The 144,179-nt window shown below is 31.2% G+C and overlaps 3 protein-coding genes across 4 annotated transcripts; 1 reads left to right on the forward strand and 2 right to left on the reverse strand.

The window, feature by feature from the left end:
- Window positions 1-8,690: 8,690 nt before the first annotated feature.
- Window positions 8,691-88,218, forward strand: LOC145332476 (protein turtle-like). 2 transcript variants are annotated; one of them, XM_080177477.1, is made up of 30 exons: window positions 8,691-8,777; window positions 11,256-11,388; window positions 12,653-12,744; window positions 13,446-13,489; window positions 13,935-14,019; window positions 21,651-21,755; window positions 22,370-22,488; window positions 26,306-26,390; window positions 31,696-31,774; window positions 32,205-32,277; window positions 32,610-32,643; window positions 33,743-33,862; window positions 34,398-34,528; window positions 36,704-36,761; window positions 39,885-39,986; window positions 40,314-40,391; window positions 56,694-56,767; window positions 62,248-62,292; window positions 64,245-64,344; window positions 67,564-67,635; window positions 68,929-68,967; window positions 69,409-69,480; window positions 74,981-75,032; window positions 78,355-78,460; window positions 79,044-79,180; window positions 79,467-79,537; window positions 80,163-80,253; window positions 83,082-83,181; window positions 84,539-84,666; window positions 86,679-88,218. In XM_080177477.1, the coding sequence occupies exons 1-30, from the start codon at window positions 8,702-8,704 to the stop codon at window positions 86,767-86,769; spliced, it is 2,592 nt and encodes an 863-aa protein (XP_080033603.1). In that variant the 5' UTR covers window positions 8,691-8,701; the 3' UTR covers window positions 86,770-88,218. The 2 variants fall into 2 exon arrangements, with proteins under 2 accessions (XP_080033603.1, XP_080033604.1); XM_080177478.1 differs by having other exon boundaries at window positions 80,166-80,253.
- A 22,708-nt stretch (window positions 88,219-110,926) lies between these two features.
- LOC145331136 (uncharacterized) lies at window positions 110,927-112,321 on the reverse strand. Its single transcript, XM_080175763.1, has 4 exons — window positions 112,181-112,321; window positions 111,740-111,838; window positions 111,319-111,424; window positions 110,927-110,997 (listed from the first exon to the last, which is right to left on the reverse strand). Exons 1-4 carry the CDS (start codon window positions 112,274-112,276, stop codon window positions 110,927-110,929), a joined length of 372 nt encoding a protein of 123 aa, XP_080031889.1. The 5' UTR covers window positions 112,277-112,321.
- A 912-nt stretch (window positions 112,322-113,233) lies between these two features.
- Window positions 113,234-114,031, reverse strand: LOC145331137 (uncharacterized). Its single transcript, XM_080175765.1, has 2 exons — window positions 113,726-114,031; window positions 113,234-113,359 (listed from the first exon to the last, which is right to left on the reverse strand). Exons 1-2 carry the CDS (start codon window positions 113,921-113,923, stop codon window positions 113,234-113,236), a joined length of 324 nt encoding a protein of 107 aa, XP_080031891.1. The 5' UTR covers window positions 113,924-114,031.
- Between the last annotated feature and the right edge of the window lie 30,148 nt (window positions 114,032-144,179).

Consider the following 144,179-nt stretch of genomic DNA (forward strand, 5'->3'; position numbering starts at 1 on the left):
TCTCCGTCAAGTTTCGCTGCTCTCCGCAGTCTCTCGTCCGATTTCGCTACTCTCCGCAGCTCGGGTTCCGCCACACTTGGTCTTTCGCTAGGTTTCGCTTCCACAACTGCCGGATACAGAGTTAGACCTTGCTATCCAGGGTGGGTAATTCAGGTTGCTTGTGTCAGTTTTGCCAGTTTCACTGCTGGGAGTACCTTAGCCTCAGCTGCGCGTCTGCTCTACACTTGTGGTTTGCCGTAATCTCACACAGCTGCCACCAAAAGTTGTGGTATCCGCTTAGGTTAAATGGCAGACACCAGAGTTCAAATGACTAGTGCAAACAGACGTGGACACATATATTATAGAGAAGCTACGCTTCTCTAGCAATCACTAAATAATAAACAGAGTCTATTCAGTTGTTCCTTTATTCAGGGTCTAAGGTTTACTACAGTTATATACAACAAACAATAAATACACAGATAGGAATAAGTAATCATAAACAGAATCAATATAATACATATACAATAGTCAGTTTGGGCAATAATGATCCCCCATCCCTGGAAAGGGTGGGGGGAATTAACAATACAGCTTAACCATAATAAGGCTGTCAGAATCTATCATTAATTTTAGGTATAGGGAGGGGGTCGGCAGACCCCTTCCCCAGGACTCGGGGGAGGGCCCTCGGCCCTTCCCCGAACCCAGGTCAGGGTTGCCATAGGCATGGCTCACGGTTGCCGAATACCACAAAACAACCCCATTCTTTTCTTTTCTCTTATAGATTCTATACCTAGTTTATCTCCTTCTTTTTCTCCTTCTCTCTCTATCTATTTACAATTCTCTCTTGCTTTCTTTCTCCCTCTGTTAGTTATTTTTCTTCCCATATCTCTCTTGTTCTCTCTATATTTCAAAACAATAGGTAACATCCTACAGTTTATGTTTAAAACAATAAAATATATTAGATATTCTTTTTTATAGTCATATATGTGAGTAGCGAATGATTTCACTTACCACTGAATCGATTAAATTCTCTTTTACAGAAAGCTTCTCAGATGGTAAAGTTAATAACTATTTTAGGGTAGGGTACCTCCTAACTTTCGAGACAGTATACAGAAGGATATGGGAAAGAATGGTTTAAAGCTATCCCAGGACCTAAGTGAAGCTTACCTGATAATACTTGAGACTATGCCCTTAGCATCTAGGCGCTATGTCTTTGAATGTGGCAGAAAATAGCCTAAAACCATTCTAAGACTTAAATATAAAAATATAATAGCCAAAAACCATCATGGGACCTTCATGATAAATAAAAGTCATCATAACCAGTCAACAATAACCTTTATACTTTTTTTGACAAATTAGGAAATGAAGTGTTGTTGACTTTTGGTCAATTGAAGTTTTTGGGATATTGAACTGCAAAATCTATTAGCTCTCTCTATGTGTATAGTTTGAACAGAAATTAAAGTAATATTGAATCTATAAAGAAAATTAAAAAGAATATTTTGGAGAAGAAAAGTGAAAAAAAATCCTGATTTTTAAATAAGAATTATGGCATTGAAAACCCAAAACCTTGGCTCAACAGCAGCGCATCCACTCGTCATCGAGGAGGTGATAGGTGCGACACCGTGTCATATTTAGAGACGTTTAAAATGATTCCTTTTAATGCTATGTCAGTTATAATGGCTTGGCCAACAAACATGCGCAACTCTTTTTCATGCACAAATAAAACTTCTCAAATAAAGGTAGGGCAATTAGAGGGTTGGTTGTCTGTTGGATTTTACTTACCCTAATATCCAGGGTGTTAGAGTATCACATCTCATTACAAGCGGATGTTGCTCTGGATTCTCTAGATGATCACTAAAAATCAAAGGAAAATCCCGCCCTTTTGAGCTAGCGTAAGGTTAGGTAACATAAGTTAAGGGCACTGAACCCCCCCCCCCCATATAATGGATCCTGATCAATTATCCCTTTACTTGTTGAAATTGTAAACCTGCAACCACAAATTTATCCTCTTCAAAATCAACAAAGCAGAAATTTTATAAAATTTGTTATAAAAATGTTTACTTTTCTCTCGATCATGGTTGAGAATCATAATTTTATTATTCTTTGCAATTTCTGATCGCCTCAATTTTTATTCTAAGTAAATAATTTTTTTTAAATATTAAGGATTTTTAAAAATTTTAACTGTTTTCTTAGCTCTAAGATTTTAAATGTACACTTTTTGTTTAAAAAAAAAACAAATAGCGAATAAAATAATACTAATGATGAAATAAAGTTAAAACGTTGTGTTCAATGCCAGATTAGTTGGTCCAAATTAATCTTACAATTTTAAATTTTTTACTATCCGCGGAAACCTGTATATAATACAAAAAAAATAAATATAATTTTTATTGAAGTTTTTGAAATATCCACTGCGAATGATATAAATTGAATCGTTCATGTTTTATAAAGTGTATAGACATAAATTGAAAATATATTCTATTGAATCTACAAAAATTCCTAGTTTACATATATTCAATATTTTTTTACAGCACAAATTATATAAGCATCTGTAGGTTTAACAGGGTTGATATTATACATGGAGCGAAGCTCAGAGTTAAACACAAAGTTTATTAACTGTATTTACTAATTCCTATATAAAAGTAAAAGGATATCTGTCTGTCTCTCTGTGAGTACCGATATCAGTAAACGCTGAGTTGATTTGTTTCTTCTTTATAATGTAACTTCTCATGTAACTGAAAACGTACAAAAGACATTTTAAGCTTTGCTGCTTTGGTTGTTACCAATTATCTTATCTTATCTTGTCTTAAGTATTTCTGACGTAGAGACGTACTAAAGTTCAATCCCAACCTGTAGAAATGTTTCTATTTTGGAAGCTTCAAGTGGGATGAAAGAAACCTACCAAAATGTGATGCATATATTATTTTTATTTCGCTTTGTGCACTTATAAAACAGAAGTATGTCAACTAAGTTTACTTCTTTTCTTTAAACAATATGGAATTGTAGTATAGATAACTTATTGAACAAATCGAATTTTATTCCCGTCGGAAGAGTGTCAACCCTCAATAAAATAACTCTTGTTCATTAAATATATGCTTTTTCTAAGTCTTATAATGATAATGCCCCTTCCTTTTACGTACATAAGCACCACTACACAGAATTAATCAGACAGACAAACAAACACCCTGTTACTTTAATTTAAGATTAACAACCCCATCTATGTTAGTACTATAGATCTTTTATGTTTGAGAGCTGATTGGAGGATAATCAAATCTTTGTATTAGCAAATGTAATTAATGTAGGTTTGACTTTAGCGTAGCATTTGATAAAACTCTCATATGTATATATTTTTTTTCTAAAAGCAGAAAACTAATTGTTAGCTTAGGCTTAAATAAATGATAGTGTTATTAATTTAAAAACCTTTCTCCATGATTCCTGTAATGATTAGGTATAATGTTGAAAGTTTTTCGCAATAACGTTTTAACTTTAAATCTTTCCCCTTATTTTGAAAGAAAATTTTGATATGACAAAATTGTCCTTTTGACTTGAATTTTGAACTGTTGAATTCTCAAATTTTAAGACAAGATTTTATGAGCAGCATTTCGGTGATTATAAATTCATCAGATTTGCGTTTTAAGCAATTTTTTTAAAGATTCTTACTGAATATGTATTTGAAATATTAAATTCACTGTTACTGTTTAGTTTGGGGAATGTTTTTACGGCTATTTGATTATTTATTCAAAGAAATAAACAGAAGTCAAATTTGAAATAGTAGAAAAAAGAAAAGATATGTTTTATATGCATTCTCCAGTGTATCTCACTTCTTAAGATCCATTTGTATGAGGTATTTATCCTTATTTCCATAAAAAGGCCACTAAATGTAAACGTGAATATGTATATCTAACCAGGGAGGGAGTGGCCATTGGGCTATTTATTACACTAGTCCCCAATTTTTTTTAATAACGTTTTATTATTCGTTGCCTTAACAACTTTAATCCTATTTTGATTAATTGGCATATTATGATGAGTTTACAAACGTTTTAACTAATATTATAATCTACAGAAGAAGTTATTTAAGTGCCATCATTGGGGATGAACATCAATTTATTAGCTATTGTCTTATCCTTTAAGATCCCTGATTTGAATAGCTATGTGTATAGCTATATAAAGCCGGGTGTATATATGTAAAGTGTCTGACTTGTAATATATTGCCTTGATTATACATTGTCAAACTTATACGAGGCAAAAGTAATAGAAATAAATATAGATTACTTGTCTCAAAAAGCAAGCTTTAAACATGAGAGTAAAACACTAACGAGGAAAGGGGTTAAATAACTGTATATCTACATCCCAAGAACCTTCTGACGACTCTTTGACAATCAATCAATAGTGTTGGCCAAAAACAGCCAAGTAGCAGAAAACAATTTGCTAGCTAACGAAAAAGGTCCTTGGAAACGTGAGTTATCTGCAGCTATACTATAGATCTGTTCTTTAAAACTATATGACAGTTTAATGCTGGTCCAAAGTCGGCTGATTACATTACTTGGCAGCTGAATATTTAGTTGTCTGTCACATACAAAAAAAAGATAAAATGGCAAAGCACCCGTACGCTTTTAGATTTATATCTATCTTTTAAATTCATAAAAGTATTATTTTTTTCAAAATAGGGACATTAATATGTTTTAGTCTTTAATTCTGAAAGTCTATTGTTTAAACTTATTTCAACCTTATGTCTATGTATATTGTATACAATACATATGTGGTAAAATGGAAAGAAGGTAAATCCTATTTTCAAAGTACAATGGGGAGGAAAGTTATTTTAAAGAAAAACTGCAACTTTGACGTCAAAACAAGCCAAAACGTAAAGGAAAGAAAATATATATGGCTGATTTTTTAAGCAAATGATTTGGTCCTTTACTTTATAAAAAGTAGAAGTTTTACTTTGACTGCTATTCTAAATTGAATTTATTTTTTTTTAAATATTCCCTATACCAATAAGCACAAATATCATAATTTACTGGTATGTCTATTTGTCTGCCATGCTAAAAATATAAATTATAGAACCTAAAAAGATGCATTTGAAAGAATTCACAATTTAAATTTATTCTTGATATGTGAATGCTGAACATTTGCTTCATCTTCATGCAAGATTTTCGTGTTCTTCACTTTTTATTAATTTTGTCATCCCTATTATATTCAGTTTCAGAAATAAAAATTGACCTAAAAATATCAATATTTTGACCTTGTCAAAAAGACATATTTTTATGTATTCCAGACCTGTGAGTTAACTCAAAGTAAATTGCAGGAGTGTAGTTCTATATTTGGTCAGTCCTAAATTATAGTATATTTCTTAATAAACACAATGCTTTAAGAACTCATAATTTTTTTCCACTGATTATAGCTCTTTTTAAATATCTATTTAAAAATTAGATTTCTTTTTTATTCAAAAGTCAAATTCATGTAAATATTGGCATCGTTTTCTTAGTTCCTACTTGATTTGAAATCGTTGAGGATCCGCAACCCTGTATTTTGATGATTGATTTCTATATGGAGAATCTGAGTTGTGACAGGAACAGCTTACGTGACAGCTTCCAAAAGATTATTTATACACATGCATAAGCCTGTTTTAAACTGTTTTAATTTTACTTAATTTCTTAAACAAAGCCTTTTTAGGTGATTATACACATAAACCTCTTTAGTGTCAATTATTACTTTTCATCAGTTTGATTTGATTTTGTTTGGATCCAAATACCTAGAATTTTAAATAATTAATTTTTGTTTATTTATCTTCTTCAAAAGCTGCCTGTGGCATTTTGAGGCATAAATGCGAATAAAATTTTTGTCGCATATATTTTATTCGGATCCACAAACCTGTATTTTGATGATTGATTTCCATATGGAGAATCCTAGTTGTGACAGGGACAGGGTTACCTGTCAACACACATTCAAACAGACAAATCTAATTTACCATGTACTCAGGCTGGGGTTTAATCAAAACAACACAATTTTTACTGTTTTTACATTGCTTTATAGACAGGGTTATTCTATACTTATTGTGCATTTTTGTCCTACTGCTAGTTTCAATCTTTGAAAAATTAATTCAATATAATTAATCAGCATAGATTTATGGTTTTATGCTTGAATAATTCTAATATACAATTTACAACTAAAGCTTTCTATATGTAATGTAGAAATACTGAAATACTGTCCATTACGACCTAATTAAAATAATACTGTTTTTAAAAAACCTTTATTGCATCTTATTATGAACAACTTTGTGGTATTGTCAAAATACCACAAATAAAACATTTTTCCTTTTTATCTAAACATCTTCATACATAGAATTTTCTTTTTACATATGTAGCTGCTATATTATTTTTTCTTCAATAATTTACAAATATATATCAGTTTTATATTATATTTTCCAAATATTTTTTTTTATAACTTACAGAAAAAATATATAAATTTATCAAAATATGTATTGACAATATTTATTTAATCTTGATTAAAAATAAATATTACAAAATTAGATTGTTAGTTTCTGGTATTTAGATTGTAGAGCTACTTTGTATTCTCATCATCATTACCGTTTATTTATTGTTAGAACATAGTCCTTGCACAAAGGTTCTCCAATCTTCTTAGAATTGGGCAAGATTTGAGGCAACACTGAGAGATTTTCTTATCTTCCAGTTCATGTAAGAGTTTCCTCCTTCAGGTTGTTTTTGGTCTACCTGGTTTTCTCTTTCCTTTGGGATTCCATTTTAAGGCTTGATTGTTTATTAGAATAAAACACTAGAGGGAGAAAGGGTTAAATAAGTGTATCTCCCAATCGCAACAACCTTGTGCAACCTTTCTATTGGGTCATTGAAAATCAACCATTGGTGTCGCTAATATCAATACAGCCAAGTAGCAGAAAATAATTTAGAAGCAGACGAAAGAGGTCTTTGAAAAAGGATTGGAGGTAGTTGTCAGTATATATATCTATACTATAGATTTGTTGATTATTTAGATGTGTATTCTAACAATGCTTCACTTTCTATTTAATAGATTTTTTTCTATAAAGATCATGAAAAATACTATAACCTTATAAACATGTTAAAAGTGATTTCTTATTCCCAAATCTGTTGTATACATTTCCATATGAATACAAGTACAAACCATTTGAATAATAGATGTTTTTATACAAAGATTCAGTTATCAATATAAAAGTATTTACTACAAAGTTTTCTGTAAATAAATAAGTAGACAATTTTGGGAAATGACACAAATATAAAATTTTGACAGATTTATTTAAGGGCAAAAAAGTTGTTGTTGCAGGTTGCTATTGATTTCTTCAAAAACTTCTTTTAAAATTAGAAGTAAAAGAACAATTTCCTAAAATTTATGAATATAATTAATAGTATTCCATTTTTAATTGTATATAAATGGTCATTATAACATTATAATTATATATATGTTACATGTCTTATATGCTTTTGAATCTTGAGACAACAAAAGCATAATAATAAATGTTAACTCATAAAACATATAAAACCTAACATGTAAAAATTGGCAATATAAAAAGCTTGTTGTAATAATTGTATATTCTGTATGCAACTTCCCTCAGACATATGTTAGAGTATACATGCATTACTGTAAATAATATTGACAAAATAAGTTTGTATATTAGATGCCAAATTCAATGAAATCCGAGCAGCAAAAACTAAACATTTTTCTTAAATAACTGTAGAAAAATCATATTTTCTCAAAATATTTTACAAACTTATAATAATAAAATTTATCACAAACAAAAAACCAAACATTAATAAAGAGGCTTTTTCTGCAAAAAAATAAATGTAGGTTTGTTGTAAACCCTATTGATATAAGAAGTTGTATAAAAAGAAGACAGCTTACTTGGTAAACTATATCATATCAAAGCTAGGAACAAACTTTTTATCAGGTACTCGCAGCTGACTAATTTCATAAATGCAAGGCTGAAAATTTATGGATGTTAAAAGGAATAAAAAATTGACAGCTGCAGTTTAATTTGTCTTTTAGCTGCGACAAGCCAAAATTTTTGCTGCTACACTGTAAATATTATAAAAATATCACAGCTCAGCTTTTGCTGATGATTGTTTGATTATTAGTGACTTTCAATTTAAGAATAGCAGACTGCGATGGCGTCCCTTTTAAACTGAAGATTATTCCGCCTGCGGTTGACAAGCCTTAATTTTTCTTACTATACATAATAACAACAATACACACACAACCACCCTTTTTGTGCATCAATATAATATAACACTCATGCTAGGCTTTCCAAATATTTATTCATTTTAAGTTTTCTTAAAAAATATTTATTATTATGAAAATACTTAATCTAAACTACTTGTATATAAATGAACATATTCTTATATAAAAACAACAGGATGTCTTTGAATCTATCTGTGTGTTCAAAAACTTGCTAACCGCTATACCGACATGGTTCTCCTTTATAGTTTAGCTTCTCTTATGAGTCCTGATGAGGTTTATAACTATTATGAGGGAAGGTGCAACCAGGAGAAATCGCCCTTAAAAGAAAACTAAAAACTACCTACCATTTTTTTCCTTTTCCTTTTAATTTGTAAATTAAAGAGTCCCTAGAGGCCTCTAGGTGCATAGCCGACAGTCATCTCTTAAATTTATTTATATATGCTTCTGTTGAATTTTAATACTGTATTAATAAAACTTATCATCATTTCAGAAATAAATAATGTACATAAGAACGCAGCTTTGGAAAGCTGGTATCCTTGTTATTTTCTATGCAACCATTTCTGCTAGTGAGAAAGGTAAACAATACATTTTTTAACAAATTGATATAAATATAAGCAAAGCTACTCTATAATTCACTTCTTTGTCCATCTGTCAAACCGTTAGTCAGTCCGTAACGCTATGGGGGATAATGTGATTTTCTCGGCAGCTATTAAACATGGATAGCTGAAATTTTTATTAAATTTACTAGGCGCATCTAGTATATGTATTTTCTTATTCGTCGGCGATACTTCAAAAGTCATAAAAAAAATTTTACGGCTTCAGGATTTTAATAATTTTTTTTGTATATTCTCTTTCTTTTTTAATTTGTTATGACAACTGAATATCTGGCATATAATTCACTTTGTCCATTTGTCCAGTTCATGACCATTTTGTACTTCACATACCTGTAAAGAAAAGTCCTTCTTGTTTAAACAAGTAAAAGAATTTTATAAAAAATATTTAGTTGATACAATTGACAAGTCTGTTTATTTTCAACCTATAAACAGGAAATTCTTGAGAACAATTTGTAAATACAATAGATTTAGGTCAAAAACGCAACAATTGAATTTCAAAGTTCTATTGTTTTATTATCTTAATAATATTCCAAAACTTAAAAAAAGAACATTTTTTAAATTTGTTTACAAATAGAAAAATATTTCCAGCATGTCTATGAAACTGATTAATATCCACTGGATTAAAACCGGTTCTAAGCAAGACTAAAAAAATATGTTCTATATCGTATTATAGACAGTTTTACGCGGATAGTACAATTGAAAGTCGTAATGTTAATACAGGTTGTGTTAGCCCGGTCCTTGGTAATGAATAACTATTCTAACATTTAGTTTCTTTTCTTTATTTAAATAGATTCTATTTTTATAAACTCCTTTTTCTAAAGTTTAATTTTACAAAAAATGTGTAAGTCTATATTATAATAATTCATAAAAATAGCATAAAACCTGTCCCTAATCCTAACATTGTTTATCACAATAATTACTCCCAAATTTGGACTAGAAATGTTGGAAACAACAAAAGGCTTATTTCTCTCATTCATTCACTATTCATTTAATTTGTATTTTGACCCAATTTCAATTTATAAGCTTTACTTTAGATAGGTAGATATTATCAAATAATCTATATACATACTCTAATAAATGTATGAGTATAGGTGCATATCCCAGACGAATACCTGGCCCATGTGGTTGGGACCTTTTCCGTCTGCTAACAAATTGTTCTCTGCTCTGTTGTAGCGACTTTACTGTGTTATTAGCTCGTATTATTAGAATGAATCATATATAAATAATGACTATAAATAAACAAAAAGACATAAAGGTTGTGTGCTTTATATTCATTTTAAATTTTGTTGTTATTTGGCCAGTGCAACTGACTGCAATGTCAATTCTTTGGATAGTTAAATTGGTAGATAAAAGTAGGACTCAATTTTTAGTTCAATAATAATTTAATTAAGGATAACAACATATATAATTAGTTTAGCATATTAACATGTATAGACAAAAGGACAAAGTACATTAATGATAACAAACAAAAATTATAATGGACGTAGGGACAGAAAATATTTCATAAAAAACAGTCAATTAACTCATTTTCCCAAAGAGTTTAGGATAAACAGCCCTTAATTGTGAGTTATTTAGTTGCTTTGCTTATTACAAAAACAAGGTTGACAACATCCATAAAAGCGAAAGTCTGAAAGGGTAGGACAAACAGACATTAACACTTGTATAATGTCAGAACTGAATAATCAGAATGCGAATGTATAAGAGTCAAAGCAAAATTGTAAGTAAATTTGTTGAAAAACTGCTTGATACAGGATAATGATTATGGACATACTTACATTTTTAGGACTTGATTATAGAGTTGCTTCGCTTATAATATTGTACTTTGTTGTCCCAGGAATCAGTATACCAAAAATCAGACCAATCGGATAATTAGGTCACATACAAATTTGTTGTTAAAAATGTAAAAAAAATCAACATGTTTAAAATGGACGTACGGACATTCTGGTAATGAATATAGAGTTGCTACGCTTTCTAACTCGGACCTAACTATTACAGGAATCACTATGCAAAATTTAAAATTGATAGGATAATTCTAACATGCCTAAATTAATGAAAAAAGCTATTTAAAAAAGTAAAAAAATCAACATGTTTAAAATGGACGTATGGACATTTTGGTAATGATTATAGAGTTGCTACGCTTTCTAAATTGTACCTAACTACTAAAGGAATCACCATGCAAAATTTGACATTGATAGGACAATTCTAACATGTCTAAATTAACGAAAAAAGCTATCCCTGATGGACGGACGGACGGATTGACTGACGGACGGACTGACGGATGGACGGACGGACGGATGGACGGACGTACAGACAGACGGACCGACCCTAATTATAGAAAAGCTTCGCTTTTAAAAAAGAGACTAAAAATAAAATTAATAAATAATCATATTTGAACTTAGAATATTACTTCATATATAATTCAACTATATTTTGTTTTAGATGACGTAATACATGTCCGTGGACTGTTAGAATCTGTAGCGCAGTTGCCGTGTGACACTCGGCCACCCAGTCCAGAGAACCCAACCATACTCGTCGTGTGGACTAAGGAACCGTCAGCTAATCCAATTTACACGTAAGTTTGTCCAAACTTCTCTATAAATTATTACTTCCTTAAAGGAATTTCATTTTCTAGGATTTATCCGCGCAGAGGAGAAAAGTTTGTTACTTCAAGTACTTTAGGCATTATATATTTTTTTCACTTTTTATTTTTTTGGCTGATTTATTGGTTTTTGAAGTAACGCTACTCTACAAGTGTTTTGTGTTCGTCCGTTGATTGGATGGTAAAACTATACAAACTCATGTTGTGTATAAGTATGAGATACAACCATCCAATTTGATGAATGTATCCTAACAGAAATACAGGAGGGGGACACATATATTTGTGATTTGTTCAGGGATTTAAAGATTAAGGTATTGGATGATAAATTAATGTACTTTCACAATTTTTAGGAACAAAATTACCCCTTCTGTAAATAAATAAAAAAATAGTTGGAGAAATTTGAACACTATTAGTTTTGCACCATCTAATCGAAATTCAAATAAGAAAACGTCGTTAAATAACTTAGGGTACTAGTGTTATTTATAGTCAAACTTCTACTTATATTTCGGAATAATATACTTTACTTGATAACCTGCCTTAACAAATTCCAGATTAATTGAACAGTTCTTCTACTATTTCCTTCATGGTTCTATCTTTCTGTTTGTCAGGGAAAGAGGGGACATTGGGCTAATAATTACACTGGTACCCAAAGTTTTATAACCTTGTTATCTTATTGGTTAGCATACAATATTTGTGTACTTTAGTTGAATCTTGATTTATTGGTTCAAACTAGAATTGTCTAAACATCTCCTCCAATAATCTTAATCTATAAAAGGGCCAATTATTTATTATCATTGGGGATGTATATCAATTTATTGTCCCTTGTCTTATCCCTTAAGATCCCTGTTGTTTGTTGACTCATGATGTAACTTAGCAAGATAATGAGAAATCTTTATTGCTTCCAGAGTTAGAAGGATGACATTTTTGTACTTTGTTAATAATATATCCTTATATTTATATTTGTAAAATATTGTATGTGTCTAATCGATTCTGCTACTATTTGTAATCTACATAGGGGGTAATTTTGTGTATCATCATTAGGAATGTACCTCAAGTTATCAGCCATTATCTTATCCCTAGGGTAATTCAACAATTAGGGGGTTTGAGGATCTAATATATTTTTTTAAAAATGTTTGTGAGGGTAATCCCCTCTTTACCCCCATGCCCCACCCTTGGACGCCCCTTGTAATGGGCCATCTCAAAGAACGCCTAAATGAAACTGTTTTTGTGTGTTCAGGTATGACCTTAGAACTAAGAATGGTCGACAGGAGGGGCGTGGTGACCATTGGTATGATAGCTTCAACCTCGGTGGGCGGGGCTTCTTCAAAAGTAAGTATTTTAGAATAGCTACGTTAATATTTTATTTTAGAGTGTGAAATTGTAAATTCAAAAATAATCGGTGAGGGTAAATTTTTAAAATTCCCACCGTTTTTCGGGTGTGGCCGGACTGTGCAGGACTACTTATTACTAAAAAGTAGGGATGTGTAAATGCCAGTGTCAGATGTATTTTTGACATATGTATAAAAATATTGGGTGTATTTTTGACATATGTATAAAAATATTGGGTGTATTTTTGCCAGTGTTGGATGTATTTATGGCATGAGAATAGATTTTACTGTCCCCCCTAATTACCCAATAAACCTAACCTATTTAAACCTAAAGTAATAAACAAACAAATGAAAAACTACCTCTCTTATTTTCTATTTAATTTAAAACGAAAGGGAGGTGGGTTTCTTTGGTCAATAAGGCACTTGGACACTTAGAGAAATTGGAGAAATTGGAAATTTCCAGTAACGGAATGTTTTTTTATTGTATTATTAACAATGGAAATAAGTGATTTTTTTACTTTTTTTTTATTTAATCATAAATATACTTACATAAATAGTCTTTCTTAAAGACGCACTATGTAAATTAATAACAAAATATATTAAACTATTTATATAACGAGAAAAAAAAACGAATGAATACATGTTCGTAGAGTTTTGCCGTTCAACTATCAGACATATACCTAATGTATTTTTTTATTTTAGGATATTCCAACGGGTCATCTTACCTTTCAATAGAAAGCTTACAGGTTTGATAATATTTCTAAAAATCAATTCATCTATCCATAAATCCCAAAAAGGATGTCCGTCTGTAGCTTAAGGTCTCGCTAACCGCAGTACCGATATGGTTCTTCTTCGCAGTGTAGCTTATTATAGGTCTAAGGGAGGTGTATAACCTAAAATAAAGGTCTCTAGAGTTAGATACATGGTTTGTTAAAACCTTTTTCTATCTATCTATCTATCTATCTATCTATCTATCTATCTATCTATCTATCTATCTATCTATCTATCTATCTATCTATCTATCTATCTATCTATCTATCTATCTATCTATCTATCTATCTATCTATCTATCTATCTATCTATCTATCTATCTATCTATCTATCTATCTATCTATCTATCTATCTATCTATCTATCTATCTATCTATCTATCTATCTATCTATCTATCTATCTATCTATCTATCTATCTAGGATAGAGACGGAGGGAAGTATAGATGTAGAGTGGATTTTGACAAGGCTCCGGCAAAGATTACCAAGATTTTTCTTCATACTATAGGTAATGATTATTTGTAACATGGCTTCTATAAAAATGTGTGGTTTCTGTACGTACGTCTGTTCGTTTAAATGGTTGTTAGAGAAAATGAACTCCTTATAAGTTACTCCTAAGTTACTAATACACAAAGAGAAAAATATTGGCCTTACACACGCTTAGACAGGAACAAACTCACACACACACACTCAGATATGTAACTTTTGTGAATTTCCTTTTTATTTTATTAATAGCTATTTTTAGGGCATTTTTCCCCTCCCCCAAAAAGTTATATATATTCCCTGGACATATTAAAAGCTTTACTTGAAAGTAGAACCATATCGGTTCAGTGGTTATGGTTAATGATATCATTCTCTATACGCAAAGAGACATACAAAGAAAGATATCTTATTACTTTTATAAAGGATTATTTTCTTATATTAGTTATTTTTCTTGAATTAAAGATTAAATATTAAAGATAATCTAAAATACCTAGATCTGTCAAAATTATTTTACACTCACACACACACATACACACACACTCACACAAATTCTGAATTAGGTTAAGAATAAATATAAACAAGAATAATTTTGCCAATGACAAGTAAAGCCACATTAATCTCATATAAAAGTAAGAGGATGTCTGTCTGTCTATAAGTACCTCGCTAATCATTGAACCGATAAGTTTTTTCTTAAATTAAAGCTTTGCATAGTTCGTACGACGGTTCAAAACTATTAAATTGATATTCAGATAGACGTACGGACACAATGTAAATGTAGAACAGCCTCGCTGTAAACTATATATGTGTAAATAATAGAATAGATATGTACAACCATCCAAAATCTGAAATATTATTTTGGCCATAACAAATACTTTGTTATTAAATATTGATAGGGATGGGAGGGTGGAAAACTTCTGGGATAAAAAGAAAAGTATATTGTATGAGAGTATCTATATATTTTCTCAAGGTATGATTAGGTTAGGTTATGTTGGGCCTGTAGAGTTAGGGCATCGTAGGGTTAAGGACTTCTGCATTGGTTTAACAGTAAGAATAAATATACATTACCCAACTTTTATTTAAAAAGAAACGGATGATTTTGTGTTCGCTTGTTTTTTAAAGGGAAGCACCTAAAAAATAATCCAAATTTGTACTAAGACATTTCCTTTATATCGCGCATCTGACATATCAGCAAAATAATATTTTATTAGAGCATATTCTTTCTTATAACCAATATGATAATAAATAAAGTGAAAACTTTTAAGCACTTGAAAGATATCGAAAACTATAATTATTGAACGACTAAATACTGCCAAAATAACAAAAACAAAATAAGTATGGAAAGTTTTTAAGCTGGTCTTTGGATAATTGAAACTTAAACATTTTAGATGATAATTCAGTTATCTATCCGTATCGCTACCCTGTAAAGGAGAACCATATCAGTTCATGCACTGTCTAGCGATATCCTTCAGTACACACTGACAGACAGCGATTCTTTTACTTTATTTAAGGATTATTTTACCTCTCCGTTTACCTCTGAGAAGGTAGAAATGGAATGTTGATATTGAAATATGATTGAATCCATAAATATTGGTTTCCTTCAATAAGACCTCACACAAACACCAGGGATGCAGGGATATGTATAAAATGGGGGTGTAAAAACTCCCTAAACCCCTGTTATAGATACCTCTCCTTATAACTTTTTTATCCATACATTAGAGTAAGACACTAGAGGGGGAACTGGTTAAATAACTGTATCTCCCCATCGCACTGTCCTTGTGCTTACTCTCAATTGGGACATTGAAAACCAACCAATGGTATGGTGTGTTTTAAAACAGCCAAGTAGCAGAAAACAATTAGGTAGCAGACGAATAAGATAAATGAAAAAAGGAAGGGAGGTAGTTATCTGTATATAGATCTGTTATCCAAACATAAATTGTATAGCAAAATTTCAAATATTTTTGTTCCCTTTCCCCCACACCTAAACACACTTACTCTCTCTCTCTCTCTCTCTCTCTCTCTCTCTCTCTCTCTCTCTCTCTCTCTCTCTCTCTCTCTCTCTCTCTCTCTCTCTCTCTCTCTCTCTCTCTCTCTCTCTCTCTCTCTCTCTCTCTCTCTCTCTCTCTCTCTCTCTCTCTCTCTATATTTTTTTCCAATCTTTTTTTTTTCTTTTTCTCTATTTCCCCAGAGTTTTGACGCATGCATTTTTGGACAGATTAATAAAATTATGATTCCATGATTTATGAGAAACCTAAAAACCAAGATTTATCTAACGGGTTTATATATGCATTTAAAAATTGTTTTATGGTTCATAAAAAAATTTAAACCTGAATAGCATTTCTTAATATCTAATTATCGCAAAAATTTAGTACGATAATTTGACTATGTTGATAATTTTTTTTTAATAACATAATTGACTTGAAAATAAATCGTTTTGGTGAAAAAAAATCTACAGCTAAAATGTGTTTTAATGGCAGTTGCCGAGCCCTGCAAGTTTTGTGTAAAATATGAAGTCTGAAAATATATTTGGATTGGGAATAAGATGCCTGTAATAATATTCTTTTCATGATAGGAATATATGTGAAGGTTTGTACCGTCTTTGGGTCTGTGCAATAATCTTAGCCTTCGAAAAATTTTTCGTAAATTAGAAAAAGTCAAAAATAAAATGACTGTTTTTGAAAAGAAACTTTTCTCACTTGAAAAAAAATAGGAGACTAGGTTCCTTATCAAATGACTAAAATACTCAAAAATGCACCGCTAAAATCTTTACTTCGTATTTCATGGGAAGATGGCGTAACGAAAGTGGGCTAATTAAATGGAAAAAGTTTAGAGATGTATTGTGAGGATTTTAGTTGTGTAATAATCCTAGTTCGAATTCCATATGTTTCATGAAGAACGGTTAGCAATACGCCTATTCATAAGCCATAATATTTTGAAATAAGTGGCCTATTACTTCTAAAATATAATTGAACTAATGTGCATTGCAATTTTGAAAATAATGATCACTTTAGAGAGATTTCGTGAAGCTCTTTATAGTGCCTATAAAAAAGAGGATAAATGAAAAGCTTTTGGCCAAAATACCTCAAATGATGTTATATTACAATTGTCCATTATTCTAATATGAAGTCATTTGGGATTTTTCGGCAAAACGTTAATGAATTTATCCCTTTTTTATAGGCCCAAAAAGAGCTTCATATTTCATACGCATCATATCTTGGGGGGTTTTATTTGATAATTGAAACATCGTGTTTCTTTGTTGAATAAAATAATTGAGGTAGTAAAGAAGTTTTCCAATTTTTTTCGCATACAATTTTGTTATTGCAAAATTTTAAGATATTTTCCTAAAAGCGGGACGTTCTAATTTGGTTTAGTATAGACGGGCATGGGAAAACAAAATAATCTCAAATTTCATTTTCATACTTTCCATTTCATAAGATTTTATCATAAAAAATATAATTGTTATATTTCTCTCATATTTTAAGTAAGAAAAGCTAATTATGATTTTAAATAAAAAAGAAATATGAGATATAATTATTGCATGTGTTGTGTAGTATAAGACTAGTGTAAGAACTAGAACTGTATCTTTAAGCGTCTTTGTGTGCCACTGTACTGGTCTATACAGGTGTGTGTGTGTACGAGAAAAAGCTGAACTTGTAAAGAACGATTCACTATTTTAACATATAAAGTAATAAGAATTTTTGTCTGCAGCTTAAGATTTCGATAACTACTTGATCTATTGAGTTCTCCATTTTAGGTCAGCTTCACATTGGACCTACTATTTTACTTTTTAACTTAAGTCTTGGAATTGTTTTATGCTATTTGTCTGGTATTATGCTTTTCCCCTTCAAATACTGAGGTCCTTGATAATAGGGACGTAGTCATTCAAGTGCTCTACAAAGTAGATGAAATAATTGATACATTTTTCAATTTTTTTTTGTGACGCAATGTTAAGACAGAATAAATTATTGATAGAATAGCTGCGCTCAGGAATTAGGTATAGCCAACAAGCGAAATAAATCTAAAACCATAATTGGGGATCAGATAAAAAGGTCGTCAATTATACTATGTGTTGACCCCAAACGACCAGCTGAAAATCACGTATAGGTTTCGTGATTTTTTCCCGATTTAATTTCGTTTTTTGGCATAAGCTTAGCTGCGCTACACATAATTACTTGTCTTGGTCGTCCTTGCCATGCACTACGTCAATGTTGTTTGAAGAAAACCGGGTCAAAATATTTATTTTTTCAATTTGCATTACAAATGATTGCATCAACAAAACAGGAACAAGAACGATTGGGTCCAAAGTAGCGATGTTTATTTATTATCCTTATATAAAAGTAACCGGATGTCAATATGTGTTTGATGTTTAAGATCTCGCTAAAAGCTGAATTAACATGGTTTTCCTTTACACAAAGACTTCTCATAAGTATGGGAAAGGGTTTTCTCGTATTCATTCGAATCCGGCGGATAGGAACCGGTTCTCGGGGCTAAAAAAACCGGTTTTAATCTTATAATTGTACGTTCTATATCCGCGGAAAGCCGTTTATGATACGATGCGAGAAATAACTATTAATTATTTTGGGGGAGGGTACAACCACACTCTCAGAAGAATATTCTACGTAAAAATATCCCTCCTCTCTACAAAAAAAAAATATGTTACTTTTTCTTTTTACTAGCGGTTTCGCCCCTAGACTCTAGGGGCTTTGCCCCAAGAGGTTTGATCAAACTAATTTTTCGTGTTTTAGTTTTTAAAGAAAATTAAAAAAGATTTTTTTGGGGGGAGGGGGGTTTGTCGACCCCACTATTTTAATTTTGGTTTTAAAAAAATTGGGAGGGGGAGGTAATTTCATTTTTTTTGGGAGGGGGTGTCCCACCCCCCAAGAAAATAGTTATAAACCTTCCCGTGACCTATGAGAAGCTATCCTGTAAAGGAGAACTAGATCGGTTTAGCAGTTGGGCGAGATCCTTCCCTACAAACAAACAGACAGACAGACATCGTTCTACTTTGTATTATAGATAACTAAATAGAAAGGTGGAATGTCGACATACCCCCACCCACTCCCCTTTCACTCAAGTGCCTCAAAATACAAGGTTTTGACTGTGGCTGATTTTCACAACATGACCGTTAAAGACAAACATACACAGAATACTTGTATAGAAGCTTTGCTATTAAAAAAATAAAAAGAAACAAATTCTCGTAGATTTTCTGCGTTTTCTGCAAAATTCTCAAGAAAATCTTAACAAATAATTCGTCAAACTTTTTGTTATTATGAAATATTTTTTGTTAATCATTTATAGTTATAAAATAAAGCAGAATTTAAATTTACACTATTTAGTAATTTATCATTTTGATTTTGAAAAATATTTTCACTTTGTTGCTGGTTTATTTTCTATGTATTATTGAATGGTGGCTTCACGGCCAGCCGTTGGAACCTCAACACTTATAAGGTTATTTTTAAGATATCATGCGAATTATTACTGCATCTTTTAGACTTGATCTTTATTCTATTACCAAAAACTTTGTGTATTTGTGTTTCGTTTCTTTTCCTTCCTTGCAAGAAAAACAAGAAAATGCAAAAAGAAATTATCATTCTCAGAAATAAGTTACAGGCAAAAAGAGATACCTATACTAAATAATAAAGATACTTTTAATTCGGATATAAACATACTTGGTAAGGGGCGGGTTAAGTGGGGTTGAAATAACCACCCCACCCATTCACAAATAAAGATTCCTAAACTGATTTTAAGTCTTTGTATTGAATTAAGTTAATATCACTGTATATAATATTTTCATTAGATAAATTATATTTAAGAAATCTTTTAATTGAATTTTTGACATATTCTAATAAACAAGGCATATATTCCTAAAATACCGACACTCCCTTTTCTACTACACCAGTAACTTTTCCTTTACCCTATGAAATTAGGCTTCTAATTTAATTTTCTTAAAAATCTAAATGGATTGATTTCAAGTGCACTTATCCTATTATAAAGTGCAAAACAATCTACAGTATGACCCACGAAAAAGTATTTTTTAGCATCTGCAGCCCATATTTATCAACGAATTATTAAAAAATGTATATTTTCTTGTTCTCTATAGATTTTCACATAAGTAGATATAAAAATATTTTTTTTACCTCCAATAACAACGGAGATTTTTAGAGCTAAAGTTTTGAAAAAGTGTTTTTTTTTGTTTCTCATAGTTTTTGGATGGTTATATTATGTTTTTCTGGTAACTGAATAATTATTATTTCTTTTTTATTTCATCAAAAAATATTAATTTTTAGTGGCAAAAAGTACTACTAAATAAATTGATTAATTGCAAATTTCAGGTTATTTATTTACCCTTATTTATGAAAAGGATTAATTATGACAGTTGCTCCGCCCCCTTTTCTGACATCTCAATCATTTAATAGAGGGTTAATTAAGCTTTTTAGACTAAAAAATCATTTTGTTGTAATTTTATTTTCTTTATAACTTTTTTGTTATTAAAGTTAGGATTATGAAACAAAAACAATTTTCCTGCTATATTCATAAAGACTTATTTGGTTTTTAAATCTAAAACAATTTTGCCTAATAAGTAAGTTTTTTAAAATATCATTAAATTAAAAAGACTCAAAAAATATGTGTAAAAAAATACTTTTAACTTATAACCTAAATTTTTTATTTCATTTTTGTATAAAGTTTCTGCTAGTAACAAAAATAAAAGGATTTTTACCTTAATTTTGCTAAAAAAGTCGTTTCATGTTAAAAGTTACTTTTTGCTCAGTTACTTTTTCAAAACTTTAGCTCTAAAAATCTCCGGTGTTATTGGAGGTAAAAAAATATTTTTATATCTACTTATGTGGAAATCTATAGAGAACAAGAACTATACATTTTTTAATAATTCGTTGATAAATATGGGCTGCAGATGCTAAAAAATACTTTTTCGAGGGTCATACTGTATACTTTTTAAAATTTGGTAAAAATGTTTTTGGTTTTCTTTATTACTATTCATTTAAATAGAAAGTTTACTTAATTAATGTAAAAGTACAGAAATCTAGAATTTTTTTTATATTTAATCACCTTCCTGGTTTACTTCAAAAAGACATTAATCAACCAAATTATAATATCTAATTATTGGATCGTTTTATAGACAGCTTTCCACGGATAATAAAATGAAGGGAAAAAAAGAATAATGGGCAGGGCCTTCTGCTCCTCAGGGCAAACAAAACTCCTATTAATCATTTTTGAAGCCATATTACAAAAATCATTCTTTACATATAACCATACTATTGTATTGGTTATATATGACATTGTTATTAAAATTGTATCAAATGCTTTGTTAAGTTCAAAGATACACTAATTAAACACATTGCAAGAGAAAATTTGAATTAGGGAAAAAAACGAAGTAGCGGTTTTTTCGAAGTAGCTTTTCTTCTATTTGCAGCACCTGCGGGGGGCACTAATTCTGCGAGTCAAATTTCTTAACCATGCAGGGCAATCATTAACATTTATCTAACCTAATCTAAAATAAGCTAGCAAAAGCTACTGTGAAAATACGTCTAAACCTACTTTATCGTTTTCTTTCCATGATCCGAAAATTTTTTAACCCACCGCCTTTAAATCAGATTTCTGGCATCGGTTAAATATATTTCTTAACATGTATTTTTTCTTCAGCTCTACCTGACCCGCCACGCATTCTGACGCCAGATGGCAGGAAAATGGAGGTGGTCAACTTCTACGAGGGATCTCATCTCAGCCTTGTCTGTAAGGTTTTTGGAGGTAAGATTACTTTTTATTTCATGGCCAAAATAACTACAATTGGGGGAGAATTGACATAATACTGTAGTTTATACTGACCTCGTATATTCCATTTTAGTTTTCTAAAAAGCTCAACTGAAATTTCATTTTTCTCTCCTTCACATTTTAAAAAAATTTCTCGGTTGTTATTCAAGATATCGAGCTGACTATTATGAGCAACTTTTTACGATCGTTGTTTATTATATCTAAGGTTAATGTGATTTTTTCGGCTATTTTTTTCATGTGGAGATTCACATAGCCATTAAGCATCTACTTTATCCGTCTAACTGTCCGCCCCATGAGCCTAAAATAAGGAAGGGTGATAGTTTTTTCCCCTTGTCTAATCTCTACGGTGCCGTAACCCTGCATTGCTACCAAACACCCAATTTAACCTTACCTAACCAGAAACAAAGTAATAAACAACAAAAGAAAAACTTCCCATCCTAGTTTTGAAAAAAAAATAAGGAAGGGGGTATCAGGGCTTAACAAGGTTAATTCTGTCAAAGGGCCTGTATTTCTATGCCAATTATAGATAGTTTAGGTTAAATAATGTTTTAAAAAGGCCCGGCAGGGATAGTATAAAGATATTAATTTAGGTCGGCCACAGCCAGAAATCCAATGGTTTGTAAACAACCGGCAGGTGGAGGGTGGACCTACAGAACTCAAAGAACTGGATGTCATATCCACATTTGATTTCGGTACACTCTCCAGACAGGTAAAGGCTGTAGTTGAACAGGTGACTTTTAATTAGGGTATGTCAATACGTCCGTTAAACTGTTTTTGTGTCTAAGTATGTTCTATATGGAAAAGGTAGTCGATTTTAACTCGTTGGTGCTGGATTCTCCTTCAATTTCAAGTGATTATCTAGAGAACCCAGAACATCTGCATGAAATAGTTCATAATAGAATATTAGGTAAAGTAACAGACAGTAAACCTTTTGATAGCACCACCTTTGTTTGGAAGTCTTACCTGTGCATGGTAATGAAATGCGCCTGTTTATGACCAATGCATTCTCACCCTTAGTTTTACGTGCCAGACATAGAAGCAGTATATATTATTTTTAACGTCTCTAGTATGACGCGGTATGGTCAAGACCAAACCATTGCATTGCATTGCATAAATTTTTGAATGAGCATATTTTTAGAGTAGCTACACTCTTAATGAGTTATGGGAGGATGGGAGGAGTTAATGGGAGTAACAATTACTCAGATATACAAAATTATATCCAGTAATTAATTGTTGGTGTTGTCTCATGCAAACCAACAAACGTTTATAAACAGCAAACTACATGAAATGATATCTTCAAATATTATATACAAGCAATTGATTACGCCTAAAAACCTTTAGGGGCACTTGAGGTAAGGGGGGAGTCATCCCCTTTCTCAATTTAGGTTTTAAAAAGAAAAGTAAACATTTTTGTTGGGTCATTTTTTCTAGATGCATATTATATCATTTACCTTACATGGGCGAGGCTTCTGTCCATGACACTTTCATAATCATAATCATAATCATTATCATAATCATAATCATTGATGATTATTCTATCAATTTAAAACTCGAGAATACGATTCCCGTGTCAGTTAGGTACAAATTAGTAAGCGTAGTAATTTTATAACCAATACCAGAATGTCCATAGGTCATTTAAAATTTTTTTTACTAAACATTTTTTTGGCTTTCATACCGATTAATATCTGCAGGATTAAAACTTGTTCTCTGCCATACTGAAAAATCATATATAACATCATATTACAGACGAATTATTATCCACGAATACTAAAATAAAAAGCGATAAATAACTATTTTGAAATTCTGTGCGAACACTACTTTAGTTAGAACAAAGGCATCGGTTAGGCTGATTTCCATATCAATGGTAATACATTCAGAATATATGTTTTATGTAATATCATGAGTAATGGATTTCTTAGTAGCGAAGCTTTATTTTTAAAAGCAAAGCTTCTCTATAATTAGGGTCGGTCCGTACAACAAGGTACAATGTTATAAGCGAAGCATCCCTATAACTAAGTCCTAAAAATGTAAGTATGTCCTTAAATAGTATTATGTATTTATGCAGTTTTGCAACAAATTAACTTACAATTTTGTTTATACTTGCAATAATAATCTGCTTATTCAGTTCTGACACTCTACAAGTGTTAATGTTCGTTTGTCCTTCAATTCCAAAGCCTCGCTTTTATGGATGTTATCATTATTATTTTATTGTGTCTGAACTTCTGTATTTATGTTGGTAATTCTACTTTCTTTTCTCATATACAAAGTTTTTTATTGAGTCTTTTTTGCCCTGTTACCCTTTTTCTTTCTTACTCTGTTAAAATCACTATCTTTCTCTCTCGGTTAAATAATGCTCTTGTGCTAGGCTTCGCTACTTTTAAATGAAATCATTCTAGATATATTTTAATATTATACTATACATACATACATTTAAAGAAAATGTATTACTAAACTATTCTTTACAATTCTTACCATGCACAGTTAGGATCTCCAGACAAAGATCGTGCAATCAAAGGGTTGGTTGTCTGTAATGTACTGTACCATGGGTATGAGGTGAAGGACCAAGAGTCTGGCCTTGAGTTGACAAGTTGACTGTTCAGTCCAGGTGCAACTCACCCACACGACATTAACATTATTCTTTACAATAATAAAAACCTAAAATTAATATAAAGTAAAAAGGTATTTTTGTCTGAAGCTAAAGATTTCGACAAATGCAGGTCCTAATTAGTTGTTCTTTTTAGAGAAGCTTTATAAATGTCTTGGGTGGTTTACGCCTTCTCCCCTAGATGCTAGAGGCGAATGATTCACTAGTATGATATAAAATATTAAGACTTATGCATATATAATCCAACTATAAGAAATGTACAATATCCTAAATAATCCATATTTCTTTATATTTATTTTTGTCTTCTTTACTAAGATTATTATTGTAATAAATGCAGGGAGGGAGGGAGAGAACATTGGACCTTAAATTACACTCGTACCCAAACTTTTATAACCCCAAAATCCTATTCTTTGGATACTTTCATTGAATTTTGATTGTTTATTTCCAAACTATATATGTCCAGACTTTTCAACCAACTATTTAACTCTACAAACGGAGTAATTTTGGGTATTAATTAAGGCTTGCATATCAGTTTATCATACACTATCTTATCCCTAAGGATCCCTGAATAAATGTAATTTATTATATTACATATTTACAATTGGAGATCAATAATATTTTTACTTGTACTTGAAATGTCAAAAAGGCTACGCCATCAGAGGCCTGAAGTGGCACTGACGTAGGGGGGGGGGGGAGGAAGGTAGAACTCCAGCTTCCCTTATCAATTTTAGTTTTTAAAAAGAAAAAGTAAAAGAATTTTTTTTTCAGAATTTTTATTATTTTATGGGCGATGTCTCTTGAAGGGTGAGGGTACCCTCCCCAAAAATAGTTATAAACCTTCCTAAGACCTATGAGAAGCTACGCTGTAAAGGTGGACCATATTATTCAATTGAACGGACAAATAGGTGGTGCCGGACGGAAATTCTAGAGAAAATTTTTGAAAACTAAATGGAAATATATGATTTAGTATTTATTTATAGATTAATATTTTACTTATAATAAATGAAAACAATTAAATATTTGGTACAAAATAATATTCTGAACATTTCTAAGGGTGAAAAATAACAATTGGACTAATATTTGTTTTCCCCTTATAATTATAAGCTAGAAAAATCATAATGTATCATATGAATTTTGTCATCCTTGGTAATACCTTTTGTAAATTGTTATTGATTTGTACAAATATGTAAGTAAGAATAATATTATATTTTATCAAACATAACATATGTTATATTTATACAGTCTGAACTCAAGGTTGTTCCAAGAAAAAGAAATTATGTTTTTTTTTCTGTCATTTTTATTGTTTTTTCCTTAGACTAAACCTACATATTTAAAGAAAGTCAAATTATTTGTGAAATACCATTTTATATGCATTTGTCCTTCTTGTTTTATAAAGATGATTTTACTATTTTGAAATAATCAAACAAAAACGTTAAATTTAATGCTCTATCTATATTTATAACTATTTCTATGAGCAATAACTTTGTTTTTAAAGCTAATAATTGGTGTTTACATTAATGTTTGACCTGCTAAAAAACCTATTAAGCAAGAACACAGTAATAGTGTCTGACTGATTATGACGTAACAAAAAAAAATTAGCCAATGAGAGGCCACTATAAATTTTACCATTGGTCAATTGGCTAATTTTTTTTTGTTACGTCATAATCAGTCAGACACTATTACTGTGTTCATTAAGCAAGCATATTATCTTGACGGTGATTTCCCTCAAATTGCGTAGCGTCACAGACCCTCCCTCCTTGATTTCTTTTTAATTGAAAAAAAATTACATGCGATTATTGATGACTATTCCCTGTGGAGGTACTCTGTACCCAATATAATTATACCTAACCTGACCAAACGTAAAATATGTGTGTGCGGGGATTTGTAGTTGACCACCGCCAAATAAACTTATTTTTGTTAGGATGTTGACACGAATGTAACCTGTTCTGCGAGTAATAACAACCTAACAAATCCGGTTCAAACCACTCTACCTATAAATCTACTATGTAAGTATATTTTTTTTCGTCAGTCTGTCCGTAACGCGATGGGGGAAATGTGATTTTCTCGGCTTCTATATAATATAGACAGCTGATTATTTTTGTGAAAATTCCTTATACGTATGAGCATCCAGTATATTATTTATTTCATGCACAAAAAACTCTTCCTATTATATAAAGTAGTAAGCTTTTTTTTGTCTGTAGTGAAGGATCTTGCTAACCGCTGAGCCGATATGGTTCTCCTTTACAGTGAAGCTTCTTATAGATCCAGGGAAGGTTTTTAACTATTTGGGGGAAGTGTATCTTCACCCTACCAATAAAAGATTATCTCCCCCCTCCCAAAAAAAAACAATAATTGAAGACATGGAAAAAACACTGTTAGCTTGTACCAACCAACAAGATTTAATAAAAATGTCCAAAGTTCTTATTCCTACGAATGTGAGAAATTTTCTATATATGAAACTATTGTTTTTAAACTTGCGGAAATCGTATGTCTGCTAAGTTTCGAAAATCTTACAGGTCCGTCAAAATACGCAGTTTTTACAAATAAAATAAATTGCTAATTATTTATGGCTTTGATTGTTATAATTGTGCGGCTGCCGACCCTACATCCTATATTGTTCGGACAAGGATAAAAGGCCCAAAATTGTTTGAATTTAAGCTGTATATTGAAACCAATAAGTACATTATCATTGAAATATCTAAGGTACAATATCCATATAGTGTACCTTACCAACAAGGCCTTTGATGTCAATATTAGTTATGGAAAAATTTCAATTTCAAAATGACTAGTTTCAATATGGATTTTTGACAGCGTCCATGTCATTTCTATTGGACCGTTTAATGTTACTCTATTGGGCATACGTGATGGTTTTGATGCTTATGACTTTTTGATAAAAAACAAATAATTTTATCATTTATGTTTATATAAAGTTTATGGTATTTTCTTCCACTTTAAAACGCAGCTCCTAGGTAAAATTATTTTTACCCCCCCCCCCCGCAAATGAAAAAGCTTGGACGCCCTTGCGGCTAGAAGCTAGGGGTGCAGGCACTAGTATTGTATAAAGAAGTATAAATATTCCAAAATAAACAGAGTTATTTATTTAAGCAAAGGAAGACGTTACATAGACTACATATTGAAATTTTATTATTTATTATTATTTTAAATGTAATACATTTTTATAATTGAGAAATATATGTCATGGAACTGAAAAGAAAGGAAATTTATAAATAAAAGTTCTGCATTTTCTAGTTGCAATAATTAATCAGTTACTTATACCAATGGATATTGTGAGAGGATATCGCATACCCTGATTATGATACAATATTTCTTCCCACTAAATAGCGATATCACTCATGCCCCTCCTGACTTTATTACCTGTCTCTTTCCTAACCAAGGGGAATGTATTGAGCAACAACAGAGAACTATATGAGCAACCTAAATGGTTGACAACATTTCACTGTCACAATATCCACCTATATCAATGATTGGCAGCTGCAAAATTAGTTATTTACTAGCATGTGATTACAGGAGAGTAAGTTACCAAACGTAGTTTTATATACGCGCGTAGTGATATTTCCTGTTATATTGATCCTACAATATAATAGCTTTTGATCTTTATCAAGTAAAGTATTCCCAAAAAAAGTTGTATTTTTCACATAATTTATGGGTGGAATTTAGTTGTTTAACATTTGATTCTGTAAGCTATACTAACAGCATTTTTAGTGCTACTTAGTTTATTAACTAAAAGATGTAAGGTAGCTATCTTCTTTTTATGTAAGAAGGAAAAAACAATCACTATAATACAGCAACTTAATAATCATATATTTTGACATTGGCTGTGAGGTTATTTTTCACCTTGATAATGAAAGGAATGGTCCATTTATTATAATAAGTAAATAAATCCTTCTGTAGAAAAACTCATAATTAATCTTCTGGATATTAGTGTGTATACTTACAACAGCACAGGAATACATGTACAATAAAATAATTTAAAAATCATGATGAGAATTTAAAGAGGTATAAAACAAGGAATAATTAAAATATACAGCTTTTTACACAGAGCACTATAGAATATAGATGTTATTTAATAAAACAAAATGTTGACTAATAAATAATTTGACAACATAATGTTAATGGAAAGTGCAAAACTTCCTAGTGTGTGTTACCATTGAAAATTTAAAATCTCAAATTGAAAACCTAATCTTCTTGGTAATAAATAAATCTTTCTTGTGATTATAAAAATGATAATGCTGTAAAATTTAACAGCTGAGTCTAAGCAATTCTAGATGTTAAGATGTTACTTCAACATACTCAAACATGATATTTTGTAATGCAAAATTTAAATATTTTTTTAGATACAACAATGTGAATAAGAAAAACCGTCATTAAAATGACTTTTTGTATAAATTTAGTAAAAAAAAATATTTATAAACGATTTTGTACTGAATTTATTTATTTAGGTTATAGAATTTCAAGAATTAAGAACTGCATGAAATAAATTGTTCATTTTAAATTTAGCAGTTTATACTTTATACTATAAATATTGACATCAATGATTTGATTACAGCATGTTTTTGGCTCATATTATAATTTATTTGTCTCTGGCTACACAGACACACAATAAATAAAGGGTATTAATCAGATTAACTTTTTATTTAATAAAGAATGATGAAAGGACAAAATCTTGTGTGAAAAATCCCAAATAATAACTTCAGTTAAATGTATTATTTTTACTTGGAGCTTTCCTTTTCTCAATAAAAATACAATTTTCATAATTTTCATAAGAATATCTTACAAATAAAAACTCTGAACCAAGAGATATAAAAAACTTGGTAATTCTATCTTTTTACCCAATTACACATATCAACCTTGTTTTATTTACAAAAGAAAGGATAATGGTTCATTGACACTTATCCTATGTCCCAATGCACCTTAATACCTTTAACTGCATTATGCTTTTGAATTGTGTACAATAACAAGGGCAACTAGGCTCATAAAAAAATGTAATTGTTTGTGCATATGTAAATTTCACTCATAATATTTGGATTAAAAATAGTCAATGTTCTTGATTAGAGATAGAAATATAATTTATGAGTTGATCTAAAATGATTTATCATTTTATCATAATTTTGATTGGTAAAATTCACTTTTCTCCATTGCTAAAAATCATCTAATGTTTCTTTTAGATTCTCTTTACAATATTTACATAAAACATAAAGTGAAAATAAAAGCATCAAGTAAGGTCCTAAAGGAAGAAGAGAAATAGTGAGAGTACAATAAATCAAATTAGTCGGAGCATAATATGTAAATGTAGCAGAATATTACCATAATAATGTTTTATCATTAGGGTTATTGTAAGTTTATTTTTGAGTTGAGTAATATTTTGTTAAGTATTGATTAGTTTTATATTAAATTTTCAAAATGCTAAGTCATTTTCATTATTTTTTATGAATTTCATTTTTAAAAAGTTTGCATTGTCAAAGTTTGTGTACAGTTATGTCAGAAGTTTCTTTTCAAATAAATGAATAAATATTGATTTGATTGAAATGCACATATTCCAATTATTTGTACAATTCCTATCCTGATTCTCTAGCTCCTATGTATATCCAATACATTACTTTCCAGAGTGTCAAACAAAAACAGTTATTATAAGATCTTTTTCTTTCTTTTCAATAATAATTTTTTTTCATTTCAATCATTTTTTTTGTTATAATTTCCTTTGTCCATTTTGTTATAATTTCTTTTGTCCATAAATCTACTTAATAGTCATTAATCAATTTTTCCTTACAATTGTAACCTTTAGCAGTCATGAAATCAATTTAAATTAGGCTATAATTCTCCTACAAGATCTAGCTTTAAAAAATCAAAATTTACCTTACAATCTTTAATCTTTTATAACTTTTATTTGTGTACACCTGTGGGTATTTTAAATTTGTTTAAATAAAATGTGCTTTTCCCATGAAGGAAGGAAGGGCTTCACACATATATTTACCATTTCTATTAAATGTCAAAGCCATGTGTAGTGTGTACTGTTCAGGACTTTCATAGAATAACCAATATAGAAATAGCAATAGATAAAAAAAACCTGCCAAATTTTTATTAAAATCGAGTTACCTAACATATTGATACAATTTGGTGCTGCATATAAGTTTACAAACTACAGATGCCATATTTTATAGTTGATTTGCATTCAAAGCTTCCACATGTGATATTTAGCAATAAGGCTAAAAATAATTCCAGGAAAATTTTATTATTGTTCAACTGCAGCTAAAGCGGCTGCAAGTATTACCATTACCTCATAAGGGCAGGATGCTCTTTAGATTTAAGTAATCTTCTAGAGAATCCAGAGCATCACCTACGTGTAATGGGATGTGATACTCTTACACCCGAGGATCTTAAGTTAAGTAACATCCATCAGACAACCAACCCTTTGATTGCATGAACTTTGTCTGAGAAGTCCTAACTGTGCATGCTAGTGAGTTGCGCCTGTTTATGGGCCAAGGCATTCCCCCTACTCTTCCTATTTATGTCACCCACCTGACATAGCAGCAGTAGGAACCATTTCTAACGTCCTTAGTTATGACACAGCGTGGGCATGAGATTAGAAATTATCACCTCCCTGGCAATGAGCGAATGGGCTATGTGTTAAAGCCATGGTCGCGGTTAAACGGCTGCAATTAGTTAACAATCAATCTGCAGTTCACTTGATGAGTCCTTTCTCAATATTTGATGACAGATTCACAGCTAAGACTCAGCAAGCTTTAAAATAAGGTGGTACTTTTATTCAAAATCATAAGTAAAAATATATTAATAGTTCAAAAATGTTTTTAAAGTCCTGGAAGAGTTCATTTTATAATCTATGTCAACATAGTAAATGTGAGGGGCTTGGCCGAGTGGGTTTTTGTCCCATTCAATTCTCCTCGAAATTGTTGCAGCAGTTATTTATAATATTTTCATTTCAACACATGTTACACATTTTGATATGCATTATTGTGAATGTGCACAAATTTCAAATAATATTATTTTCAATTTACCAAAATAGACTTGTTTGTCTTTTTTTATCATATTTTCAAAAAATAAATACTATTTTTCAAGTGAATTATTAAGTATATTTTCTGATGTCTATAATGATATTGGATTTGAGTTTATGGCTTTTCAATTCAGCTTTGCATTTTTTTCATCACTATAAATAATTAATGATTTAAGAAAATATTTCTGTCCAATAATGTGATCAGATTCTTCCTACTCTGTGTTCCTATTGGTCGAATTAAGAGATTTATCATCTAGATGTTTTATTTTTCTTAATTTCAGTATTGCCTCAACAAGTACAGATACAATCCACACGAGAAAGCTTATCAGCTGGGGTCAGAACGCCTATCCGATGCATAAGGTAACAAGGACAATATGAATATGTATGCGCGTAGCTACAGTTTATAGAAATATAATTATACCATTGAATTTATTTCAAATGAAAAGAAAAGTAAAAAAAATCAGGAAAATGATAAAAAAAATATTCTGGAGTTTCAAACATGAAAAAGACAAAATGAATACTGAATTGATAATCTATATTAGAGCTTCAATCCAATAATGATTGCTTGATAGAAACCGGTTCTGTAACAGTAACGTAGACCCAAATACATTTATGGTTTTCGGTTTTTAGGAATTGTCAACGAAAAAAAATAAAAGCCATTTAAATCATCTGTACTTTGAAGGTTTCCAGGGGAAATTTAAAATTTTATATTTCTCTATTCTCCGATAGCTGAGGGAAAAACTTTCGGTAAATAATTCCATGTTGTGCGTGTAAGAACAAATAATTTTAGTTGGGGTTCAAGACCATTGGCAAGAATATCCTGGTGGCTTGGCGGTCATCCTCTACCTGTCAATTTTACTGAGGTAAGCATTAATAGATAGATTGCTACACATGTCATTTTGTTACTTATTGGGATTTAACAGCCATTTTTTTTAGATAGAAGATTTTTGCTCACTGCCACATCTAAAAAAATACCTTTAGTTAGAGAATAACATCAGAACACCAATAGTCGGGGGGTATTCCTCCACCTATATATTTTTAAAAAAAGATAAACCTTCGAAACCCAATTCACAACCCTCAAAGTTGTTTATACCTTTTGAGATTCCCTCCCCTCCCTCAAATTATATTGTTGTGACATTCTAATGATTAATTTCAAAATCTTAAAAACTTATTAAGTGAACAATATATTTCTTAGGTTACAAGAACTGACGATAGGGATAATTTAACAGGTAATATTTAAATTTTAAAGAAGCAAGCTACTCTACAACTACAACTAGGGTAATTAATTAATCATTAAGATAAAACAAATTGCTCACATTTTTCTTATTATTTGTGTATTAACGGTGAATTAAATATTTTGATAATCCTGTGTGTGTGTCCGTTTGTACCGAAAAATCTCGCAACAGAAGAACACCTTATGAAGATTAAGCTTATTGGTTGAAAAGTTAGAACACTGTTAATACAAAAATAACCAATGAAAATCAATAAATATAATAAAAGTTATTATAACAAAAAAATAATATAACTTATTAAACTTTAGGTACAAGTCTAATCTACAGTCCAATGTCCCCTCCCTCCCTAACTAACTACAACGTACTACGTTGTTTTTTTTTCTGTTGATTGTTGATGATGATTTGAGTAATAAAAAGTTGTTATCCCAATTTATAATCAAGAAAACAAACTTTTTCCTTCCTGTATATTTTAACATACATATTTAGATGCGAAGCATCTTCATAAATTTGCATACTTCCTGGTTGGCTTGCTTTAAACTTTAAAAAGGACATTCTGGTCAGGAATAAGGTATAACCAAAAAGCGAAATAAATAAATCTAAAATAATATTTGGGGGCCAAATGGAGAGGTCGTCAATTTTACGATGTGTTGCCCCCCAACGACAGCTGAAAAGGCCGTATAGGTTTCGTGATTTTTGAAAATTAATTTCATTGTTGGTACAAGCTGCATTTTGGTCACGATAGTATAATTGTGATGTTTTCAAGACCGTATCTAATTGTTACAGGAATCATCATACAAAGTTTGAAATCGATAGGGAAATTTTAATATGAAAGATTATGTGAACTAAATATTAATATTAAATAATACTAAATCATCTTGTTCTGTTACAATGGATTTAATATAATTTGGATCTTACACCAGATTATCATGCACTCTAATAAAGTAAAACTTGCAGTTGGCTAAAAAAACACCCCTTTATCCATTTCCATCCCTCATAATGGCTGAACGAACTGACCAATAGCAAACCAAATTTACAACATTTTTTCCACTGCACTGTCATAATATCCACGTATATTCTACATCAATTTATGTTTCAGAGAGTACCCTGTACTTCACGCCTAGTAGGAACGACACGGGCCAACTATTAAAGTGCAGATCTGAAAATCCAAGCATAGCAGCTAGTGAAATAGAAGATACTTGGAGTTTAGATATCAACTGTAAGTATCTATACATTTGCATTTTTGCATATTTGATTATTTATCTATCCATCTCTGTATCAGTATCAATATTCTATCTATTTTTCTTTTGGTTGTATCTATCATACTATCTATCAATCTATCTCTCTTTCTCTTTATATGTGTTAATCATTATATCAATCTATAAATTGACCAAAGACTGTGGCGTAAAATGTAGCGCCGCCGACCCTTGCCGAGAAGGTGATAGGTTTGATTTTCGGCCCAAAACTGGGTCATAACTAAAGATCTTAAAAATATTTCATACTGCTCCTATGGCAGGTGTGCGACATAAACAATTAGAGTAGGGCCTTGGCCCAAAACAGGCGCAACTCAATACCATGCGACAAAGATTGTTCAATCAAATGGTTGGTTGACTGAAGGGTGTTTTATCATCCAGGCGTGAACAATATTAAGCAAGATTTGGTTCAGAGATACACCAAATAGAGATCTCGAGGTGCACCCAGTCCTCTATAACCTATCTAAAATATAAAAGTATCCACCTATCTATTTTTTCTAGACAAACCGCTGGTATCCATAACCCTTGGCTCAACACTAAATTCTGAACGAATCAAAGAGGGGGATGACGTTTATTTCGAGTGCCTTGTAGTTTCTAAACCTCCTGTTTTCAAAGTGTCATGGAAATTTAATGTAAGTTTTCTGTTCAAAGTTTATTTACTCCATAATTTACTTTGTCACTATGTTCGTATGTATGTTTATTTTTGCTCATTTTCGTCTTTCGTCTAAAAGTTCCTATTTATGGGGTAAGAATTTTAATTATCTGTGTTTATTAGGGATCTTACTGGATAAGACAATTGACAATGATTTTCTGAACGTCTACAATCATTAGAAAACAAGGATGACAACATCCATAAAAGCGAAGCACTGAAACGGTAGGACAAATGGACATTAACACCTATATAGTGTCAGAACTGAACAATCAGAATATAAATGTATAAGAGTCGAAGCAAAATTGTAAGTAAATTTGTTGAAAAACTGCTTTATACAGAATAATGTTTATGGACATACATACATTTTTAGGACTTGATTATAGAGTTGCTTCGTTTAAAACATTATACTTTGTTGTCCCAGGAATCACTATACCAAAAATCAGATCAATCGGATGATTAGATCACATAAAAATTTGTTGTTAAAAAAGTTTTAAAAAATCAACATGTTTAAAATGGACGTACGGACATTTTGGTAATGATTATAGAGTTGCTACGCTTTCTACATCGTACCTAACTACTAAAGGAATCACCATGCAACATTTGAAATCGATAGGACAATTATAACATGCCTAAATTAACGAAAAAAGCTATCCGTGACGGACGAACGGACGTACGGACGGACCGACCCTAATTATAGAAAAGCTTAGCTATTAAAAATAATCCATCTGTAAATCAAAATTATTGGTTAAAAATGGAACCAAAAGTAACCAAAGTTTTTCCCTGATAATCAGAAAAGTTGTATTATTGTTTTTGTTAAAACTTAAGTTGTAAGGGTTACTTAAAATCTCAAAATCTACTGTTCCGATTGGGTTCTCTATTTTCGGTAAGCTTTACGGGTACTGTGATTCTTTTAGGCTATTTTATTTTCAGATTTAAGTCTTGGGATGGTTTTTAAGATATTTTTATTTCTTCTCTGTCCCTTTGAATACAGAGCCCTTAGACGTTAGGGGCGTAGCCCCCAGTTAAATAATAAAGTATTAACTTATTATTGATAAACCCGTATATTTACCACTAATAACCTTGAAAGCCCAGTCCCAAGGTTAATGTAAGGTCATTCTGCATTCTAAAACTAATTTCAACTTTTTCTTACAAAATCAGGGTTGTCAACAAAATACATTACATTTCAATATTTCTTCCATGGTTTTATAGGTTTTTTGCGTACCCGAAAGTTTTGACATCCCCTTACACCAAAATAAAGGGTTGTGAGCCTTAGGAGAAAATATACATTTATTGTGTAAAATAGAATAATCAATGTACTAAAGTAATAAATCTTTTTTCAGGATTCTTTGTATTTATATATTAAAAGCTGTTTTTTTTCACACATGCATAAAGATATAAGATAATTAGAATTAAAGTCAAAGCTTTTTTGACGGACAATTGGAACTCGGATCGTGCACATATTTTCCATGTGCACCTTGGCTGTTTTAGGGAGATACAGGGGATGTAGACCCATGTCAAGAGGGTTGTAGTGTATAAGAATGTAGGGAGGTACACAGAGAGAGGCATGTCCAACCTCTTAATTTTGCTATGATGCTGGACTCACATGGACTCCCCCCCCCCCCCCCCTATAAATAATTTTTTAAAATATCATTAGAGATGTATTTCAATTTATCGTTCATTTTCTTATCCCAAAAGATTCCGGTTGTTGTAAGTTTAAAATTCATACTTTTCCAAACTCCTTATATTTAAACTTTTGGCTGCGCCCCTTTGGAGTTCTGAATTCGAAGGGTAGGGAAAGCAGAAACATAGCCAAGAACCATCTCAGAATTAAGATTGGACCATTAAATAGCCTAAAACCAACCCGGGACATATGTGAAGCTTTACCAAAATAAAAAAACTCAATTGAATCAGTAGTTATTCAAATCTTAAGCTACTGTCGACAAGTTTCAGACAAAGAAAACCTTCGGCTTACTACTTTATATAATAGGATTTAAATGGGTTGGTAAGAAAAATATATATGATATTTATACCACAAAACAAATCCCATTATATACTCGTATGGCTGTTTCCTTTATAGCTTAATCTGCCTAGCTATGCCAGCAACTATGAATCTATGTAACTATGAAACTTTATAACTATTTAATGTTTTTTTTAGGGAGAGGAGTTGAGACAGAATGTACGCGAAGGAACTATTATGGGTAATCAAAGTTTAGGTAAGTTCATATAAGCTTTATCTGAAAGGTAGTAGGTTCGAATTGTACCAAAAACTGGTCAATATAAATTTTAAAAATAATGTCTAAAAATTGAAGATATGATAGTTGAGTAGATAGAAAGTGGATTAAACCTATACATAGTATATTTTCTTTGTTACTTACATTGTTAACCATGGCAGCCTAACTATTTATTTTATATCATTTTTAAAAGCGAAGCTTTTCTATAATTAGGGTCGGTCCGTCCGTCCGTCCGTACGTCCGTACGTCCGTAACGGATAGCTTTTTCCGTTAATTTAGGTATGTTAGAATTGTCCTATCGATATCAAATTTTGCATGGTGATTCCTTTAGTAGTTAGGTACGATTTAGAAAGCGTAGCAACTCTATAATCATTACCAAAATGTCCGTACGTCCATTTTAAACATGTTGATTTTTTTACTTTTTTAACAACAAATTTTTATGTGATCAAATCATCGGATTGATCTGATTTTTAGTATATTGATTCCTGGGACAACAAAGTATAATGTAATAAGCGAAGCAACTCTATAATCAAGTCCTAAAAATGTAAGTATGTCCATAAAAATTATCCTGTATCAAGCAGTTTTACAACAAATTTACTTACAATTTTGCTTTGACTCTTATAAATTTATATTATGATAATTAAGTTCTAACACTATACAAGTGTTAATGTCCGTTTGTCCTACCGTTTCAGTGCTTCGCTTTTATGGATGTTGTCATCCTTGTTTAAAATCTCTTTTTGTAATTTTTTTGAGAAAAATTTCATGAGTTATTTAAATCACATATCGCTTAAATTCCTAAAATCTAGAGGAAGGGTGTGGGAATTCCAGGTCTATTTTTTATCTTAGTTATCATTTTTTTTGGTTAGTAAATTTACTAAAATATAGATAAAAGAAATAATTTTTTAAGCAAAACTCAATTGAACTTTTAAAGCAGAATTTTAGTGTTTATTTATAGGGTTCGGCAGCCGTTTGGATGCTTTAAAAAAGTTTTAATATTGGGATTGCCACATTTTAGTCAGATTTAGACTTCCAGCTGATTTTTAAAATTGTAAATGTTAACTTTCTGGAGATTTACAGGCGGCTGACGCGCCCATGTAATACTATAAACTTATGTACATTCCCGGTACACTAGGTAACTATAGCCTAAAACCTATGTCTTGGTTTTGTAAAATAGTTTGTTACCAATAATAAAGTGAAATTTAAAATAAAGATCTCTCTCCTTTACCCCTCCCCTCCTTTTGGATAAACGGCCTGACCAATAAATGCGAGGGGATGTTGCAACCTAAATTGACGACAATTTGTCTCCTGTCATAATATCCACGTAAATTCTATATCCACTGCTACCAAAGAAAAGATGAATGTAATATGTAGCCAGAAAAGAAATAAAATATTACATTATTACAAGCTCTTATTATCATTATTATCTTGTTATTTTCTTTTATTGGATTCTATGCTAAGAGTTTATATGAAACTGCACATTTTTTTATAGTACAACACTTTGCAAGTAATCCTGTTTTAGTTTAATAAATGTATAAGTATAGATGTTTAAACAAGACAAACACCTGGTTCCAGTAGTGGGGACCTTTTCGTCTGCTAGCAAATTACTTTCTGCTTTTTTGTAACGACTTGGCTGTGTTAATATTTCCGACGCTATTGGCTGATATTCAAAGTTCCAATTGAAAGTAGGCAAAGAGTCCACACCCCGTGAATATTCAGTTAATATTTAACTCCTGTCCCCTCTATTAATTTACTTTAATTAGAACATTATAAATTAAGAGTAAAGAAAAATATATATCTATAATACAAAGTAGAATGATGTCTGTCTGTCTGTCCGTCCGTCTGTCCCTTAAGATCTCGGTAACCACTGAACCGATCGGATTCTACTCTTCAGGGAATATACCTACTGGTCCTGTGGTGGTTTTAGGCTATTTTCTTGGGGGGTGGGACACCCCTAACCCCCTCCAAAAACAAAACAAAAACACCCCCCTATTTTTTTTTGTAGGGGATATCCTTGGTCCTTTTTTATCACCTCTTGGGGCAAAGCCCCTATAGGCTAGGGGCGAAGCCGCTAGTGATATATAATAGTTTTAAATATTGATATAGTCCAATATTGATATTTTAACACTCCTGCGTTTGTCCTGGAACCGTTCAATGCTTAATAAGTATCTACATATAATACAAAGTAGAACGATGTCTGTATGTCTGTCTGTTTGTACCAAAGGATCTCGCTAACCGCTGAACCGATCGGGTTCTCCTTAACAGGGTAGCTTCTCATAGGTCCCGGGAAGTTTTATAACTATTTTGGGTGAGGGTACCACCACCCTCCCAAGAGAAATAAAAAAAAACAAATTTTAAAAATATTGTTGAAGACTTCAACGCAACATAGATATAATCTGACAAAATCTGTTACATGTATAATATCGTTTGAAATAAAGAAAAAACATTTAAATTGTCACTAGAGGCCTCTAGGGGCGTAGCTGCTAGTTGTATATAAATTTAAGTATGATTGAAAACAAGAAAGAACTTAGTTGTGAACTATAATAAAGTCTATATAACAAAGAATAACTTTTATTTCATTGAAAAAACACTTCCACTTACACATCCCAAAAACTATTATTGATAGGATTTATTTTTTGTATTCCTAGGGTAAATAATTTTATATAACCTCTTTTTTATTTTGTACAGTTTTTCTTTCAAAATCAAAGCTTTTCTATAAATAGGGTCAGTCCGTTTGCACCGGAACGTTCCAATTGTCCTATTGATTTGAAACTTAAACATGTCATTTTTATAATCATATTCATATAATTTTTAGAAAAATGATTCAAAATACAACAACGTACAACAGTATTCGTTGCTTAATAGATATAGAATAAGTGAAGGTTATTACATAGCCTGCTAATGTTACTTCCAGCTGTTTAATATACTTTCCTTTTTGACTTAACTCCATCTCCTCCCTTGACTATGGAGAAATTTATAGACCAATATCTGAGGACTATTTTAGCAACCTAAATTGGGACAAAATTCCACTGTTACAATATCCATGTATTCTATATCTGTTTTGAAAATCCAAGATGGCGGCGTTTTTATCTATCTATTCTGTTTCAGTGCTGCAAGAACTGGGTAAGGGAAGCTCAGGTGCGTACACGTGTACTGCAACAAACACGGAGGGTACTGGAGAGTCTATTCCTCAAAAACTAGATGTCAAATGTGAGTAATTTTTAAAAATCTTATAATAAGTAGCAATAACAAAAATAATACAAGATTGCAATTTTGAATGGATGTAAACTTCACTTATTTTGAGTATTGTTTAATAATTATCCTAATTGATTGAAGGGAGGGTACATAGAAATAAAAATTAGAGCAGAATCCAAAGTTTTACAAAAGCTATAACACGTTGGCGGAAAAACTTTTGATTGATTGATTGTTACCAAACTAGCAGTGACCATTAATATTAATCTGCAGTTTACAATCATTAGGGAAGTATATAAATTTATTATCCATTGTCTTATCCCTTAATACCCCTGCTATATTTAGACAAGCCCGTATGTGAGGGAGAGAGAAGTAAAGTATTTGGTGTGGCCAGGGGAGAAGTTTTATCCATCAATTGTACAGGTAGGCTTCTATTCATTTGGACATACTTACATTGTAAGACTTAATCATATGGATGATTCGCTTTAACATTGTGCCTAATTGTTCTAAGAATCAATATTTCGCAAATAAGATGATGTTATATAATGTAAAAAGCTGAAAATGAGCATGTTTAATGTAAACAAACAGACTTTCTGGTAAAAATTAAAGAGTTGTTTTGCTTTCTAACTGTTGCAGGAATCATCATATCAAGTTTAAAATTTGATAGGACAATTATAACATGGAGTGCCTAAATTAACGATTATAGGTATCCGTTGCAGATGTTACTTTTCTTTATTTCTACAGAAAATGGTATATATTTTGTAGCAATTTATATGGTAGAAAAAAAGTAAATGGTTTTTAGAATTGGTTGTAAATATCTAATGTTGTTACATAAAAAAAAAATGCACACTACTCACCCTAACATCAATGTAGAAAACTTCTTTTTTTGGATTATGGTATTGGATATTAAAAGGGAATGTGACCGTATTATGAGATATTTTTCCTTTCATTTTAGTAAAGTCAAAATCACCAGTAACTAAAATATTTTTTTTTTATGAAAATACTCAGTAGGGTAGATTTTTTTTCTAGGAGTGATTTCTCTTTAAAGGGTTGTTGTAACCTCTCTCAAAATAGTTATAAAATTTACCTAGATTTATGAAAAGGTTCACTGTAAAGGAGTGAGGGAACATAGTTAGAGAGTGAGGGAACATAGTTACAGTTGAGGGAACATAGTGACAGAGTGAGGGAACATAGTTACAGTTGAGGGAACAAAGTTACAGAGTGAGAGATTATATTTACTGAGTAAGGGTACATAGTTACTGAGTGAGGGAACATAGTTACAGAGTAAGGGAACATAGTTACAGAGTGAGGGAACATAGTTACAGATTGAGGGAACATAGTTACAGTTGAAGGAACATAGTTACTGAGTGAGGGAACATAGTTACAGAGTGAGGGAACATAGTTACAGAGTGAGGGAACATAGTTACAGAGTGAGGGAACATAGTTACAGAGTGAGGGAACATAATTACAGAGTGAGGGAATATAGTTACAGAATAAGGGAACATAGTTACAGAGTGAGGGAACAAAGTTACAGAGTGAGGGAACATAGTTACAAATTGAGGGAACATAGTTACAGAGTAAGGGAACATAGTTACAGAGTGAGGAAACATAGTTACAGAGTGAGTGAACAAAGTTACAGAGTGAGGGAACATAGTTACAGAGTGAGGGAACATAGTTACAAATTGAGGGAACATAGTTACAGAGTAAGGGAACATAGCTACAGAGTGAGGGAACATAGTTACAGATTGAGGGAACATAGTTACAGAGTAAGGGAACATAGTTACAGAGTGAGGGAACATAGTTACAGAGTGAGAAAACATAGTTACAGAGTGAGGGAACATAGTTACAGAGTGAGGGAACATAGTTACAGAGTGAGGGAAACTGAGAAATTTCTATTGTATGAAACCTTTATACACTTTCTTTTATAACTCATATATCACACTCTCAATATCAGGGTAACTGCATTTTATGAGTGTTCCCACGTAAATGTTTTTTTTCTAAGGTGATGTATTTCTATAATTTGGGTCTGTACGTCCATACGTACGTTAAGGCAATTTATAATTATTCTATCGATTTTAAACTTTGGATAATTAATTTACTTTTCGGCATTTTTATTTCTTAAGCATTAACACTAAAGTTGAAAATTTTAGATAATTACTAAACCAAAATTGTTAAAAGCTTTACTAAAGTCTAAAGTACATAAATTGAAACAGTAACTATGTCTTCAACACAAGAAAACATTCGGATCATGTAAAGAAAACAAAGTAGTGGGTTTCGTCGTACTTTCACAGTAGCTTTACTCCTATTCCTAGCCCCTGCGGGGGGCTTCAACCCTGCGGGTCAATCATTAACATTTACCTAACCTAATTAACCTAATCTAAAATTAAGTGATTAGCTCATTTGTTTGATTTGTTGCCTTATAATAAACTAAGGAAGTAACTAGAAAAAAATACTAAAACCTTTCTAAGACTTAGATTTAAAAATAGGATAGACCAAAAACATACTGGGACATATGTTAAGTCGTTTTAGTGGATAGCGATATTTTAAGACAAACCTTAAAACTTACTACTAAAAGTTTTGGCCAGCATAGAGAAACACTGATTTTATGAGCACTTCTGTTCTCTCGACAAATACATCAAATAAATATTTTCAAGGTATAAAAAGTGCACCTTATGCATGGGAGGGAGGGGAGAGGGGACTGAAAATTTCAATGGTAACCAAAGTTCTATAACAGCAGTATCTTATTGAACTTAAGATATTTTTTTTTGCATTTTGACTGTTGGGTGACGAACTAGTAGTGTTAAAACTTTATAATTTGAAATCATAATTTGTGATGCATATTTGTCTACCATTGTCTTATCCCTTTAGATCCCTAATTAGGTAATAGGTAAGCATATCAGGGTTGTCCAATAATGTTGTAAATTGTTTTCCAGTATGGCTTCGAAACCGATTGATATTCGCTGATTTTGAACCGGGTGTTTAGCTATACTACAAAAATCATGTAAAGCATCATCTTAAAGACAATTTTCCATGAATGTTTAAAAAATCATAAAATTCCTACCGGTTTTGTTTCGCCTGGCATTCGGCCAAAACTGGTTTTAGTTTTTATTTTAATATCCGCGGAAAGCTGTCTATAATATGATAGATAAGTATACCTACACTTAGCCAGGTTAAAATAAGATATCCAATTCATCTCCGGCATCAAATCGAACTAAAAAAACTATTGGATGGCTCCGGTTCAAAATCAATAGCAGCCTATTCCTATCTATAATACGTTTTTAAAGTCTTCATCGTAAAGGCTTCTAAAGAATGTTAATTTTTATAGATATATTTGAGTTTTTATTGAGATTGTTATTTAATTTTGTTGCTTAATGTTTATCTTATTTTCCCAAATTAACAATGGTTAAATACTAAAGCTGCTCTAACTAAAATTCATCCTAATTTTAAAGTGCAAATAACAATAACAGTACGGTAATCCTACCCATACCATACAATGCAGGCATGATTAAACCATATAAAATGCATAATTGTATGGCTTAATATACCAAATATACCTTCAACCTATATTCCTTAACTGAATGGCTAAATGTCTAGCATTAACCTTACTTTTATTGATTCACATAGCATAGACATACTAGTGCAAAAAAGAACCATTTTAGCCCATTAAGGTAGCGAATCTTCTCTTCTGTTTTGTTTGTTGTACAGAATGACGTAAGAAATTTTCTTAAAGTTGTTCGATTAATTAAAAACAAAAACTTTTTAAAGCTCTCCTAATGTTTAATTCGCCTCATGGGATGGCTGGATGGTTAGTGCACATTTTAATTCATTGTGAAAATTGTTCCGCGAAAATATTTCAACTGTCTTCTATATTTGGTTTAAACCTTTATTTTTTGCCTCCTTTAAGTTATAGTAACAAAACCACGTTATGATTTATGCTTAGTAATTACTATACTCTAAAGTATTTAAAAAGTCTGGAAATAATATTTTACACCTAACCATACATTAAAATTGAATCACCTCTGACAACCACAAAAAAAACTTGGACGTCCTTGATTCATCGCCTATTTTGATTTTATCTTACTCAATCCACTAAATAAGTAGCTTGTTTTAATAGAAGCTTTTTTTAGTTCCATATAAAAAAAATTACCAATGATAGGTCAAACACAGACTAAATTTCCAACAGTAGACCAGTATACATTTTAATTGACCAATGCTAGGTCAGTATGACATAATTTTTTTATAGGCTCTATAAATAGCTTCGTTGTAATACCCTCAGGGAAAATCTGGGACCTACACCTTGGTCTAGGAGAGTATCTTTGCTACCTAAATAAAAATAAAAATATACATGGTAAGAGTAAACTTTCCATTAGATCTTACAGGATTCTGATAAAAACTTTTAAATTATGCTAAAATAAAAAGGAAAAGACAGAGAGAGAAAACACTGAATAATAGATGAAAAACAAGAAAAGAAAATGTTAATGCTATGTATGTTTTCTTTACAAGATTTTAATCTTTTATGTTAAAAAAATGTAAGAAAAATAGTAAAATCTAAAGAAGAAAAAACTAGATTTTGTTTATGTTTTGTTTCTATGGATGGAGATTGGGTAGATCCATTAATCAAAATAAAAATTAATTTCTTTGTTGCCCAAGTAACCCACTAGTTGTTTGGATAGGTTATTAGTTTAAATCTTAACCCAACAGTGCATAATTACTAAAGACCCTAAAAATATGAGCATAAATTAAAGTTTTTATTTACCTTGGAACCTCTTCACTTAGAAATTTACTTTTAAGTTAAAAAGGAACAATAATGCATACTTCTTCTTTGCATAACAAATATTTAGGTAGCAGGGCTTCTCTGTAATCATCCTCCAAAACAAAACCAGAAAGATATGTAGTTTTGTGTAACTTTTTGATTTTTTTAAAAATTATCTACAGTTTATTTAAAAGTATTAAATGTAGTTATTTAAATTTTGAATTATTAAGTAATGTCATCTAAATACAAGCCATTAAGAATTAACAAAAAAATATTTTAAAAATATTGTAAAACTTTTTGTTTTATTGGAATTAAAATTCTAATAAATTAAGGTATAAAGCTTTATTTTGTGTTATAATCAAAGGGAAGTAGCTCAACTATATTAATTAGATAAAGGGATTTACATTTTCATTTCAATTTTAAAAACCCTAAATCCATCCAGGTGTAAGGATTTCTGTCAATTGATCTAAGATTAAATTAATTCTCTTCACTTAACCCTCAAGGACATTCAAATAATCAAATAATTTTACCTATTCTACATAATAGTTTCTATTGCTAAGTTTCATGTAATCTGTAAAAATATCTTCAGAATGTAGTCATCCTTGTTTTGGTGACAACTCAAGAAAGTATTTTCAATTAGTGTCCAGTTAACTTGAAGAAAAAGTGTAAATATATAAATTAGAAAGATGATTTTTGCATTTGTTGACAATGCAAGTACAGGCAGGGCTCGGCATCTACTCTACTCCATGATAACAGTTGTTGCTGAACAAAATTTGCAAGCTCCAATTTTTCTAGCTACAACTGCACATTAAACATTTCAATCGACATTGGCTTTCTTAAGGCTAAGTGTCGTGGCTGCTGTTCAAAAAAAGCTGACTTTTTATCTAGGACGTACACGGCAGCCTAGATCATAGAGAAGCTTGGCCAGGAAAGGGATGAATATCTCATTCAGCAGTTAATTGTTTTATTGAAAACTTATAGAAACAGTTTAACACCTGTTCTGAGAATTCATACAGCCCCCTTTCACACTACCAAGCACTCTCTCTTAGCTCAAAACAATACATTTTTCTCAAAAATGAATCTTCCTATCCATTCAATCAAAGGAATACAAGCACACTGAAAACCTCTTGGCAGAGTAAATGCGCAAAAACATAAAATGCCACGTAATTCTCAAATTCAAAGGACAAATATTGTCCTTGCAAAACACAATTTTTCTCCACGCAAAAACTCCTTTGTTCAAATTTCAGTTTTCTGATAACACTCACACAATGACCAAGACACTGAGGTTTCAACAGCAGCTTTTTGGGGTAAAATAAGATTCTAGCTGCCAAGCCTCTAGTACAGTTCTGCTCAAATAAATAATCTTTATTAGCTTGTAATGACCCTTGGAATGCAAAATTTCACAATTTTGGGAATAAGGAATTTTTAAAATGTTTTTATTATAAAAACAATAACAAATTGTTTTAGGGTTTTTTTTATCAAAAAATAAAGAACATTATACCTAGGTATATTTAATATTTTTTTACCTGGTTTTTGATGTTCTGTTTTTTTCTGGAATGAGTGCTATCACAATACCCAAATAGTAAAATATGGATGAAAAATTTACATTTTACCCTTGAAATTGAAAAAAAAATTCCTCTGAAATTTCATCTAAAGTTAATAGTTCAATAAAAATATAATTGTTAAATTAGAGTTGATGCTATATCTCTTTCTTTCTGTGTGGAAATCCCTTGGGTAAATTATTTCATTTTCTTCCAAGTATTATTTTTTTAACAAAAATTAAAACTGTTTATTTTTCACTTTATGTTTTATTCAAAATTACTTTTGTTAGACTGTTGCATTTTAATAAGGATTTTTGCATGATATGATGATAAGTTGGTGCTCTTATTCCCATTTTTAAATGGACCACTGAAAACTCCTTAATTCTCATTCTTTGAAAAATAACATCTTTCTAGCCCCTAACAGAGAATGTGCCAAAAACCTGCAGGGACTTAAATGTATGGGGCTCATCTAACCTTTACTTTACCTAACCAGACCTTTTGTATGTAGTCCATATGGGATAGAAAAGATCTGTGGTCGTTTGTCCTTTTTAAAATTTTGAAAACATTCTATAAACCTTTTTCTAAATTCATATTTTATTAGTGAGTTTATATATGGTACATATATAGAAAAATAGCAAGAGAAAATGTTTTATTGCAAATATACAGGTGGAAATGTAAGCTTACAAAGTAGCTTCTATACAGAAAAAAATTAAATAAGCAATAAAACCATGTAGTACACTATTACTTTGCAAAAATACGCATTATTTTCCTTGTACCTAATGAAAGATGAAAGACTAAAAGTAAGTATATGATGCAAGAACCTCACAAACATAAGTGCAGTAGATCAATGCAGTTTGGTTTCTTTACCAGGAGTATAGAGATATATAAACTGAATTTTTTTTTATTTTTTTCTTTGACTTCTAATGGTTTCCAAAATGGAAACAGTGTTTTGTTATATATATAAAAATAAATGAAAATTATGATTCTGCTCAAAAATAGAAAGGACTTACTCAGAGAAATTCCAAAATTTTGGTTCCTTGTCCAATATTCCTGATTCAATTGAATCTTTACATAACCAGAAATATTTACCTAGTAATCAGTAGGTACCCTATTTGTAATAAATAATCTTTACAGGGGAGGGAAAAAGCCTAATTATCATTTTTTAAAAAACTTAAATCATTAATGATCTGGTTTTAATAAAAATGATTTTAGAACCTTGACTTACAATTTGAAGAAATTTGTAATTGTCAACCTTGGTTGTTGTTTATATAACAGAATGCAAGCATAACTTGTATTTTCTTGAGAATTTAAAAGTTTCCTGTATATGCAATATCAAATCAAATGTCCAAAACCTTTCAACTGAAGGAGGACAGTGCTAAGAATCAATAATTTGGTCACTACCAACAAATCAGGAATGATGCAAATTTCAATGAAAATCTATTTGCCAGATTTGCATCTGAAAGCAAACTTAGCTACACTGCTCTTCAATAAAATTAAGGACATTAAAAGTAAACTTTATCACTGATTCATGATTTAGAATTATGTAATAAACAGTAGGTGAGATACTCAAAAACTATGGTAGGTCTTTAATATTAATACATATCAACAAAACATATTTTACTTTCTGTAAAAAAAACAGAAAGATTAAACTTTATATTTATGGGTAATTACATATTCGTACTCAAAATTTTTAAATTTGATATAATTCTTTTGTAAACTAAATAAGAATATCCAAATATGTACTGTTATTTATTTAAATTAGTTTTCATTTTTTCATTCCTTTCTAATTTCAATCTTAAGACATGTGTGAAAGGACTGAAATGATGTACTGTGGAAGCTAATCCTTAATTCATGTTTGTATTCAAATTTACATGTCTTATGCAAAGAAAAGAACATCTAGGAACATAGAGTTATTCTGAATTTTGTACTGTATAAATATGATTCGTTTTAACTTCTACACACATTGTTGTTCAGTGATTAGAATTTATGATTTTTAGTTTGCTAACCTTTCAGTTTCTTTTTTAGAAGCTAATGACAAGACTGCAGTCTCCTGCTAGACCAAAAGTCAAGCCACTGTGAAAAAAAAAAATTCTTCACTTAAACACTTAATTGAAGATCTAAAACAGAAAAAAAGCGTAGTTCAAGAAAATTTAAGAAAGGTTTAAGATTTAGTACCATACTTCAATTAATAAGTTATATTTTTGTCTGAAATTTGCACATTTATTTCTAGGTATAGTACTGAAATATCTCATATGAGTTCTTTTGACATTTTTTTCTCATAAATTCGCACCAATTGATAGGAACAGCAAATATTTACATTCAATATTTTTCTTTCAGTCCAACACACAGAAATATGGAAATAAAATATTTATATGTACGCAAAAAAAAAAATAAAATAAAATAATTTTTATTTGTTTTACAAATATATGTTCTAGTATTTTATTTATGTACTTTTTTATTTTACTCTTTGTAACCTAACATTAAAGAGCTTTTTAAAATAAAAATTAGTTTTAAGCTCAGTTCACAAAAGACAAAGGTCAAAATCTGGAAATTTTAGGTCGACCTACAGAAGCTTTAGGTTGACTTATTTTATAAAGGTATTTGTGGTTTGTACTTGTTTAGGTTAACCTACAGAAAAAATCGGTAGACCTTTAAAAGTTATTTGTGAAACGGGCATTTTTTAAAAGCATAAAATATCTCCTTATTTGGGTCGATTTATCCTTTTTCTATAAATTCATTTCTTCCAAAAAATTTAGAATTAAGTGTATAATATATTTCCTTATTTCTTTTTCAACAACTACTTTCAAACTGTTGGGCCCCTTTTGGCCTGAAACTGTTTTCAAGAAGGCTGTTTGGAACAAGAATAACATCATCCATGTTAAATATAAAATGATTTACATGGAAAACAATAAAAAAGTTTTAGGATAGGTGACTAGTGGTCTTTGGAATAAAAAAAGAAACATAAGACATCTTAGTGTTTGCAGACAAGAAACTACTGACTTTTAAAAAGTATAGAGTAGCTTTGCTACTGAAAAAAAGAAAGATATGCATCTGAGAAAATTGTATTTTATACCTTTTCCAATACGCAAAACAGATGAATGTGGGAGGGGGGTAAGGGTTGTACAGAAATGGGTAGGATGAATGAATTGAAAGGGATGTTACAAGGTGAGGAGGAGTAAGTTAAGCATAAATGCAAAATAGGGTGAACCAAAAAGTTTTTAAACCGCAATTATAATTATTCTCATAAAATAATTTAGATTCACTAAAAAATCCCTTTCCATTTGTAGCTATTTATGTATATCCAGTAAGATCTTACAAACAGCCCAATTTTTAGTTATTTAATAGCTTAAGAAACTTTGTAAGCAAAATCAAAGAATGACTGTGGCTGAATTAATTAGTTTAGATGCCTAACCACTATTTATATAATAGTACTAGCTTATTATATAGGTTTTAAAGTTGACATAACAGTGGCAGCCTATTGCATGCACTACCAATACCATATACCTCTTCAATATACCAGTAACCATATAATATTAACAATTTCAACATTAGCAAAAGCTAAAAAAAGAGGGTAGTTTAATTGTGTTAGTAAGTGTGTTAAAATTTATGCCCTTGTGAAAATATAGTATAACTTAGAAATCATAGAAATTTTATAATTAATCAATTATATGCAATTTTAACTATTTTGACATAATATTGTATAACTGTCTTATCAATTTAATTTATGATTAGACAAAAAGTTTAAGATTTAGTGTATTTTAAGAATATTTTATGTGCAATAACATAAATACTCCACTATATAATGGTTGATGTTGGGTTGCCTTATTTCTCCAGAGCTGGATCTTTGAATGTGTAGCCGTTGACGTAGCCGCTGCCAGAGGTACAGCCACTAACCTAATAGCGATTTTTAAAACAAATTGGCTACGCGTGGCCACGGCTTTAAATCTTTAAATCACAACCACTTTTTCAGTAAAAATATGTAGAAAAAAATAATAATAATAAAAACTTTAAACATTTAAAAATCCATGTTTTATTGGCAGCACTGTCAGTGGCGACGGCTACGGCTACGAATTTGGCCACAACTACGGCCACGACTACGGTCACGGCTACGCCAACGGCTACACATTTAAAGATCCAGCCAGATTTGCTTCATAATATCCTTATTTCTGTGAATAATTCTTAGGTCTGGAAAATTATAGATAAATTCAGTAAATTTGCTGCTTTGAACAAACTTTTTTGAATATATCCTGGGACCAATTGAAAGGCTCTAGATCTTCATATTGCTACATAACACATGTACATACGTACATAAACATGCAAATCAAACAGGGTCTTCAAAATATATAGAACATTTCTAAAATCTAAATATATTGAAGCTGCCATTTAATAATTAAGTATGAAAATTTTAGATACATAAGTAGCATAAAAATTTTGACAATAAGAAATAACTTGAAAGGTTTGATAACCACCTAAAGGGATCTAAAGGGATAAAACAATAACCGATAAATTTATGTACATCCCCAATGATGATACACAAAATTACTTTCCTGTAGATTACAATTATTGATTGAAACTTTTGGACCTAATGAATTTTGATTGGTTGATTCATTAAATCAAAAGTATCTAGAGTTGTTAATCATTTCCAGGGGTATTATTCTAATAGGCTTAATGTCACAAGTTACAAGTATATTAAACTAATAAGTATAGAAAAGTAATGTTATTTTATATACCTACAGTCATTAGTTTTAGGACCCTGTACATAAATAAATAAAATAATCTGAAAACTTATGATATTGCACCCTCAAGAACAAAGTTATTTAAGAAAATCTCTTGCATGATAAGTTTATTAGTAGCGAAACAACTCACTTTGTCTGTCAGTCAATTACGCCTTGAGAGAAGTACGATTTTCTCAGATGCTATTGAAGATAGACACATAGAATTCTAAGGTAAAATTTCTATGATATATTGTTTTGTTCATCTGTCTGTCGGTCATGCTTCAAAACACGTAATTCGTATTTTTAGAGGTTTCGTGATTTTTAACTTATTCTCTCAATTTCTCTTCTTTATGTCATTCATATCAATTCAATTTACCATATTTATTTTGTACACGATTATATTTAGCTAATTTGACACAATAGTTTTTACATGATGTAATATCGAAGAATTTCTACATATAATCAAGTCCTCAAAACTATGGATTTAATTTGTAATCGTCCTGATACTAAATAATTTTGCGATATATTTATATGATTTTATATTTCTTGCAGAATTTTCAAAGTATTTGTACATGTTCGTTTGACCGACTGTTACGTTTAGCTCTGGTAAAAATTGACATCCTTGTTTGAAAATTAAATTAATGCGACATTTTAGTGTAGTTAGTTAGGACTGACAATTTTAACAATTACTTTATTCTACTTTTACCGGGGATATGGGGCTGGGACAATGTATCTAAAATTCATTTTGTGTTTGTCTTTGACTTTTGGCACTAGAACTGTAATTTTCTTATTTTGGCTTATCAAAGATTTTGGATACTAGCGCATAGAATGCCGCTAAAAGTTTTCTCAAGGCAGAACATAGTAGCAGACAATAGAAACATATTTGAAAACAAGTTGTTGGTTGGGTCTTAAAACGTGTCTTTTAATCTAAGGACAATCTAGCTAAACTATACTTGGGATACTTATAAAATATCTTCTATAGAAACCCATATTACCTGAGCTGGATCTTTAAATCATTTCAATGGTGATCTAAACCACCCCGCGCGAAATTTCAGCCAATCACAGCGGCGCATTTTTAAAATTCACCGCTGTGATTGGCTGAAATTTCGCGCGGGGTGGTTTAGATCACCATTGAAATGATTTAAAGATCCAGCTCTGGAGAAATCTTGGCGTCTTTTAATGATTTGGAATTTAATTAAGTTTTTAGATAAACATCAACGATTCGAGAGACCAACCAACCTCCATAAGATTATAAATAAAAGTGATGACAACAGCAATTTATTTTCGCTACTTTTTCCTTTCTCCCCAAAACAGACAAGAAAATTCATTAACTTAGTTTTCTCGAAAACAAGCACATCAAAGTATAACAAAAAATTTGTTTACTTCATTTCTCCTATTTTAAAATGTATTTTTTTCTTGTTAATTTATTATCGTTAATTAAGCATGTTAAAGTTGTTTTACTGATTTTAAACTTTATGATAATTCAGTATTGAAAAGTGTAGCAACTATATAATGAATGCCAGAAATACAGTATGTTACATTCATACATTTTTTTTAGATTTTAACAAACAGACATACTTACATACACAATTTTTTTATCCTAGTATTATAAGTAGTAGGTTTTTGTCTGTAGCTTAAGATTTCGATAACTACTGTACCGATTGAGTTCTCCATTGTATTGGAGCATTTAATAGGTCCCTGGATGGTTTTAGGCTATTTCATTCTTTAATATAAGTTTGGTTTTTGGCTTCGAATACATATCTCCTAGATGCTAGAAGCGCATCCGCTGGTATAAGGATAAAGAGTTGTTTATATATCATTTAGAATATACTTTGTTTCCTTTACAATAGAGCAGCTACTCTGTAAGTAAGGTCTGTCCGTACTACACTAATATCTTTTACTCAACCCCCCCCCCCCATATTTTTTTTATGAAAATTGAAAACAAGAAGGGGGGGTTGGGGCTATTTAAGGAATGTTTGAAAAATAAGAGCTAAACTTTGCTGTTCTTTTTACTTAACTTGTTGTTTTGCTAATATATGAATAATTATTTATATTTATAACTCAGAATGGTTCCAGTGTTAATGGGGACCTTTTTAGGCTGCTAGTAAAATGCTTTCGGATCTTTTAGCGTCTTGGGTATGTTAAATTATTCGATGCTATTGGCTGATATTCAAAGACCCAATTGAAAGTTGGCTCAGGGTCCCCACCTACAGTTATATAACCTATAACCCCTCTATTATTTTACTTTATTTTCTCCGCTAAATAGGAAAATGTATGTTTTTGTTGCAAAAATAAACATAGATCTCACACTGTCTTCTTTATATTTATAACCTTGCCAAATTTTTTCCCCATTTTTTGCCAACCTTTCTCTCTCTCTCTGTTATGTTTTTATTCCAATAAAGAAAACAATTTGACTTGTTCAGGTTTTAATAAAATATATTTTATTTAAATGAGAAAAAAATAGCACAAAAAGAAAAAGTGTAACAAAATTGTTAATTTTGCATCGTATTACAGATAGCTTTCCGCGGATGTATTTTAATGAAACATTAAAACCAGATTTGCTACCCCCGAGCAATTTAACAAAACTAGTATAAATTTTATGATTATAGTTTTAATATTCTTGGAAAATTGTCTGTAATACGATGCTATACATGATTTTTCAATATGGCTAAGAACCAGTTCTAATAAAACGCATACTGGAAAGGGCATTATTGTTTACAATTTTCTGCTTTTACCTTTTGTTCATCTGTAAGTTTTTATCTTTTATTATTGGCTGAAAATTTTAAGAGCAGCTATTATCAGCTAGAATTGCCAAACATTAGTCAAACATCCTGTTACTTTAGGTTTGACTATAATCAACTTAAAATACAATTATAACAAAAATTTTATGTTAAACTATAATTTGAAAACCGTCCTGCTATTTTGTTATAATGTATTCTTAGAAAAACTATCGTATTGAATTGTTTTTATTGACAAATACGGATCCATCAACAAATATTGAAAATTCACCACTCCTACCTTCTTTTAAAGCGAAGCTTTTCTATAATTAGGGTCGGTCCTTCTGTATGTACGTCCGTACGTCCGAGATAGATAGCTTTTATTCGTTAATTTAGGCATGTTAGAATTGTCCTATCGATTTCAAACTTTGCATGATGATTCCTGTAGTAGTAAGGTACGATTTAGAAAGCGTAGCAACTCTATAATCATTACCAGAATGTCCGTACGTCCATTTTAAACGAACACAGTAATAGTGTCTGACTGATTATGACGTAACAAAAAAAATTAGCCAATGAGAGGCCACTATAAATTTTACCATTGGTCAATAACGGCCTCTCATTGGCTATTTTTTTTTGTTACGTCATAATCAGTCAGACGCTATTACTGTGTTCATTTTAAACATGTTGATTTTTCTACTTTTTTCACAACAATTTTTTATGTGATCTAATTATCCGTTTGATCTGATTTTTGGTATATTGATTCCTGGGACAACAAAGAACAATATTATAAGCGAAGCAACTCTATAATCAAGTCCTAAAAATGTAAGTATGTCCATAATCATTATTCTGTATCAAGCAGTTTTTCAACAAATTTACTTACAATTTTGCTTCGACTCTTAAGTTCAAATGTTTGTCGGTCCAATTATCGGTGGAAAAGTTCTACAGAAGTACCCAAAGTTTTTATGCTAAAAATAAGATTTACAGTCAAATGTCTCCTCCCTCGCTGCTGATCATAAAGAATTGTATATAACTAAATTTTATTATTCTGAAAGGGATGCATGATTTACTCGGGTGATAAATATAATACTAGCGTCTTTAGGTGTACTTGAGGTGAGAGGGAAGTAGCAACCCTCCCCCATTTTCTATTTTTGTTTTTTTAAAGTAAACTAAATTTTTGGTGGAGTCATTTTTTTCTAAGGGGAATTTCTCCAAGGAGAAATAAGAATCATATGTTATAATCTTTTAATATTACTGCTATTAGCTCCATCTATGTCTTGGGTTCGCTTTAACAAATATTGCCATCCTTGTTATCTGTTACAGATAGGTGCAGAAAAAGTGAAGAAAAAACAATAAATTTTAGGTGTAATTAACTACTGGGTGTGCGTTGAATTCAACATATCCGCATAGTGTTTTATATTGGCAATAAGACATAATAGTAATTTTACAATACAAAATTTAATTATTACAGAGTGGCGCAAAGGGTAGGTGGTCAGGGAGGGAGGGGACATTGAACTGTTTATTACTCTAGTCCCCAAAGTTTTATAATAACGTTTTTTATTCGTTGATTAAAAAACTTTGGGGACTTTTATACAACATTTATTGTTTGGTTCATTAAGTTTAGTGTCCAAACGTTTCAACAACTAATTGTTACCTACAGAAGGGATACTTTTGTGTATAATCATTGAGATATACATCAATTAATCGGCCATTCTCTTTTCCCTTTAGATGGCTGAGAGTTGGTGTTTTTTGTCTATGCGAAACATAAGCAGACGTAAATTTTTTTTCTGTGTAAAAATATTCAGTGATGTAAGGACATCAACAGCAATACTTTTCCAGAAAAATTATGACTGAGATTAATTTGACGTCAATTGTTCTATACCTGTATAAGAAAAGGTAAACTTTGCAACCAAATATTTTGGTAATTGCAGAGCAATTACTTTTTCTCACACAAAATTGAACCTCTATCTTAATGTGAAAGTAACAGAATGTTTAACTGTCTGTGTGTATGTATGTATGTCTGTCTGTCTGTCTGTCTGTCTGTCTGTGACAAAGGATATAGCTAACTGCTGAAGATATATGGTTCAGTTTTACAATTTTAGCTTCTTATGGTTCCTGGGAAGGTTTATAACAATTTTGGAGAGTGTACCCCCACATTCATGCAGGATGTTAAAAAAATCAAAAGTTTTAAAGTTAGGTCTTTTAGATAAAGGTCTTCAATCAAATGGTTTGTAATCTGCAATTTATATAATGAATATTCACATTCCTCATAAAAAAAATATTTTTATCATTACGTAAGTTAGGAAAATTTTATGAAAAAAAATCAACAATTCATAAAAAAGCATATTTCTTTCTTTAATATTAAATTCCATTTCTTGTTATTTCAATATATATATTTTTATTTAAATATTTTTCTTACAAATATTTTATTGGCATTCCATTTGATGACTAACTAAAAAGTATAATTAATTCTTTCCAAAAGAACAGTAAACTGTAATATTGTTTAAATAAAAATCTTTTAAAGAAATAAAAATCAACTATTGTTAGTGGTATTGTAAGGGACAAAAATATGTATTTTAAAAATGTAAAAAGTTATGAAGCAACAATTTTTGAAGTTAAGTTGGTATGTAATATACTTTATATGTTTGTTTTTTGATGAAAAGCTCTTCTTAAAGCCATAAAAACAATAATTAGAATATTAAGTTAGTTTTTTTTCTTCCCCCCTCCCATGAAAATTTGACAACAAATTTAGGGGTTCTTTAGACACCACTTAAAGTTTTGGTTAATGTCTTCCCCTCTTGAACCTTCTGAACCTCTGCGAAAAAAATTTACCCGCTTTGCACAATAATTTGATGCCCTTGTTTTAAAACTATCAATCAGGTTAAAAATAGCTCAGATCGCAATTATTTTTTTTTCTAAAATGATGCGATGCAAATATAAACTTATAATATTAAAAACCTCGGCCTGTTGGAAATAGCTCATTCTTGTTTTTGTTTTTTCAGTTGATGGAAACCCAACCTCTGGTTTAAAGTTTCACTGGAGTTTCAACAACACCTCAGAATCTGCAGATATACAGGTAATTGATCAGAGGCGTGCGATACCGGGGTATCAAAAAATGATGTCCAAGTTTTTATTTTCTTGGGGGTTTAGGTAAAAACTCTGGATAGGGTAGAGTAATGGTTAGTGCCAGGTGCTTGCGGCTAGGGGGTGTCAACACCCACTTTTAACAGAGGCGTACGGTAGGGGGTGTAAACACCCGACTTTAACACCTACCTTAATCAGTGTCAGTCCGTCCGTAAGACAATTGTAAAACTTTTCTAGGCTGCTAGTTAAGATAGTCTGAGACTGTTGATTTTTTACCATTTTACACTATTAAAAGTAATTTAGAATGTTGCCTTTGGATAATAGAAATATTTTGTGATATTACGTAGGAATAGACATTTACGTAATTTTACATTGAATTTGAGGGGAAAAAAACTCAAAATAAACTCACAATATATTTGAAATTGAAAATAATCCGATTCCAAGAATTTGTTCTGGAACTAGATATAGATTGTATAAACAGTAGCATGCTTTGTTAAAATTTAAATTAGAAAGGCCTGCCATCCTCTTTTTTCACCCCCTAATTGTTTTACTCTTCCCTGTACACGCCACTGGCTATAAGTAAATTGACTAATAAACAACTCTATAACTTATCTGCCCCTCCGCCTTCAGTCAATTTTATAGGTAGTTGTTAATTACTCGGTTTCGAATATTCTTGAAAAATATCTTCTTACTACTTTAATTGTCCGTACATCCGTCTATAATTATTCTTATTACAAAAAATAGTAAACTAAACTGTTTACATGAAACTAGCGACTAGGCCACTGAATCTAGGGGCTATTCACAAGAGTAAAAAAGGGAACACAGTAATAGTGTCTGACTGATTATGACGTAACAAAAAAATTAGCCAATGAGAGGCCACTATAAATTTTACCATTGGTCAATAACGGACTCTCATTGGCTAATTTTTTTTGTTACGTCATAATCAGTCAGACACTATTACTGTGTTCAAAAAAAGGATAACTCAATCAGTTTAAGAGTTATTGAGATCTTAAGCTCATAAAAAAATCATACTCCTTTATATAATAGGTTAGGTGTAAAAATAAATTTCTATGTAATATTTCTCTACTTTTTATTTTTTATTCTTTGATCTTTATATTTATGCTTCTTACATAAGTGTTTTTTTATATAGGTTGAAAATTAATAAACATGAAAAGAAAAAAAATAAAGATAAAATTAGATTAATCATTAAACACTCTACTAAAGTCAAGGTGTCGTTAATTGAACAATGCTAAAAACACCACGGAGGGAGAGGATATTAGAGTAGAATTAAACATCTCCCCAAGTTTTTATAAAAACGATTTTGATAAAATTTATTAAAACTTTATTGGGTCGTTCAAACAATCAGTGTCCAAAGTTTTCCACCAATGATATGCAAAATATAGGGATCTTAATATCTTAAGTTTAACTTGTTGAATAAATCTCTAAAAAAACGATACATTATCTTTAAATTCAACCAAATCTTAGATTGAAAAAATCAAATATGAATAAAAACAAATTAATTACAAAAAAATGTGACGGAAATTGATTTTGCATTGGTTAGGAGGATGCATTTTAAATGTGGGACACATTTTAGATGAATGTACAATCAATTCCGCATAGTAACATATTTCCATACAATTTTATAAATAAAAAAATCTACTAAATACGAAGGGGTAGTTAATAATTTAAAGATAAAAATGATAATTTTTGTAATTATTTGAGTTTTACTTTTTAAAAATTATTTAATGCATTAATTTACCATCCAATTATGATACAATTATCCTATCTGCTAAATTATTGGTGGAAAAGTTTTTACACTGCAAGTTTGTAAAACGAAAGAAAAAAAATAAATATATTTTATAAGATTTATTTAGAGAACGTGGGGATCAGTTTAATCAATGTCCTGTGTATTACAGGTAGCAAGATGATTGTCTGTCTTTACCTAAGGAACTTGATAGCCTCGAAACTGTTATGGTTCTCCTTTACTATGTAACTTCTTATAGGTCCAAGGAAGGTTTATAACTATTTTTCCAAGAGGCATAGCTGCTGGTTATTCGATAAAGTGACACATCTACGGCTGAGATTGCATGCCCGTTTGAGGTTTCAAAAGAAAGGAGGAAGAAATGTTTAAGATGTAGAATTATATGTAGTTAGGGAAACAAAAATAATTTCAATAGATATGATGCTACCTTATACCTAAAACTAGCGTCTACGCCCCAAACATTTAGGGGCACTGTATTAGAAAAGAGAGAGAGGGAATAGAAAAATAAGCATCCCAAAACTTAAATATAAAAATAAAAATATTCTAAATCAGCAAAGGGCCTATACGAAGCTTACAAAAAAAAACACAATTTGTTCTTGAGATCTTAAGCTTCAGACAAAAAAACTTATTACTTTGAACAATATGATTATAGAATAATGAATTAAATAGTTGGAAACAGTATAGTGAAAAGGTTTTTTTCAACCCCTTTAAAATTAAAATTTAGATGGTCTACCTTCCCCTTTTTTCCATCCCATAATGGTTTTATACACCCCTGGTGATTTGCTGTGTACGCCACTGGTTTGAAACATATTACCTATACTTTTTTTAACTTGTGAATTTTAAATTAAATTAAATTGTTTTTGTTTTTTTTAAATAAGTGTTCCATTAATCTCTTATTACCTTTATTGTTCTAAAAGCTATAGAATGTATCAAAATTAGCTTGTACTGTCAAAATGGTAACAGATTTTAAAAGTTTACTGCTGTTTGCTTAATTTTAGGGCTCGGCAGCCGTGCTGCTTTTTTTAAGCTTCATTTTTAAACTCATTTGGATGCTTTGACAATTTTTTTGAAAAGAGGGTTGCCATGTTTGGGTGATGTTTAGACTTCAAGATGATGTTTAAAATTGTATAAGGTTGATTTCCTTACAGGCATACAGGCGGCTGACAAGCAGCTGCCAAGCCCTGCTTAGTTTATATATGAAAAAGATAAAAGTTAACTCTGAAAGTTTTATGATTTTTGTTATGAAATAATGCATAGTTGGTGCACTATTAAGTTATATCTAGAACTAGGGGCAGATTTTTAGAGATTTTGTTCAATTTCAACAAGTTTTGTTTGTATTTCTTTATTGTGTTTTTTTGCTGTAATACACTTTGATATATTTAGCAGGTATTTTCAATAAATTACTGATTTATAATGCCCTATATGTAATAAAATACTGATAAAATAATTACTGATTTATAATGCCTATATTTATAATGTAATAAAAATTACCTTATACTATCATTATCATTATTAACAGTTTTATTTTTTTGGTTGTACCAAATATGTGCACGAAAACAACATTGATAAATATAAAACTATCTATAATAAAAGCCATAATTGCATGGTATTGTCATATCCATTATTAACTAAATAGATAATGATAATAAATGACATACAAAGTGTAAAAAGGTTAATTATAGAAAGGTTTCGCAACCCCCCAAAAAATATGTTGAGGTATCTTTTTGCACACCAAGACAGGATAGTGTGCCAACATTTCCGCAAATTATCATTACCGCATAGTGTTTCCAATTCGCAAAGACAGTCAGTGACCATGGCTTTGCAGTTAGAGCAGGGGTAATGCCTTAGCTTAATAACAGGCATAAATAATTGCGGTGCACAGTTAGTACTTTCACACAAGTTACGAGCAATCAAATGGTTACTTGACCTAATATTTTTTCTTTTTAATGTAGCTTCTCAGAGGTTCTGAACAGTTTTATAACTATCTTTTATACTTTAAAAAATGAACGAGGGGCGCCGCCTCAAGGGACGTACTTGATTGTAATTTGATTTAAATGCGTGTAAATGACTGCACATCAACATTCAGTTTAAAGTTGCTAGTATAAATATTTTATCAAAGACACAAAGTTTTCAAATGTATACAGAGAAATGGTTGGAAACAATAATGTGATACAGGATGGGGATCTTACGGGATAATGGACAATAAATTGTTGTTTAGTCCCATTTATAATAAACATAGTTACCCTTTCTGAATATTAAATTATAGAAAGGATTGTACAATGACAGTTTAAATCACTCAATCAATCAATATTTTATAAAAAGTATAAAAAGTTGTAAAGCCATTAAGTTAGACAAAGCACAAAAATTTATGTAGATAGCCAATGATGAAAAACAAAGTTAACCCTTCTGTAGATTAAATGTACTAGTTGAGAAAAGATTAAATATAGTACCCAAAGTTTGAGAGAACGTGTTCAAAAAACTTATTATTATTATTTAAAGTCCAATATCTCCTTCCTCCCGAGACACAGAGATAAAAAAAGATTATAAATTTTGAATAATTTGTATCTCAGTTTTTATTATGCCCAAAGGAATTTATACCTGGTGGGTTTTCTATTAGATAATCGATGATTTATTGAAAGTAATCTTTATATAGATGTATATATATGTTGGTCAATAAAAGAGACCTTCTTTTGCTAGGAATCTTAGCGGATAAGGCAATGAACAATAAAATGATTTACTTCCCTAATGATGATTACCCCATATGTAGATTGTTATTATTGGTTGAAAAGTGTAGAGGCCTCTAGGGGCGCTAGGCCTTTTGAGTAACAGGATGTCTATGTGTCTGTTTGTCTGTGTGTAACGAAGGATATCGCTAACCGCTGAACCAATACATTCCTTTTTTATAATATAGTTTAAAACTCTTGGGGGAGGGTACTATCACCATCGCAACTAAAAAATTCCTACCAATTTTTCCTTTACTTTTAAAAACTAAAATTGAATATGGGAGGGTCACTCCGCCCCCCCCTCCCTCTCTTCTTTACCACAAGTGCACGTAGATGCCTCTAGGGGCGTAACTGCAAGTGAATATACAACTTATTTTGACATTGTGTCAAACAGATTAATCTTTTTGAGAATAGCTGTACCAATTCTGTTTCCCCCTTTGATAAGTTTGTAGATATCCTGCCATTAAAGGAAACACTTCTGTATATTTCCGGACTATTGATTATCTAACCCCTTCCGTTCAACCATATTACTATTTCTAATACATAGCTATTTCTTATTTTAATATATAGACTAGTGGCATTGATCCTAGCATCTCGGGGTGGTGAGAAAAGTAAAAAAAATAGCATAAAATCGCCTTAAAATGTTTATGAAGCTTCCTTGAAAAATAAAATTACTTAATTAAAAAGTGTTTTCTGAGATATTAAGCTTTAGGCAAACACCAAAATTTTTAATACATGTTATCTCATTCAATAGTTATAAAACTTTGTGTACTTTAATTTATTTTGATTGGTTGGTTCAAACAAGCAATGTCCAAACTTTTCAACCAGTAAATTCAGTTTGAAAAGAATTCATCTTGTTCATTAGGGATGAAAAACAATTAATAGTTCATTGTCTCATTCTTTAAGATTTTTAAGAGTTCAAATCTTTAAATAACTAGATAAGAAACAAAGATAGTAATTTGTCTAACAGTTTTATTTTATTTTTAGGAATCTCGGTTCAGTAGTAATGGAGCTGTATCAAATCTTATCTACAGGAATGTTGTATTTTATTTAAATGATCAGTGGATCATAGGCGTCCAAGGGGGGGGGATAATGGGGCGATTACCCCCCCCCCCCATTCAAAATTTACCCCTACCCTGGGGGTGCCGTAGGCACCCCCAACCATTTAGGAGGGGGTATTTACCCCCCCCCAAACAATTTTGGGGGGGTAAATACCCCCCCCCAAAATAAAAAATCTCTAATAAAAAAAATTTTTGCTCGCTTCGCGCGCATTTTAATTCTATATATTTAATAAAATTTAAATTATCCCCCCAAAAATTTTACCCCGGGGGTAAATTTTGGGGGGGTTTAAACTAAATTTACCCCTGCCAACAGATTTCAGGGGGGGTAATTACCCCCCCTCCAAGCAAATTTTACCCCCGGGGTAAAAATTTTGGGGGGGGTAAAAAAAATTTGCGCCATTTTACCCCCCCCAAACACGAATTACCCCCCCCCTAAAAAATTTTTACCCCCCCCAAAATAAAAAGCTTGGACGCCCCTGCTGTGAATCGTGACGAAAATGCATGTATAGTATGATTGTATATAAATTATTTGAAGGTGTCACCTCGGCCTTTCGTGGCCCACATTAAAAAAAATGATACTATAATATTTCATTTTCGTTCTCGTGGATAACTTTTTATAAAATTATTATGATAGATAAATCATATCATATATTTAAAAATAGTAATATAACAAGAGTGAAAACATTCATAAAATTAAAGCTCAACAAAGTAGATAAGAGGGCTTTAGAAGACTTTAAATTTTAAGCAACAACATTTGCCTTTTTTTCTAATGTCTACAGCAAATTCATGTTCATATTGGGCTAATATGACGTTGCCTTTGCCTAATTTTTCAAGGAATAGCCAGTAAAAAATCATAATACAAAGAACAGTTAATTATGTTTGCTTTAAATGTAAGCATTAACTTTGTGTTAATGTCTATAGAGTTACCAAGTTTTCAAGATGTATCTTATCGATAAAAGAATCCTTATCAAATGTTTTGAAATAATCAGACAATTCTGACATTTCTGATTTACTTTAATAGATGTTATCCAGCTATCTAATACCGAAGTACAGTCATTAATGTAAAGAATTTATCAATTGTATAACAAGTTAGAATCTAAGACAAAACAATGGTCATACGCAATTTTGGAAGGGTGACGCAAATTTTAGATCTCAGTTTTATCGATTTAAGAAAAATTTATCTTTATATCATTGCAATTAGATAATCTTGCAAGCATCGCTTTTGAAAATAAGTGAATCAACTCGTGAATACTGAGATCTGAAAATTGCGTCATCTTTCCAACATTGCGTATGTCCACGTACGATTTTGAGAAACGGCATTTTATTACTGTCCATCCTATAGATTACTATTGATCTCTACTGAAGGGTGAAAATACCCTAATACCATCCATCTTAAGCTGATCTAACAGACATTATGTCACCGTAGTGTCACTCTATATTATCGGCTGTATAAGGCATATATTTGTTTGTCACAAATCCCAATTTCATCTCTTACCTTTCCAAACTTGTTTAGATGTTTTTAATAAACAGCTAAATTTATATCTAGTATATAATATAATTGTTCAATCTTGATAAAGCTATTAAAGTTACCCTACGCTAGATAACAAATATTTCGTCGATTTTGCAATTTACTAATAACTGAAATAATCTTCTTTCAAACATTTTTTTCATCTTTTTTGAAATAACATACTTTTTGTCTATGTGTAATAAATATCAGAAAATCCATTGACTTTTAGCATTTGTCCTCTTTCTCTCTCTCTTTCTTGCCCTTTCATTTTTTATGTCTTTCATATCTTAACCTAAATAATAAATACTTTTTATAGAAAAATGTTTCATATGGTGCAGTTCACGGTAAAATGTTCCAGCAGGGTTATTATTTTATCTTTACTAAAACTATTGAAAAAATACAACATATATGTGATTAGTCCTCACCACGAACTTGATTATGGAACTATCCTGTGTTGGGCGGAAAATCAGTTAGGCGTACAGGATGAACCTTGCAGTTTCCATATCATTCCAGCAGGTAAAAACAGTGTTGTAGATCCAGGTATAATTTTCTCTAGGCTATAAATACAGTTAGAGAATAAGCAAGGCGTACAGGATGAGCCTTGCAGTTTCCATATTATTCCAGCAGGTAAAAACAGTGTTGTTGATCCAGGTATACTGGTTTCTTGGCTATAATTACAGGTAGATAATAAACAAGGCATACATGAGGCACCTTGTAGCTTCCATATAGTTCCAGCAGGTAAAAACAGGGTTGTTGATCCGGGTATACTTTTTCTTAGGCTATAAATACAAGTAGAAAATTTAGCTAGACGGCCAGGAGGAATCTTGTAGCATTCATACTATTCCAGCAGGTAAAAAAAGGGTTGTAGATCACCCCAGACCATACATACAGTAAGAACGTGGTATAGGGGAACAGGATGATTCAGGCAGTTTCCATATTATTCCAGCAGGAAAAATAGTGTTATAGATCCAGGTATAATTTTCTCTAGGCTATAAATATAGTTAGAGAATAAGCAAGGTGTACAGGAAGAACCTTGTAGCTTATTAATCCAGCAGGTAAAGCAGTGTTGTAGATCCAGGTTTAATTGTGCCTAGGCTGTACATACAGGAAGAAAGTGTTTTTCGTGAAATCTTATTAATTTAAGTTTTATTTTAATGAGCATTTTATTAATTGCACAATGAGACGTGATTAATTCCTACGGGTTGTGCCAAAAAATAGAAAATTCAGGACACAATACAATCTTTCCCGATTTTGTATTAATTTTGCGGAACATGATTCCAGTTACGTCATATTTTTCTTTCCCGAAAAAGGGAAGGGGGGGAGAAAATCTCTTTAGAAGAGATGGGGAAAACCCCCTTTTCTCCCATCTCTTTTTTTCTTCCCCCCTTCCCTTTTTCGGGAAAGAAAAATATGACGTAACTGGAATCATGTTCCGCAAAATTAATACAAAATCGGGAAAGATTGTATTGTGTCAAAATTCAGTTATGTTAAAATCGAATTCTAAGACGGCAATAATGTGTACTATCATTTTCAAATTGTGTTTTACATATACTATACTGTAATACTATTTATAAATATTGGTAAAAAAAAGTTGATTATGTAGATGAAAAATGTGATGCAAAATTTGCAATTCAATATGAACAGGAAGACTTATAAATACTCTCAAATTACTCTCATTTTAGAAAAGAATGGCTTTCACTTCCGTCAGTCAACCCCCCCCCCCCCCTCTTTTTTTAATTTTTAAAAGGATGAGTAAGATTTATAAACATCAAGTCAAGAATGTTCACAAAGGGAGCTTTTTTTTCAAAAATTGAAATCAAACAAAATTACCGAACCAAAAAATAATGAGTAATTATAAAATTTGAGGGATGCTATTTTTAAAAAATCTTAATTCATTTTACACTTTGAGAGAATTGCAGGATTATTCCTGGTACCTAAAATTTGCTTCGACACTTTTACTTTTTTATACTAGCGATCTCGTCCATAAAGGCCTCTAGGGGCACTTGAGATAGTAAGGGGTTAAATTTGACTTCCTTATAATCTATTTTAGTTATACAATTAATAGTTCTATTTTTTTTTGGGGGGGGGGGGTGGTGGTCATTTTTTCTACAGTGTAACGAAGAACCATATCGGTTCAGCGGATAGAGAGATCCTTAAATACAGACAGACAGATACACAGATAGATCCTGTTATTTTATGGATTTTTACAAATAAGAGGTTAAACAGTTTAAACAGGTTTTATAAAAGCAGAATTTTTTTTCTCGTGTTCATTCGAATCCGGTGGAAAGGAACCGGTTCTCATCCATACGAAAAAACTATGTCTAGCACCGTATTATATCCAGTTTTCTACCAATATAGAAATGTACAATCATAAGATTAAAACTAGTTTTTTTAGCCGGTGCCTTCGGCACCACGGGGCTAAAAAAACTAGTTTTAATCTTATAATTGTACATTCTATATCCGCGGAAAGCCGTTTATAATACGATACGAGAAATAACTATTCTCGTATTCATTCGAATCCGGAGGATAGGAACCGGTTCTCATCCATACGAAATAACTATGTCTAGCATCATATAATATCCATCTTTCTACGAATTTAAAAATGTACAATCATAAGATCAAAACCAGTTTTTTAGCCCGTGCCTTTGGCACCTCGGGGGCTAAAAAACTGTCTTTAATCTTATAACTGTACATTCTATATCCGCGGAAAGCCGTTTATAATACGATGCGAGAAATAACTATTATATCTTTCAAAACATGTCCCTTACAATAGAATTATTGTTGAATCTGCACAAAAGAAATGTGTCTACTTTATAATTAAGACGTAAAGTACTTTAATCTGCAATCCTACTATATAAGTGTTCCTGTCTGTCTGTCCTTTTTTGTACTTTTGAGATTTGACAAGAAATTTATATGGTTAGCTAATAAACTATTTTTGGTTCCAGGACAAACGCAGGAGTCCCAAACGTCGGGGTGGACAAACGCAGGAGTGTTAAAATATTAATTTTATTAAGTATTTCTATACAGATTATGTTAGGTTAAGATATGAATGAACAAATAAGCCCCCAGCAGGGGCTAGGCATCTAAAAGTGGTCTAAGATGGTCTAAAATAGGTTAGGTTAGGTTAAGTGTCCACTCCGACGTTTGGAACTCCTGCGTTTGTCGTAGGACCTATTTTTTATCTAATTATTCTGCTAACTTTGGTATGGTCAAAATTATAAAGATCTGAAAATGCGCCCGAGGTATAAGAGTTTAACTACAAAAAAAAAACAAAAAATTTTGTAATAATTGACCACAAATGTGCTATTGGACTGGACACAGTCTTACTTGTCTTGAATTAAATTAACTTAATTAACCATGGCATTAGGTACGATATGTAAATTTTTATTTGGTTTAAAGTTCTTAGTTTTCTTCTTTATTTGTATTTAAAACATAAAAAATAGTGGTCTACTAAAGTTTTTACAAGATTAGATTAGAGGAATGATTATCACGACAAAATACAGGCCCGTTTATGGGTCAAGGCATTGGCCCTTCTCCCACTACTATTGTAACGTGCAAGACATAGCAGCAATAGATACCATTTTTAAGTTCTTTAGTATGACATGGTATGGATCAGACACCTCACTGACATTAGGCAGGCACGCATCATCTGAATCAAACCCTTAGATTTTGGGGTGTATGTGTTAAGCTATGTAACCAAATTATATTCTTTTCAAACCTAAAATATTTGTTTAGGTCCCCCGGAGCCGCCGCAGGGCTGCAACATGGAGAAACCCGGGATAGAAGAAATCACCGTCAAATGTGAACCAGGAATTTAAACAACTTTTTACAATGGGGATAGTGCAATTATTTCCGCAAAAAAATGATTATTGAAGGCGAAGCTTTTCTAAGTAACAGATGCCTCTTATTTATATTATTTTATTCCTGTTATGATTGTTTTGATTTGGAACTTTGCATGCTGATTCCTGTAACAGGTAGGTACAATTTAGAAAATGTAGCAACTCTGTTAAATCCTTCCTAGAAAAGCCGTTATTGTAAGTTATCTATGTAAGAAGGGCCAGGTAGCTAATAAGATCAAAAATTAAGTTAAATTATATTTTTATTAAAGTTGTTAATCTTTCGGATATTTTTTATACAGTTCACTTCGATTACTGAAGTAAAAGATGATTATTTTTGTGGAAAAATCATGGATCATAACGTATTATAGAAAATTTTCTACGATAAATAAAATACTAGAATTTTTCATGTGATTATATAATACCGGTTTACCGTTTAATATCTGCGAAAACTTTGAGGACATATTAGGAAATAGACCAAGTAAGAGAGATGGTAAGCTGCTTAAAACCTGATATATTGTTAGAATTTCAAGTTTTCCTTCAGTCTTAGAAAAATTTCAAATTAATCTGTCAACTAATGCTTTCTTCATTTTATTCTGAAAATCTGCACACGCAAACAGTAGAAAAAGCAATGTGCCATCATTTCCGTATAATATATTACATTATCATATTACCTGGATGACCTCTAGAGGACGGGACACACCATTTGGTGTAATTTTGGCGTATCTCTGAACCTAATCTTGCTTCTGCAGTGCATGATGACGCGGACAACCAACTCTTATGAGAAGTACTAAATGAAAATACGCGGCAATAAAGGCACACTAACAAAAACTGTTAAAATTCAAATTTGTTTCGGAAATAAGAGGAAATTAAATGTATCTAAAAACATAAAGAAAGTATATTATACAACAAACAAAAAGAGGATTATATGCAAAAAGTATAGTATGCAGGGCTCGGCAGCCGCGCTTTAGCCTCTCCGAAACCTCAAAACTAATTAAGTTTGAATACCTAGAAAATTTATTTTTAGAGAGGTATTGTCATATTTGGATTAGGTTTGGACTTAAGATTATTTCTAAAATTGTAAAAGGTTGATTCCATGGGGCTTACTTGCGGCTAACTCACAGCTTCCGAGCCCTGATAATATGCTTAAAGAAATCTGTAAAATTAAATTGCTTAAAACCTTAAGTTGATATACCTACAGTACGTATGGTCTAATGTAAAATATTCAACAAAATACCCAATTTAAAGTTGTTTCAATTATTAACAGGATTCGACGGTGGTTTGGATCAAAGATTTCAACTAGGTTCGTATTTTTACTGCAGTATCATCTCTTTAAGTCTTATGTGTTTTCTTTTTGGTTAGTTGTTTGAAAGTTAAATTTTGTGCTGTTTTTTTACCAAGTGCTTTAAAAAACACTTAATATTATGATTTAAAAAACAATTTTAGAACAGTTGATTTAAAGGTTATTGTTTACATGTAATATTTTTTTGCTTTCTCAACTTGTAATGCTAAAGAAAGAGCAAAAAATATTACCATTACTTACTGAGGATAATCATTAGATGAATTAAACAAGGATAAAATCATCCAGAGGTTGCACAGTTCAAACAAATCATGGATAGACAAATGGACAAAGTTAGTTATAGAGCAGATGTTCAAAAGTCATCTTAAATTTTTTTTTATTTTACTATCCACGGAAATCTGTCTATAATACGATGCGATACATAACTATTCCTTTATTTTTCAGAAATAGTTCAAAGTGAGGGAGATGGAATGACTCTGATAAACCAATCCTCTACGTTGCCACAATTTTCTCTAGGTAACCTAATTTATACATTCTTTTAATTTTTATATAAGGGTAACTCACAAACAAAATATGAATTTTATACATTTATTAAGACATTACAAATTGTTTTGAAAATGTTTGCTCTCTTTTTTGGATATCTTTTTGGAGATGAACTGAAATTTAATTTTCGAATATGTACACAGTTTTTATACAACTTTTTTTGGAAGTTTGAAGCTTTTTTAAGCTAGTAGTAAATATTGAGATAGGATGAGGAAACACCGTGGAAACTGTGTACACATTCGGAAATTAAGTTTCAGTTCATCTTTTTGAACATATGGGTGGCAGTTATCCCGTAGTCCGAAAAGGTACTCAAGTATACAATAAAGTACATTTGGAAATAACCAATAAAATTTGAATTAATGTTTGATTTTTTAAAGTCAATAGTTTTAAATATGTTTGTTACGTTTCAATAAATTATCTTCCAGTTGTTGCCATAACAATTTTAACAGACTAAAAAATCATTATAAAGTTCAGTAATGAAAAAAAATATTGTTAATGACAAATTTGACAAGAATTTTTTATTAAATTTTTCATCTTTTACCTCTAGTGTAATCTCTATGTCTCTTGTAAAGAAGAGATTGTAAGACTCTAGGTTGAGTGATGACCTAAATTTAATAAATAACATATTTATGGTGTAACACCATTACCGTGTAAAAAAAATTGTTAATCATTAGAATATTCTATTAATACAACACTAAAAAAATTTAAATTTGCTTATAATCCAATTTTAAATAAGTTTTACTGCTATTTAATACACTAGCGGCTACGCCTAGTGGCATTTAAATGTTTTTTTTTTATTTTAAATATCTAATTTGAGAAATAATTTGTCTATGTTATCAGCTGTTAAATTCATGTCTCTACGCAGCGCGACTACGCTAGCGACACTATGCCGCGGAAATATTTTTTTTTTCGATTTCATTGTGATTTCTCTTGTGAGGGTGGTGGTACCCTCCCCCAAAATAGTTATAAACCTTCCCGGGACCTATGAGAAGCTACCCTGTTAAGGAGAACTTGATCGGTTCAGAGGTTAGCGAGATCCTTCGGTACAGACACACAGACAAACAGACAAACATGCTGTTACTTTAGTATAAGGATATAAAATCAGTATAACTCACAAATACAACAAAAAAATAATAGAATAACAAAAGCAATAGTTGTATATTTCATTTTTAAGTAATTTTCTAAAATGCATTTGTTAATGAATTAAAAAATATGAGAAAATAAGAGGGAAATTATTGACTTTTACCCCTCCTAATATTCTACAGCTAAGCTACTATACTAGCTATTTATTATATCACATATTGTTTTGATCTGGGGGGGGGGGTTAATTTATCACCCATTACCTTATCTCTGTATCCAAGGGTGTGCATAAACTTCTGCATATGTACAACATAATTATATAATCATAAAAGATAATTTAAAACAACAAAAACTACCCTCTCCAGACTTTGAAATCACCAATAAATATTATTTTGCGGTATCTTAAGGGATATGACAGTGGGCGATAATTAGTTCATAATTAATTAGGGAAAAAGTAACTAATTTTGTATTTTAGTATTATTTTTTGCAAAGTTTGGATACTCTTATAGAAGTTTGGGTTATTAAAATGATTTATATTTAAATTCCCTTCTATACCTAATATTGCGTCGTTTTGCGAATATGAAAATGTTGCGCATATGTGATATACTATGCGGAAATTAATATACAGCAATGCTTGGACTTGAGATTAAATCAGTGGGATACCAGACATACACAGATTACTTCAGATACACCCACAACACGTGCACAGGAATCCGGAAATTATTATTTTAACATTTATAGAAATGATTACCTGGTTAGAAAATACCAAAAATAATATATACAAATTGGCCTGTAAAGTACACTGTCACTAATACCCAAAGTTTTATATACTCGTTATCTTATTTGTTGGCTACATCACTTTAGGTACTTTTATTGAATTTTGATAGGCTGGTTTTTTAAACTAGAAGTGTCTAATCCTTTCAACCATAAATTTTAATCTATTAAAGGGGAAATTTTGTTGATTATCGTTGGTGATGTAAATTAATGTATCGTCAATTGTTATCCCTTTAAATCCATATTAAACAATGCAAGAAACTTGTGAAGTACCAACATTTTAAAAATTGATTCAGTCAATTGTTTCTTTCATACCTTAACTTTTTCGTATCTTTAACGTAAAAAAACATGAAAAACATAAAAATTCAAACATTAAATGACAATTCTTCTTATAATGTCGGTCAAAATAATGAAATATTAAGGAAAAAGAGGATGAAAAAGAATGAAAAAATAGGAAAAACGAGACTTTATTTGATGTATGAGAGATAAACCAGGTTTTGATGTGTTTTATTTATGTCTGTGTATGTTTGTGTATTTGAAATGGTCAAAGATAGAGAAAATAAGGATGACAACATCCATAAGTAGGGAAGCATAATAAATATTGGATGGGAATGCGGACAACTTAACAAGGAGTTTTAAAAAGCAATTAAAATAGGGGTCAAACGTATTAGTCCCAAACGTCAGAGTGGACAACCGCAGGAGTGAACACTTAACCTAACCTAATCTATTATAAACCATCTAATGCGTTTTTTAAATGCCTAACCCCTGCGGGGGGCTTATTTGTATATTCATATTTTAACCTAACCTAATATGTATAGAAATAATTAAATTAATATTTTAACACTCCTACGTCTGTCCACTCCGACGTTTGAGACTTCTGCGTTTGACCTGGAACCAGAATAAAATAAAATAAAATAATCATGGAACCTTTCTCACGTATTTTAAATTTTCTATTATTTTTTTATTTATTTTGTAATCATTTACATACTGAAAGCTCATTTGTATAAGGAATCTTTACATAAAATTCAGCATTCGATCTTGAATTAATTCCTGTTGAGAGATTCACATTACCCCTATGGCATTATGGGCTGACTAACAGACTGACAGACAAAGTTAATTATCGAAAACTTTGCTTCTAAAAATCATTTTGTATATATGACTTAACTAAAAATACTTAAATGTTAAAGAACAATTCCACTTTATTCAAGAGTAGTGGTTTCGCCCCTAGCCTCTAGCATCAAGAGGTGATGGGAAGTCCATCCTCCTATATCGTTCTTTAAGCTTTACAAAAAAAATCAGCTAATCAAAGTTACTTTCTGGCTCAATTTTTTGCAAATATTTTTTGCTATCCTGTAATTTTGTGCATATTTTAACATGTAAACTTTATAAAAAATATATAAAAAAAAATAATAAAATGGGGGGGAGGGGCGGGTTGCCATCTAGCAGAAAATCAAATCTATTATTGGGTCTAAACTGTGTATGACAAGGTATGTGTTTTTTTTATCTTATTGCCATTTTGGACGTTTTTTTTTGTGATTTGAGCGTTAAAATGTGATTTTTTGAAAAGCTTATATTTTCACTTTTTTACAGCACAAAAATGTGTTTGTGTGATTTGGTGTAAAAATGTTTGTGTGTGTGTTACTGTTTGTGTTTGGTATGTAATCCAGGAATCTGAAGGGATAAGACAATGGTCGATAAATTGATTTACATCCAAAATATACAAAATTGCACTTTCTGTACAAGCTCTCACCTAATGAACTAACAAATCAAAATTCAACAAAAAGTCCTCAAAGTTGTTAAGCCAACGAACACGAAAACATTATAAAAAACTGTGGGGACTAGTGAAATAACCAGCCCATTGTTCCCTCCCTGCCAGTATGTAATCACATCTAAATTGGGCTGAATAAGATTGATGTTGTGAGCGAGGGGGAGAATAATTCATTTCTCTGCCACCTAACGTGACAACTTAGAGCAATATTCTGACGTGTGGGCTGCTCCCGCATTTACGCAAATAAATTTGACAATCTAGGGTTGCTGGGAGATTCCCGCATGCCCTTATAAAATGTTTCTCCAAGCTAGCTAATAGAACGATACTCCCCATCCACCCCCACCTTTCAATTATGACTTGCTATATTTGTCAATTATCCGTTGTTAAGACAGGTTATAAATGGAAGTTCCTGTATCTTTTTTTTTAGGTTCAGTAGGCTCTGAGAAGGCTGTGGTTAAATCAAACTGCTGAAAGTATAAATCATGTGTAATGATAATATTAAAAGAAATAAGATTTCAGATGCTTCTACCCTTGCCTTTAAATAGACCAGCGAATTAATATTTCTAGCGGGGGGTTTACTCTAATAGGTTACTTTCCAAGCATGGCACTTTTAACCCTTACTTATCCTAACCTAAAAAAAGAATAATTATCAAAAATTCATTTATTTAATCAGAAAAACATTTAATTAAATTTTTAATGTTTTTTTTTGTAAAATATGTTGCATTATGTATAAAATATATTATACCATGTTTAAGAAAATTGATAAGGTTAAATATTAGCTATTTAGCTTTAACAATATTTAAATATTTAGAATTTTTATTGGCACACACACATATCAAAATATCTCCTCTACTAACATACAAATTAAATATATAATACAAATATAAAATATATACAGTGAGATTTTATAACTTTTTAGCTATTTTAGGATAAAATAAATCTTATAACATTAATAAGTAACAATAAAAACAAAAAAAGTGTTTTTTTTTAATTGTAAAATAATAATAATTTTACTAAAACAAGAATGACAATATCCATAAAAGCGAAGCTCTGAAACAGTAGGACAAACGTACATTAACACTTGTCTTGTATAGTGTCAGAACTGAATAATCAGAATATAATTGAATAAGAGTCAAAGCAAAATTGTGAGGAAATTTGTTGAAAAACTTCGTAATACAGGATAATGTTTATGGACATACTTACATTTTAAGGACTTGATTATAGAGTTGTTTTGCTTATAATATTGTACTTTGTTATCCCAGGAATCAGTATACCAAAAATCATATCAATTAGATAATTAGATCACATAAAAATGTGTTGTTAAAAAAGTAAGAAATCAACATGTTTAAAATGGACGTACGGACATTCAGGTAAAGTTTGAAATCGATAGGACAATTCTGACATGCCTAAATTACCTAAAAAAGCTATCTATCTCGGATAATTATAGAAAAGCTTCGCTTTTAATAACTAAAAAGAGACAGATTAATATCCCCTGATTCTCATTCATACTGAAATAAATTCTTGAATTATACAGACAATTTTAAACAAAAATTAAAATAAAATCATATGATTAGTAAACGTTTTCATTTTGATACCCGCGGAACGCTGTACGATACGATCAATAACTATTCTCGTATTCATTCAAATCCGGTGGATAGGAACCGGTTCTCATCTATACGAAAAAACTATCTCTAGCATCGTATTATATCCAGTTTTCTACGAATATGAAAATGTACAATCATAAGATTAAAACTAGTTTTTTTAGCTAGTGCCTTCGGCACCTCGTGGCTAAAAAAACTAGTTATTTTCTTAATTTAAAAAATAAAAAAATGTGTTTTTTTTTTATTTCAGGAAAAGTTGATACTGGAAAAACTGCACTGTCAGTTTATGTTTATGCTTTCAACAGGAAAATAAATATTTAAAAAATACGAAAAATACATATTTTTGACGAAGCCCATTTTGTTCCGAATTTGTATCACTTTTGAAAAGTGCGACTCCAGTTACGTCATATTTTTCTTTCCCGAAAAAGGGAAGGGGGAAAGAAAAAAAGGGAAGGGGGGAAGAAAAAAAGGGAAGGGGGGAAGAAAAAAGAGATGAGAGCAAAGGGGGTTTTCCCCATCTCTTTTGAAGAGATTTTCTTCCCTTTTTCGGGAAAGAAAAATATGACGTAACTGGAGTCGCACTTTTCAAAAGTGATACAAATTCGGAACAAAATGGGCTTCGTCCATATTTTTATGTTAAAAAAAAGACTAATATAATCCAGGGATCTAAAGGGATAAGACAATGGCCGATTTATTGATGTACAATACATTCCTAATAATGATACCAAAATAATCTTAAGTAGGTTACAATTATTGGTTAAAATGTATGTAAAATCAACTTAATGAACCAACCAATCAAAATGTAACAACAGTCCCTAATGTTGTTGAGACAACCAAAAATAAACTTTGGAGACTAGTGTAATAAACAGCCCATCCCTTCCTAAACCATATCACTTCTATTATTTTGATTAAAATTTTCTCCTTAGGCTTAATGAGTGGGTGATTTAACATTAAATTAAAATATAACTTACAATATCGGTGAAATGACAAAAATTTAAATTAAATAAATTTTCAAAACTACAATTTCAATTCAGTTACATTAAAGAATATATTTTCTATTATGGCTTCGAAACCTATTAATATCTGCTGGATTAGAACCGGTTCTTGGCAATACTGAAAAATCATGTATAGCATCGTATTACAGACAATTTTCCACGAATACTAAAAAAACATATTATAAATAATAGTTTTGTTAGCACCGAGGGGTGTTTTAATAATTTCCATTCAATATCTAAGGAAAGCTGTCTATAATACTATGCGATAAATAACTATTATTTTATGAAATTTTTCCTTATTTCTTTCCGTATCAAGGTTTTTTATAAACAATAAATAATGAAACAAGGATGACAAGATCCATAAGTAGCGAAGCACAAATAATCATGGATGGACCAACGGACAATCTGGGTTATAGAACAGAAGTTTAAATCATTTTTAAAATCATGAAAACTTTCAAGAAAATAAGTATCTTTGTCTGATTTGAAGCATTACCGAGACATACAGATGGACCAAGTAAATTATATACTGGATGATCATTGGTACAGGATCTTTCCCCATAATAACAGCTGTCTTTCTTAGATAAAGGGTGTTAAAAAAATAACCGATCGCTCACAATTTGAACCACCATAAGTACTTCAAATCTTGGAGATAGACTCCATAATGATAAGAGTTTTTGATGGGGCATGTAAAGACCTTTCTTTAGACACCTTAACAAGGTTTCTAACTCAATCTATGCCAATTTTACATAAAAAAGGCATTCCCATCCAACTTTGAGGCATGACGGCTCTGTCTATTCCTAGTTCTTGATGATTGCCAGGTCTTTCTTTTTTATGCCAAATTGACTAAGATTGTGTTAGAAACCATGTTAAGGTGTCTAAAGAATGGTCTTCACATGCCCCATCAAAAACTCCAAACATTATGGGGTCTATCTACAAGATTTTAAGTACTTATGGTGGTTCAAATTGTCAGCGATTGGTTTTTAAAAAGACAAATTTGTAATAAAATATGCACTTTCGGCGTAGGGCAAATTTCTCTGCAAGGGCTAGGTCTTAAGCTCTAGGGCTCTGGAAGGGTGAGTAGATTCAAAATCCAATATTGTTTTCTCATTGTCATTGCTTGGGCATGAATTGTATTATTTTTTATTAGTTTTGGACCAAAACTGTAAGGTTTATATTGAAAAAAGTGAAGCGATTGGTTTTTATTTTAACACCCTTTAGCAGTCGAGAAAATCACTTTTCTCTCATAGATATACAGACGTACGTATTACAGACAAATTAAATTAAAGAGTAGCTTTACTTCTAAAACACATATGGTATATTAAAAGTAATGATATGTATATTTTTGGATAAATAAATAAAAAGTTGGAATAATGAAGCCACTTTCTACTAAGGTATGATAGTATGTCCTTTTGGCTGTCTATTTCAAACGATAATTATCTTGCAGAAAGTTAACATTGATGTATCGGGTTCGAGTGTAGGCTACTCCACAGCATACTAAAGACTGTTATGTCAAGAGCGTGCCCTAAATGTTTAGAATAGGGGGAATGTCTTTGTCCATAAGCAGGCACAACCCATCACCATGTACAGTTAGGACTTCCAGGCAAAAGCCCTTTATCAAAGGGTTAGTTTTCTACAATAGTCTAAATGAGAAAATATTTTTTTAACCTTCTTATTTACTTTTTCCCGTCTCTCTGAGAAAAAAAACAGGCCTACATGTTAATGATTGAATAATGCTATTATTAATAGTTTTATATATTATAAGTAGCGAAGCTACTATATGAATCAAAATGTCAGTCAGTCCACCAGTTCGTGGAAACTCTAGGGAGGATTGTAATTTATCTAACGCTATTCAAGGTAGATAGTCAATACTTTCGTTTAGATTTCCCAATTAATGAGTAATTGCAATATGAATGAATATCCGTTTGTCAGATGTCTATTTCCTTTACAAAGTAGTAAGAATTTTTGTATGTAGCGAAGGATCTCGCTAACCGCAAAACCGATATGATCCTCCTTTATAGTGAAGCTTCTTATAGGTCGCAGGATGGTTTTCCATATCCTTTTATATATGTTGTCATCCTTGTTTATATTATTAACATAAATAATATAAAGCATTTATTCTTTATTATACATGTATGTAACATATTCATTAGTTGTATAACAAAAGAAGGTAACATGGCGGGCTAAGGGCTCCTCGCAGGGATTATCCCTTCCATAATTGAATATTTGACCATTACTTATAATTTTAAGTTAATTGTCAGAATTAGAAAAGTGGTGACGAATGCTAATTTTTTATCGACATGCTTATATTTTTATTTTGACATAACGGCATATAATTTAACTTGAGTTCTCTAAGGCACTTAAAGGAAAGGGTTTGGGGAAACCATTTACGTTTAATTTTGAAATGAAAAAGTAAAATAAAATTGGGTGGTGGTTCTAGAGTGATTTATTTTGGGAAGGTGATGGTACCCTCCACAAAAATAGTTATAAACCTTTTTTGACCTGTGGAAAGATTTACTGTAAATGGAAAACATGGGTTTTCCAAATTCTTGAGTACACACAAACTGACAGCATGTTACTTTTATGATAGGACAAATTTTGAAGGGATTCAAATATTGAATATTTATTACTGCAGTAAGGGAATGTCAGAAAAGATTTTGCTGCCGCTGTTTAAGAATGACGCTTCCCTGGAAAATGGACCCATCACTAGGGCAGCTAAAAACACTGATTTGACTAAGGTAACTGTGTTTTATTTTTATTTAGTTTTCCATCGGTCTGTCCGTTTGTCCGTCCATTATGTCATGGAGAATGTTTCTTAATATTAAATTTTGGTTATCTAACTTATTTGGTTCGTCCGTCTGTAGGTCATGACACAAAAGACATTTATGTGCTAAAAAGCATATATATGTTAATGCATCCATGATTTTTTGTACTTTTTTACTTTTTTGGATACTGTCGTTCTTGCTTACATAACAGTATTAGTTCCTTATTTCTTTTCTATTTTTTACCTCTCTATTTCTCTATCTATTTTACTCTCTCCTTCACTCTCTTTTATGTCAATTTGAATTTGAATTATAAACAGCGAAAAGAATCCGTAAAGGTGTGTGTTTTAAGGCTTAAAAATAGTAGTAGAACGATAATATTCACTAAATATGTGTATTTCTTATTGAAAAGAACTATAGACATTTTTTTAAAAAGTTAACATAAATGTTTATCGTTCTACTATTGTTTTTAACTTAAAACACATAACTTTTACGGATTCTACCAGAAACCTACCACTCTCTTTATTAATCAAATCTACACGTTTTACAATCTTTTCAGGATGAATCACGGCGCGAGGGTAAGAATGGACAGGACAGCCTGATCAACATAATCCTTGGAGTATCAGCGGCCCTAGCTTTTGTCATTCTTATCATTATCATCACTATGACTGTCAAGTGTGGCAGAACTACGAACAGGTATGGAGATTAGGTTATTTGATGGCTAATAAAAAGCTCTGCAGGGTTTACAAGTAGAAAAGTGCTGCCGCTAATATTCCGAAAGAAAATCGACGTTTTTAATCTTTAAAATCAGCTGGATGTCTAAACCTGTTCTCAATATAGAAAATCAACAAATTGTGTAATATATTTTTTAAAAAGAGTTTTGAGTGAGATGTATTAGATCCCTTATATTGTCTATCATCAATGGGGATGTAAATAAATTTATCATCCATTGTCTTATCCCTTAAAACGCTAAATATTCCAGTTGGCCAGCACGAGATGGAAGTGGGACAAATTCACCGGATTTCCTGGTCAATACTGACACCATCACAATAGGTAATTTTTAATCCTTACATAAAAGTAGCAAGATGTCTATCTGTGTGTATGTCTGTCTGTGAGCGTGTACCGAAGGATCTCTTTAACCTAAGTCCTTGAAACTTTAATGGGAGGTTTATAACTATTTTTAAGGAAGGTACAACCACCCTTCAAATTGAAATTGTCCATAGGGAAAATGACTAAATCATTGGGATAAAATTTGAGTATTAACCCAAAACAGGTTAGGACGTCCAGACAACGGTCGAGCAATCAAATGTTTGGTTGTCTGAAGAGTGTTTGACATATAATCACACTCATCATTAAGCGAGACATGGTTCAGTGATACATTAAAAGATCTCGTGGTGTATCCCGTGTCCTTTATAGTCTATCCAAGGCTAAAATTGACGAACCCCAAACTGTCCCACTTTGAGAAAGACGATTCCAGTGACGTCATTTACGTTTCGGGAAAGAAAAAGGGAAGGGGGAAGAAAATCTCTTCAAAAGAGATGGGAGAAAAGGGAAGAGATTTTCTTCCCCCCTTCCCTAAACGTATATGACGTCACTGGAATCGTCTTTCTCAAAGTGGGACAGTTTGGGGTTCGTCCTAAAATTTGAGCTTAAAATGAGTTAATTGTGTGTTTCTAAGTAGGGGATGGAGATTTCGTAGCGCCAGGCAGGTCAATCTACAGTTCCAGAACCACCATAACCTCACCCTCACTTACCTCCAGTAATTCCAGGTAATTTTGTTAATCATCATTGGGAATGCGTGTTAAGTACGCCCATTGTTGTATCCCTTTAGATCCGCGATATACAGGGTGCGCCACATATCTAGGGACTTTTTAAAAACGGCCATAGCGTCAAAAATACTTGACCAATCAGGACGTTTGACCCCACTATAAAAAGCTTAGGTAATGACCTTTTAGCACAAAAAATCTTTGGGCGAAGATGGGCTCGTACTCCGAGCTGGCCGCGCTTATGTTCAACAAGGCAGATTCGAGGTGCGCCGGTGGTATAATCTGGATTCTCAACTAGGGCCCACTAAATCGGACCTCAGCCCATCTGTAGATGAGCTAGAGTTATGCAACTTGCTGGGGATACTGTTAGATACATAAGCAAGACACTAGAAAAGACTACAGCTCTTTATCTAAGATGGCTTGGCTTTAGTACTCCGGCAAAGTGAAACGTGGCAGATTTAAAGATGTCAAAAACGTCAAAAATTGTGTAAAATCGTGAAAATTTCTCGTTTCTCGACGTCAGAGACCCATATGAAACTTAAAACTCATTTTAGACTATAAATTGCGCTGACAACCCTAGATGAATCTTCCTGCCATTTCCAAAAAGGTATAGAACGTCGTTCTAGCTCAACTGTGGTCCAAATAAGAGCCTCCGTGTCAAAGGGTAGCTTGAAAGTTGGGTGAATTTGGATCCTGCGGTTACTCACATTCCTAAGTAAATGGGGCCTCCCAGCAGCCCGATCTTAATTCAATGGACTTTTGGACCTTGGGCTACTTTGAAGCATGCACCAATAGACGTACCCATACCATAAAGACCTCCCTCATTGCCACTATCAAGGAGAACTTCGCCAGCTTGGACAGTTACATTCTGACCTTGGCCTGCCGGCGGTTGAGGAGGCGGGTAGAGGCGGTGATTGATGCTGGCGGCGATTTTATTCAATGATCTAATAGTCATATACATAATTTGCTCCCCAGTTTTTAAAATTTAATAAAATCTTTAAAATTGACGATTTTATGTTCATTTGTTTACAATTTAGAAAAAGTCCCTAGATATGTGGCGCACCCTATATCTATAACACAAAGTAGATTGATGTCTATCCGTCTGTCTGTCCGTCCGTCCCTTAAGATCTCGGTAACCACTGAACCGATCGGATTCTACTCTTTATAGGGTATATACCTACTGTTCCTGTGGTGGTTTTAAGATATTTTCTTGGGGGGTGGGACACCCCCACCCCCCCCAAAAAAAAAAAATTTAAAATCACCCCCAATTTTTTTCTTCTTTTTTTCCCCCCATTTTTTTTGTTATAGGGAAGTATCAGTAGTACTCATTTTTAAAAAAAAAAAAATTTTAATTACTTCTTAGGGCAAAGCCCCTAGAGGCTAGGGGCGATGCTGCTAGTTCTCATATAATGTACAGCACATAATCATAAATTTCCTTCTCAAAACATTTATGTAATTAACAAAATTTAATCGCAATTTAAAATTTTAAATTAATCAGAGTATAAATTTTAAAAAAAGAAAATTTAAAAGAGTTTAGATATTTTATATTTGCAAAATTTTAATGAATGCCAATTGTGACTTTATAAATATTTTAGCAGCTTTGATTGTTATCTAAAATTGATTTGAAGATTTTATTATTTTGATAAATTAAAGCAAGTCTATGACTTACTGTTACTGTTTCGTTTTATAGTTGGATATGAATTGAAAGCATATCTTCTCTAGTAGTAAGGTCATTCACTAGGTCCGTCCATAACCGATATCATAGGCATGTCCTATTGCTATTAAACTTTTCAATAACGATAATGTCTTCATAAATTAAGCACAAATTAGAAAGCGTAGCAACTCTTTAATCATTACCAGAAAGTCTGTATGTCCATCTTTAACATGACCATTTTTGATTTTAATAAATAATACAATCATTCAATTCACCTGATTTTTTTATATTGATTCCTATGACCATTAGGTATGATGTTATTAGTGAGTTTGTGAATTATTTCGAATTTTTAAACAAGGATGACAACATCCATAAAAGCGAAGCACTGAAATGGTATGACAAACGAATATTGACATTGAAAACTGCTTGTTTATGGACATACTTACATTTTAGGACTTGATTATAGAGTTGCTTCGCTTAAATATTGTTCTTTGTTGTCCCAGGAATCAATATACCAAAAATCAGATAAAATGGATAATTACATCACATAAAAATTTGTTTTTTAAAAAGTAGAAAACTCAACTTGTTTAAAATGGACTTACGGACATTCTGGTAATAATTAAAGAGTTGCTACGCTTTCTAAATTGTACTACCACAGGAATCACCATGCAAAGTTTGAAATCGATAGGACAATTCTAACGTGCATAAATTAACTAATAAAAGCTATCTATCTCAGACGGACGGACGGACAGACGTACGGACCGACCCTAATTATAGAAAAGCTTCGCTTTTAATAATGTTGAATAATAAATAAATTCTTACTCTTATTTTATTCCTTTATCTGTCTTGTCTTAAGCTTTTTATGGTGCCCATAAAAAATGTCATACTGGCCTGCCATTGGTCAATTAAAATGTATACTGGCCGGCCATTGGTCATTTAGCCTGTCTATTGGAAGCTCTAAAAGTGCCAAAAAATGAGCCGTGTGGCGTCATAAAAATGAAAGATGAGAGGATAAGTGAGAAAGGAAACTCCTTAAAAAGAGATGGATCTATTGACGTAACACGGCTCATTTTTTCGGACACTTTGAGCTTCTGTCTATTGGCCTATCAATGGTCTTTCATTAAGCTGCGTTTTTAAGGATATCAAAAATTTCTCTAAATAAAATAATGTTTTTTAGAACTCTGAGCTTACCTAACCGGGGTTCTGCAGGGGTATTAACCCTCCATTCCTTGCCCCCTCCGCCTCCACCTGTTCCTAAACGACATGGCAGCTTGTTGGTAAGTTTATATTTTTACAGGGAAGGGACATTGGACTTTAATTTACATAGTAGCCAAAGTTTTATAACTACGGTATCTTATTCTTTGCTTATTGAATTTCTATTATTTGGTTCCAAAGTTATAGTGTTCAAATACGTCATAATTTACTGAAGCAGTAATTTTGGATATTTTTTTTGAGGGGGGAGGCCCGGGTACCACCACAATAACAAGAAATCAACCCTATATGGGGACCTACTCTTGTTTTTTTTTGTCATTTTAAAACTAAAAGTGAAAGTGAACCTTACCCCCAATCTTATTACCCAAGTGGTACTAGAGCTCTCTGGGGGCGTAGCCGCTGGGAAATAAATAATAATAGCAATAGGGTTAATCTAACAAGGACGTGCTTTACATGGTTAACATACCCCTTCGAAAGGGCCACCCTAGTCCCAAAAGAATGTTTTGTATTTCCTATAAAGAAATTGTTATATCAAACACTTTGGACAAGTCAAACTGTCTCAAATTATTCCTTATATTTAATCATAATAACATATTTGGAATTTGCTATAAATCAAGTTCTACAGTTACAGTTAAGAGTACCTTCAAAAGTACTAAAATATATTGTAGATAACATTATCCGCAAGTAGTGAAGCGCATTATTTCAATTAAGTTTTTCTCTTGTTTCTTTCATACTTTATGTAAGGTTAGGTTATGTTTTATAAGGTACTTGAATATACCTAACATTATTATGACCCCACTGCAGAGGTTATGCCTCTCTTTCGAATTATTTCAAATATAATTTAGTGCTTGATAAATAAAAAATAGACCAAATAGAAAAACGTATTCGAAAGAATTTTCATATCTTAAGTCCATTCACCTATAAACCGCACGGACAGAATGATATAGTAAGTAAGTTAATCACTAGCTTGAAGCTTCGCTTATACAAATTTTATAAGTGTTTCAAAATCATAGATTTGCTTTTAATTTTAGTGTATCAAGAATTTAATTGAACGAAATTTAACTTTTATGAAATTTTTTTTTATAAAAGAATACTATTTTAATTAGAAAATTTGCTAAACTTTTCTTGATAAATCGTCTAAAATTTTCAGTTTATAAAGAGTAATAGATCTTTAAGCAAAACTTTTCTAACTTACTAGCATATACGCACATATAGGCCTCTAGGGGCACTCGAGACTGTTTTTTGTCTTTAAATGAATTCTCTTGGGAGGTTAATTTAAGGTACCATTCAACTTCTTTCATTGAACATATTAGAAGCCACATTGGAAGAAGAACCATAACAGACCAGCAGTAGCGAGATCCTTTAGTACAAACACACAGGACGCACATCCTGTTACTTTTATGTAATGATTTCTTGTTACAGGTAGATGATTTAACGTGTACAGAGTTACCTCCTCCCCCCGAGTGGGCTTCAGGGCCCCCACTCCCGCCCCCGGATTCTTTCTTCACCCTCCCCAGAAAAGAGCCTTCCAGCAAACCTTCGGGCCAGAGGTAAGTCAAGTTTATCATTGTATTATAGACAGCTTTCCGCGGGTATTGAAATGAAAAATTATAAGATTAAAACCAAGTTCTTCAGCCTTGAGGGACCGAAGCCTAGGGCTATCAAAACTGGTATTAATTTTATTTTAATATGCATTAAAAATTTTATGTAATACGTTGGCATACATTATTTTTCAGTATGGCTAGAAATCGGTTCTAACCCAGCGAATATTAAGCGGTTTCGATGCCCTACTGAAAATCAAATTCTCACCTAGTCTGTGACAGACAAAGCAACTTACGGTGTAATAATTTCGATAATAAAAAGTAATTCGCAATGAAGAATCAAACTTGGTAAAACATCAGACGAAGTAACCCTTGTCTACCTTTAATTAAAATATAACTAACTGATGGACGGAATACCCTAATTACAGAAAAACTTCGCTTTTCCAAATCTTCATTAATTTTGACATTAAATCAGTGATCCTCAATCGGCAATTAAATTTGTTTTTCATGTTCAGAGTGAGAAATAAGACAGAAAAATTGTAGTAATTTGATTTTTAGTAATTAGAGGATAGTTGTTATTTTTTGCAACTAGTATTTTACTCAGTTAATGGGATTAATTGGTTTGATGTATTAAAGAGATTTTTGTTAAGAAATTATGCTAAAAGTCATTACCTAGTATTAATTAATTTAAACATAACATTCAAATTGTTTGGGGTATTTATTCAAAGATATCAAAGACAGTGTCATGTTTGACGCAATAAAAATACGTCTAAAAGGGAGGGATGAGAGGAGAAGTGGAAAAGGAAGTCCCTAAAAAAGAGATGGATTTAGACGTATTTTTGACGTCATGCATGACATTTTCCAGCGTTCATACCTATATTTTATGACTTTAATTTAAGCATTGCCTACAAAGACAAACATATTAAATAGTAGGGTCCAATAACACTCACAATGACGGCCAAAAGGGGGTTTTTGAGTTGATTATATAGAGGGGTGTATCGTGCCCCATAACTAAAAAATTACACGCCCCTTTTTTTCTGTATTACACCCGGCACATTATTTACGAAAAAAAAACATTTTTCTGCATGAGGTCTCAGATTTTGATAAAAACTTCCAGTCCCCTTCATTTGGTCATAAAACTAAGGGCTGGGTGATTTTTAACCAAATTTGGACACCTGAGAAATTTTTGAAACACCCTGTAAAAGTGATTTTTGCGTCTGTAGAGCTAAAAATTGGTCCAAATTGATCTGTATCTATATGACTGTTTTAGGTAACTTTAAAAAAGAAAAAAAATTTAAAAAAAACAAAAAAAATTTTCTCATTTTTTTGAAAATACAGGGTGTCCAAAAAATATAAAAATTGTAATCTGGTCAGAAAACACTATGGCCGAACATACTTAGATACTTTGTATGCTAATTTGAAAAAAATAATCAATTTGGACCAATTTTTAGCTCTACAGACGCAAAAATCACTTTTACAGGGTGTTTCAAAAATTTCTCAGGTGTCCAAATTTGGAGTGCCCACGCCAAATTTACTTCATATGTGTTCTAAAATGGATGATATTCACTCTCAAGGCAAAAAATGGGCAAAATTCGTTTCCTCACAGTGTCAAAAGTTTAAAAAACATGTTTTGATATTTTTCTTGGGACACCCTGTAATTCATGATTTTTGTGATTTTAAAGACAAATTCTATATTGTACCAATCTGGGGGATTAATTTAATATATAAAACATGTATGTAAGTTGAAAATTAATGTAAAAATTTTAAACTTGAAAATCATGAAAAAATGCCTTTTTTCATTGTGAAAACACCACAGTGAGAAAATGCGCGAAAAATCGGACTTTAAATGGATTAAAAAGGTTAAAAATCACCCAGCCCTTAGTTTTATGACCAAATGAAGGGGACTGGAAGTTTTCATCAAAATCTGAGACCTCATGCAGAAAAATTTTTTTTTCGTAAATAATGAGCCGACCCCTAAAGTTTTTATTAGTGCATCTTACATATAATTATACTTGTTTTAGGTCTGTAACGTTTAGCAGTAGATCTCCTCAGCATAGAACAAATCTAGATAGAAAGAAATCTAATTCATCTCATGTTGAGAGTATTGTGTAAAAAAACTTTTGTCCCTTCGAGGCATCGGGGGAAAATGTCATGCGGAAAAAGTGTCATAAAAATCAGCTGATCTATGATAAAAGTTTTGAAACTTTATCATACATTACCTACAAAAGTTAATAATGTTTTATATCAAAGTATCATTATCAAATTATTAATTAAAAACAAATTAAAAATTATATCTTTCTATAAGTATACAATATATGCTCATGATTCAATTTTGACTGTACCACTATGTAATGTTTTTTTTTTGTAATTTATGTTGCAAAAATTTTCTAAGGGTCCTATGGTTTGGTTGGTTTATCTGTAAAACACTTCTTTAGCTTGATAAGGGCAAGATCACTTTTAGAAACAAAGAAAGAAAATAATCAATGGGAAGTAAAAAATAAGCACACAAAGAATAAAAAAATTAAGTAAAAAAGTATTTTATTTAAAAAACATTGCTACTGTTTCACAAAATGCCACTAAATTTAACAAGTTGAATATTTAAATAACAAAAACTATTTTATTTATTCATATTCCTTAGACTGGGTTTTAAAACTTGATGTTATATAAATGCACAGAAAATAATAAAACAATGATGGCAACATTAATAGTAATAAACTAAATAATTATATAAGAGTAATACAGGGATCTAAAGGGGTAAGACATAAGCCGATAAATATATATACATCCCCAATGATGATCCACAAAATCACAAATTTCTTTAGATAACAATTAGCGGTTGAAAAGTTTGGACACTCAACTTAATGAATTAAACAATAAAAAGTCCCCAAAGTTGTTAAGCTAAAGAATAAGAAAACGTCATTAAAAAACTTTGGGGACTAGTGTCTGCTCCCTTCCTGGGAAGCACATGTGTTTCATGGCATTTATATTAAATATTAGCTAAGAAAATAAAATTTTCCACAAAACACTATTTACACACATACAGACTTTTGTCATTATATTTCAGATTCGCTACTTAAAACAACATGTATGTATATATTTAAATTGCAAAAATAAGCGTATTTTTATCTAGCAGCAGTAAAGTGCTTTTTGCAAAAAAATGTATTATTTTCGAGAAAAACATTAAATATAAATGCATGTTATGTCTGGCATAGTTTTAAGAATAAAACCATTTTGTTTTATAAATAAAACCTGGAACCTTTTTAAGAAAGTAAGAAAATCAAAGAAAGAGGGGACAATGGGCTATTTATTACACTAGTCCCCAAAGTTTTACAATAACGTTCTCTTATTCTTTGGCTTAACAACTTTGGGGACTTTTACTGAATTGTGATTAATTGGGTCATAAAGTTGAGTGTTCAAACGTTTTAATTTTAATCTACAGAAGGGGTAATTTTGTGATTCATCATTGAGGATGTACATCAATTTATCGGCCATTGTATTATTCCTTTAGTAAATAGGTATTTCAAAGGTGAAGGGGTAAGTTCAATATTTTGCATGGAGTGGGGAGGGTAAAAAGTAATGGTTATGATAGAGGAAAGTGGAAGGCACTCATTTTCATAAGATGCCATTTAAATCTGACAGAGAAATAGACCGACCAAAGTAACCTTTAAAGTTGCTTTGCTACTAAAAATTTAATTAATAACTAAATGTTTTATAACCCAAAATAAATTTTGATAATTTTCAAGAAAAAAATCCTAAATTATTTGTTGGTATTAAATGTTTTTATGTCCGTTGTAATGTGGTGATAAAGCTGTGATATATTTTTCTTTTAATAATATTATAAACCATATTAAATACATATATTACTTTTATCTAAATTATTACAAATTAAGCGAAACTTTTAAGCCTTTGAAGAAAATTGGAACCTAGGGTTATCAAGCGAATAAAAAGGTCTAAATGCACAGCTAAATTTGTAAAAAATAAAGACAAAACTAGAATAGTTTTAAAAATAGTCTAAATAAAACTAAAATTTTAGAGGTAATTTTTGATTTTTTTTAGTAGAAAGATAATTTTAGTTTCTCATTTATTCGAGTACTTAAAAGTTTTAATTCATTTATAATTATTTTGGCATTTATAAAATAGAAAAAATCTACAGAATCTTTATTTGTAAAGTTCAAAAGAGAAAAAAGAGAAAATCTACCTATTTTAAGAAGATATACGTGAACTTTTATACTATTTTTCTTGATACCATGAGTATCGGGTTATATTACTCTTTAATAATTTTGCCAGATTTTTTTTTAGAAACACTCTGTAGATTTTTTTTTGAAAATATTATTCTTAACCAATTATAAGTTTAAATACATTAAAAAATTTAATTTTAATAGCTTGATAATATTATTATGTAATTAAATTCACAGAAAATAGAAAAAAATTCCTAAAACAAATTTGAATTGAATTATCAGTTTTTAGCTATTTTTTTTCAAAGATGTAGAAAACCAGAAAATTTATTGGTTTAAAATCTAGAGATATATACTTGGTTAGACCTTGGAATACAGGGATAAGCCAATGGATAACAAATTCATTCTCATAGTTATTCAATCTCATTCATAATAGGAAGCTACTCTTTAGTTAGGATGTGAGCGACAGAATTAAGTATTAATTAAGCCTAGGATTTCAGAAGCAATTATAATTAATAATTTATTTACAACCAGTGACTATGCCCCTAAAGGTCTCTAGGAGTACTTTAGGTGGGTGTGTGGGGAAAATCGCCTTAAAACCACTTTTCAATTTTAGTTTTAAAAGAAAAAAAAATTGGATAGGTGATACACTTACCTCAAAATAGTTTTATATCTTTCCAGGACCTTTGAAAAGCCTTATTGTAACAAGGATGACAACATCCATAAAAGCGAAGCACTGAAACGGTAGGACAAACGGACATAAACAATTATATAGTGTCAGAACTGAGTAATCAGAATATAAATGTATAAGAGTCGAAGCAAAATTGTAAGTAAATTTGTTGAAAAACTGCTTTATACAGGATAATGTTTATGGACATACTTACATATTTAGGACTTGAGTATAGAGTTGCTTCGCTTATAACATTATACTTTGTTGTCCCAGGAATCAATATACCGAAAATCAGATCAATCGGATGATTAAATCACATAAAAATTTGTTGTTAAAAAAGTAAAAAAAGTCAACATGTTTAAAATGGACGTACGGAAATTTTGGTAATGATTATAGAGTTACTATGCTTTCTAAATCGTACCTAACTACTAAAGGAATCACCATGCAAAATTTGAAATCGATAGGACAATTCTAACATGCCCTAATTGACGAAAAAAGCTATCTTAACGTAAACATAAACGTACGGACGGACCGACCCTAATTATAGAAAAGCTTCGCTTTAAAAAAAAGACCCATATCAGTTAAGCAGTTATTGATATCCTTAGGTACACACCGAGAGACAAATAGGGAGACAAACGCAACTTTAACATACGGATTTTCGGGTCATGTAAAGGAAACGAAGTTACGTGTTATGTCATTTTTTCTTAGTACCTTTTCTTCTATTTATAGCCCCTGCGGAGGGCTCTAACCCTACAGGGCCAATTGCCTAACCCAGCAAGGCAATCACCTAATCTAAAATAACCCAACAAAAAGTATTGTGAAAATACGACAAAATGCCCCTTAAGAGGCGTTGCCACGAAATAAAACTAAATCTTATATATATTCTGTTGTCTTATGACTGTATTCCTGTCGAGTCTAAATGCAATAATATATCTCTATACAATTTATTCACTTTTCAGTACAAAATTTGAATTCGGCAAAATTCTACATAAAAAAATACGTTTTATAAGATTGTAAACTATTCAAAAAAAAAACTAATAAAATTTCTAACAATTTTTTTTTATTTTAGTCAAAATAACATTTCGTGCATTTTCAATATATTTTACAAAATGAATTAATAAATTAGTTAGAAATATGATTTTTTTAATAACAAAATAGTTTTTCCTTTGAAATTCTTACAAAAATATACCAGAATTTTAAAAAAATATCTTTCAATAGCAATTTCTTAATTTCTAAAGATATTCTGGAGGGCTCGTAAACATCCTTATTTTGGTTTGGTAAGGGGGGGGGGGGGGAGTATGGTCGTTTTAAATGAATTCGATGACCATAATAATAGATTTTTTTTAACTTAAATAGATATATTTCAGCTATACAACGTATAAGATAAAATTCAGTTTGTAAAAAATAATTTTTATTTCCTAATGAAAAATAAATGTAGAATATATTTTCTGATTGAAATGTTTTTTGTTAGTTTAACCTTTATTACTACTATTCTATATTTTGTAGTAGGTTCTTAAAATTATGTAGAATTAAAAATCGATCGCATTACAAAAAAAACCTTCAAACATTGTATCAAAAGTCCTAAATTTTAGTTAATTTGTTTAGTAAAATTTGAAAAAAATCTACAAAAAAATTTAATGCGATAGTTGGATTCTCCGATTCTATATTTTAAGAATCTACCGCTGCTGTTAACTGTAAATAATGATATGATCAATATACTTTCGTAAATTGTAAATTATTATAAATAAATATTAAATGCTCATTTTTTATGTTTTATTGGTGGAATTTGTAGCTTCTTTACATTTTAATTTTTGTCGTTGTTCGCATGTAAAAGAATTAACTTAATTCTTAGAAACTGTGTTTTTCTTTTATACGTCTCTCTTCTTCGTAGACTAGATGGAAATTTCCCTTAAAAAGCATTGTCGAGTAAATACTCGCCACCCCCCCCCCCCCCCCCACCCTCTCTTATTTTAACTTAATGGCAAATAAGGTGGAGGGGTTATTTTGTCGTTTTTATGTTTAGTATTTTACTTCAGGTTAGACTAGAAAATATTAGATACAGGGTAGTACCGCAGGGCTAGGGCACCGCAGTTATAGGCAACTCAGAATTTGAGTTCCCCGTAGGGGTTTTGGCATAGGATAGAAAGATTATTTGAATTTGTTTCAGAGCTCGATTGGCAATTCGAGGGAATGCAATCTCCATTACCTATTTTTAAAAAAATGTTGTAACAAGGGGGGGGGGGGCGGGGGGTTCCAACTGTACTACCTCCATGATAAAAAGCTAAAACAAAGTTTAGCACCGGTAGGTTTATTCAATGTAAGGTACAACCTACCTCTAAGCAGCTCTACTGTGAAGGAGAACCTTATCGGTTAAGTGGTTTGCGAGATCCTTTGCTACATACACACACACACACACACACAAAGACAGCCAGTTTCTTTTTTTACATAAGGAGACTCGTCCCTCTCTCCCTTGTAAGTTGAGTGTACTCTAGAGCAGGGAGGGAGAGGAAATTAAACTGAAAACTACGCTGGTACCCAAAGTTTTTATTACCATACTCGCTTATCATTTAGCTTAAAATCATATAGTATTTTTATTGAATTTTAATTGTTTGGTTGCATTTCTAGTAATATCCAAACTTTTTAACCAATAATTTAAATCAATTTTTAAAATCTAATTTGAAACAGGAGTAATGTTGTTTATCATCATTTGGGATGTATATCCATTTATCATTCATTGTGCTATCCCTTATGATTCCTGACTCTCGAGGCAATGACATAAAAAGTAAATTACAAAGAAACTTTGGATATTTGTTGATGAAATAATGTCAATAAAATCAATTTATCGTCTGGATGCTTTCATGCCCTATCTTTTCTGCACATATTACGTGGGGAATACAGGGACAGAACAATGGGCAGTAAAGTAATCTTACCCCCAATTAATTATTTCCGTTCTTAAGGTATATTTTCTTTCAAAAGTTTTAGATTTAAATTTAAAATTCTAATTTTGGGAGTATAGTAAAGTTAGAAGAAAACAAGGATGACAACATCCATAAAAGCAAAGCACTAAAACGGTAGGACAAACGGACATTAACACTAGTATAGTGTCTGAACTGAATAATCAGAATATAAAAGTATCGAAAGAGTCAAAGCAAAATTGTAAGTAAATTTGTTCAAAAACTGCTTGATACAGGATAATGTTTCTGGACATACTTACATTTTTAGGACTTGATTATAGAGTTGCTTTGCTTATACTATTGTTCTTCGTTGTCCCATGAATCAATATACAAAAAATCAGATCAAACGGATAACTAGATCACATAAAAATTTGTTGTTAAAAAAGTAGAAAAATCAACATGTTTAAAATGGACGTACGGACATTCTGGTAATGATTATAGAGTTGCTACGCTTTCTAAATCGTACCTAACTACTACAGGAATCATCATGCAAAATTTGAAATCGATAGGATAATTCTTACCTGCCTAAATTAACGAATAAAAGCTATCTATCTCGGACGGACGGACGTACGGACGGACGGACGGACCGACCCTAATTATGGAAAAGCTTCGCTTTTAAAAAGGTTTATATGTGTTTTTAATAACCACTCCATTCTAAACTTACACTGGGCCGCTAAAAAAAAAATCTCTTTTTCTGTAAGCGAATTAATTTTTCGGCAACTATTGAAGACAAATATTACCCTAAGTTGCGTAGTAACAAGGATGACAACATCCATAAAAGCAAAGCACTGAAACAGTAGGACAAACGGACATTAACACTTATATAGTGTCAGAACTGAATAATCATAATGTAAATGTATAAGGGTCAAAGCAAAATTGTAAGTAAATTTGTTGAAAAAAAACTGCTTGATTCAGGATAATGTTTATGGACATACTTACATTTCTAGGAATTGATTATAGAGTTGCTTCGCTTATTACATTATACTCTGTTGTCCCAGGAATCAATATACTAAAAATCAGATCAATCAGATGATTAGTTCATATAAAAATTTGTTGTCACAAAAGTATTAAAATCAACATGTTTAAAATGGACGTACGAACATTTTGGTAATGATTATAGAGTTGCTACGCTTTCTAAATCGTACCTAACAACTAAAGGAATCACCATGCAAAATTTGAAATCGATAGGACAATTCTAACATGCCTAAATTAAAGAAAAAAGCTATCCGTTACGGACGGACGGGCGTACGGACGTAAGGACGTACAGACGGACCGACCCTAATTATAGAAAAGCTTCGCTTTTAATAATAGGCTAACATTCATATGAATCATGTAAAACAGTTTTTGTCAATAAAATAATTGACATTTTACATAGATATTAATTTCTGTTTTACATCTTGTCTGGTAACAATAACAATGTTCAGCTGCCTAACCATTCAATACCACATTTTACAGTTTGGCTTTAATCATGGAGGGAGGGGACATAGTGCTGTTTATTACATTAGTCCCCAAAGTTTTTTAATAACGTTCTTAATCGTTGACTCAACAACTTTGGGGACTTTTATTGAATTTTGATTGATTTGTTCATTAAGTTGAGTGTCAAAACGTTTCACCACTAATTGGAGAAAGGGTAATTTTGTGTATCTCATTGAGGTGTACATTAATTAATCGCCCATGGTCTTATGCCTTTAAATCCCTGGAATTACTTCACACTTGACAAATTAACAACGAGGATCCAATTTTTAAAAGCGAAGCTTTTCTATAATTATGGTCGGTCCGTCCGTCCGTGACAGTTAGCTCTTTTCATCAATTTAAACAGGTAAGAATTGTCCTATCGATTCCAAACTTTGTATGATGATTCCTGTAGTAGTTAGGTAGAATTTAGAAAGCATAGCAACTCTATCAAGACCAGAATGTCCGTACGTTCATTTTAAACATGTCGATTTTTAACTTTTTGACAACAAACTTTTGTATGTTAAAATAATCCGATTCTTCTGAATTTTAAAAAACTGATTCCTATTACAACAAGGTACAATGTTTTAAGCGGTACAAGTCCCAAAAATGTAAGTAAGTCCGTAAACAGTATAATCTATTTATGCAGTTTTGCAACAAATTTACTTACAATATTGTTTGTAATGATGCATTAATATTCTGATAATTCAGTTCTGACAATCTACAAGTGTTAATGTTCGTTGTCCTTCCATTTCAGAGCTTCGCTTTATGGATGTTGTCAGCCTTGTTGAAATTAAGTCCGATAAACTCAACTCTATGTAGATAAATCTTTATTGGAAATGTTATAATTTATCTATATCAAAGTATATAACATTGACAAAAAAACACATCCCGACAGATGAACAAAGCTTTTTATAGAATAGGTGCTTGTAGGTCATGATAAACTATAAATGGCAATTAAAAAATCTTTACGTTTTAAAAATTGGAAATAGACAAAACACAAAAAGTTTGACTAAGATCTAAATTGAAATCATTATATTTTTCATTGAATATCGAAGAGTTATAGATGAAAGAGAATTATAGATTGGCTCCCTTCTTACAGAATCTTGTATGAATATTAGATAAGGTAAAGACTACCAGGAACATATAGAGTTGTCCTAATAATTTAGAAGTATTTAAGGTACATGCCACATGGGTTATCATGACAATATGATTTTTAGTAACTTTATTGTATAAAAAACCGCGAAGTCTTCGGGGAGGTGATAGGCTCTAATCTCGGCCTAGCACCGCGTCATAACGAAAAACATTATAAATAGTTCCAACTGCTGCGTCTTCAGGTGCGCGACATAAATTGTTAGAGTAGGGGTAATGTCTTGGCTCATAAACAGGCCCAACTTATTACCATGCACAGTTAGGAAACACAAAGGTTGTGCAATCAAAAGGATGGTTGTCTATAGGGCGAATGGATGCTTAACACCCCAATTAAGACGCAGAGTTGTTTCAAGGTGAGAGGAGAGTTCTAGAACCAGAAGCAATACCCCAGGAGAAGTCAAGAATTTTATTGTATATGTATTAGTAGCTACGTCCCTATACTCAAAGAGTATGAGAGCAAAAAATAGGCAACAACTATCGAAAAGCTTAAATATAAGATCTGTCATAAAATAGATATCTCAATTATTGAAATCTTAAGCTATATACAAAAATACACTTACTTCTTTTTTATAATACGATTAAGCAGTGGATATTTGGAACTCGATATACTGTCCATTCTAATTATGGAACTCTTTCAAGGAACTGAGAGGCACTCTGCTTCATTTAGAACTGTTTCAATCAACCTAACAAATTCGCCCAATACATTGTCAAACTTTTGAATAATTTACACTCTTCCTACTTCTAATGGATATTATAATCTAGATACATAATCTCTGAATCAGCCTATAGGAAAACAGTGGCGGATCAATCCGTCCATATTATTGGTTATAAAGTGTATAGTTATTGTTACGAAAGGGTAATTTTTTTTATTTCGTCCGCATATTTAGTCAACTAACACATTCGCTTTTTATAGGATAAAGCTTTGCTTTGTAAAATCATATAGGTAGTTTAGCTGATGACAAAACAATTTAAGTCAGCTATGAATAGTTAAATTTATTAGAATAAAGTAAGATTTCGGGAAATTACATCGTCAAATTTTCATTGCTAGTTTAATAGGAATCAATGACATAAAACAAAAAATAAGCAAAGGAGTTCGTCTTTCTTTTCAAGTTTACTGGATCATAAGGCCAGTTTGACCATCTAAATCTATGTATCTATTCTACTTCTACAGTACAATAGAATATTTTGTAGATTTTTATAATAAAATTTGAAATGACAATAGTTATCTAAAGTTTTCATTAGAGTTAAGAAAAAAATAGAGAATCAATACAAATTAAATATTTTAGGTTATAAAAGATTGCCTCAGAAAATCGGTTCTATCAGACTAATATATGTTAGTACTCTATATGCAGAACTATTTTAAGAGCATTTTTTTTTTTGAGAAGAAAAACTTTGAAACAGTTAAATTAACTTGAAAATAAGATGCTTGAAAGGGTCTGAGTGAAAATATTCTCTAAAATCAATCTAGAAGATGAAATTAGTTCATACTTTCAATACCTTTCTTAGGTAGTGATCTCTTGTAGGTTAAAAAACTTTATACTGATCAAATGCACTAAATAATTTTAATCATAGTTATAGACATTTTAATTGTTTCAATGTAAACCCTGGTTCCAGTTTTACATATTACTTTTTACCACCGTGTGATGTTGCCTAGATGTGATTGACTGCAATAAAACTGTACTACTTTCATTTTCTAGCACTACCACTCTGTACTGCATATATATTAGCAGAGGACACATTTTTATGATATAGAACAGAATTTTCTGTTGGTTTTATATTATCATTAAACAGATGCACATAATATGAATAAGTTATTAATAATGTGTATGTTAAACTTTAATTTAAAATGTTTGTTTGAAACAATCAAAATGGGGTATTTTATTTTGCTATCAAAATTGTCTCAACTTTTGCCTGCTAAAAAAAAGAAGGGTACCATGAATAATGTTAAACAATTTATTATCATAGATAAATAATCATAAAAAATACTACCTTTATGGTGTTGTTATTTTATATTTTTCCTCATAAATGCTTTTGGTTTGTTGATTTAAAAACCTAGTGTACTTTATATATATATTGCTTTATACTTAAAGCATAATATGTAAAATATCTAGGACATAAAAGAGAATTAATCTAGGCCTGCTTTTCCTTTCATGTAGAAACTATAATCATTAATTACCTTAACTGGCTTGCCTGTTCTGGACACAGGGTATGGGTAGGCCAGCCTGTTGTCAAATGCTCATGTTGTACACAGCAATTGAATTATAAATATGTGTATTTAGATGAGTATATGTATATTAGGCCTATTTATATATTAGAGAATCCACAGATTTTACCATGTTGGATCAAAAAATCCTAGTAAAGTATTTTTTAATCCTTTTCTATTCAAACATTTTATCGGGACAAATGATAATTACATTGTATGAAAAAACTTTTTAAAATAAATTAATATCTAGTAAATTTTAACACAGTATAATTCAGGTATCCTAAGTGAAGTGATTTCAAGTCTCAGATATTATGCCTTGCCATAAACATAAATGGTATTTAAAAGAAAGTTTAAAAATCAAGATTCTACTCTAAAAACTTAAAATTTTTAATTGTAATAAACTTACTTTGTTAAAGGTTTAGTTGATATATTCTACCTTGGCCAAATCTATGTTACATTATACATGTTATGTATCTACAGTGTTCAGAATATGGGTTGAGGCTAAACATAAACAAATGATAATGCAAATTATGATAATCATATAGAGGGTCAATAATAGGCAAAATATTCTAAAAGTTGAAGTTTAAATCATAAACATGTTATGTTTGGTAGGTATCAGTTGTAGTGTTGACTATAGTGTTTTCCCCACCAACAGCTAAAATTACATACAGGTTTAGTAATTTTTATCAAATTAATTTTTTTGTTGGTATAATGTGATCCTAATCATAAAAAAATATTTAGGCCAGCCTGGAAGTAAGGGTTTCTGAGTTGTACATAGTCCTTTATATCTATGGAAGAATAAAGAAATTTTTACTCATAGGCTAACATAGAAAAATTTTGTAGAATTATAGCTTCTGTGTGTCTAATATCAATATTGACCATCTATTACACATATTAACTTTATTGTATTATAAATATATTATATAGCTTCTGTGTGGCTAATATCAATATTGACCATCTATTACACATATTAACTTTATTGTATTATAAATATATTATATAGCTTCTGTGTGGCTAATATCACAAATTGACAATCTATTACACATATTAACTTTATTGTATTATACATATATTATATAGCTACTGTGTGGATAATATATCAATATTAACCATCTATTACACATATTAACTTTATTGTATTATAAATATATTATATAGCTTCTGTGTGGCTAATATCACAAATTGACCATCTATTACACATGTTAACTTTATTGTTTAATACATATATTATATAGCTTCTGTGTGGCTAATATAAATATTAACCATATATTACACATATTAACTTTATTGTATTATACATATATTATATAGCTTCTGTGTGGCTAATATTAATATTGACCATCTATTACACATATTAACTTTATTGTATTATACATATATTATATAACTTAAGTGTGGCTAATATTTATATTGACCATCTATTATACTTATTAACTTTTTTGTATGATATATATATTGTATAGCTTCTTTGTGGCTAATATCAATATTGACCATCTATTTAACATATTAACTTTATTGTATTATACATATATTATATAACTTAAGTGTGGCTAATATTAATATTGACCATCTATTATACATATTAACTTTATTGTATTATACAGATATTATATAGCTTCAGTGTGGCTAATATCAATATTAACCATCTATTACACATATTAACTGTATTGTATTATACATATATTATATAGCTTCTGTGTGGTTAATATCAATATTGACCATCTATTATGCATATTAACTGTATTGTATTATACATATATTATATAGCTTCTGTGTGGCTAATATCAATATTGACCATCTATTGCACATATTAACTTTATTGTATTATACATATATTATATAGCTTCTGTGTGGCTAATATCAATATTGACAAGCACCTCTCGTGGCTCATCTCTATCTCTCTATCTGTGGGTTAGACTGTCCCAAAATTCAATTTCACGAAAAACACTTAATAGACTTCTTTTAGCCTGTCACATTTTATTACATTATTTATTATTTCATAACATAACAAAAAGACTGATTTTACACAAAATGTTATGCATTTTTCTTTATGTAGTTTTATTTCACCGAATTTAAAAAAAAGGGAGAAGTTTCCTTTTTTATCTACAGGGAGTTTAAAATCAATAGTCTCACTTTTAAAACCTTATCTAATTAAAGAAATATTTTGATGATTTGTTTAAAATGTTAACAGTAGCAAAACCACAACCTTAAAAATTGAGTCTAAAAAACAGCTTCTAAAACCTTCATTTTTAATAATGTGGATCGTAAAATCACAAATAAGACAGGCTAATTTATACTTCAAAATTGTGAATATAGGACAGGCTACTTTGTTTCTCTCCTCCCCTCTTTTGTAGTTGTAGTATGCTAATCTATTTATCCTCTGTGAGTACTCTATTTACTCTATTTACCCTCCAAACCTAAAACTTATAAACTTTGAAAGCATTTCAACAATTTGAATTTTCAATTCAGGGATTAAGTTTCAACCTTCCTTACGCTCTCTTCCTCTCCCACTCTCTCTCTCTCTCTCTCTCTCTCTCTCTCTCTCTCTATCCCTCTCTCTCTCTCCCTCTCTCTCTCTCCTCTCTCTCTCTCTCTCTCTCTCTCTCTCTCTCTCTCTCTCTCTCTCTCTCTCTCTCTCTCTCTCTCTCTCTCTCTCTCTCTCTCTCTCTCTCTCTCTCTCTCTCTCTTTCTTATAACTCTCTCACCTTTAATCTGTCTCAATAGCATTATTAAATATTTAGTTTTCTATCATATTTGCCTTTATCTATTCCTAACTTTTTGCAAGTATCCTATATTATAAGTAATAAGGTTTTTTGTCTGAAGCTTTAGATCTCAGAAATTACTGGTCCGACATAGTTATAGTTTTCAACTTTATTCTGATGTTGTGGGGTGGTTTTAGGCTAATTTCCTGAATCTTTTGTATTTGAACCCAGTAATAGTGTCGGACTGATTATGACGTAACAAAAAAAATTAGCCAATGAGAGGACATTATTAACCAATGGTAAAATTCATAGTGGCCTCTCATTGGCAAATTTTTTTGTTACGTCATAATCAGTCCGACACTAATACTGGGTTCTTTGTATTTGCTAGAAGTGAAGCAACAAGTTATTTATAAATCATCAAAGATTTAACTCCAGGTAGATGTACCTAACTTCCAAGCTAAGTTCACCTAGCCTACGAGTATATAAAAACTAATTTAAATATTTTATCTTACGAGTCAGTGTATTTAGTAACGTGCACGATTATTGTCAGTTGGGTCTAAAGTTCGAGACTGGACCTCACCGTATCATATCAGAGACGTCATAATTGATATGGGGTAGTAATACACATAATATATCTAGATAGTCCATCTGATACCGAAATTCATCAAACTTAAAAAGAGATTCTTTAGCAGACAAACACCTAAAGCCTAGTTCACAAAAGACATAGGTCGACCTAAAAAAGCTATAGGTTGACTGATTTTCTAAAGGCATTTTTTAGTTTTACTTGTCTAGGTTGACCTACATAATAAATCGGTCGACCTCTAAACGTTGTTTGTGAACTGGACATAAGTTTATTTTTGGATTCAAGTTATACAAGCGACTGACTTCATATGCGAACGCAATTTTAAAAAATATGCCATTTTCTACTAAAATCTGTGCACAATTTCAATCAATGACATATCTAAATTATCTCTATCAGGGTAGTCAGTCATCTCGAACACTTAATACCAATACAAACAGGCATAATTCTTTACCAGTTAGAGTTAGGACTTTCAGACAAAGGTCGTGCAATTATAGTGAAGGAAGTATACAAAGTCTTTTCTAGGTCTTTGCAAGGTATTACCAATCGAAAGTTATCACCTGATTTGTACAAATTAAAATCTTCTATTATTCAAAACATCTAATACTTTTTTTTATTTAATGACGTATTTTTTCCTATTTTTAAACTAAAATTAAGTGCCCATAGAGGCATCAAGGGGCGTATCCGCTAGGTAAGGTAAAAGAAGGTAAAAAAAAAAAATCTGAAAAAATGCTGACTTTGGTTGGTAACTGCTTAGATATATCTTAATCAGTGCAGCGTAACTATCTGTTTGATACAATACATTGTGTCTTTACAACTATCTACTTCTCTCATTTGTGTAAAAATATATGCTACGATATAAGAGCACTTTAACCTTCTTTAACCCTAAATCAGCTGATTTTTTTAGATTGGAGTTTTTAGTGGGGGGAGGGGGGTTGAAATACCCAATCCATTTAATTTCGGCTTCTATTGTAACTAGAGGTCTAAAAGATGCTATGTGGATTCCTTTTTGGAAACGGATTTTCCGGGTATGCTTTTGATCCCATTTATTTAACAACATTTGTTTGTAGGTACTATTTTTCATTATTCTTTTATTAAAAGGATATATTTTCCGGGGAATGTTTATCTTTAGGTGAAAACAAATCTTTATATGCTTTATAGACCTATAAGATTGTTTAAGGATAGTGGTGGTACCATCCTTAATTAATAATACTATTTACACTAAGAGACAAAACTTATGGATATCTATGTCCTTGTTTTTGGTCTAGACATTTTTACTTGCCTTCTATTGCTTAATCTATCTTTATTCGGTGTGCATGTCATGTATTTCCTTCCACGGAGGGAGTGGATAATGGAGTTAGAATAGTCTGCATGTTTGTCTCTCCTGCATATTAGATTAACCAAGTAAAGTCAGAATTTCATTCAAAAGACTTTGTAGGAAGTTTATCTTTATTCAATTTGCGTATCCCTGTATTATTGCATTACTTTACATGTCTGCCTTTTCTTTTTTACTCTTTTTCCTTAATAAAAAATATTAAAGTATTATTTTGATTTTGATTGTAGAGTTATTAAGAGAGAATAAGTCCATGAAAAATTCCACCCTAATATTTTTATAATTATTTTTTTTTAGAATAGAGGGTGCTAAACAATTTAAAAGTCAGGTTAGGCGATGCCCAAATGGATTGTAGATTACAAAAATCTTATCGGCCAAGATGATATCATCACCAAGAGAGGCAAAACTGGATTGGTAGGTTAGTCATATCGGCCATGATGATATCATTACCACGAGTGGAGAAACATTATCTTTATTAGAAGGAAAAAACCGTAACCATACATTAAATTTCTCATTTAAAAAAAAAGTTTCAACCACCTAACTGCAAAATATGTATTATGTAATTAGCTGTTTACATTTTACAGCAGTGTATACTAAAATTACAAGAAATATTTAGGAAAGGAAATGATCAATTTAGCCGCTATTTCCTTGTACTATTCCGAAAAAATTATAAGTTTTCCTAGAAACAAAGTAGTTGAGTGTTTGAATGTGTATCAGTTAAGATCTTTTAAAAACCTGGATTTATTTTCATTTTTGTACAAAATGGAAAGAAATTAGCATACTCCCCACCAAAAAACTTCTCAATTTAACATTACAGAAGCATAAATTTCATGGAGGGTTAATGGATAAAAAATAAATTGTAAACAAGAACGACAACATTCATAAATAGCGAAGAATATGCAGATATTCTAAAGAAAATCACGAAACCTTTAAAAAACTAGGTTTACATATATGATCATATGAAGCTTAAATATGTCAAACAGACAGACAAACAATATATATAATTTAAATGCATATATGTCTTATGAATCTTCATTGAAAATTTCATACGTCTTTTTTTATTTGTAGCAGACAAAATCAAATTACTTTCATAGTGTTACGGGCTGACTGATGGACGGACAGACAAAGTGAATTATAGAGTACCTTTTAGAAATATGGATAGTGATTATATGAGGGCATAATTAGGTTGTTTGTTATAGTTATATTCAATTCCTAATTTCAACACTCTTGTTGTATAAATTGTTTTACTGAGAACATTTACTAAACCCCATAAATGTTAGACTAGTATTTAAACTGCTTCGTTCTGTTTCTTGTATTTCCTGCTTTTAAAGCTTGCATTTGTATCTTTCAAAAGCGGAAATTTCTTTATTAGATCGGTTCGTCCTTAACTTTTATTGTAAGTTGAGGAATGTTAGAATTGTCATATTAATTTCATACTTTGGATGAAGAAAGCGTGGCAACTCAAGAATTATTTCCAGAAAGTCAGCATTTTTATTCTTAACAAGTAACAAATAGATCCTTTACAAACCCTTATCTTTAGATGAAATCGAGGTAAAAAAACTTTATATTTTTTCTTAAATTAACCATTAACAAAAATTGAATATAGCATCTATCGGGAGTTAAAGTGATGATTCTTTTTAATCGGTTGTCAATAAGAATAGATTTATTATTACTTCGATCTTACACCACATTATCTTGCACTCTAGTAAAGTAAAACTTGTAGCTGGGTAAAACATCCACCTATTTAACTCCATCCATTCCCCTTCTACTGAATGAGCTGTCCAATTAATGATGTACATGTTAGCAACTTAAATCAAAACTTACCCCCAAAAAATGAGCAGAAAAAAAAACTAATAAATGTAAAAGTGACTTTAGAAAATATAAATATGAAATAAACCAACTTACTGGAGAAGTTTAACCCAGTTATACTTATATTTCTAGAAAGTATTTTACAAAGTAATAAATATTTACATATACACAAATTATATATATGTTAAATTGTACATAACACATCATTTTAAATTTTGTATTAAAGAAAAGAACTTTTTATACTTACATTAGTAGGGCAAGATCCTTATTTAAGAAGATAATCAGTTTTTTTATTTATTTCTGGACAATCAACCCTTTGGTTGCATGAATTAATTTGGGCATTTCTTATAATTTCACTTCTAACGTCAAAAACCCGCACAGCATACGTGATAGGTTCGAATCTCGTCCCAACCGCGCCATAACTGAAGAAAATTCAATTGTTGCCTACTGCTGTTATGTTATATGTGCGACATCAATTATTAGAGTAGGAGGAATGCCTTAGCCCAATCAGGAGCAACATTTAGGATTTCCATATACAGTGTTGGTTGTCTGTTGAGTGTTACTCATCCTGATACTGGGTAACACCCAACAGACAACCTATAGAGAGAGAATGGCACTTCTTAGTTGTCCTTGGTTGTCTGTTGAGTGTTACTCATCCTGATACTGGGTAACACCCAACAGACAACCTATAGAGAGAGAATGGCACTTCTTAGCTGTCCTTGGTTGTCTGTTGAGTGTTACTCATGGATCTTGGACAAAGTAGCTTCCGACAAAGTAGCTTCGGACAAAGTAGCTTCGGACAAAGTAGCTTCAGGACAAAGTAGCTTCCGGACAAAGTAGCTTCCGGGCATTTACTTAAGAAAAGTAGCTTCCTTAGAAAAATAGAAAAAACCTCCTAAACGACAAACCTCCTAATGCGACATCTTTTAAGTAAAACCACCTAAAAACTTTTCAAGTGATATCACATTTATTAAGTGTGAGGTAAGGGTCGATATTTTTAATGCAAGGTTGTATCGGGTTCGAAACCATGCCGTTGGGTAGCCAACACAGACTTTGGGACAACTGTCGGACGGATTTTTAAATTTCACCCTGTGGACAAAGTTATTCAAGAAAGAAATTTCGGTTTTGAATTTCGTCCCTGTGTGTTTTATCGCCATATTGGATTTTATTGTTCAACTTTTTTAACAGCAGTGGTGGATTTTATCCTTAAATTTGGAAGATTTTTTTATTTAATAACTTTTGAAAAATTTTAGGACGTTTTACTTAAGAAATGTCTACACAGAAAGAGAGACATAGAAAAAGGCATAAAGACAGACATAAAGACAGACAAATAGACAGACAAAATGACAGACAGAAAGGCGGACAGAAATTGTAAAAATTTTTAAAAAATGTTAAAACGAATTAAAAATTATAAAAAAAATCGCCGAACCCTTTTTGTTAAAATTGTTAAAGTTTTGTTTGCTTTCAATAAAATTAGAAGTTAATGTACATTAAACATTCATACATAGGTTAGGTTAGGTTAGGTTAGGTTATAGGCAAGGGGGCCGAGCGCCCGCGGCTAGGCAGGCCAGGGGGCCGAGCGCTGCGGCCATAACCTTTATTACTATTAGAAGCTACTTTTCTTAAGTAAATGTCCGGAAGCTACTTTGTCCGGAAGCTACTTTGTCCTGAAGCTACTTTGTCCGAAGCTACTTTGTCCGAAGCTACTTTGTCCGAAGCTACTTTGTCCAAGATCCATCCTGATACTGGGTAACACCCAACAGACAACCTATAGAGAGAGAATGGCACTTCTTAGCTGTCCTTGGTTGTTGGACCTGGCGTTAAAGTGTAATGGCCAGCTGTCTCGCCTTTTTGTCGATGTTCAATTTAAATAGTTTATGTTTACTACATAGCATAAAAATAATAAGTATTCTTGGCTGTCACATTGACGACAAAACTATATTAAAATAAAGTTGGATAGACATTAGAACATATCAAACAACCTAAACTATATCAAAAATGATTATTTTCTTATAAATATCAAATAAATCTTATAATCTACATTTACTAGATCTTATGTTTTAGAGTGATGTGTCTAATATTTTTCAGGAATAACAGTAATATATAATCTAAAAAAAGAAATTTTTTGGTGGCTTAATTAAAAATTTGTTTCATCTTGGGTGAAATGCTGGTAGGGAGAGGACATGAGACTGTAAATCACATTAAAAACATGGATTAGTTTGTACAAACTACCAGTGTCTAAACCATTTGCACCAAGAGGTTAAATATACAGATAGGGTAATTTGTTTATCCTAATTGAAGGTGTACATCATGTTATCCTCCATTTTCTTACCCCTTAAGGTCCTTCTGATCACGAGAAGGGCAATATTATAAATATTTTTTCCCCTGCTATCCCAGTAACAGGATGTCTCCCTGTCTGTAGCTTAAGATATAGTAACCTGTTGACTAATATTTGTTGCTCTATCCTCCTAAGAGAAATCACTCCTAGAAAGAATGTACAGACAGACAGACGAACATTGCGTAGTCCATGTTATTCCTGAGCCTTAATGTGTAATACTTGATGATAAAATATAGAAAATCTATACTAAACCAGAGAGGTACAGTTTGATGGGTGAACACCTGAGGGATATAATACAATGTACTATGTATGTATATATTGATAGCGGCTACGTCCCTAGAAACCTCTAGGGGCTCTTAAGATGGGGTAGGGAAAATGATTCTTCCAATCCATTTCCAATTTTAGTTTTTATTTTAAAAAATTGAAATGGGGGATAACTTTCTTGGGGGGCAAAATTTTTGTAGGGCGGTGGAACCCTCCGACGAAATAGTAATAAAGCTTCTGGCTCCGGTTTCGGCTCCGGTTTCGGCTCCGACCTTAAATCAAGAAAAACTTGACTTTTTTCCCCACGTCTATTTTTTACTTTTGAAGGTTTTAAAAGTTAAATTTTTAATATAAATGGACTTTAAAAACTTAAAAGGGGCATTTGCACATGACAAAACAGAGTTACCAAATTATAATTTATAAAAAATCTCTTTGTTTATCTAGTCTGGAGCCGGAGCCGTTTTTTTAGCTAGAATTACGGATTCGGCTACAACTCCAGCAAAATATGGCGGCTTCACAGCTCCTGGCTCCGGCTCCGCAGCACTGGTTTTCGGTCTTGAAAGAAAAATATTATATTCTTGATGTATCTTACCTATTATTTGTAAAGAAATTAAGAGTTTCTAATTCTATTTTTAGCAAAGAGATTAAATGCTGGAGCGATAGTTCATTATAATAAGTGAAATCTTATATTGATAATGGTATGCATAGCAAATCTTATAGAACGAATACTCAGCCGTAATTCTGGCTTAGATTAAAGCGCAAGCCATAAAATTTTCTTACATAATTTGAAATGCTATTGTGGGGAGGGGGAACGGTACGCTGTACATTTGATTAGTGCTTGTTACTGATCATGTTTTGATGGAGTTTTCTTGTTCTAATATTATTGGTTTATAGAGTACATAACACTCTTATTAACACTATTACATCATTTATTAAACTTTTAACAAAAAAACCTTTGAGTATTATTTTATTTTATTTATTTAGTAATGAAGATACTTGATAAACATAACTATGACTGTAAGTCGTCTTTTTTTTCTTTCTCTCATTTTTTCTATTTCTTTCATTTGCTTTACTCAGTTACTGATCTTATTTAAATATTCAAAAGTTTCGCTACTTCTGGATGTTGCCATTCTTGTTAAATAACTTTAACTACTTTTCTATCTATAAAACTATCAAATTTATCTATAAATTTATCTAATTATGTTATAGTGTATCCATCTATCTTACTGGTTATCTAATTAATACTATCATATTGTGTATCTGTCTATCTGACTGGTTATCTAATTATGTTATAGTGTATCCATCTATCTTACTGGTTATCAAATTAATACTATCATATTGTGTATCTGTCTATCTGACTGATTATCTAATTATCATATTGTGTATCTATCTATCTTACTGGTTATCTAATTATCATATTGTGTATCTGTCTATCCGACTGGTTATCTAATTATCATATTGTGTATCTGTCTATCTTACTGGTTATCTAATTATCATATTGTGTATCTATCTATCTTACTGGTTGTCTAATTATCATATTGTTTATCAATATATCTATCTTACTGGTTGTGTAATTATCATATTGTGTATCTATCTATCTTACTGGTTATCTAATTATCATATTGTTTATCAATATATCTATCTTACTGGTTGTGTAATTATCATATTGTGTATCTATCTATCTTACTGGTTATCTAAATATCTCAGTGTGTATCTATATATCTATCTTACTGGTTATCTAAATATCATATTGTGTATCTATCTATGTTACTGGTTATCCAATTACCATATTAAGTATCTATCTATCTTAATGCTTATATAATCATCATAATGTGTATCTATCTATCTTACTGGTAATCTAATTATCATATTAATTATCTATTTATCTAACTGGTTATCTAACTATCTTATTGAGAAAGAGCAAATACTGTTTAAATGAGCATTGACTTTTCGCACACATACTTGTCAAATGACCAATATATGCCATTCTAATTTTGTACTTTTTGTACGACTAGTGGCTTTGCCTATAAAACTGAAAAGGAACAGTAGTAAGCTTTAAAAGAGTTATAAAACTAAACTCCTAGACATTTGTGTAGCGATCGAAAAAGCCATTTACAAAATATGCAGGACATTCAAAAACTTACTACTTTTTCATTTACTAGCTCAGATTAACATCAAGGCTCACTAAGGGACTCGTTCTTAAAGAGGTAAAACGGAGGCTGAAAAAATAGTCTAAACCCATCCTAAAACTTAAACTTTAAGCTTTAGACAATAAATCATTCCTTCTTTATAGATTTACTAGTGGCTTCGCTCCCAGGCTTTTTTTCATCATGGCTTTAATAGGTAAATTGTACAAAATGTACATATCTAGAAGTTATAACAGAAACTTGGTCACTACTTCAACTAAAAAGCAAACATTACTGTACTGCAATTTTCTTGATTTCAGAAGATTTTACTTATCATCAAATACAAATTTTTAAAAGTGGGACTTTTATACATTTTAGATTTTGTTGGTCTGATATTTACAGAATAATCGTTTGATTGTTTGGACTTGGAAATCTTAACTGTATAATTATTTAGTACTTACTGGAGCATATTTTGCGCCATGGCATTTCCCCATCTCTACTATTAATGATGCGCATCTGACGTAACTTTTAAAGTTTTCATTGATGACGTGCTTTGGGCTAAAAATCTTACTCATCAACTCCCCAATGACGAGCTGATAAGCTTAAAAGATAACCAAAAAACATGATAAATATAAAGAAACCATTAAAAATCCTGAATTAGAAGGAAAAAAGTAAATTAAAGACAAAAGCTGAATTTCTAGGGCTCGGTAGCCACGACGAAGCATCAAATTTAAACCTGTTTTTATATTTTAGGATCTTTTTAATCAGGGTGATTCCATAATTGGGTAAGGTTTGGACTTCAGGCTGTTTTTTAAAAATTGTAAAAGTTTGATTTCCCTGAGGATTATAGAATGCGAAAGATGCGTGGCTGCCGAGCCCTGTAAAATTCACTTAAAACCAATACTCCGACTTTGTGCAATTAGCAGACTTTAGATTAGAAAACTTTTTCCTTTCAAGAAATGTTCGTTATTGCTGACTACAGTAGGTTAAGGTTATGTAATTCTTTTAATACTATTTATTTATTGTTGACTACTTTTTTGTTATTTCCTAAAAATGCAGAGATGGGTTTTTGAATCAAGAATGTCGCGTTTTTTTTGACATTTTTTAGACCGGTCGTCTTCGTCCAATCAATCATTATTATGAAATTGTCTCGTAGGGTTTAAACAGAGTATACAACTTAGGATTTCAAAATTTTAAATTTGTATAATGTCTAATAAAGCTATAAAAAGATGCATTAATTAATATATAGCAAAAATGAATTTAAGAATATTTATTTTCTTCTATAAAAGCCGTACCAAAAAAAAGCGAAACAATTAAATAAATAGTTGTATACTCTGTTTAAATCCTACAGGGCATTTTCATAATAATGATTAATTGAACGAAGACGACAGGTCTAAAAAAATGTCGAAAAAACGCGGCATTCTTGATTCAAAAACCCATCTCTGCTCTTCTATTAAAACTACTAGCGACTACACTCCTAGTATTTAAGGTAACTGTATTCAAAATGGTATACAATTGACAGAAAAATAGCCTAAAACCATCCTGGGACCAAAGTATTCCTCCCCTAAAAAGGAGAAGGTAATCAGTTCAGTAGTTATTGAAATATAAAGCTTCAGACAAAAAAAACCTACTTTAATAGGATACTTTTTTTTCCACGCTAAATAAACTCTTTACAGAAATTTATTTCGGTATTGAATTAATCTTCATTTATAACAAAAAGTAGAACGATGTCTACGTCTCTGTTTGTTTGTCTGTCTGTTTATTTGTTTATTTTGCTTACCGCTAAACCGATTGGGTTCCCCTTCGCAGCTTCACATAGGTCCCGGGAAGGTTTATAATTATTTTTGGGGAGGGTACCACCATCCTCCCAAGAAAAATCGCCCCTAGAAAAAAGTTATTCCCCCCCCCCAAAAAAAAATTAAACTAAGATAAAAATGGGATTGGGGGAGGTCGACCTCCCTTCCCCCCCCCCCCCCCATAAAAAAAATTACCTTTATAAAAATCTAAATTAAAAAAATGTATTTTGTGATTCAACTCTTCCTTCCTCAAGTGCCACTAGAGGCCTCTAGGGGCGAAGCCGCTAGTACTTTAGAAAGACTAATACTTGAAATAATAATTAAATAGAAAAATCAATATATTTTGTACTAAAATTATATAGATGTGTCATTAGATATAAAAATTCCTATTGCTAAAATTTAGCACATTTATTTTTTAAAAAAATGATTAATGTTAAAACTTAAAGCGTAAATTTGAAAAATGCAAAACTGATTAAAATTTTCAGCTTATGCAAATTCTTGGTGAACTTTTTATGTAGTACAACTTCATTTTTGCATAATTCTTCTGCATTAAAGTAGAGTTAATGATATTAGGGGTTGCTTCAAAAGTTTTAAATATCATAAGGATTTATGGTTTAGATAGCGAAGATTCTATAAGATCATGCTTAAGGCCACTTGTAATTTTATGATAACAAGAATCTACACTAATATATGTAAATTTAAAGAACAAAAGTAATTAGTTCTTTTTTATTTCAACATCCATTACATAAAGAATTTTTTTCTGCAGCTCAAGAACAGAACTCCAATCTGAATTAATGCATATTAAACAGTATCAATGAATAGTGTAAAAAAATAGAGTTAAAGCATGATTTATATGTTTAAAAATTGATATGAACAATTTAGAAAAAATTAAATCAATGTTCTATTTTACTTGCTGCTTAAATGATATATTCGTTTGACTATTTTATCTATAATATATTTACCAAAGTTTTTATTTTTTAATCCAAATTTTTTGTCATAATATTAGGTCCTATTTTATTCCAGGTTGAATAGATTTTTTTCTACAATAGGCCAGCACAAAACTGACTTGTTTAACTTATAAATATTTATCATTATTGTTGTAAATACATTCCTGTAAGGTTGCATCATACAAGCTAAGAACACTGAGTCCCAACCATAACCCAAGAGATGATCCAACATCAATAACAAATTTGAACAGATCATAATTGTATACCTAACATAATTCACATTGAAATAAATGATTACTTTAACCAAGACTTGAAAGATAACAAATGTTAATTTGAAAAGAGAAAAAAAATTTGAATGTTCGATTGATTAGAACTGGTTCTCAGCCGTACTAAAATGATGTATAACATCATATTATATCAAATTTTCGATAAATATAAAAATGTCCAATCATAAGGTTAAAACCAGTTTTTAGCCTCCTTTGGCATCTCAGGGCTAAAAAAACTGTTTTTTATTCTTTTATTGTACATTTTTTTTATCCGCAGAAAGCTGTTTATAATATGATATGAAATCTTAAAACTACCTTTTTATACCCCTTGACAGTTGGTTTGAATTTCAAATTTAATTGTGTACTTGGACCTGAAGCAGTCATTCTGTATCTTGTTACACTCTTAAGGTTAACCTTTATATAAGCAATATATATATATGCAATACACTAGTGGCTACGCCCCTAAAGGCCTCTAGGAACACTTGAGGGAAGGAGTTAAGGTTAGTTGCGTCAGGTTGGAGGGGGGACGCAAATTTTAGACCCCAGATTTGGCGATTTGATAGCGGGTTTCTTGGGAGGTTGGGGGTACTTTCTCCAAAAAAAGTTATAAAATTTACTAAGACATACATATAAGAAGCTACACTGTATAGAATACCTCATTTATCCAACAATTATGAGAGATTTTAAGCTACAGGCAGACATCCTTTTGCTTTTATATAAGGATATATATTTTTATAAGTATGAAAATATCTTTACCTTAATTTCAGTTTTCAAACAATCTGGTTTGCATGCCCTTTCAACTGGCAGAGGATTAAACTCAATAAGAAGGTCCCTATATTCACGAAGCGCCATATCTATTAGGTCGGATGTATTCGTCCTGGCCTTTCCTCTGCAAGGATTTCTTAAAAAGATAAAAATGATTCTTATTAGTAGTAACTTTTGCCTGTTTTTCTTAAGCTCAGGATATTGTTAGCTTCTGAACTGAATGAGTATGTTTAAGGGACGCAGTATAAATTAAAATAACACAAGTCTAAACATTTTCATAAAGTAACAAAAAAGTCTTATAAGCTCCATAAACCACTATGTTTATTGGGTGCAGTTTAAATTTATATAAACTTTGAGAGGGTACATAGCATTCCTGCAACTGGCAGAAATACAGCTGGATGTTTTTTTGTCAAAATGTAAAAAAACTCAGCCAAAAATACAGTCATACTTAAAGAAACGTCATAAATACATCTAACACAGGCATTCTTTAAAAGATAAGTCATTGAAAGACAAGGGTTAATTAATCAATGATAAGACAATGAAAGAAAAGGGTTAATAATCAGGGATAAGACAATGAAAGAAAAGGGTTATCATTCACTGTATTTCTGCCAGTTGCAGGAACGGCAACGTCCCCTTAGAAGCTGTGAACAAACAAAATATATTATGGTGGCTATTAACAGCTGTAATCTTTGGAAAGATGCAGAATCCGACTAAACGTATTAACTAAAGTTACTGTCCTGTTTGAGAGCCATGGAGGAGCACATTTCATTTCTTGTATAAATTCCTGCTGATACACCTTTAAAATGTCCATATTAGTAGGTTAAAATAATTGCTTTATTAATTGTTTAATTGGACCTGGTAATCAACACAGTCATAATAACTTTCAAACTTAGCACCATCATCATCATTTAATTCAGAGTTAACTTTCTCAGTGTTATTTAGCAGATTTCTATCCAATAACATATTTTACAATGTAGGAACATGGTATAGCCAATAAGCAAACGAAATTCAAAATAATATTTGGGCTAGAAAGGTAGAAAATAACTAATAACATTTTAAATAAAAGAATGAATATTGTTCACAATCATTTGACTCCTCTTCATCCATGTTCATTTGATACTGAGTAACTTCTATGTCATAATGTGCTGAGTGAGCGTTCTGGGCAGGTACCTTTCATAGAATGTAAATTCATGTTATGATATCAGCCCAAATCCTATTCAATTTTTAGGCTTCCCTTAGAGTTTCTTATTTCTTTCATTTGCCTTTATATGTTTAAATGCATGTCTACGAAAACCTTAACTAAAATGCTTTCCTATTTGAAATAAATTAATAAATCCTCATGTGTCAAAGATTCTTATATTTGGCCCTTCTGGAATAGTTTTTTTCTCGCATCATATTATACGGATATAAAATTAGTAGAAAACTGGATTTAATACAATGCTAGACATATTTTTTTTCATATGGATGAGAACCGGTTTTCCATCAGATAATATTTTGAATGAATATGAGAAATTATGTTATTCAATGATGAATTACCACTATTGTAGAACCAACATGAGATCCTAAATCAACATTGAAGTATGTTCTTGTTCTTGGATCTGTCAGATAAATATCCACAGATTTATTTAAATTAGCCCAGAAACTCAACTCAACAACTTTATCAGGTTCATAAGTGACTATAACCTCACACAAACCAAGAAAAGGAATGAATATAGAGTCCATTTCAACTTTCATCTTTTTCTGCAACCATTTAGTTTTGAATCCAGAGTAATGTGTATGAACTAAATCAAGGAGTTTCTCATAGGTATATTTGGAACTAATATCCCATTCTAATTCAGCATTTTCCCTGTGTTTTTAAATACTTAGACTTTAAAGTTTACATTTGCAATTGTTATGCTAAATAAATATTTTAGAAAGTAATCATTATTTGAAATATCATATGTGCATAATTCAAAACCTTAAAGCCAGGTGTGTTATTTTTTCCAAAATTTTAAAATAAACTTTTAAAAACAAGGGAGCAGGGAATTCTATCTAATTTTTAGTGCATAGAACTTTCATAATTTTTCAACTGAGAATTTAATTGTTTCACAGCCCTCCTATCAGGCGGATGCATAGATAAAAACTATATATCTATGTGATTTCTCATAGCAAGATTGAAAGAGCTATCAATTAAAAGTTATTATTATTATTTTGATACCAGCAAACCTGACAAGATAATTTTAAAAAGAAAGATAAATTTTTTGTTACAAAAAATTTAAAATGATAAAATATTAAGAATTCAATAATAAAAGGCTCAAAATACATTCGGTGAAAAGATTGTCTTACTGGATTAAAAATACTACAGGATAAAGGATGAAGACCGTGTTTTTGTCAGATTATTTTTTTTATCATACAATAATTTCTAGATTAACCATTCTGGCAAACAATGCTTTAGAGCTGATTTCTTAGATTTCCAGTTTAAACTTGATGATGAGATAAAGCAGAATTTGATAAGAAACTCAAGCATTATTTTAATACTTTTTGCTCTGTTTACTAAAAGCCATGCTATAAGGATTGTCGCAATTTGTCTGCACATTCAGTTTAAAGATGTATGAGCAAACTTCAATTTTTTTTACAGCTTTTAGGTATTTTATCTAAAACATAAACTACTAGTAAATTATATGTTAAATAGGGAATAAATTTATTAAAAATCCTAAAGAGTGGATAGCTGTAATACTTTGAAAAATATTTAAGATTGTTTAAATATTTATCTCATATACAAATTTAAATTCAAAAAAGGTTTTTACGACACCTAGCAATAAAATTCTGAACTACATAGCTATGTATTTTCACAATCATACATTTTATGATATTTGTTGTAGTTTAATTTTGACTTTCTTGGCAACTTCTTGTATCTAATGGCTAAACACGTTGGAGGAAACTGGCGAATTAGGGAAGTAAAATAAAAAAGCTTCCCTGAAATCATGATTTATTAAGTACTGCAATAATTAAACCTAAATCTTACAAACTTTTTTAATCATTTAAAATATGGGTAATTTCCCCCAAAGTGCCTTGTAGAGTACAGAGCCCCACCATTTCCCTACCATTAATGTGAAACAAATTGAAAACGATCAAAGGGGAACTACTCCCTTTGGTATAGCAAAGGTAACAAAAAAAAATTTAAAAGGAGGGGAACAGTGCTTGATAGGCAACTTTGTGGTAAAGCCCCAATATATGCTTTTTTATGCTTATTTTAGATTAAGTCGATCTTCAAATTGAATTTAGTATTTTATATTTTAGGGTTATTTTTTTTTCAAAGAGAAGCTTTTCTAATTAGGATTGGTCAGTCCATAGGCATGTTAGAATTGTCCAATCATTTTAAAACTTTGCAGGTGATTCCTGTAGTAGGTATGATTTAGAAAGCGGAGCACTTCCATAATCGTTACCAGAATGTCCGTATGTCCATTTTAAACATGGACAAATTTTTATCTGAATTCTGTGACAACAAAGTACATTATTATAAGCAAAGCAACTCTATAATCATGTCCTAGAAATGTGAGTATGTCCATAAACATTATCCTGTATCAAGCAGTTTTTACTTACAATTTTGCTTCGACTCTTATACATTTATATTCTGATTATTCAGTTCTGACATTCTACAAGTGTTAATGTCCATTTGTCCTACCGTTTCAGAGCTTTGTTCTCATAGATGGTGTCATCCTTGTTTAATAAGTAATGAACAATGAATTTAATTTTAAGCTTTAGGCATAAGTTAGATTATTTTCTAATTATTTTCAATTTTTCTGTAAAGATCCAATTCGTTAGTGTTGAATTTGTCCAATTTCATTTTTTATAGATTCATATAGTGAGATATTTTTTAGTTATTAAATCATTTTGAAACTTTTGCTTTAACCTGCCTCGAGGGGTTAATCAAAGTGCTTTTGATTAAAAATTTTTTAAAATATTTTGTTTTTGTTTGTAAACAGTTACAAATATCATGAATAAGAAAAAAATGTAAAGATTTTAATTTCAGGAATTATTATAAAATATTTTTTAAATCTCCCTAATTCTAAATTGTTTAGTAAGAAGCCTTTGTTTTGATTCTGTAAACAGACGGTTGAGGTTTGGTGATAGCTTATGATTTATACTTTCTGAATTGAACATTACTACAAAATACAAGTATGTTGCACCTTCTTTTTAGCTCTTTACCCTAGAAGGTTTCCAGAGTAGGTTTCGTGATTTTCCTAGAATTGTTGACCAGAAAAAACTTCCTTTGTCCTTGGTTAATCTTTTATTACTGATGAAAATTATATGTTAAAGAAAATCAGCAACAAAGTTTCCAAAATCTAAGTATTTCCTTCGGCCTAAAAACCATTTGTTGAACCCTGCTCCAAGTTCTTTAACCCTTTCATCCTTGTACTGTTGGGAGGGACAAATGAAAATCTGAGGAATATCAACTTCACTCAGGTTTCTGGTAACAGATGTATCCAACTTCGGGGGGTTCCTCAGCAGGCTAATAGCTTGGTGGATTTGATAGAAAAACAGACAAATGCTGATTACAAGGAGAGAGTATCTCAATATGTTTAAACATTTCATGGTCAAAGTTCAATCCTAACTAATGATATTCCATAAAATTATTGTATAATTATTAATTTAATACCTGTATGTATTAACAACGAAGAAATATCCATAAAAGCAAAGCTATGAACAAAAGAAAATGAACACTTGCAGAAAGTCAAGTTCAATAAGCCAAAGATTGATTTAAAACTAAAAGTATAAACAAAATTGTACATAAACTTGCTACAAAAATAAATACAGGATACTGTTTGGAGACATACTTTAGAGCTTACCTTATGTTATACCTTGATGTCCTAGTAATCATAGCTCCAAAAACAGAAGAATGGGATAAATATATCAACAAAACATTGTTGTCAAAAAAGTAAAAAAATTAGCATATTTCATATGGACGTACGATATTTCTGGTAACTTTCAGAGTGTTGCACCGCTTTCTAAATAGTACCTAATTATTACAGGAATCATCATTCAAAGCTTGATATCAATAGGACAAAACTAACATAACCAAATTACAGAAATTAGTTGATAGTGGCATACGGACAGACGAACGTATAGAAACTTAAAAGTTTAGGTTTTAAAATTTTTCTTTCACAATTTTTAGTAAAATTTTATTATCTTTTGGTTAATCTTAATCTAAATCAACACTAATTTCGTAAATAAAATTTCAGAACAATAAGTTACTTAATAATTATAAGTAAAGTTTTACATGCTCCCTAACCTACCTTATACAAGTATTTTTATTACGTTTTATTGGGTTTTATAAATTGGTATTGTCAAGAAAGAATTTTAATTTTATAGTAAATCATTAGAATACTTTGCATAATTAAGTATTGTATTTAAAGAAATGGTCAAAAATTTATCATCAAACCAATTATATGATATATATGGTTATATTTTCCTTTAGTTTATAAATAGTAAAGAATTATTCATATGAACTAAAATTCAAAAGAAATTTCAATTTGTATTTATCTTAAATTATTATGTATAAATCAATTTAAATTATATTGAATAGTTGAATTAGTTTTTTGCTAAAAGTTGAAGCTATTCTAACAGACTTTTCTAAACATTTTAGAATATTGGAAAAAATAAATTCCGATAGTTTAAAAGTTTTTGTATTGGAGACATGATGAACATTATACATTTTTTTAAGCGAGGCTTTTATATAATTAGGGTATGCATGTACGTCCTTCTGTTCGAACAGTTAAATATGAAAGCGTAGCAACTCTATAATCGTTAGAAGTCCATTACAAACATGCTGATGCTTAACTTTATTTTACAACAATTTTTGTATGATATATTTATCCGATTAGTTTGATTTTTGGAGTATTGTTTCATAGGACAACAAGGTACAATATTATAAGTGAAGTAACTTGATAATTAGAAATGTAAGTATGTTCTTCTAAAGTATAATGTATTTCAGCAATTTTTCATCACATTATATACAATTTTATTCAAAAATCATTATTCTGCTTATTAAGTTCTGTCACTTTACAAGTGTTTATGTTCGTTTGTCATACCGTCTTGTTTTAGAGCTTCGCTTTCATGAATTTGCTATCCTTGTTATACATCAATTTATGTTTATATAAAGTTTTATGTACGTAAAATTCAGGGATCTTAAAGGATAATACAATGGAAGATAAATTTATATACATCCCCAATGATAATAAACAAGGTTACCCTTTCAGAAGATCAATATCATTTTGAACTAGTCAATCAGTGAAAGTACCCAAATGTAAATTATAAAACTTTGGGTTCTCGTGTAATTTACGGTCTAATGACCCTACCCCCCCAGGAAAACTAGATGTATGTATGCTTCTGTTACACATACTTTTATTGAACTCATTCTAATATATTCTGTTACATGTTTTGTATTTGGTACCTAAACTGTCTTTAAGGTAAAAAAAACTTTTAAAGGAGTTTTTTAATCCTTTTTTTTTTACTAAATTCTACTTCTTTTACCTCTAAAATTCATTATAAATGAACTAATTTATAAAATACTACATGCTGCGCCCCTAGATTCTAAATAAAATTTTTTATGATTTTCGTCTATCCAACCTGCTTCCGGCCGAAAATCGTCTTCAATGTCGGCTTTTGATATAAATTCGCGAAAAAAGGAAAAAATCACAGTGGAATGTCTAAAATTTCTAAAAGTACAACATCCCTTCTGTATGGATAAATGTATTGATTAAGTTATAAATTAGATGTTAAGTGATGTGGCACTTTTGTATGAGTATTTGAGATGACATATTGGTGGTTGGGCATAGAAAAGCTTGAGAATCAGGCATATGGACCTATTTACACAGTGTAGGGTAGGCCGCTAGGCTTGGTGTGATATTCTTTTTATAAAAATAACAAGATGACTAAGTCTCTCTCTGTGTACCAAAGGATCTTGCTAACTGTTGAAATGATATGGTTCTCTCTTATGATGTAACTTAAGTCCCAGGAAGGTTTAAAACTATTTTGAGGGAGGGTAACTCACCCTCTCAAGATAAATCGCCCCTAAAAAATTCTTCTACTTTTTCTTTTTAAAACTAAAATTGATAATAGATGGTAATTTTTCAGTAAGGCTTAGAACCGATTCTAATCCAGTGGATATTAATCGGTTTCAAAGCCGGTTACTGGAAAACCCATACTAAGCCTAGTAATAACTGAATACATGTGACCCTTCCAACCTTTTATACTTGAGTTATTGCTTCTTTTTTTTATTCTTTATGTTTACAGATGAGAAAATTTACTTTGCTCTACAATATGCTTCCTCCTTTTTTTTAGTAGCGAGGCTACTCTATGATTTTCTTTGTCAGTCAGTTTGTCTATAAGTATTATTTTCCTTTTCATAGGTCCTCGGAAGGTCTTTAACTATTTTGGGGAAGGTACGACCAGTGACCACGCTCCCAACAGAAATCACAAAAAAAAATAATTTTATTACCTATAGAGACTTGAACGCAACATAGCAAGGTATCGTAGAGACTTGAAAGCAACATAGATAGGTATCGTATTATTAAAAAACACATTTAAAGTGCCACTAGAGGCCTCTAGGGGCATAGCCGCTAGTTTAAGATAAACAGCTAAAGATTCCCTATAACAATGAGCATCTCAAGTATTAAATTTGTTTGTCCGTCGGTCTGTTAGTCATACCACAAAATATAAATATTAAAAAATACAAAAATACAAAGGTCAGTTTTTGTATTTTAAACATACTAAATTTATTCTTGATTTAAACATATGCTCTTAAAATCATGTTTTCCATGCTACCACTCATGGTTTTTTGGCTGCTAGTTGAGAAAGTCAGCTGATTTTTGTAGAATTACTAAACAATAGCACATATTCCATAACGTAGATTGTCCGATTAGGTAGATTTGAATTTATTATGTGTTGATTTTTTTTTTCTTGGCTACTCTTTATATTGTTCTTTGCTATTTACATATAATGGATGTTATCATCCTTGATAAAAATAAGTAATATTTTTGTGTTGTATAATATATTTAAATGAATAAAAAAACAGTATCTTATATGCTAGGTAAAATAAAAAAAAATTTCAAGCACAACCATATCATATAGGGTATGACAGACGCACCAAAGCTCTTTATATTGCCTTTGTAGAATTACGTCATACAATACAAAAATGACCAAAGACAGGCCAATACACAGACTAAATTACCAATGGAAGGCCAGTTTATACTTTAATTGACCAATGGTAGGCCAGTATGCCGTCATTTTTTACAGGCAATATAAAAGGCTTCAGCCGCGCCTATTTTCAGTGCAGCAGTCGCAGTTAAAGATCAGCAATATTCAGCTTTGAGCTTCCTCTGACAAAAGCCTGTGCAAGCCACTTTAAAGTACAGAAGGTACACAACTAGTGTAAATAATACCTTTTCTCGTATTCATTTGAATCCGGTGGATAGGAACCGGTTCTCATGAATACGAAAAAACTATGTCTAGCATCGTATTATATCCAGCTTTCTACGAATATAAAAATGTACAATCACAAGATTAAACCAGTTTTTTTTAGCCCGTCTCTTCGGCACCTCAGGGCTAAAAAAAACTGGTTTTAATCTTATAATTGTACATTCTATATCCGCGGAAAGCCGTTTATAATGCGATGTGAGAAATAACTATTATCTGCTTCATATAATCACAATAAGTTCTGATTTATGAATCATAGCAATTATTGATTGCCTTTAATTTTTTTATGAAATTGCGTCTGTAAATTCTAATAATTACACAGCGATCAATTTTGAGAATGCTCTACTAATCAATGAAAAACTATTTTTAACCGCTGAAAAAAACTTTTGATATGTGCATTAAGATAAAGGGAAAATGTTTTTTTTTATATTGATTTTGATGATGGAGCATATAGTGCATAATAAACAAGGATGACAACATCCATAAAAGCGAAGCACTGAAACGGTAGGACAAACGGACATTAATACTTGTATAGTGTTAGAACTTAATTATCATAATATAAATTTATAAGAGTCAAAGCAAAATTGTAAGTAAATTTGTTGTAAAACTGCTTGATACAGGATAATTTTTATGGACATACTTACATTTTTAGGGCTTGATTATAGAGTTGCTTCGCTTATTACATTACACTTTGTTGTCCCAGGAATCAATATACCAAAAATCAGATCAATCCTATGATTTGATCACATAAAAATTTGTTGTTAAAAAAGTAAAAAAATCAACATGTTTAAAATGGACGTACGGACATTTTGGTAATGATTATAGAGTTGCTACGCTTTCTAAATCGTACCTAACTACTAAAGGAATCACCATGCAAAATTTGAAATCGATAGGACAATTCTAACATGCCTAAATTAACGGAAAAAGCTATCCGTTACGGACGTACGGACGGACGGACGGACGTACGGACGTACGGACGGACGGACGGACCGACCCTAATTATAGAAAAGCTTCGCTTTTAAAAATTACGTCATACAATACAAATGAGCAATGATAGGCCAGTACACATTTTGCCATTGATCAATTAAAATGTATACTGGCCTATCATTGGTCATTTGTATTGTATGACGCCATTTTTTATTAGGCACTATAAGCTGCTTCGATTTAATGACAGAAATATAGCACTTTTAAAGCGATTCATTTTGTAAGGGTTCGACCCGTTTTTCAGATTATTTACTTTTTCAAAATTTAATGGTCCTAAAATTACTTCATTAGATAGTTAATTTCGTATGTTAAATTAACTTTTAAATTTGATATAGGCTAAAAATCATTGTGAATGTAAATCTAACATGTTTTAAAAAGTCTAAAAAAAGCATAAAATTCCTCAAATGAATTGCCCTGTCATTAAAAAAAAGCGCAAAATTTTGTTGTTTTTGCGCGTTTTTTATGAATTTAAAGTATTATGTGTAGTGATCATATATGTACTTGATACATTTACCCATCTCTTTATTACCGGATGAAGATTAATTTCAACAAATTCCGAGAAAAAATAACGATTCATTACAAACTTTTTCTCTTTCCAAATTTTTTCCTAATTTTTGGATTATAAGGAAAGTTTTGGTAATATCTGGAGCGAGGCGTAGATTACATTATTTTATACTTATATCTTCTAATATGATTTTTATATCAATACTTGTTATATTCTATTTATCTACTAGCGGCTACGCCCCTAAAGGCCTCTAGGGGTACTTCAGGGGAGGTAGTTTGAATTCGACATCCCATTTTTAGTTTTAGTTTTAAAAGGTTATTTTAATTTCTAGGAGTGATTTCTCTTGGGAGGGTGGTGGTACCCTTCCCCAAAATAGTAATAAACCTTCTCCGGACCTATGAGAAGCTACCCTGTTAGGAGAACCCGATCGGTTCAGCGGTTAGCGAGATCCTTCGTCACAAACATACACACAAACACATAGCCAAACCAATATCCTGTTTCTTTATTATAAGGATTTATAATTGAAATGAAAAAAAAAATATACCAAACAAAATTACCCATTTTAAAATTAAATCATTGATGGGCACTTCTAGTTTGTACAACCTAATCAATATTTTCCTAAATTTGCAAGCCAACAAATGAGATAACGTGTTTATGTTTATCATGTAAAACATCGGATTACAGACAATATTCCACGGATGTTAAAATAAAAATCATAAAATTAATACTGGTTTTATTTTTATAATTTATCATTTAAATATTCGTGGATAGCTGTCTATAATATGATCCGATGATTAACTATTACCTAATTCATCCTCATTTATTTAGAATTTTCCATAGAAAAAAAATTAATTGAGCTAAAGTACATTTTTTGGATGCATATATCATTGATAATTTTTTTTTCTTCAAAAATTCATTATAAATTACTACAAATTGCATATAATTATTTAAATAAAATAATTTTATATGAATCGAAGCTTCTAAAACAGAGAAAAGAAATTTAAGTTATTATCTTCTAAATTATAATAAAATTTAGAAATTATCCCATTGATGCTCTTGGAGAAATTAAAGGTAAAAATAAGTAGATAAGCTGACTTGTGTCGAATTATAGGCCTTAACTAAGATATAAAGTTTAATTTTCCTTGCTTATGCACTTTCTAATCCTTTTTGCACCTTGCCCTTTCCTTAAAAGGTAAAGCAACATTCCTTAAAGATCCCAGTGAACAATCTTGAACCCTCTTATTTATATTTTTAACAGATGAAAAGACTGGAAGGTCCTCATATTTAACGACTAATTTGCAATAGTTTTTAGTGTATGAACTAGGTCTAAATCGTCATGGGGTTGGTTAAGACCATTTTGTATCCATGGATGCCCAGGGAGGTGTATCCACTCCGTTTATTTTTCCAAGGAGGTGTAAACACCCTCTTTATTTTGCCTGAGGGATGGATAGACCCCTCTTCTGCATGCCTCAAAATCTAACTTATGGCTCTATATATACTTTGTAATTTCCATGCATAAATGTTTTTAACAGTTTTGATTCTTTAGAATTATGAATAAAATCGTTTTTATAATTCTTACTCGTTTCCGCAGAAAATCACTAAAAAATCTTTTTTTAAGAAACAAATAACTAGAACAGTATAAAATTTGGGACAGGGGACGATTTTTTTTGAAAGGCTAGGGTACCCTCCAAAATATAGTTATAAACCTTTCCTGGAGCTATAAGAAAGAATCTTCACTATGAAGGAGAACAGCATGACTGATCCTTTAGTACAAACACACAGACAGACATCTTGTTGCTTGACAATAGTTTGACGGGTTATTTTGAATGTGTGGCTGTACATGACTGAAGGGATCTAAAGGGATAAGACAATGGCCGACTTATTGATATCCCCAATGATGATACACAAATTTCCATTATTTGGAACACAATTAGTGTTTGAAACGTAAGAACACTCAACTTAATGAACCAGCCAATCAAAATTCAACAAATGTCCCAAAAGTTGTTAAGCCAACGAATAAAAAAACATTGGGTACTACTACTAGTGTAATAAGCAGCCAATGTCCTCTCCCTCCCTGTCTTGTAGCTGTACATGACTGTGTCTGTATTTATTTTGTATTGAATATTCGACACTGCATCTCAATTATCCCCTACCCGATATCCATGTTTGTATTGCAGCAAATTGTCACGTCTTGATTCCTGGATTTTTTTAAACAAAAGATTTGTAAAAGGAATTGTTCTAAAGCGTTCATAAGGTGGGTGTATTTACGCCCCTGGCAAAATTAATTAAGGAGAGTGAATACACCCCTAAGGTGTCCACCCCTTATATACCAAATTATCAATTTAGGGGCACTTTTGGGACTTTTAAGTGAGTGGGTGGACACCCCACTAACACTAAATATCCACCCCTAACAAACACCTCGATTTGGGTTGAAAGGAGGTGTCAAAAATCGTAAGGGAGGTGTCGAAATATTCTTCTGCATGCCACCAGAATAGATATGGTCTAGATACAAGCTATCTAAATCAGCCAATAGGAAAACAGTGGAGGAAAAATTACTATTGTTAAAAAGTGTAAAGATTTTTGTCTCGAAAACCCTAAATCCTATTGCTCCTAGATGCAGGAAAGGCGTAGTCGCCTTTGTTATGTAATTATTTCTTGTGTTATTATATATAAGACTAGCGGCTTCGCCCCTAGCCTCTAGAGGCTTGGGCCCCAAAACGTTTGATCAAACCAAATTTTCGTATTTTAGATTTAAAATAAGAATGTAAAAAAAAAAATTCTTTGAGGGGGGGGGAATTTTTTTTTTGGGGGGGGTGGGGGTAGTCCACCCACTTATTTTAATTTTAGTTTTAAAAAGAAAAAGAAATTTTGGGGAGGATTTTTCATTTTTTAGAAGGGTTGGGGGTGTGTAACCCCCCAAGAAAATAGTTATAAACCTTCCCGGGACCATTGAGAAGCTACCCTATAAAGGAGAACCAGATCGGTTCAGCGGTTAGCGAGATCCTTTGGTACAAACAAACACACAGACACACAAACATCCTGTTACTTTATTGTAAGGATATCTTGAGCTAGATTTTAAAAAGTGACATAAAATAAAAAATATTCTTGATGAACCAAAAATCCTAGAATGTTTGAAAAAGGAAAATGTTTGTATTGTATAAAACTAGAGATTTCAATATGTTATGGCTGGTCAAGTCAAACCAACCAGGGATCTAAAAGGATAAGACAATGGCCGATATATTGATGTACATTCCCAATGATGATACACAAAATTATACCTTCTGTATATTAAAATTAGTGGTTGAAACGTTTTAACACTCAACTTGATTACTAAGATATATAAGTTGGACATAATTTTAATGTTAGAGGTAGATTTGAAATCTGCATCAAATTTTAAGGATTTTTAATAAAATTCGTTTTTTGTATAATTCTTTATCTAAAAGCGGAAATACAATTTAAGTTAATTAATTTTGACATCCCTGATTGGTGGATTGGAAATTATCGGCGCTCTGATTGGAGAAGCTTAAGTGTCGCACATCATTCAACCAACAAGAGCGCAGGAAGTTTCCTATCCACCTATCTTATTGGTCAAAATTTATGAACTTAAATTGTATTTCCGCTTTTAGATAAAGAATTATACAAAAAACGAATTTTATTAAAAAGTCCTTAAAATTTGATGCAGATTTCAAATCTCCCTCTAACATCAAAATTTCTTCAACTTATATATCCTATTGATTACCCAACCAAATAAAAATTCACTAATTCAAAATTCAATAATAGTCCCCAAAGCTATTATACAATCGAATAAGAAAACCAACAAAGATTCAAATAACTAGCATACATCAAACGGTTTCAAAGATTATTAGGGTCCTATGTATGCGTCACTAGCGGCTACACCTCCAAGAGGATTCTAGGGGTACTTGAAGAAAGAAGATGGGGTAGTTGACCATTCTCTTTAATTTTTGTGTGGGAGAGAATTTTTATGTTGCCAATTTTTCTTAAGAGGTTGGGGTTAACCTCCCTCCAAATAGTTATAAACCTTATCCGGACCTGTAAGAAGCTTTATTGCAAAGGAAAACCATATCTGTCCTGATGAACTGTATAGAACTTCAATGATGATAAACATAATTACCCATTTAATAGACTGAACTTAAAAGATTGAACATTACCAGTCCAAACCTACGAATCCAAACAGTTTAAGAAGTACCCAAAGTTTATAAGACAACGATTGATAAATCTTCATAGACAAATAAAATTTACAGTCCAATGTCCCTTCCCTCCCTGATGTTCTGGTATTAGAATGAACAGCGCCTACTAAATAAGATACAAACAAACAAGGATGACTGCATTCAAAAATAAATCAAAACAAAAATGTCGACGTGATCACATGATTTGTATAAGTATAATACAACTCCAGATGATTTAAAATTTAGCTTAACCCTTACAGATCGGGCCCCAATTCCCACCTTAATAGATCGGGGGGGGGAGTCATATTGACCCCCCCTTCTATCTCGGCTCCTGTTACAGTTAGAGACCTAAAAAAATTTTCTGGTGGTTCATGTGCATAATTAGAGAAAATTACTTTTTCTTCATCAACATCTTTTCTTCATGTAAAGGAATAAGATGATTTAAAGGAATAAGATAATGACCATTAAATTGATGCATATCCCCAATTATGATACACAAAATTACCCCTTATGACGATTAAAATTGGTTGTTGAAATGTTGGACACTGAACTTAAAGATCTAAACAATAAAAATCAATGAAGGTCCCCAAAGTTGTTAGGAAAACGAGTAAAAAGCTTTATTATAAAACTTTGGGGACTAGTGTTATGAAGAGCCCAATATCCACTCCCTCCCTTGAATGTCATACAAAAATTACATTTCTAGTCCTAAGGACACATATCAAGCAACATTCATTGTTCATTCTTCAAAATTTGTCCTTGTTTTTTTATTAAAGAGAATAAAAATAACTAATATCCATGTGCAACTTTTTTATTTTGTGACATGTTATTTTGGTTTCTCTAATAAAAATAAGGAAAAGTTGAAATAGAAAAACTTTGGGCTTATCTTCTTCTTTAATCTTTATCCTTATTGTTAGAAGCGCAGCTATTCTGTAATTAGGGTGTATGTTCGTCACTCTGGCCGTGCGTCTTTTGAGCTGCTCTTGACATGTAAAAATCTGTAATTGTATTTTCTGAGGATTTCTGAAACAATAAGATATAATTTGGATAGAATAGCTTCTCGTTGGGGCGTGGTTCTGCATCGATTTTAAGTGATTGTCTGGATGGAGAACCCAGAGCATCATCTAACCAACTTTTTCTAGAAGTCATAACTGTATATGGTAATGGGCTTATGGGCCAAGACATTCCTCCTATTCTCATAATAAATGTCAAGTGTAGACATAGCAGCAATGGGTGTCATTTTTAACGTCTATGTTAAGACGCGGAGTTGTCTTGACTCGAACCAGCCACCTCCCCCTCATACATCAAGCTAATTCTAATGCCGCGGGTTAAATCGTTAAGGAAGTCCATTTTGATCTAACACTTTTAGGGTTTTTTACTTTTATTGATGTTGCTATACTTGTTAGATTATAATTGTTCTCTATTTTTTAGTTGGATAAAAAAATAGTTTTTTATAGTTAGTACCAGTAAATTTGAAATATTTTTATTTATTTTAATAGTACTTTTCACACCACTCCCTAAAACAAATGGATTATCCCCAACAACCCAAAAACGAAATTTAAAATGATTTGTGGAGTAGCTAAACTATAAATGTAATAAAACTTCAATGAGCCATCATAATTAAATATATCACAAAATTTATTTTTGCTGTTTCATCATTCAATTTGAAGTAATTTTGTTCATATTTTTTTATTTAATTTAACAATTTAATATATTTGAAATAAAAAAAACAAGGAGAAAATATAAGCAAAGATGACAACATCCAAAAAAGCAAAACTTCTAATTACAAAAAAATATAAGAATTTGACGCTAAAATTGTAAATTTACTGTGATAAAATCACAAAGAATCCATATTGACAAGGATTGTGTCCTTGATTAGCGCAGTATTAGAGGTCAACAATTGCTTAGAGAATAGAACCAGTAAAATAAGAAAAATACAGTAATATTAGATAAATTTGGAATAAAATATCTCCAATCTTATTAAAGCTATATTATTGAGTAGCTGTGTTTTTAATAAATTGCAGTGGCATTTTTAAAACGACCAAGCTAATATTGCTTGATTCATTTTTACAAGAGACAAAATGAATTGAAAATGATTGCTAAAATCGAAATATATCTTCATGTCTTAGAATAGTGTATTTTTTAAAAATAGGTTGAAAAACATGCTAACTTTAAAACATTTTTAATGTACCACAAGTTTTGTTAGCCTTAAGGTGCTATTTATTTAAAATGGAGCATTTCCCCACAAACTTTTTGCCTCACTATTTTAGTGAGGCAGTGAGCCAAACATTTTTGTAAGAATTTACCTCTGGAAATCAAATTATGGGCTTTATCTCCCCATCAAAAATATAAATCTTGAACGTCCTTTTCCAAGTGTGTTTTGGAAATATAGATTGACAAACGTATAAAGTAAGTTATTGAGTAGATTTGGTGGTACTAAAATTGTATAGTACAGTGGTAAGCAATGTTCAACCAAGGATGTAAATTTAATTTTCTCTTTGAAAAGAAGTATGTAGCTATTTCAGGGTTCCCATTTCAAAATTATTTAAAATAAGTTGAAAGGTCGACTAAAAAAACTAATTGCTACATAAAAACAAACAAAAAATAATGAAATAGAATAAATTAAAAGAAGTTTCAAAGTAATGTTAACTAATGTATAAAATCATAAGAAAAACTTAATTTTATAAAAAGGTTTTAGACCCTTAATTCTGAAAATGATAAATTTAAGAAAGAACTAAATTTGAAGATTTTTACGTGGTTATTTTTGGGATATCTACAGCTATTGTTTAATTTTCGAATAATCCTTGCATTTTATTTTGTGTGTTGGCAACTCCATTCAATAGAATAAATAAGGGTATTAGATATAGTATATCTAGATGGTCGAACTGGCCCCTTAATCCGTCAAAGCTCTTGGGCGACATGTGGCGACACTTCCACCCTCATCCCCTATAATTAGTTTATCGTATATTGTCCTATCCCAGCAACCCTCATGTATTTCTAATACTTAAATGTATATACAATAAACGTAGATATTATGACAGGGGGAAAATTTAGGTTGCAAACATGGAACTCATTTATTGGTCACTTCGTTCATACAGAGAGAAGGGTATGGGTTGAAGGGGATGGATTTGTGGGTATCGTTTTTTTCAGGGAGCAAGGGAGGGGACAATGGGCAATTAATTCAATTTAAGAGTTTTCAAAGACAGGCCATGACATTCACACTAATCCATAAAATTTGGAGGAAATTGTAAAGGTTTTGTTCATCATGTAAAGCGAAATCATATCTTGTTTTTGATGAAATATATTGAGGTTTTATAGTGCGATTTTTATCTTACAAGATTATTGGACCCAGCCAACTACTGGCTGGGCAAAAATATGAACCAATACGCCAGCCTGCCCCTTTTTATCCAGTTTTTTTCCCTTGCCCCATGCCCCCACCTCACTTCTCCCTTTTCCTATCGTGTGCTTAAAAAAAGGGAGATGGGAGGAGAGGGGAGTGAAATAGAGTATGGAGTATTCTCAACTCTCTGTCTGCTAGATTCAAAACTAAAAAAACGAATAGCGGCATTTTATGCGCTAGTACCCAAACTCAGTCAAAAACTGCTAAATTCTTGCACATTCCCTTTAAGCCAGTACCCAAAGTCTGAGACTACTAAAAATTCAATTTTGATCCATTGTCCCCTCCCTTACTCCCTGCGTTTTTTTAGCTTCCTGCAAGTTTCACTTTATTAAAGAACATAAAAATCTTGTATAACATCTAAATAATAATATCAAATTTAAGTCTTGGTTTTTCGTAAGCCCTCATCTTTAACCCCTTTTTCATATTAAAATTTACAATACTGCAATATTCGTAAATGCTGATATAAAATTGCAGTTTTAAAACTTATTCAAAACTTTCTTTTTCTTTCTCAAAAGGCCTAGGCTAAGTGTGCAAATATTTACTCAAAAATTGCAACCTAAAACTTGCTAAACAAAAAACGCAGCAAATTATGCACATTTGTTTTACAAAAATTTCAGACACCCAAGTGAAAATACACTTTCTTGCTTAACTTAATTTTGGTTTAAGATGGTCTCAAAAATCGTTAAACTTTTCAGATGCGCTTCACTGGCGAAATCCATTATGTTATCTATTCTGCAATACTTAAAACTAACAATAATGAAAGTGATTGTGTGGTAGGGATGAAGCAGTTCAACCGTACTGAGCGAGTCTGGTCAAAAGAGCCCCTAGCCTTTAAGGATTCTATCAATAAAGTACTTCAAGTAGTTACAGTTTGAATGTTTATTTAGAACTGATACAAACAGATTACAATATTGGGTTAGGTAGAAAATGGGTGTGGAGAAGATGGGGGACTGTAGGGGGGAAGGTAGACGTCCCCCGGAAAAGGGTAGGTTAACTGGAACATGAGGGGGGAGGGGCAACTCCCTCCCCATATCGGCGGGTGATAACTTTGACCGCGTTCTCTGGCGGTCAAACAATAGAAGAATGGGTTGGCTTAAGAATGTGATGGTTAGGGGATTAACCACCTGGTTGTTATCGGCAGCCCCGGAGCGTAGCGTGCTCTAGGAAGTGACAGTCTGTCTGTCCGGCTACCACAATTGCACTAGTGTGCAACTTTTGAGTTAAGCCCTTGTGGAGAATTTTGCAATATGTGTTACAGTTTTATAATACATCCCTCTTTGAAAAAGCAACACTTTTCTTTTTAGGTTGGTCCGTCCATACATCTTAAACGGATAACTCAAATAGTTAACTTGTTCTATTCATTTTAAGAGTTGCTTATTGATTCTTGCAATAATATGGCATTTAAAAAGCAAAATTAATGTTTCAATGTCTTATTTAAACCAGTTGATTACTCTGAACTTTATAGCAACAAAACCATTTATCATAATTCTTATTCTAAAGACAATTGATCACAATGTATGAAGAAATTAAATCTCTCTGTATAATCGTCTTCATGTGCTGTCATTCTAATTGTTATGGATGTTGTCATCCTTGTTTTTAATATATCCCTATTGACAAGGTTACCCAAATATTTTATAATACATTTCTAGTGGTGTCAGGAATACAGAAATGGGACAATTGCCGATTAATTAAGTTTTAGAGTTCTTGATGAAAGGTCGTGTAAACTAAATTTAACAAGAAAATTCCAAGAAAATTACCCAAAAACGAAAAGTTTCATTATTTCCAGTGCCCAAAGTCCAATAAAGCCAAATAATTAATTTTAGATCCATTGTTCTATCCTATATCCCTGAGTGGTGCACCTATTATATAATTTGTCTATTCTTAGCAGCTAGTTGGTTTGGTTTGGAAAGCATCTTAAAGCAGGGAAAGGTGAGACATTGGGCTGTTTATTACACTAGTCCTCAAAGTAGTATGATAAAGTTTTCTTATTCGTTGGCTCAACAATTTTGGGAAAGTTTTGAATTTTGATTGGAAGATTTCTTAAATTGAGCCTAACACTAACCTAAGACAATCAAAAAGCTTTCATGAAAAGTACAACCCATTTGGACAAGTAATTTTCGAGATCTTTAACTTCAGACAAAAAAAAAACTTTTCTACTTTGTATTATTGGATCTTTCCAAGATATTTATAAATGTGAAGAAGTTATTCCCGACTTTAGTTTATCTAATTTATTTGTTTATACACTTCTTTTTCTATTTCTTCCTCAAGCATATTTAGTAATTTAAAGAAAGGGAAGGGAATTATAGTGAATATTAACCCTTAACCCTTAAAAGTCGGGCCTCTTTCCGCACCTTAAAAGAAGGGGGGGGGGGGGGCTATTATCTTAGCTAGAGCTAGAGAGCTAAAAAATTTTGCATTTCCCCTGCTTGATGAAGGATTCAAATTTGTCTTCCTTCACCCTTTTATTTTAAATAAATGTTTTAGGTCCTTTTTTAGAGGCGCAACTTTTTACCATGCACAGTTAGGACTTCTAAACAAATTTGGGGTATTGGGTCTGCTTGTGGCAGTCTTTTAGCAGTTAGAGCGGGTTATTTCTTGCATCAACAAGAAAATAAATTTCATCCCTATACAGGATAATACTGTAGATACAGTTGAAGAACAATAACCAAATGTATCACCACTACCCCACTTTGTACTCTACTATAGATACACTTGGAGATAATTTTTCAAAGGGAATATAAAAATGACAAAATAGATTTGGATGCTGATACAACAAAGGTTTAAAACAAAATAATATAATTCGGGGAATTTTTTGGAAATACTAAATTGTTTTCTTTATGCTGATTATATTGGATCTTATTCGAATTGTACCCTAAATTTTAAACACTTATTTCAAATTTGGACCTTTGAACTTTCACTAAAAAGTTAACCTTGTAGGGATCTTTAAGTAGATATCTTAATTTTAATTTTAATTTAATTTTTATGTCCAATTTTTTTTGTCACAAAGAACCAAAAAACTTTCTGCGGTCTATAAGAAAATGTGAAGGATATCAGTTTAGCCGCTATTTTTTTACACATGTACATTGTACACATGTGGTAATACGACAACCAGACGGACAGGCAGTTTACAGAATTGCTACGCTGTGACTTATCATAACAAACCCTCTGCACTAATCTTATTATATCACCATTTATCTCATGACCGATGTTGACCCCGCTATCCAGCGGTCAAACTGGCCTGCCTAAATGTGGGGAGGGACTCAAACACGCAGCTATCACGCGCCCCTCACGCGATTATACAACCGGGAGGCGCTGCCTCCCCTTTTACCACAGCTGCCCCCACAGCCTGTCTACCGCCGGGAGCTAAGCCCTAGCGTCCCACACCCCCTTCAAACCTAACCATTGTTATAATCTGTTGTATATATATAGTAAACATTCATTGTAAATATTATTCAGTTAAATATATAATTTCTGTATGACTAAATCCTGCTAGTTTGTTTTGGTAGAATAATTCAAGGCTAAGGCTCGTTGAACTCGAACTCGCAACCCTGTGAGCTGAAACGTTCGGCTTACCATACACAGACGGATAGTTAAACAACCTATTGATTCTATATATTTATATAAATATAATACACTTATTGACTGGCTGACATATAATAGCTACAAAAAAGATTTGCTAGTAATCAAACAAACGCACAATTTATATTACTACTTCTTACTAAATAAACTTTTGCTTTCGCCGGGTAATCTCGCAAATTTGAGTAAATAGGACAAAAAAATTATATATATTTGTTTCAATTATAGATAAAGGCCAAAGGGTAACAATAAAATAGAAAAGATTATCACATAATTTACTTTCATAAAAAATTATAAAGATTTTATAATAAGAATTGCATGATGATTCACATGGAACGCGTGGCCAGATTAAACAAGTGTTAAAACGTGTTTATGGTTATTCGAGATTGTAGGCCATCTTAAGTTATAATGATGTATGAAAAAATCTATTTTTTTTATAAAGGTTTCGTGATTATTTACAATGTATCATTTCTTTCTTTCTGCTTTTTATCTTTCCCTTTTTTATGGTCAATAAACATGTGCTCTATGACTCACTCTGTCCGTTTGTCCATCCATGATTCTTTAATTGTAGATGTTATCGTTTAATATTACTCAAAATCGGTTAATTGAAATCTTATTTATAAAGCAGGTGCGATTGAATAAGGCCAACATTTTCTGCGGCTGTAAAAACTCTTAGTTTTCTCAGGGATCTTAAGGATAAGACAATGGATGATCAACTGTTGTATACCCTCAATGATGACAAAAAAACCGCTTTTATAAGTAAGTAAATAATTGAAAAGTTTGAAAACTACTAGTTCGCACAAATCAAACAAGATTTATTAAAAGTAATCAATGTTTTTTTTTTGGGTTAACCAATTCATAAATCTTTGGGTACCGATATAATTTACGGTTCAATGGTCTGTCCCTCCCCAATATTTTCTCCTGATTGTATGCTATAAAAGAAAATAATTTTGGCATAAAAGAGTTATGGATGAAAGTTATTATCTAATGGTTTATAATAGGAGACTATAAATTTATTCACTCCATCCTACAGACAGTTATATGCTTCAAAGGACCTCGGAATTTGGCCCCATTTGTTTACAGAAACCTGAGCATTATATGTTTAAAAGAAGGTCACATACAATGTTTAAAATAAGATTTTTACTTTACCTTTGGCCTTTATGTGTTTTGAGGTTGGCATAATGCGTAATTTTGGGATAAACAATTTATCGCATATTCTTTCAATTTTAGCTTTGGTTCCTTTTTTATATCTCGAACATGACTTAATTCCAAGGACCCCCTAAATATGCAGTGCTGGTACATAGAAACCTTACACTATAATGTATGTAGAATATTAGTGGATTTTATGACTTTAGAAAAATTGTCGTCAATTTAGGTTACTATTTCCCTTTAGTGTATTAGTCAATTCGTTCATCCAGCAGGAAGGGAAGGGGATGGGAGAGACAGTTAGTTTAGCCCCCGGAAGTTTCACTTTATTACATAACATAAAAGTCTGGTGTAATATCCAAATAAACATGTATAAGTGTAACAGCTTCAATTAAGCAGCCAATTTACTGTAGTTTTTAAGCTTCAAAATTTTATCAATATACTGTTATCGTTATACTAAAGTAACAGGATGTTTGTCTGTGTGTTTGTACCGAAGGATCTCGCTAACCGCTGAACCGGTCACGGAAAGGTTTATAACTATTTTGGGGGAGGGTAACACCACCCTCTTAGAAATCGCATCTAGAAAAAAATTACTCCCCCCCCAAAAAAAAAAAATATTTTTCTTAATTTTTTCTTTTAAAATCTAAAATAATAAATTGGGTTATCAAATTCGACTCTCCAATCCTCTCCAGGCCTGTAGGAGCGTAGCCGCTTGTAATAATCATAATTTAACAAATACTAAAATATTACATTTATTTCAAATGTAAAAAAAAAACAAAGGGAGGGTTCGTAATGAAATATGAACCTAAAAAGTGAGCAAAATGGTCTAAATATTAAGCTAGATTCTTGAAAATTGGTACAAAAGCCTAGTCCTAAAGGTACTACATCTAAATAAAATTTTACTAAATTTTAAGGCCTTTTTTGGTCTTTTTTGATTTTGATTGTTTTGTTTTATATTAAGTTTTTTCCTTGAATGCACTATGTCTGTCTATGCATAAGGACACTATTTAAGATGATTTAGCAAGTTGGGATGGGAACCGAAACTCAAAAAACCTAAAATTTGATATATGACAACATAAAATAAGAAAAAAAGTCCCTAACTCCTGAAAGCCACCTACCTAGCCCGCTGGGGTCGTCCCCCGACTTGCTGAATCATCTTAAATAAAGTCCTTGTGAAGTCCTTGTAGTCAAGGAAAAAAACGATATAAGGTAAGTTTCTAAAATAGACCAAAAAAGGCCCAAAAACCCCATTTTCGCAGAGTTTTTCGTACCTAACCTAAAAAATAAAAGCTCTTGATTTTTTTTTCATTTAGATGTAGTACCTATAGGACTAGGCTTATGTACCAATTTTCAAGAATCTAGCTCAATATTTAGACCATTTTGCTCACTGTTTAAGTTCAGATGTCATTACGCACCCCCCTCCTCCCCCTTTATGTAGAAATTCTTAGAAATTTGATTATCTCAAACTTTGTAACATTTCCCTATTTAAAAGTTAAGTTTAACCTGTGTGTGAGTTTGTTAAAGGAAATCTACTATTTATTTTCTCTGTACGTATATTTTCTGTATAAAAGATGTTTTTTTAATCACTTTACTTTCTACAATTATAAACACTTCAAATACCCACAATTTTTATTTCAACTGCCTAACAAAATCCGTTGAATCTCCCAAAAAAATTTGACGCTTCACAAATGGTTTTTACAATAGTCCTTTGATATTACAAATCAGATTAATTATTTACATTTTACACCAAAAATGTGAGAATTTATCAACCCCCCCCCCCCTCCTCCCAAAAAAATCAATTTTAAATCTAGGATCCATAAGATGCTTCATTTTACAGGATAGCTATATCGGCCTAGTCCAGAGGTTAGCGGGATCTATCAAAACAAGCACACAGAATGACAAAAATCCTGTTTATACATATTAAATCTAGCCTCTAGGGGCGAAAGCCTCTACAGGTACAGGGGAGATTCGCTCCTACAGTGAAAGGAGGGTTTCCTCTTTTTTTTTATTTAGAAAACTTTTGTCAAGAAGGACCATATCGGTTTAGCGGTTAGAAAATCCTGCAGTACAGACAGACAGACATCTTGTAACTTAATATTAGGATTATTGTTCATTATTGTAGGTTTTCTTGTTAGTAAAGAAAATGTGAATGGGTTCACGTAAGTGTGTGTGGGGGGGGGGGGAAAGGGAAGGTGTGTGGGTGTTTGTAAAATGTGATGTTTTATTTGAAAGAAAACTTTTTGAATATAATTATGAAAGTTTGGTACAATGCAGATTTCTGTGTCTACCAGGGATTCAGGGATGGGACAATAGGTGAAAAATTACCCCCCCCCCCGTCCTCAAATCCTGTATGTAAAATAAAAAAATGGGGGGAGGGTAGGAGGTATTTTACATATGTAAAACTAAGTGGAAGTATATGTGTAGGTACTTACCGATAGGGTTCTCCTTTACAGTGAGGCTTCGATCTTTTAGGTCCAGGAAAGGATTGTAATTATTAGATAGAGGGGGGGGGGGGAATCGCATTCCAACTCCCCCCTTTCCTCATAATTTTTCTTCACTTTTTCAATTAAAACTAAAATTTAAAATGCCAACATAGGGACTTCTATAAGCATAGCCGCTTTATCTTACAGCCATTGTCCTTTCCCTCCCTGATGTCTACTAAAATTAAAATTTTGGCTAATCTTATACAAGCTTGTGCTAATAACACTTTTAATACTTTTTAATTTACTTCTATTAATCTTATATGCGTAGCTACTTTACATTTATTGTATTTGGTATCTTTTAAATATTTATGAAAGGATGACAACATCCATAAACGAGAAACTTATTAAATCAGTCACAGACAGAAAAAAATACATTAACAAATATAGAGTAACAACTTATCTAATGTTAAACATTTTCTAAAGATACGTAGCTTATAAATTTATTGCTATCAATATTCTAAAAAGCATTAGAATAGAATGGTCATGCGTAGATTTTGCATACGTGTAGATTTTCTGAATAGTAGTATTTCTGAAAAGGTCTATTCATAATCTATTCATAACAGTTCTAATTATATGCAATGCAAACAGATCATAATTTTAAAGAAATTTTATTGTATTAAATACAACTTTTTTCTCATTTAAAAAGTAAACGTATTTTTAAAGGTAAATAGAAATATTTTTGAAAAAATTTAAGATTTTTTAAATTAAATTTTTTCAAATATTTATTTTTTTATATTTAAAAAAAAACGTGATTGTATCTTGGAGTACTGTATAGGTCAATAAATGATAACATAATCAACCTTTACTTTACAAGAAATCTTAGTTTGTAAAGACTTAAATTATTTTAGTGGAAACAATTTATTTTTAATTTACTTATCCCTGTATCCCTGAGAAAGGGTAAAATTACAAGAAACAGCTGCTGTGCAGTTTTCAATAATTTATACCATCAGGTTAAAAATTAAAGTCATACCTTTCATGCAAACTCAGCACTTTTAATTAGAGTGCTTTTTCGGAATCAGTTTTTTTAGTAGAGTGTTTTTGAATTAGGTTTAAAAAAAGATTTAAAAAAGAAAAACAATTTTGGATATTTTTACTCATATGGACCATCATTTTGTGTTACTCTCCCTCATTACAATAATATTAATTTCTAATAAAAAAACATGTTTCTAGTACTTTCAATAGGGCATTTACCTTGCATGACCCTGTGTGTTATTTTGTGTTAACATTTAATGTTAATTAACTTTTTAAACTTGTCTGTTAGTTATCCTTGACAGAAAAATTTTGGACAATTAAACAACTTCCTGTGTGAAAATTAGAGTTGGGGAGTTAATGTAATAAGGATAAGCAGTTGAATTTTAAACAAACAAAACAAACATAAATATTACCATAATTTCACAGCATAAACAAGCTAAAGATAATTTTCTTCTTATACCTTTTAAAAAAATTATTATTTTAAGAAAATTAAATCGAATTATACTTCAATTCAAGTTTTAGCTAAGATTTTCTAAATCTACGTATTGACTTTCTATTATAATATCTAAAAAAAAAGCAGTGGCATGCACAGTGTACACCAGGAGTTGGTGCAACCGTTAGCGGTTGAAAAAAGTGGAAGACAAGCGATCCTAATTTTAGTTTTAAGGGGGGTGTTGACACCCTTCTATACACTCCTATCATATGCCACTGATATCGCGTGTTTTCCACATTTTTACGACAAATTAAGATAAAATTTATGTTCAGATCCTTAACTTTACGAGGGGGAGGAGTAATGTAATTAATAAGGAGGAAAATACCAATACAAGAAATTATGTTAAGTTGGCAGCGCAGCTACTTTATAAAGATGATCTTTAAACAACATAACATTTAAAAGTAAAATAGGATAAAATTGTTTTAAACTTTTACAGCCAAAACAAAAATTCATGCCTCTTAGGACATATTTAGTATATAGATTATCTTGAAAATTGTGTATTATTTATGTGATTTAACATCTCATCACACAAATTATTATCGACGTTCATGAATGTCCTTGTTAATTTGTCTCATTTTACTCAGCACGTTTATTGACAAAATTTTTAAAAGCTAAGCTTTTCTATAATTAGGGTCGGTCCGTCTGTCTGTCTACACGTCCGTAACGGATAGCTTTTTTCGTTAATTTAAACATGTTTTTATATTTTTTTTAAAGATATCAAACTTTGTATGATTATTTCTATATTATTTCTATTGAATGATTTAGGAAACGTAGCATCTCTGTAATCGTTACCAGAATGTTTTAACATGTTAATTTTTTTAAAAAAATTTGACAGCAAATTTTACTATATGATATAATTATCCTGATCATCTTATTTTTACCTATTACAACAAGATACTATGATATAAGCAATGTATCTCTATAATCAAGTCCTAAGAATTGTAAACATGTCCTTACACATTGTCCTGTATTTAGGCATTTTATTTAGACTTATACATTTATATTCTATTTATTTAGTTTTGATACTCTACAATTGTTAATGTTCGTTTGTTTCAGAGCTTCGCTTTTACGGATGTTGTCATCCTTGTTAGAATATAAACTTGAGATAATTTATAGTACAGTAACATTATGATGAGAGTTTCTAATTAAACAAGGATAACAACATTCATAAAAGCATAGTCCAATAAATCAAATGGATATACACATATAAACACATGTAGTGTTATAGGACATTAAATGTCAATAATATAGGTATAGAAGTTCGGACAAAAATTAATTAATTATAGGGTACTTATTATGGATATACCAATTTTTTAAGGTAAATATGCTTCGCTTAGAACATTACAAAAACGACGGGAGTGGATGGTGTGCTGTTTTTAAACTAGTCTCCAATATAATTATGTTTTATTCAGTTTTGGAGAATTCTTTTGAACTTGTTTGGTTGGTGCATTGAATTAAATGTCCGAATGTTTTAACCACTAATTGTAATCTACAGAAGTTTTGCAGTTTTATAAAAATTTATCGTTCATTGTCTTATCCCTTTAGATCCCTGACAAAAAAGGAGGAGTTACATTAATAAAAGGCGGGACAATACAACCCATACAGATTATATTTTTAGGAGCGAAGCTACTTTAAAATAAGATTTTAAATTACAGTAATCAATGATATGTATTAACTTTTTAGTAAATAAATGTTATCCTATGCAAATATGGACGATAGATTGACGTACATTCCAAATAATGATAAAACAAGGATGACAACATCCATTAAAGCGAAGGATAGAAGCCGAGAAAATCACGTTTCCTCCATAGCGTTACTGACGGACGGACGGATGGACAGACATAGTGAATTATAGAGTAGCTTCGCTACTAAAAACTTGGATTATCATGTAATACAAAAAAGTTAAAAAGAACAGCATGCTGTAAGGTGACGCAGAGACTATACAAGCTATCCGTTATTGACTGGTAGACAGAAGGAACGACTTACTCATATTATAGAAATCTTTGTTAAAATTCATTCATAACAAGATGACAACATTCATGAAAGCAAAGCTCTAAAATCATAATAAAGAACAAACGAACAATAACTCTTGCAGAGTGTCAAAATATAATAAGTAGAACTTTAATTTGTAAATCTCAACAAATATTATATGAAATTGTTGCAAAATTGCCACATTGCTTAAATACAGGATGCAGTAATAGAACATACTTCCATTTTTTAAATTTGATTATGAAGATGCAATCGCTTACTATAATGTACTTTGTTGGCCTAAGAATCATTATTACAAAAAAAATCAGATAAATAGGACAAATTTATCATACAAAATTTGTGGTAAAAAAGTTTTAAAAGGCATGTTTTAAATAGACTTTCTTGTAACAAATAAAGAATTGCTACGCCTCTGAAATAGTTTTGACATTTGTTGTGAATACATAACAACAAAGAAAAAAACGGGTATCAAAGTTTAGAGTAGACTGGTTTTGCCCAAATCAAGTACATTCATACTATATATCCATCCTATTATATAAAGTAGTTAGGGCTTTTTGTCTGTCCTGAAGGATCTCGCTAACCGCTGAACTGATATTGTTCTCCTTTTCAGTAAAGCTTTTTATAGGTCCTGGGAAGGTTTAAAACTATTTTTGGGAAGGGTGTCTTGACCCCCCCTCCATCCCAAAATTTTTTTTTTTTTTTTTATAATTTTGAAAATCAAATTTAAAATGGGATGGAGTCGAATTTTCCCCCTCGTACCTTAAGTGTTCCTAGAGGCTTCTATGGGGCGTAGCCGCTAGTGTATTTAAATAAGATATGAAATATTGCAAATAATAATATTGCTTCTAGCTTTTAGTATTTTAGTTTCTAAAATATATTGGGGACCGAAAGATTGTTGTCTCAAGTATTAGAAGAATTTTTTAAAACAGGATAATTGAGTATCTATCGTGATACAATTTAGCCTCTTTTTCAAAATCTTCTATTAATAATCATTTTCCTATTTCATTTTTTTTGTGTAAATGTATAAACACAATGTATTCTTTATTGTTGCACCTGTTAGGTCAACTGATATCTTAACATGGCAGGGATAAAGAGAATGATCACTACTTTGGTATAAATTTAGGAGTGGTATAACTGCAATGATGCTACCATATTTAACCTCCCAGATAACTAAAAACATAAAAAAAATATTTTAAGGTGCAAGTTTTAAGAATTACATCCCTAAGATACTAAGAAAATGGTAGTCAATAACCCATGCCAAAAACCAAAAATTCCAAAACTTAAGAGGGGCCCTGAGGAATAGTTAATTTTGACAATTTTAATCCACTTATTCCAAAGTTACTGCTATTGTCTTAGAATTTTGTTTGTTATTAAATGCTCTAATCAAATAGCCCGACTTTTTTAGGATTTTGAATATTCCCCTGTCCCCACGCAGTCTATTCGTTTTTTCTAAATTTATGTCCATTCAGAAAATCTATTTCAGAAAATCTATAGTCAATCAATAGAATGATGCCAAAATTCATCATGTTTAAAATGGACATACGTACTTTCTGGTAAGAGTCATAGAGTTGCTTGCTACGTTAAATGAAATGTACTTGACGGTTACAGGAATCACCATAAGAAACATGAAAGTGATATGACGATTTTGACATTCTTAATTAATGAAAATAGCTATTTGCTAATAGATAGAAAAATCTTTAAACCACCATGCACAATAGCTATAATATTAAGCTTCATTAAAACAGAAAAGCTAATTTATTTCGCGAGATCTTAACTGACAGACAAAAGTAGAAACTTTTAGAATTATAATTGTACGTTTTCTTTCATGCCCATCTAAAAATTAAATTTAGTAAATTTTTTTTTTTTTTCAAGGACATAGATTTTTGTTAAACTTATGTTTTTATTATAAAAATTACTGTTTACTTTCTAAGTACCAGGGGGGAGGGGACAATGGCTCAAAACTAGTAGTTCCAACCTTTTCAACCAATGATTTTAATTTACAGAAAGGGTAATTTTGTGAATCATCATTTGGGATGTATTTCAATTTATCGCCCATAGTCTAATCCCTTTAGATCCCTTCAAAGTATGAAGAACATGAAATTGTTATTCTTAGGTAAGACAATATAGTCCTTGAATAACAACCCTTTCTAAACCATCTAAAAGGAGCGTACATATTTAAATATTTGTGAAAACGACGAATTATTTTAATGCAATAGAAAAAAATTTATATCTAAAAAAGTAAATTTCAATATGCAGGACGGTGAATATAATGGGTACTTATAGGGTGGAAATGGCTTTTGTGAGGTTATAATGCGGTTTCAATGACAATGTTATTGATGTTACTTTGTGACACCAATATAAAACTTATGAATACCGTCCTTTCTAGCAATGAATTGGTGGTGATAATTAAGTAATAATTTATAATGACAATTGGTTAATGAGAACATTAGGGTATAAAAATCAAGAGGATAGTCCTTAAACATTGGATCAAACAAATTTGATTCAAAGATGTAAAAATTATGCATACGGACACTCTTTTTTAGGTTAAATTATGTACTGCTAATAAGATTAAAATTCAAGAGTACAGCCCTTTTGTGTAAACAGTGGGGTAAAATGATGGGATTCCAAGATCTGATTAAGATAAACATGGATATTCCAGGGATCATAAGGGATAAGACAATGCACGATAAATTGATGTACATACCAAATGATAATAAACAATTTTACCCCTTCTGTAGATTTAAATTCTCAGGTGAAACGTTTGGACACTATAATTTTTTAACTAACTAATCAAATTTGAATAAAAGTATCCAGAGTTTCTGAGCTAACTGAGCTTACTAGGTGGTTATTAAACTTTGGGTACTAGTGTAATTACCAGCCCAATGTCTCCTCCCTCCATGTGAATATTCACAAACTCAGACCAGAATTTATAATCATTTCCCTTTCGTTCATTGTCATATACTAGCGGATGCGCCCCTAACATCTAGGGGCTCTCTATAAGAAGGGATAGAGGAGAAAAATAGTCTAAAACAATACAAAATTTAAGTATAGAAATAGAATAGCCTAAAACTACCCAGGGATCTATGTGAAGCTCCCCAAAAATGTCGGTTGAGTAGTAATTGAAATCTTAAGGTATAGACAAAATAAACCTTACTACAATAACCTACAGGTATTTCAGAAGCAATAGCACTACTCTATAGTTAATACATTACTGTTCTATAAGGGAACGCCGGGCAATTAATTCTGCTCGGATATGAGATAGACTTCTGGAAATTTATAGAGAAGATTCCCAACGCACAAAATGACAAGAAAACACACAAACAATAATTTGTATATTCTCGCCAATGAAGATGAATAAAATTTCTATTAAAATTACAATTAATGGTGGAAAAGTTTAAACACTTCTAGTTTTTACTACCTAATCAAGTTTGTAAGCCTACACATTATAAAACTATATTAAAAAATTATAATAAAGCTTTGGGGACCAGTACAATTTAAAGTCCAATATCCACTCCATCCTTCAAAGAAATATAATGTCTGCTTTAAGAAGTGGTTAAAATTAAATCGAAAAGGAAACTATTGAATATGTTAGAACATGTAAGGTCTTTGTTTACTATCAATTTACTCTTACCATAGAAGTTTATAGATTACAAGCCAGGTATATATTCTTATTCCTTTCTGCCAATGCGAAGCTACTCTTTAAAACAGATCTGTAGTAAAGATGTACATACAGATAACTACCCCACCCCCTTTCAATGACATTTTTTGGTATAGTAGCAAATTATTTTCTGATACTTTGCTGTG

This window comes from Acartia tonsa, chromosome 11, assembly GCF_053477335.1.
Source record: "Acartia tonsa isolate MP-2025a chromosome 11, ASM5347733v1, whole genome shotgun sequence".
In the NCBI taxonomy this organism is placed as follows: domain Eukaryota; kingdom Metazoa; phylum Arthropoda; class Copepoda; order Calanoida; family Acartiidae; genus Acartia; species Acartia tonsa.

Coding starts and splice junctions, on each gene's coding strand:
- LOC145331137 (XM_080175765.1), bottom strand. CDS start 113,923: ATGAAAGTTGAAATGGACTCTATATTCATTCCTTTTCTTGGTTTGTGT. Junction 113,360..113,725: donor ATGTTGGTTCTACAATAGTG/GTAATTCATCAT, acceptor ATTCTATGAAAG/GTACCTGCCCAGAACGCTCA.
- LOC145331136 (XM_080175763.1), bottom strand. CDS start 112,276: ATGGCGCTTCGTGAATATAGGGACCTTCTTATTGAGTTTAATCCTCTG. Junction 111,839..112,180: donor GTTTGAAAACTGAAATTAAG/GTAAAGATATTT, acceptor GCTTATATAAAG/GTTAACCTTAAGAGTGTAAC. Junction 110,998..111,318: donor TGATGCAACCTTACAGGAAT/GTATTTACAACA, acceptor GCATTAATTCAG/ATTGGAGTTCTGTTCTTGAG.
- LOC145332476 (XM_080177477.1), top strand. CDS start 8,702: ATGTACATAAGAACGCAGCTTTGGAAAGCTGGTATCCTTGTTATTTTC. Junction 36,762..39,884: donor TATGGGTAATCAAAGTTTAG/GTAAGTTCATAT, acceptor ATTCTGTTTCAG/TGCTGCAAGAACTGGGTAAG. Junction 79,538..80,162: donor TACTGACACCATCACAATAG/GTAATTTTTAAT, acceptor TGTGTTTCTAAG/TAGGGGATGGAGATTTCGTA.